At 36.1% G+C, this 144179-nt stretch overlaps 2 protein-coding genes, 1 long non-coding RNA gene and 2 other non-coding genes across 15 annotated transcripts in view; 1 reads left to right on the top strand and 4 right to left on the bottom strand.

The window, feature by feature from the left end:
• adipoqa (adiponectin, C1Q and collagen domain containing, a) overlaps window positions 1–34661 on the bottom strand; it is a 68398-nt gene extending 33737 nt beyond the window's left edge. Inside the window, exons 1-7 of one of the 8 annotated variants that reach the window (XM_073940477.1) lie at window positions 34618–34661; window positions 19620–19751; window positions 16796–16969; window positions 16618–16711; window positions 10773–10973; window positions 10581–10666; window positions 804–886 (exon numbers count right to left, since the gene is read on the bottom strand). Coding sequence is in view for 2 of the 8 variants with exons in the window: in XM_073940470.1 (XP_073796571.1) it covers window positions 809–886; window positions 10581–10620 (118 nt within the window). In the remaining 6 variants the exon portion in view is untranslated. Of the gene's footprint in view, window positions 1–611; window positions 682–803; window positions 887–10580; window positions 10667–10772; window positions 10974–16617; window positions 16712–16795; window positions 16970–19619; window positions 19752–28467; window positions 28558–34617 lie in introns of those variants that run through there. The other 7 variants (XM_073940478.1, XM_073940476.1, XM_073940470.1 and 4 more) reach the window with 7 other exon arrangements.
• LOC141380712 (uncharacterized) lies at window positions 1415–4741 on the top strand. 2 transcript variants are annotated; one of them, XR_012399427.1, is made up of 6 exons: window positions 1415–1599; window positions 1845–1988; window positions 2706–2822; window positions 2914–2955; window positions 3275–3405; window positions 3746–4741. It is a non-coding gene; the product is annotated as an uncharacterized lncRNA (long non-coding RNA). The 2 variants fall into 2 exon arrangements; XR_012399426.1 differs by having other exon boundaries at window positions 1497–1599; window positions 3275–3361.
• A 13207-nt stretch (window positions 34662–47868) lies between the features above and the next one.
• On the bottom strand, window positions 47869–110939 carry tmtopsb (teleost multiple tissue opsin b). Of its 3 annotated transcripts, none has more exons than XR_012399068.1 (5): window positions 110175–110939; window positions 101104–101432; window positions 66539–66731; window positions 65964–66197; window positions 47869–51998 (listed from the first exon to the last, which is right to left on the bottom strand). XR_012399068.1 is itself a non-coding variant. In NM_001312679.1 (4 exon segments), coding segments are annotated over 4 exon segments (1347 nt in total). In that variant the 5' UTR covers window positions 110692–110718; the 3' UTR covers window positions 50095–51731.
• dre-mir-728 (microRNA 728) lies at window positions 57174–57256 on the bottom strand. The gene is given in 1 exon segment (NR_030509.2): window positions 57174–57256. It is a non-coding gene; the product is annotated as a microRNA 728 (primary transcript).
• dre-mir-727 (microRNA 727) lies at window positions 62314–62404 on the bottom strand. Its single transcript, NR_030508.2, has one exon. It is a non-coding gene; the product is annotated as a microRNA 727 (primary transcript).
• Window positions 110940–144179: the final 33240 nt, after the last annotated feature.

Here is a 144179-nt window from a genome sequence, read left to right as displayed (position 1 = left end):
ACTGTTTTGGATTGCTTCTCAAAAGAGTGCCATAAGATGTTGTTGGGTCCTCACACTGTTCATGATACAGCCACCTTATGCGCCATATATACATTTGCATATCTTGTCATCCTAAAGTTGTGGCCAGTCCAGAGTATGTACAGTATATTCCAATTGCCAACATTTGAGGTAATATGAGAACAATGCCATTATAATCTTCAATGTTGTCTGCAACATCATCAGTTCACACAGAGACCAACTTTACGTTCTTCCTCCAAGCCACAAGCATCGAAATGTTGCATGAGTCTATCTCCCGCAACATTATTTATTAAATCTGAGGTTACAAACTAAATCCAAAGCCTATTGGAATTGCTACTTACTAGGTATGTAATGATTCACTGTGAGTCAGTTGCAAATCGATTCAAATATGTGACGATTCAAACCGGTTGAAATGTTGAATGAATCGCGGTACGTGTTTTGAACAGAGGGGTTGCTGTGTTTACAGGCACAATCATGCTTTTCCTGCACATTAGTGGCGAGCAAGAGGTGAGGCGGCAGAGTAAAAAGACAGCAATGAAGTGTGCCAGACAAACTGTGTGCAAATACTGCAAAAAGATGTTTACAATACATACACTAACTGTCACATCCCTGGTTTATTCCTGCTGCTCCATCAACCACTCTCTCTCACCATCACGTTCCCTCAGCACCAATCATCGCTCCCCATCTCTTGTCACCTCTCATCACACCCGAGCGCATTCACCTGAGTTCTGATTAGACACAGCTGCACCCATCATCAGGACTGGAACCAATGTTTGATGGCTCACCTTACCTTCTCCCTGACTCGGCTGCTTCCGTGGATGTTTCCCCTCTCCAACGAATGTTTCTCCTGTAGATGTTTCTCTCAAACCTGTGGATGAACAAAGATATCCTTAAGGAAAGTGACTTTACACTCTATGTTTGCCTAAAGCTCTTTGTTTACAACGTAAACAACAATCCATCTGCTCAACTGCAAAGACTATCACTTACCTGCTTCTCCTGTTTATTAATCTTTATTAAACTTGTGTGAATAAATTCATGAAAAGAGAACCTAACTTGTCCTCATTGTGTGACTGTGGTACTAACAGAAGACTAAATATGATGCACATAAACCGTCAGCACAGTGAAAAAATACTGTCACAGATGTCTTTACATGTCTTTAAAAAAACTATTAATAAGCCAAACCACATGGACTGAATGAGTTGCAGCGCCGCTTGCACCGACTAGTGCTACGGAGATTACACGGTGCATCAGTGTTTCATACACTGTTAGACATTTCTGTAAATTACACAGTTATTTACTGTATTTCACCCAGTGTAATACTGCAAATTCCTTTTACGGTAAATAACTGTATTTACCGTTGCATTATGGGAATTTAGTGTGACGTCGAACAACATATACAGCGATGTACTGTATTTGTAAAAATTCGTGTATTATACTGTATTTTCCACAACTGCTTCGACGCCACCTTGCGGCGATTCGACTACTCTGCACCACATTTTGCCTGAGGACCCTGGAGCAATTCTGGAGGACAATTTATTAGTGTGCCTGAAGAACATACTGGATTTAACAAACTTTACTCTGGTAAGCTGAGGCAGTGTTTCATTTTACAGAATGTTTTGTGGACGAGAATAGAACAAAGTAAAGTATAAAGTTGGCTATTATTATTTTCTCTGGCTTGGCGTTATTTCGCCCATTTGAGAAATATATCATCTATTAAGATGTTACCTTTATTTAATTTATTACATTAGCTCTACTATTACTTTAAATAAGACTGTTTATGACTATTAGCCATTGTTCTCGTCATATCTTTTTATTTATTTACATAGGAACCGGTGTTGCAGCGGGTTTTGGTTTAGGAGGGAACCAGAGGTATGCAGACAGTTTCGGAGGACACTTAGCACGAGACAACGGTCCGGCAGAGAGTGTTTCCCCCCAGAAGAATATGAATGAAAGACCAACAAATAATGCAGGTAAAAGCGCGTCTGTCTGTGCTGACAACACTCGACATTGATTTGAGCACCTCTATTAGCATTTGTTTGCTCGGCAACATTGGCTGAAGCGATCTTAAAATGGTAATGTTAACTGTTAGCTAAACTGAGCTAAGTTTATACTGAATTGGACTCAAACTCATTTTAACGTGCAACGTTTAACTTGTATTGATTTATACTATATATATTAGATGTTGTGAACTTATTTTCCTCTGGTTTAGAGTAACTTATAACGTTAGCTTGAGAAAATAACATCGCGACGTAACCTATAAGAACGTTAACGTAAATCTACAACGTTACAATATGCATAGAGGTAAAGTTGGTTTTATATTCGCACATTCGTTCATTTAGAAGACTCTATACTGTTTACCATGTTACTTTGAATATTCGATCAGAATTAGCATGCCAGTATGACTTGAAATCAACATTAACACTGTTTATTTGACCGTGAGCATGTTGTACTTTGATAGTCATTAGCTGCTAAAATGATTTCGCTATTTAGAGTTTGCAAATAATACTTTTATGAAATTAAATTATTAAGGGGGAAGTCTGAATCTGCTAATATAAAACCAATTTTACCTCTATGCATTATGCTAATAACCACCTTTTTGCTATTTATTGTTTGCTAATTATTTTTTTATCACAACTCTTGACATTTGGTTTAACATAATTGTTACCATTATATTTTTTTCTGTTTAGATATGGCACTGGCACAGCAGCAGTTTTTGTCTGAAGAAACAAACAGCATTTCTGAGGAACATCTTGATCAGCACAGCCTTATGCTTAAAAAATAAGCAAGACCAGTAAGCAACCAAGGTAAACTAATAAAAAAAAGTTGTGTGGAGGTTGTGGATTGTAGCATGGTATTCTTATCTGTATTTTTGGCTTTTTTATGGTCTCAATATAGAATACTGGGAGCCTGCCTGTGCAAACTGGACCTCATACAACAGTAAGTACTGTACATCTATTTGTTTCTCAATATATTAACGTTACTTTTAATACAAAATGTGTCACATGTTTAGTTGCTAGCTAAATAAAAAAATCGTTTTCCCTTTTTTATTAAACCATTTAGTAGGTTTTTTTTATCTTTGTTTATAATATTTTTGAGCAGATTGAGGTCTGTCATGGGTCAGACATTTCAAAATACAATAATTAGTATTGGGTTACATGCATTTGTCTATGTATTAAATGTCTTTTTCCCCATTTCATGTTGCCTAAATATTTTGTAATAAATAAAATAATACAATTTTTTGTATAAATAATTCCAGAGGATGAAACAAAATGCACAGCAACAACCAGAGTGAGCCAGAAGATAGCAGGAGAAGTAGTGAAGAGAATGACAACCATGAACAACAGTGAGTTATCCTTCTTTCACCAGCTAACTGAGAACTTGGATTAGGTGAGACACTCTCAATAGTTTTATCAGTATTCAGTCAGTTTTAGTTTATTAGGAATACATAAAACAAATAGTCTAATCTGTCCTGCAGTGAATCAACCCATCACAAATGCTACAATGTTTTTGTAAAACCTTGTTAGGGAAAAAAATAAACAGGACATTCTGGTTAGTTATCTTTTAAACATGGTAGTGAGCAGGTTATGAGCAGGAGCCAGTTGCTCAGTACCAGCTGAAAACTACTCCAACCTAGCTGCCATGCTTCAAAATAATTAACCAGTATATGATTTATTTTTTTTAAACAAGCTTCTTCTATGCTTATGTTAGTCTGTTTGTCCTTATCCAGAGTTCTTCATAATCCTGGACTGGGCCAAATCCTGACCAGATGCTGTGGTGGTCATGGAGGAGTGAATCCTAAAAGACACACGTGATCAATGAGTTTCCGCATTGATCCAATGGGCCAGCCTGACCACCCGCTGGTGAACTTTCAAGCCTCTGGTGCCTAGACTGCGGCCTTGCACAAGTTTGGCTAGAGGAGAACTGGTCGTGCCCAACTGAGCCTGGTATCTCTCAAGGGATTTTATTCTACACTTTCGTCAGTTGGTGAAGTTTGTTCCATGCCACTGTCGCCACTGGATCACTTGGCTACGATTGGTGGATCGGTGGATTTGCTCTTCAGTGTTTGGACTTTCAGCAGTGACATTTACTGCTTCAATTCTGAAAACTGGACTGAAGCAGCTTCAATTTACAAGAACTTCTATGTTAAGCTGCTTTGACATCATTGATCTACATTGTAAAAGTGCAATAGAAATAAAGATGAATTGCATTTGAACATGTGAATTCAGACCTTGTTGAGCATTTGACACCAGAACTAGTAATATTTTAAAGTTGGGTTGTTTCTGAGTCGGCTAATAGTTACAAATATTTTTTTTCCAACAATATGCAATTCAGAAGTTTAAATTTTTATTGTACATGTATGTTCTAGTGCTTTGTGTGATTTATTTATTTTTAATGTGTTGATTTTATTGCTTAATGTAATTTTCACACATTTTCCTTAAATGCTTTAAGCATTATTAATGTTTTAAAGAATGGAATATTTTGTAATTGTGTCTGGTTTAATGTCAGTAGTACTTAGTACAATTGGTTTTTTTTTTCTCAACAATATGCAGGTCAGACACTTAAATTAGTTTTGTACATGTATGTTAATGTGCTTTGTCATTTTCAATGTTTTTTTTTCTTAAAATAAAATATTTTGAATGATTGAAATGTAATGTTTTTACACATTTTTAAGCTTGTTTTAAGCATCTCCAATGTTTTAAATAAAGAGTGTTTATTTTGTTAATATTTTGTAATTGTGTCTTTTTTTAGGTCTATAGTATTAAAATAATATTAATAAAATTATATTATAAAATATTTAGGACAAAATCAAAAGGTTTACAGTAGCTAACTGTTAACTTAGGTTTTTACAGTAGTTAACCATTTTCAGACACTACGGTAACATGCTGTAAACGGATTTACAGTTGTATACTGTAAATCTAAAATACAGTAACTTACTGGCAACAGTGTTGCCAGTAAGTTACTGTAAAAACCCTTTGAAATGTCTAACAGTGTATAGTGTAATGATGTTTTTCAGACTGAAAGAGAAAGTTGTTCTGTTACAGAAGCAGGTATTAGATTATTTTTACCCTCTCTTTTTCAAAGTAGTATTTTAGTAATTTGCTTATTATTTGCTTTATTATATTTTAATTCTCTTATTAGGAGTATAACACTGATACTTCTTCTGAATAACTCTACAAGTAATATTAACTATTCGCCTTCATAATCCTGTTAAACTCCTGTCTTTATCCTACTATATAATTAGTAATTTCATAATCAGTTTTGTTATGCCAGTCTCCTGGATCAGAGGGCCTATTGACCACCTCTGTACACACTGGCTTTCCTCTCCATACTGGCCATCTGAGTCCCCAGTGAAAGAGTTTTTTTTTTTTTTTTTCAGCAAGGGACGTTGTAAATGTGCAAAGACGTATGCCAGGAAACATAGAAGTGCTAATATTTCTTTTTTAAATGTAAAATTACACCACAGTCACAGTTTTAGTTTGTTTATATTGAGTCTTGTTTAGCAATTTAGTTATGGCAGAAAATATATTATATTTTTGCAAAAATGTGCAGCATTAAAGAAAAAAAATGAAAGGGCTCTTCACCTCAAATTTGTTTCAAATTATTTTGTTAAACAATTGTGACTAAATCGCGAATCATGAGATTAGTATGGTGAATCGTATCAAATCATGAGTCAAGTGAATCGTTACATCCCTCCTACAAAACAAATAACTTTAAAAAAAAAGAAAATAAATAAAAAACAAGTGCCTTATATTACACGGCACACTTTTTAACACATTTTAAATAATTATCTTACCAGTGATGCATAGGGAAATTCCTTATTTTGCATTAACTTGGGTAACAAGGTCACAACAAGACAAGAATGAATGAACAATGAACACAAAAGCTATTCTTTAGTGCTGAATCTGGAGCACATCTTTTACTTTAATCACACATGTGAACCTGCAGCAGTTATGTGCACCCCTGCAGACATTTTTAAAAAAAAGCAATGCATCTTATAAGGAGGTTATTACACTTTGGTGTGAGTTAACATATTTTGGAGATGGTATCTAAGTATTTGTTAGACGGTGTGATGTGTTTTAACTTGACTACACTGTAAAAAATATCTGTAGATAAACAGTTTTCCATATTTTGTGATTCATGTTATTTCTTACCCCCATTTATTTATGTTTTTGAATTGCATTATGAGACTTTGATCTTTCTTCAAACACTTTTACCTTGAAAAGTTTGAAAAAGGGACATTTATTAACATTTTTAATAGTTTGGACTTCATTATATATTATGTCTTATACATTATATTATTTCATACTGAAATGTCATTAAAAGTTTCTTTGTTAAATAGGACAGTTTAAATTTCAACATCAAAAGTCAAAAGCGCAGAGATCAAAATCCCTTAAAGCAATTCACAACCATATAATAACACAGTGAATCACAAAATACGAAAACTCTTAATTAATACATATATTTTTACAGTGTATATAGTATTGCTAGTAAAAGAAAAGCAGGTTAACTACAAAGACAATTGAATGAAATCAAATAAGAGCTAAACAGAAAGCATATGTCATTATTAAAGATTGTTTTCATTGTTTGAAATTTAAATATTGGTTTTTGCTATCTAAAACATTTTTGGGCAATCTCAGGCAATCAAAATGTTCATTAAAGGGATCAAATTGTGCCAAGTCATAGAATTTAAAATACTGGGATTTGAGTATGATTTGTGATGATGTTGAATGTATGTGTGTTGTACTTTTTGCTTTTTATGTGATGTATTTGAAGCCAAAGACTAATTATCCAGAAGATAAATGGCTTTTCTTTCTGATGGACAAATTTGGAGATGCTGAAATGTCAGAAACTGTTCATTGATCATCCATTCCCCTTTGCTAGATTCAGTCTCAGCAGGCCACCAACACTCCACCAAGTGTTTATTAACTGGATGTCAATGCAGGCACTAGAATCCAGAAATAGCCCTCGTGACACGTTTGTACCTCTGAAAATCCTATTTCTCCCCTTTTCTCCTCTTACTCTGTTGTGCTAATTACTTAACGACTCTAATGAATTATCTTTCGACTTCTCGCAATCCCTCATGGTCCCCCCCCCTCCTTCCTCAACAGACCCCAGATGTTGGACCGCTGAGACGCAGCTGCTGGATTCTCTGCCTGAGAAAGTTTTTAATGATGAACCCAGAGGCGGATTCCCCAGATGATCCACTGCTCTTGTGTTCACAAACCGAAGGTCATTTAATAGAGAGATGGAGGAGAGACTGGGAGACACTACATACACAGTGTTTGGGTTGAATTATTTTGTAGTAATGAACTATTTTGTAGTAATTTTTTTTTACTGCAAAATAACTAGTTACTGTAATTAGATTTCTTTGTAATAGATTACTTGTACTTAGATTACTAAGTAAGAGATTGCTTAAAAATTTTAGGACATTTAATTACAGTCACTTATAAAGTACTTGCCTTAAATTAGGGGTGTCCAAGCTTGGACCTGGAGGGTCGGTGTCCTGGAGAGTTGATCTCCAACTTTCTTAAACACACCTACCAGGAAGTTTTTAGTTTATCTAAGTGCTTGATTAGCTGTTCACATGTGTTTGATTAGGATTAGAGCTAAACTCTCCTGGACACCGGCCCTCCAGGACCGAGTTTTGACACCCTGCCTTAAATACTGTACGTAAGATTGACATTCCAGTATCAATTGTAATGTACTGTATACTTTGCTAAATAACATTTTCAATCTAAAGAATTTATCAATTTATTCATTCATCAAGGCAATTGCATATGCTTGACTCCAATGCAAATTATTAAAAATTGAATTATATATGTCTATATGTTGAGACAGCCTGATCTCACGAGAAAACGTAAGTATTTTACGTTTTGCCAGTTTAGTGGCTAATTTGTACGAATTCGTACGAGTTCAGTCATACGAAATGGTACGATTTTGAAAAGGAGGCGTGGCACCTGACCCCACCTCTAACCCCAACTGTCATTGGTGGATAAGCAAATCGTACTAAATTGTACAAATTAGATCGTACGAATTCATACGAATTAGCCACTAAATGAAAAAGTTACGAATTGCCGTGAGATTGTGTTGGTTGAGATGTGTAGTATTTTGAATTTTTGTATTAAACAATCAAACTACCTAAGTAACTACGTTACTTTTTTAGACAAAGTAATCGGAAAAGTAATTTAAATGTTGTGAAGTAATTAGTTGTCACCTAATTACAAAAATTTTTTCAATTTTTATTGTTAACATGTTGAGATTTATGTGTATTTTTAGTATTGAGTCAAGTAGTCAAATGACTTATTGAGTAACTAAGTTAATTTCAGATGAAGTAATTAGAAAAGTAAGATAAGTACAATTTTAATGATGTAATTATTCAACGCAATCTCACATAACTTTTTGATTTAGTGACGCATGTCACAGTCACACTAGATTTTGTGCATGCAAAATTTTGTTGTATGGCACTTCGTAAAGGGGCAGGATTAAACAAGATGATTAGACATTAAAAAGGGGAGCGATTTGTCCATGTTTTAAATTTCTATATAGAGATGTTATGTTTTGATCTTCGATTGGTTTCATGCAATCAAGTTATGCGATTTCGCAGGTTAAAGTTCACCAAGCTTGAAGTTTCCAACGCAGTGAACTGTGAAAACTTGTCGCACAAGCTTGCGTTTCCGGTCTGACGCATTCGCGTGCGTATGAATAGAAGTCTATGTGGAGAAAAGTCCAGTGTGCCTGCAGCTTAATTCATAGGAGTTCGTATGATCTCATTCGTACAATTTAGCAAAATTTGCTCATCACCCAATTACGGTTGGGTTTAGGGGTGGCGCCTCCTTTTTAAAATTGTACATTTTCATACGACTGACCTTGAACGAATGTGTACGAATTAGCAACTAAACTGACAAAATGTAAAATAGATATCTTTCCTCGTGAGATCAGGCTCAATTATTTAATAATATTTAATTACTTTTTAAAGTAACTTACCCAACACTGTTCGTAAGTCTGGTTAAAGTTTCTACAATTATTATTGTTCATTTCCATTTTGTTGTTTGTCTTGCGAAGCCAGATTTCTTTCATTTTAAACTGAGTCTTATTCTAGACAAGAATCACCAACAAGTTAAGATTGTCTGAAAACATGCAGGTTATCAACCATTGCTCATTTTGTGTTTTTCTTAATTCAGATGCATAATAATATTGAAGAAACTACAATACAAAATTAGAACAGGATGGAAAAAGTTGAAATCAAATCCTCTTTTTTTTCTTACATTTAGATATTAATTAATCTAATTTCACGTTTTTTCTAATATTTATAACTTTAGATTTACTCATACATTACTTACTTCTAGGGCCATTTATATAGAAGTAAATATTAAGCCGCATCATGTTGGTGTTTCGTAACATCTCCTTTTTCATCATCATTCCCAACACTCAACCCTGAACCTGGAGGACCAGGACATACACACTTACACTACAAACAAGTTCGCTTACCCAATTCACCTATAGCGCATGTCTTTGGACTTGAAACTGTAGCACCCAGAGGAAACCCATGCGAACACGGTGAGAACATACAAACTCCACACAGAAATGCCAACTGAGCCAGCCGAGATTCGAACCAGCGACCTTTTTGCTGTGAGGCGACAGCGCTACCCTGTTAGACTGTTTATAATTTGATTAAGATTAAAATGTATTTATATTATTCATATTTACATTTGTATGGTGTATAATTTAATATTGTATATTGTATCTTTACTTTAATAAAAGTATTTATGTTTATAATTTAATTATTTATTCATTTATTATTTATTCATGTATGTGGTTTATTCATATTATTTATTCACTGAATTTAATTTAACATATTTTCCAAACAATCTTACTAGTTTTTATGCATGTGATGCACTTTATTATTGTGTGATTAAATTAAATAATAGTTTTTTGAAATTATATATTACATGATTATTTTAAAGAAATATTAAACCAATAAAAAAGTTGATTTAAATTATATTTTTACATGTACATTTTCAATCATTAAAATACCATATAAGATGAGGCGGTGGCACAGTAGGTAGTGCTGTTGTCTCACAGCAAGAAGGTCGCTGACTCGAGCCTTGGCTGGGTCAGTTGGCATTTCTGTGTGGAGTTTGCATGTTCTCCTCTCGTTCGCTTGGGTTTCCTCCGGGTGCTCCGGTTTCCCCCACAAGTCCAAAGACATGGTACAGGTGAATTGGGTAAGCTAAAATTTTCTGCAGTGTATTTGTATGAATGAGAGTGTATGGGTGTTTCCCAGTGATGTGTTGCACCTGGAAGGGCACCCGCTGCGTAAAACATGTGCTGGACAAATTAATAAGCAATTAAGCTGAAGAGAAAATGAATGAATAAGATGCCATAAATTATATATACCAAAGTTATTAAATAAAAAAAAAATACAATTCAATACATAAGTTTAATTCATGTTTTTAAAAAGTTACAATTTTACTGTCCTCATTTGTATTTTCACTTTTATTTTATGTGTGTGTAGAACTTCAACTAAATGATGAAATAAGCTATATAAAGAAAATTCTTACTTTCTTTAGGATCCTCTTGGTGGCCATCTTGAAAAAACATCCATACGTATCTTTTTTTCTATGCAAGCAGACAAGTACAGCTCCGTCTGTTTAAATGCAGAATGACAGAACATCAAAAAAAAAAATGCTTGTTTCTGTCACAAATTACAAATAAATCTAAATAAAAACTCGACAGCAAAGATTGCAACACACCTCACAGTTTGTCTCTTTTCCCCCTGCTTTATTGACTGTGCTGGATCAATTAACACAGAAACAGTATCAAGGGCTGTAAGGACTGATGGGTCAGCAGAAACTGTGCTGACTTAGGTATATGAAGTCCAGCCGGGTCAAATCAGGCTATGGGTTGTAGGTCTGGTCCCTGCTGAATGCACAGTCTGACTGGACTCATTATTACTGGAGGAAGGAAGCGGAGAAGCAGATCATTAGATTCTGGGATACGACCATTCCAACTGTATTAATGCCTCTGCACAGACGGATATTTGTTGTACACTCATAATGAGAAAAGATACACGCAGAAAGCAATTATTGGGATAGAACTGAAGGACAACACCGTTTCTTCTGGTGAAAGAAATTAACTTGGTTTGCAAAAGTCAGAGCTTTCAAAATAGATAGCACTGCAATTAACTTGGTTTGCAAAAGTCAGACCTTACAAAATAGATGTACAAATAACATCAGTTAAAAAGCAGATAATGTCTTAAAATTACCAGTACATTTTCTTTATATTTCAAATACACAAAACTAAATTTTCTTTTTTATAAAGTACTGTTAACAATTTAAACAGTCAGTTAAATCAATCAGTCAGTGAATCAACCATTCAACCAACCGACCAACCAAACCAACCAACCAACCAATCAATACCATCTATTAATCATGAAGACTCACCCACTTTGAATGTTATCACATGATTGAATGGGCATTATCAGTGGTTATCAGCTGATAGATATGGGCCAGTAGGGGCCTTCTGCACCAACTGGTAGGCTCAGATAGCTGTTATCGTCCATCCACATGGTTAATCAGCTATACTAATAAAGAAGACTCCAGATCCAGATCTGTTTTTACATTACTGTGATAGCTGGGTTTAGGGTTGGGGTAAGGGTAGACGTTAATAAAACACAATTAGTGGGAAATTTAATAAGTGATATAAATAATTCTCGTTAACTTTCAGCCAAAGCCATATAAGATCTATAGCTAATTATCCATGTAGATGGGTGATAACAGCTATCTGAGTCCACCAGTAGGCACAGAAGGCCCTTACAGGCCCATATCTATCAGCTAAAAACCTCTGATAACGCCCATTCAATAGAGATATAATTTTCAAATTGGCTGGAAAACTTCACTTTCAATGTCCATTTTTAATAGAAAATATGCTGGTGGCTTTTTTAACAGTGAGTGGTTAACTTGAGTTAATTTTTTGTCTTATTATCTAAGGCATGTGAATATAATTGTATATTTCAAAAAAACAAAATTCTAAATTATTGGAGCAATATCCTAGACCAAGCATAGTAATACCTCACAAGCAGGCCCGGATTGGCTAATCGAGAGGACCAGGAGAATTCCCGGTGGGCCGGTCTGTTTTTTGGCCGCGAGGGCCGGTGTCCCTAGCTCCAGAATCTGTTGCTCTCAGCAGTCACACTTTTTAAATTAATTATTATTTTTTTACTTGACCACAGTCTTCTTATTAATTATTTTACCGCAGCTCTGCTCTTTTTATATATTTTCTCGCAGCCTGGTTAATGATGATATAACTCAGACGAGCCATCTCTCGATGCACAGCTGTTGTGGTCCAGTGGTTAGCATGTTAGGTTACGACACTGCGGATCCGTGTTTGAACCACGTCTGAGTATTTATTTTATTTTTTTTCATTTTTATTGTTAAGACATAATACTGTAAGGGTTGTTAAACATTTGAAGTTCTAAAGCAGCTGTTTTCTCAAAAAAAGACGTGATAGTGTCATTAGAAATTGAATTGTAAATGTCCTTATTTTAATATATTGACAGTCGTGAACTGAGGTGGGCCGGTCTGAGGCTTGAAACTCCAGGGCTGAAAAGGAGTCCCACTCCGGCCCTGCTCACAAGCATCAAAAAATACAATTGTTCATCCAAATAATTGTGATTTACTCCGCCTCGGGCCATTCAAGTTGTGGGTGACTTTTTCATTCATTTATTTTCCTTCGACTTAGTCTCTGATATATCAGAGTTCGCCACAGCTGAATAAACAACTAACTATTCTGGCATATGTTTTATGCAGAGGATGCCCTTCCAGTAACAACCCAGCACTGAGAAACACCCATACACTCTCACAATTCACACACAAAGTCATACACTGGCAGCAACTCAATGCATTTAGGCATGTAGACATGGTCAAGACGATCTGTTGCAGTTCAAACTGAGCATCAGAATGGGGAATATAGGGAATAGATTCAAATGACTTTGAACGTGGCATGGTTGTTGGTGCCAAACAGGCTGGTCTGAGTATTTCACAAACTGCTGATTTACACAACCATCTTAAATGGTGCAAAAAAGAGAAAATATCCAGTGAGTGGCAGTTTTTTGGGCACAAATGTTTTGTTAATGCCAGAGGTCAGAGGAGAATGGCCAGACTGTCCAGCTGAAAGAAAGGCAACAGTAACTCAAATAACAACTTGTTACAATCAAGGTGCGCAGAAGAGCATCTTTGAATGCACAACATGTCAAACCTTGAAGCAGATGAGCTACAGCAGCAGAAGACCACACTGGGTGCCACGCCTGTCAGCTAAGAACAGGAAACTGAGGCTATAATTTGCACAGGCTCACCAAAACTGGACAATAGAAGATTGGAAAAACGTTGCCTGGTCTGATGAGTCTCGATTTCTGCTGTGACATTCAGGTGGTAGGGTCAGAATTTGGCATCAACAACATACTTAACTTCACTGTACTTAAATGGCCTCCACAGTCACCAGAGCGTAATCCAATAGAGCACATTTGGGATGTGGTGGAACAGGAGATTAGCATCATGGATGTGCATCCGACAAATCTGCAGCAACTGCATGATGCTATCATGTCAATATGGAGCAAAATCTCTGAGGAATTTTTTTCAGTACCTTGTTGAATCTATGGCACAAAGGATTAAGGCAGTTCTGAAGACAAAAGGTGGTCTAACCTGGTACTAGTAAGGTGTACCTACTGGTAAGTGTTTATGCTGATGATACATTGAGATCTCATGAAGCTAAATGATTGGTTCGTTCAAGTTATTTCCAACTTAAAACTTTACTTTAGTCTCATTAAAGACTTTAAGGTCACATAAAGGTGTATGCAGATGCGTGGCCTGGCATGCATAACACAGCTTTCTTAGTCATTTTCACAAATCCATGCCAGCAGGGATCATTTTGGCAACACTGTTGTCTGAATGTGAACCCTTTCAAAAAAGCAACTTGTCCATTTTAACCTGTCAAAAAGGGATGCTGTTCTGTTGTAGGACACCAGATGAGATTTAGCAGGACACATATATACATACATTAAACAGATACTTACATAAACACATATTTACTGAAAGTGACATAGAATGAATGTCTGGAGGCATTACTAAATATTAATAGTCAATTTAAACGGTCAATAAGCTTGATATTTGTGAACGGCCCTACTAACAACTAACATAGTTTACTAAACGCATAAAATGAATACACTGAAAATAACAGACTTGTAGATAGAAGACATTTACCTTCATTGTATTGGATGCAGAGGTAGCTGAACTTATTTTTGGCTGTTTACTTTTGCTCTGCTTGTTTCTTAAATGTTTAAAAAACAAACTCAAATTAAAGGTGCAGTATGTAAGTTTTTGACTCTTCTAAAAGCATAAAAATACCATAATATGTTTGCAGACATTTAAGAAAGTGAACAAGAACTAAGTGAAGTAAACAAAAACTATGTTAAGTCAGTTATTCTCCTTAAAAAACGACTTAGTTTTGGTCTTTAAAACCTGCCAACTGTGAGTTTAACCAGTTATATTTTAGCACTCTGGGTTACCTTGGTGGAAAACGTACCAAATGCATTGTATATAACTCAGAATAGTTCACTTCAACAAAATAGTAAAGTTTAGAATCTAATTAATACATATCAAACCTAAAAACATTATTTAAAGTACATGCTGAGTGACTGATATTTCTTGGTTTATACTTTATATCATACACCAGGGGCAATAAGGCGCGTTTTTACGTGTTGCTATTTTCAGACCAGCACAGCACTAATTTTCCTGTTTTCCACCGTGTTGTTTAAATAGCAAATTCATTTGCGCCACTTTGTGGACTCATGGGTGTTTCGGTCTAGATAAAAGGTGTGTTAAGATGCATTGTTGGCAAATGAGAGCAGGTCTAAAGCAGGTCTAAAGCAAGTCTAAAGTCCAGTGCAGAGCACATGTTGTGCACCTCCCTTACACATTGCTTAATACACACAGGAAGTACAACAACATGCAAATATCTTTACAAATAAAAAAAATAAAGGATTAAAATGTTTGTAAAATATTACTTTCTACATAAATATAAAATCCACTGCCTCCATGCCTTCTACATCTTGAGGGGCTTTTTCAGTTTATTCATGACAATTTGCTTTTGTATGATGTTATTATTTTTAGAAGTATTATTTATTATATGCATATTTATATTTATTTTATTAAAAACAAGCATAGATTTGCCCACCTGTCAGGTGAAAGTTAAAGTAAAGATCGTGGAGGCTCATTCTCGCGCTGCAGATGGTCTGTTTAACTGTTTTGTCGCTAGTGAAGCTTTCAGTTTTTCCACTTACAAAGTTCGCCATGTAAATAGCAAATGCGCCAAGGCGCGATGCAACTTACTCTTAAAGGGAATGGGAGATGAGATTCTGATTTGTTTATTCTCAAAACACACCCATAAGTCATTAAGAGAATAAGCACAACCCTGTTACACCATGGGCCAGGGCTCAAAGTGGATTTTCCAATTCTTAAAATAGCAAAAGTGGATTTTAAGTGCAATTTTTTAGCGATTTTTTAGTGCAACCTGCGTTTGCGTGGAGTCATCAGATAAGAGGCCAGGTGAAAAAGTGTTTTGATTTTGGACTGCAATAACTAGTTCAACCACCTGTACCTTTAAATAGGGCACACTGTTTATATCTTGAGGTACAAGACTCCCAAAATTGGAGGTCACCCTACTTTTAGTCATTTATGACACTCTAGTGCCTAATATTGCTATTCATATCATGGCATAGTATTGGCTTTGGCAAAGTTTTTCCTCCGAAATGTAAAATGTAGATCAACAATGTATATCATTACCGTTTCAATATACAAACTGTTGGGGTCGTCAATCTGGCAACCTGTGTTTGCATTGAGTCCTCAGAAGAGGGGCCAGGTGAAAAAGTGTTTCGATTTTGGACTGCAATACCTAGTTCAACCACTGGGTGTCAATCTTACATACTGTACCTTTAAATAAGGCACACTGTTTATATCTTAAGCTACAAGGCTCCCAAAGTTGGAGGTCACCTTACTTTTAGTCATTTATGACACTCTAGTATTGTTTTGCCAATTCATATCATGTCATCTAGTATTACCTTTCGCAAGTTTTCGATGTATATCATTACTGTTTCAATATCTACTGTATATGTGTAATTACTTAGTAGTATAAAGGGCTCTGTTAAAAATAAATGAAAACAAGAGTACATCAATCACTAAAGATAAGAATCTATTTTCAGTTTTGCATTAGTGTTGGTCTTCCAATCTGTTTGCTGTGGTAGCAGATAACTGTTTGACTCCATTTGCAAAATCTGAAGCCCATCTAATAGAACAATGTAATCTGTGAGTGCTGTTGTGTATTAAAGGACTGTTCAAACATACAGGAACATCTAAAAGTAGAACAAAATGGCATCTTTCAGCGATAAAAAAGGGTATTATTGTGTTAGTTTATATAGATGTTGGGCCTCACAACCTTCCAAACAACTTGCTCAAAGGTAACAGGAGGGTGATCAATATGTTTGTTTTTACCCTCCAGCGCTCAAAGGGGGTCGTCATATAAAATCATTTTATCGAACACACTCACCTTTACAGTGACTCTCAACATCTCCCCTCAAGCAACTGTCCTAACAAATCCTCTGAGAACAGGACCAGTGGCAACACTGCTTTCTATACACAGTCTAATAAACAAACAAGGACGAAAACTTAGTGTATATACAATTAGGTATATATTTATCAAAGCAGAATTATTAATTGTGTTCCACCGTGCTCCTTTGTTAGCAGTGCAAATAACAACTCAAGGAAAGATGGACATTGAGTTTAATAGGAAAACAGCAGTGCATCTCCAGTCCACAACAATCTCACATCAGCAGCACCGACACCTGCAGTTCACATCAGGCTACAGAAAAACATCAATGCGACGAGATACGTCACTCAATCTGGAAAAGGAAAGACACTTATAAAGATAAACCAGTTGTAGCAGGGTAAAATTATCAACAGCAAACTGTTTGCTGATCGGATGTCATACAGAAATATGATGTGTGTGTGTGTGTGTGTCTGTGTGTGTGTATATATACAGTTGAAGTCAGAATCATCAGCCCCCTTTGAATTTTTTAATTTTTTTTAAACATTTCCCAAATGATGTTTAACAGAGCAAGGACATTTTCACAGTATGTCTGATAATATTTTTTATTTTTGAAAAAGTCTTATTTGTTTTATTCTGGCAAAAAAAAAAAACAGTTTATAATGTTGATTTCTATTTTTAAAAAGCCATTCCTTGTGTATTAAAGTAAAATAAAATAAAAATTACATGAGAAAGACATGATGGCAGTTTTTGTGAATTAATCAGTTCTTTTTTTTTTGTTTTGATTGATAAAAAAATGAATTACTGGTGCAATTGCTCTGCTTGTTCGGTTAATTTAAAATGTTTTTATCAGGATTTCCAACTAAAAACAAAATTGTAGTCAGTGTGCTATTTTAGGTCTAAAAAAATATGCCCACTCCACTATTTATTTTCGAGACTACAATAAATGTCTTGTTTGGACTACAAACTTATTTTCTGAGATTTAATGATGTCCCTAAGGCCCAATCTCTTCCCCTTACCCTTACCCTCATTTTTTGCGTGCCCGTGAAGGGGTAGTGGTGTCCCAATTCTCTTTAGCTTGAAGACGTAGGGCTAAGGGCAAGGGGTATACACACTTTCAAACGAAGACTTTTCATGACAACATTTGAAACCAAGGGGTAAGAAAAATTTCCTAGAATACCCCAGCATCAGCTGCACCCGGAAGTAAGGAGATCCATAAATTAGTATTTTTTGTCATTATTATGAATTTTTACAACAAAAACACACGTTTTAATATATTCATAACCGCGTTTATGTTTTACCGTCATGCTTTTCAAAAAAAAAAAAAACGCTACAATAGAAACCATTAAATTTTGCAATCTACAATCCCTATTCATAACTCCTGTACAGCAGTCCCACAACATTCTGACACTCGATGACACTGGAATATCCTGTCAGAAAAGTCTAGTGGCTGGGAATGAGCTTTTTACAGTGTCTGCTATGATGTTAATGCTGTTTTTGTGTGTTTACATTGAAGAGTATGGCCACTGTGTTAAATGCACAGTATTACGATCTTATTGCCACATTAGATCATTATAATAACATAATATATGCCTTCAGTGTTTTCCTGAAGATAAATACCAACAAATAACACAACTTGAATAACTACAGCAGTCGCCATTGTCTGATCTCATATGAAGCAAGATATCGCGAGGACATATGATGAAGTGTGCAGGTAGTGTAGTGCTGTCCCAATTCTTAGGGGTAAATTTTGAAGCCCTTCCCTTTTCCTTTGGAAGGGGAAAGGGTACAAAAATAGAATTGGGATTGGGCCTAAGTGTCCCAGATTTTGCCCATGAAAATGGAAATGGTTAGGGGAGGTGAGGAGCAAAACAACAGTAACATTGCTGCTCTGAGATGTCTAGCCACATACACTCTTGACTAATATTCTAAGCTCAAATTGATTATATTGTGACATGTTTGCTCAATTCTCAGTGTGTAGGAACACATTTCATTGTTTAAACATCTTAATAATAATGATGTTGTTTGTTGATCTATGACTGCTGATAGCATTGTCGCCTCACAGCAAGAAGGTCGCTGGTTTGAGTCAGTTGGCATTTTTGTGGTGAGTTTGCATGTTCTCCCATGTTCGAATGGGTGTCCTCCAGGTTTAAATAGCAAATGCATTTGCGCTCAAATGTGCGCCCATAGGCTTTTTGGTCTAAAAAAGCATGAGTGTTTTGGTGTGTTGCTATTTTGAGAAACTGTAAATAGTCTGTTCTTTAGACCAGAACAAAGTCGATTCTTTTCCCGTCCTTAAATTAGCAAAAATGCGTTCTGACATGCCATGAAAGCGTTTGCGCCCTGCGTTTTGCGCTCTGCTCATGGACCATCAAAATAGAGCCCTAAGTGTTTCCCAATACTGGGTAGAACCTCTACTAAAGTGCATTAAAGTAAGTGGCTGTTTGACTTGGAGTAAAGAGCATTCTAAAAGGAAACATTCTAGTTTCCTTAACAGTGCTGTGAATAACACATATATTTAAGATTATGTGTAGAATGATTATCAATGTCATCCTTTCAACAGATCTTCATTTGTTTGTGATGGATGAATTCCTGATGCTGGTTTATAAGCCCTGTTATGATGGCCATACACTCTTAAACACAAAAACACATCCACCATTTAAGCCAATTTAGAAAATGGTTTTGTTTATTTGCTAAGGTGTTAAACTATTTGAATTCTAAAGGCCAATTTCTTAGGTTGGATCCTCAAAATGGAATTATGCAGGCTAAGCAATACAGGACTAAATGTTCTTAAAGCTTAAATCTGGTTCTTAAAGCCTGAAAAATTCCCCATAGTATCCTCAAATGTAGTCAGTGCATGGCCTAATGACTTTGAATTTACCTCTCAGTAAAGGCTGCACTTTATGGTAGAGCAAAAGAATATATATTTTTTGTTTTATGGGGAAGAGACTGAAAAAGAGAATAAGAGAACACTTTAAGGGAAAGAACTGTCAGCATATACTCACCTTTGGGTGGTCCGAACTTCTATGACCTTTTTCCTTTTTTTTTTTTTGTGAAACATGAAAGGTGATTTTGAAGACCACTATATGGCTCAAGGAACATTGGACCCCATTGACTTTCAGTGGATTGTTCTGCACCTATACAGGAAATAAGAGTTTATTTACAGTTAAACATTGTTATTTGGCAACTGACTCATAGTTGCTCCTTTAACTTGATTAAAATGTCAATGTAAAATGTCAAACAATGACTTTAGTTTCAGTTCTGTAATTTTAAATCATATGAACGTTCTGGAGAATTGACCTATTCTAAAGAAAGAGTTTGAAATTTTTCACTTTGGAAAAAGGTGATGAACTCACAAACTTTGAGAAATCAAAATTTCCACACCACAGGTTCAAAACATCAGGGATTAACCACCACAGCCTTAAAATTAGTGATCAACAAATAAAACGAAAGGTCAATTCTAAAACAACCAGTAATGACCTTAACTAACAAATATGCACCATGTTCCATCATAATCATTATCCTTAAGCTTTATTTTGATGAATAGTTGTGGGATTTTTTTTCTGATTATTTTCTCCATAAATGAATACTGAATAATAATGTTGAGGCGACGCAGTGGCGCAGTAGGTAGTGACTGAGGAGGGGGTCTTAAATATTTTTGATGCCACAGATCCTAAATATGATCATCCCGGTATGAAAGACCCCATACACACATTTAAAAGGCATCTATATAAATTACAGCACTAAAGGGCCAGTTTAAAGTGTGAAAAGTTATTTGGCTAGATCATGGTATTACTGAAAAAAATCAGTAATACAATTTTGCATTAATTTATTTCAATGTTTTGTTTTTGCTTGGGAAATGTATAAAAAAAAATATATATTTTACTGATTTTAAAATATTTCTTTAAAAGCTTTTATTTAAACCTTGTACCTTCTAGCACACCAATTTGGTAAAACACTACAATAGGATAAAATAAATGTTTAGTATACAGTGTGGGTACGCACACCATTCAGTGATGCAGAATAAACTTAGATTAAGTTTTATAATCATAATTATAACTTTATAATCACTTTTACAACATTATGACTAAGCAATACAAGTAAAGTTCAGTAAGCTATTAAATGTATTAGCAGTAAATCAGGAGAAGAAAATATAGTGATGTTAAACCCAGACTGAGACAAAACCCCCTTTTATATTCTGAGCACACTGGAGGATCATCCACTAATGATACGACTGCAGACTCTCCCTCACCTCTTTTCTAATCTGAAAAAGTGTGCTTCGCATTAGCTGGATAAGTGCAGATCTATCCTATAATTGAAAATATCGTACATGTTATCAAAAGTGTTTTACAAGTCAGCACTCTGCTAAGGTTTCCCATCAGCAAAGACATACAGTTGATGGCCTGTTATTAGTTTTATGTACAGTTAAAGGCAAAACTATTAGCCCTCTTCTGAAATATTGCTTTTTCCCTATTTATGATTATATTTTTATTCTAGAGAAAAAAATCATTTCTTTTAATTTAGCTAAAAAAATAAAACAAATGTCACAAAACAAACCACTGATGTCAAATGCCAATAAATGACCTAATTAACCTCACAAGTGAATGAAGTTAAGCTAATTAACCTAGTTAAGACTTTTTAATTGTACTTTAAGCTAAAAACAATTGTATTGCAAAAGTACTAGTATATATATTTCAAAATATTACAAAATATCATCATTGTAAAGTCTAAAGTGAATGAGTTGTTACATATATAATATGTATTAAAATGTGTTAAATAAAATTATTATTGTTGAGAAATAATTATAATTAACCAAACAATAGTATTTATTCCTCTGATAGCAAAGATCATCTTTCAACAGCCAATATTCTTCTTCAGTTTCACATGATTCTTCAGAAATATCCGTTATTTGATGAACTGAATGTTCAAGAGTAGCTGAGGATTTAGTTGAAGTCAGAATTATTAGCCATCCTGAATTGTTAGCCCGCATGCTTACCCCCCACCCCCCCACCAATTTCTGTTTAACGGAGAAAAGATTTTTTCAACACTTTTCGAAAAATAATACTTTTAATAACTCATTTGTAGTAACTGATTTACTTGCATACGTACATAAAACTTTAATTAAAATATGCACTGTTTTAAAAACATTTTAACTTAGAAAACAGCTGAAGTCAGAATCATCAGAGCAAGGAAATTTTTACAGTATGTCTGATAATATTTTTCTTCTGGAAAAAGTTTTTTTTTTTAACCATTTAAGGTCAATACTATTAGCCCCCTTCAAATATATTTATTTTTGATAGTCTACAGAACAAACCATCATTATAAAATAACTTGCCCAATCCCCATTCCTGCCTAGTTAACCTAGTTAAGCCTTTAACTGTCACTTTAAGCTGTATAGAAGTGTCTTGAAAAATATCTAGTAAAATATTATTTACTGTCATCATGGCAAAGAAAAAAGAATTCTATTATGATTAGAAATGTGTTGAAAAATGAAAAAATATCTCTGTTAAACAGAAATTGGAAAAAATAAAAATAAACAGGGGGGCTAATACTTCTGATTTCAACTATATATAAAATCACAGAGAGCTAGAACAAAAATTTAAATCCTAAGTTATTTTCAAAAAAAGTTCTGTGGACATGTGTATACATGTTATGATAGAAACATGTCCCCTGTCAATCAATTTGGTGGGTGGGGAAAACCGGACTGAGTCTTGGGTTTCTATCCGTTCTGTCCAAACAACTTACAAATGTTGTTTTTAATTATAGGTGCCTTTTAAGGGAGCTAATAATATTGATATTAACTGGGTTTAAATTTTTTTAAATTGCTTTCATTCTAGCCAAAACAAATAATACTTTATCCAGAAAAAAAAATATTATTGGAAATACTGTAAAAATTCCTTGCTCTGTTAAACATCATTTGGGAAAAAAAAATCTACATTTCAACAAAAATCATTCTGACTTCAACTGTATATTTCTGTATATTTTGGAGAAATACTTTTTATTATTGAGAGCATTGCTTTATTTCCTCTCCAGTTTCTTGCTAAAGCAGAACGCATGCCGATATACACACTGCAAGCACAGATCCATTACCCTAACAAATCGAACCCGTTTGACAGCCCGTAAGTCACACAGATTGAGTCTGTGTGTGAACGATAGAGGACCTTGAAGAGATTCTTCCCCCTGCTTTTCGGCATTCAGAAGTCTGTTTAATCTACTCCACCTTTAAGGACACAAAGTGAGCCAAAGAACTCTTCAAAAGCCACAGTGTTTCCATCGGGGTCCCTGAGGGCCAGACGGCCATTTGTAGTGTGAACGCGGAGCGTGAAGGGAGAAACGTGTGTGAATTAATGAGGGGCCGACAGCGAGATCCCGCATACTGAGAGCTCGTCTCTGAATCGGCCCTAGACAACAGCGTCCTTGAGAGGCGCTCAACAGTCAGCCTCCACCGTCGCCATCTCCTGCTCCTGTATGAATAAATCATAGCTTTTGGACTGGAGAATGCATTTATAGATTTTAAATGATCAGACTGTTGATGTGCACCTTCAGACTATTCCATTCATCAGACGGTGTCTCTCCCTCCTGTAATCGCGCACCGAAGCATCTCATGGTCAATTCTGGCCACGCTCGACTAAACAACTTTTATTTGCTGTATATATTTCAATTTCTGATTTGACTTGGTTGTTGATGTGAGATCATATGCAGTTTGATATCGCCAGTGTAATTTTGAGAGTAAATGTATTTTACCAGGTGAAGATTTTGTGATTCCGCACCACGGTAAATGAAAAACAAACACAATATTTTTAAAATGACTTTCATAAGGTTTCTTTTAGCAGCTGATGATTGATACAAACAGCAAATCAGAACTGCTGCTATTTAAAAGAGTAAATGTGTTTGACACAATAAACAAAAACATGTATCACAAGTTATGGACAACTGTTAATTATCAGTTTTAATGATCAGATTTTAGGTAAAAATTGCCATTAATTATAATTGGCTAATAGGGCTGCACGATATTTTAAAAATCTGGCATTGCAATATTTTGTTTTCTACGATACATATTGCAATATGATTACAATTTCACCAGATGGCATAAATAGCTCTATTTGGGGAAAGAACTTCTTACTGTAGATTAATTAGGGTGTTTTTGTATAGATGTGAATCATATAAATCAAATAAACAAATTGTGAGCAAGAATAATTACAATAGAGCAAAAGGTAAAAGTCAAATAAACAGCAAGAAGATCGCTGGTTCGAGCCTCGGCTGGGTCAGTTGGCGTTTCTGTGTGGAGTGTGCATGTTCCCCCTGCGTTTGTGTGGGTGCCCTGGTTTTCCTCACAATCCAAAGACATGCAGTACAGGTGAATTGGGTAAGCTAAATTGTACTTCAAGAGTTCACACTTAGCTGATGATTTACAAAGCTTGTTTGGCATGCTGTCCCGGGAGAGAGCCCCAAGCTCAAGGGCTCCTCGAGCCCGGGGCTTCCTCCCGTTGGCAGAGCAAGAAGGGAGCCCGAGCTCGGTGGATCTCAGAACTCCCCTGCTGCTGTAGCTAAGGGAACGTAAGGAATTAGACAAGCTTGATTGTTATGTATGTTGAATGTCTTTGGATGGTGGGTGGAAACCGGAGAACCCGGGGAAAACCCACGCGGACACGGGAAGGACATACAAACTCCCCACAGAAACACCCACCGGTCCTATGGAACTAGGACCGGCAGTATTCTTGCTGTGTGGTTCGCAGTGCTAACCACTGGACCGCTGTGCTGCCCAATCACAGGTAAAGGAGGAGAATAGGGGAGGAGGGGGGTTTCTTCCAAACGAAGATAAAGTGAACTGAAAACTGAGGCTATTTATGGTGCCTTAGGGCTCATATGATTGGAAGATTAGTGATTAGCAAATACAAGACTGGCCGTGATAAATCATAAGCACGTGATCCTCTCGAAATTAGTTTATGAATAAACTTCACATATTGTATAAATGAGTGTGTATGGATGTTTCTACTGGGTTGCAGCTAGCGTGTCTGCTGTGTAAAACAAATGCTGGATAAGTTGGTGGTTCATTCCCTGATGAATAATGGGACTCAGCTGAAGGAAAATGAATTTAAGAGCCGAAGTTGTTAAAATAATTTTCTGCAAATTGTCACCTCAAAACAGTTCAATCTGTGCTCAAAACTGAACTATGTTGTCAAATCGTGCCCCGAGTCAATCAAAATTAAAAACACTACTAAACAGTCACTAATTACTACGCCAGGGGTATGGAACAAAATCAATGCCTAAAGTCTTGAATTAAAAAGCTAGTTGAATATCACAAACTGAAAAAAATAATACACCGTATTAACAAGTTCTTGCATTTCAATGACTTGAATTCCAGGGTTTGTATTTTTAGGTCCTGAAATTTAACATATCGGTTTATTTAAGCTGTGAATATTTCAACAAAAAATATTTCAAACACGTTTTTATACTTAAAAATTCAATAATTCATATTCAATTTTCAGATTTCACTTACAAAATATTCAATACCCTTTAAAAATACGATGTATAATTTTCAAAAGGTCATTTTCAGTTCATTTTATTTCAGTTCAAATATTCGCTTCCATAAATTCAGTGGATCAAATTCGACTGATAAAATTCAACATTACATCCGGGAACTGCAGGAGAAGCAATAGATTGCAGAGTGAAGATCGCCAGCTGCTCTAGCTTTCACCAGCAGGTGGAGATGGAATAATGTAAGATTTTTAACCCAGTAAACAAGCGAGAAAAAGGCTAATAAAGGCACAAAAGTAGCATTCAATTTTAATATCAATGCCTTGGACATTATAAATAATAAAAAGTATGAGTAAAATGAGTAAATGAGGGTTTAGTCATCTATATTTGCCCTTATGTAACGGAAGCCAGCTGGTGATCGCGTAAAGCTCACCCCTAGGATCCAGGGACAGACGTTGTTCTGCAATCTTATCGGAGCTTGTCTCCCATGCTGGCTCGTTACCTGCTCGGACCGGTGCGGTTACTTGCACATAAACCGTCTTTTGATAAATATGATGTTACACATTGTCTATCTTTATTGACTCTTTCTTCCATAGACGCGAAGTATTATATTGACAGCTAAAGAATATAAACGTAAGAGAAACAGGAGAGGAAATATTATAATAATAATAATACAAAATAGATAAACACAGGGCTAAGAACAATTACGAACAAAGATTTTCAAAACCAGAGAGATTTTATGAGAATGTCACAAAACAGTTTACTTGGAAATGTTAAACAGAGAGTTCAGGTATGATTTAAGGTTGGTTATGGACGGGGCGTCTGATTTAAAATAATTTAACATGCAAATGCATTAAAGGAGCGTCTTCAGTTATTTACACAGAACCGTCTAATATGGCATAACTATAAGGAGTAATGTTTGCGCTGTTTAAACGCAGCTATGTCAGGATTGGGATAGGTTATACATTTTCATCATTTAAATTATTATTATGATTGTTAATTGTATGACATTTATTTGGGCTATTGCACTTAAATAAGTCATCTGTGATTCTAAATTAATATTTCTATTTATCCTTTTTATCACTCTGCCTGTCTTTCTCTTCTTTTTTCTAATTTTTGGGGTTCTGCCATGGTTAAACAGTTGCAAAATGTCTTAGTTTGTCCAGATTATTGTTTTATTGTTATGTAGCCTATAGGCGAGAAAAAGGTAATAACGCAAAGATGGCAATGTCGCAGCCAATGATAAGTAATAAAATGAGTCGACTGTGGTTTGATAATAGGCAGTTATAACTGACTTTAATTTGTTTTTATTAAATGAGAAAACCGTTCTTTATAATTTTTCAGCGACCGTTTGTATTTTATGATTAGCAAAGTTGATATTTTTTGCAGTTATTAGTTTAAACTTAATATAGTTGTCACTTCAGCTAGTTTCAAAAGATTAATGTTTATAATGAGTGGTTTGACATGCGTGGTTGAGTGGTTCCTGCAAAGCAGCTCAATTTAGAATACATGTCATAAAATTATAATAATAACAATAATTTAAATAATGAAATTATATAACCTATCCCAATCCTGACATAGCTGCGTTTAAATAATAACTGAAGACGCTCCTTTAATGCATTCGCATGTTAAATTATTTTAAATCAGACGCCCCGTCCATAACCAACCTTAAATCATACCTGAACTCTCTGTTTAACATTTCCAAGTAAACTTTGTGACATTCTCATAAAATCTCTCTGGTTTTGAAAATCTTTGTTCGTAATTGTTCTTAGCCCTGTGTTTATCTATTTTGTATTATTATTATTATAACATTTCCTCTCCTGTTTCTCTTACGTTTATATTCTTTAGCTGTCAATATAATACTTCGCGTCTATGGAAGAAAGAGTCAATAAAGATAGACAATGTGTAACATCATATTCATCAAAAGACGGTTTATGTGCAAGTAACCGCACCGGTCCGAGCAGGTAACGAGCCAGCATGGGAGACAAGCTCCGATAAGATTGCAGAACAACGTCTGTCCCTGGATCCGAGGGGTGAGCTTTACGCGATCACCAGCTGGCTTCCGTTACATAAGGGCAAATATAGATGACTAAACCCTCATTTACTCATTTTACTCATACTTTTTATTATTTATAATGTCCAAGGCATTGATATTAAAATTGAATGCTACTTTTGTGCCTTTATTAGCCTTTTTCTCGCTTGTTTACTGGGTTAAAAATCTTACATTATTCCATCTCCACCTGCTGGTGAAAGCTAGAGCAGCTGGCGATCTTCACTCTGCAATCTATTGCTTTTCCTGCAGTTCCCGGATGTAATGTTGAATTTTATCAGTCGAATTTGATCCACTGAATTTATGGAAGCGAATATTTGAACTGAAATAAAATGAACTGAAAATGACCTTTTGAAAATTATACATCGTATTTTTAAAGGGTATTGAATATTTTGTAAGTGAAATCTGAAAATTGAATATGAATTATTGAATTTTTAAGTATAAAAACGTGTTTGAAATATTTTTTGTTGAAATATTCACAGCTTAAATAAACCGATATGTTAAATTTCAGGACCTAAAAATACAAACCCTGGAATTCAAGTCATTGAAATGCAAGAACTTGTTAATACGGTGTATTATTTTTTTCAGTTTGTGATATTCAACTAGCTTTTTAATTCAAGACTTTAGGCATTGATTTTGTTCCATACAGGGGTGTCCAAACTCTGTCCTGGAGGGCTGGTGTCTTGCTGAGTTTAGCTCTAACTTGCTTCAACACACCTGCCAGGAAGTTTCTAGTATTTAGTAAGAGCTTGATTAGCTGGTTCAGGTGTGATTGATTAGTATTGGAGCTAAACTCTCCAGGACATCGGGCCTCCAGAACCGAGTTTGGACACCCCTGCACTACATAGAAAAATAGAAAACAAAATGCACAAGACATAAAGCTAGAGAAATAGAAGTTGACTGTTCACTATAGGCTAAATGCAAGTTGTAAAACAAAGAAAACCTGTGCATTTAGCGCTTGTACAAAAAGACAAAACAGAAATCTTGTGCATTTACATATAGCACTTGTAAAAACAAACAGAAATTTATGCGTTTGCCACTTATGTGTTGTTGCTTGTATTATACTTTTACAGCACTACACTGGTACAGGGATGTAGTAAAACATACTTACTTACAGTATACTGTGGCACATTATATAGAGCTGGTAAGTTTCACCCATCTGTAAAACCCCACTGGACCTCTAGATTGAAAAATCACTTGCATTGATGATTTTTCAATATAGAGGTCCAGTGGGGTTTTACGGATGTGCAGGACTTACCAGCTATGTCATACAGTAATTGCTGTCAACATTTACATACTGTACTATAAACGTCAAAGATTTTTACCTGTTCTCTTTTTTAAATCTAAGGATTAAGCTGCGGTCACACTGGGCTTTTCCTCCCATAGACCTCCATTCATACGCACATGAATGCGTCAGACCGGAAGCGCAGGGTGATGCGTTAAGTTTCGCAGGTTGCTGCGGTGCAAAGTTCAAGTTTGGTGAACTCTGACCTGCGAAATCACATCACTTGACTGCGTGAGACCAGTCAAGGATTAAAACACAACCTCTCTGGACAGAAATTTAAAACATGGACCAATCGCTCGCTTTTTTTAAAAGAGTGAATAAGCTTGTATAATAAGCTTGTTTAATCCCGCTCCTTTTCGCAGCACCGCAGGACAGAATTTCGCACACACAAACTCTAGTGTGACCGTAGCTTTATGGTGGACACAGTGAATCTACTGATGTATGGTTGTACCCTTTGTCCAGCCTCCCGCATGCTCATACCATGGACAAAAACATGGTCAATCACAGTAGCTCTAACTTGATCAGATATTACTGTTTTTTGTCTTCGCTGACCACCTTGACCTCCTGTCACACAAACTCTTCTTCTCAGATTTCTATCCATTGTAGGGCCTCACAAACCAGTGCTCTCTGAACTGGCTTTACTGTATATGTTCCCTCACAAGTGGGATCAGTTTTAAGCAGCGGTCACACTGGGCTTTTCCTTCCATGGACTCCCATTCAAATACGCACTCGAATGCAACAAACCGAAAACGCAGGGTCATGCGTCAAGTTTCGTAGGTTGTTGCAGTGCAAAGTTTAAGCTTGGTGAACTCTGACCTGCGAAATCGCATCACTAGACTGCGTGAGACCAAGCGAGGATCAAAACATGACCTCTCTGGACAGAAATTTAAAACGTGGGGCAATCGCTGACTTTTTTTAAAGGTCTAATAAGCTTGTTCAATCCCGACCCTTTTTCGCAGCGCCTACGACAGAATATCGCATGCTCAAACTCTAGTGTGACTGTAGCTTGAAGCTAATATGTTCAAGTGGTGACACCTGTACTTTGTGTTTGACTTTTGTCACCTGTGCTCACCATAAGAGTGATCGATTCAATCAGTGGGTTCAGGCAACTGAGCATTTGGTTCAGACAATAGTGTTTAAGCAATTGAAAAAAACTGTAAACAGACTTGTTGTTGAAATCAATGTTAAAGGTAAAGTACTAAAATTACAACAGCAAATGTCCTTCTTTACATTTAATTGCAGTCTTTGACCCCACAAGTCCATCTGTTTTCTATTTGCATTCTCCTTTGGTATTTTTATTTACAAGAACATGAATTCAGCAATGACATTTGGAATATTTATGATTATCGTCTGCTGAAAAAGACAGATAACTCTGTCGAAATGCATATTTTTTAAAAAGAAAGAAATCGGGAATGACTTTGTTCTTGTTTTGAAGACAGATGAAACATTGATCTTTAGTTCTGTATGATATAATAATTCACGCATCAGTGGGCCAAATGAGAACAGCATTGCCGTTCTGCTTTTTATTTAATATCTGTCCTCTGTAACTTGTGAGAACAGGAAATTTCACTCATCTATAATTCACCACATCTGAAAACCTCACTGAAGCACCTCTGAGAGCCAAATTAGGTTCCTGCATGTACAAAATCAGGATATAAATATTTAAAACACAATTATAGCTACGGTATGTAATTGCCTATATCATTATTCAAAATCCTAAAGTACATAGTTTTAAGATGGTTAAAATGACGCAACTTGAAGTATTTTCTTCTTGGTGAAAATACAAACAGTGCCCTCCAGTATATTGGAACTCTTACTAAATATGAGCACAGAAAGTTTTATTGTTTAAGGTTTTGATCTTTTGCATAAAATATGAATATATGAATATGAAAACCTTTCATCTTAACCTTAAATCATTTTTAATGGCGCAGGTAATGTTGAACTATTGGAGATTTTCATACTTCACACTATAAAAAAAAAAAAAAAACTCTAGCTGTGATTTTTGGAGATTTTTTGGTCACTTGAATTCTCTTACTAATACTGTGTTTGGACAAAATCAATACACATCCTGTTTCAGTCTTATTCATAACACCATCAGTTGAATGGAGTTTCATAATTATTGCCCTGATGGTGGGAATGGGCCTTTGAAAGATGGACAAGTCGTGCACAACACGACAACATTTCAAGAAGCAAGCATTAAAGCTCACCTGTTGTGGCATCTAGAGGTAATCACTGTTTGGCTGTAACTCTCCATTCAAGAAAAAAAAAAAGAATCATTGTTTCACTCTCATGGTTAGGGAAACTTCTTGTACGCACAGACATCTATTAGCCTATAAAAATAATTTTGTTTGTTAAGCGCAAAAATTTGTTTAAAAACTTTTTCTAAATTATTTCTAATTTGCAGCAATCGAATAAATGAACAATAATAACGACGTGTGGTCAAAAAACTGAGTTCTATCCAAATACACATGATATACCCCATATGGTCCAACACCTGACAGGTGAGCAAATCTAAGCTTGTTTTAATGAAACAAATATAAATATGCATATAATAAATAATATTGCTAATAACAACATTATACAAAAGCAAATTGTTATGAATAAACTGAAAAAGCCCCCCGAAAGGAAGGCATGAAAGTACAGTTTTTATATTTATGTAGGCAAGAAAATAATGTTTTGTAATATTTTAATCCTTTATATTTATATCCATATATATATATATATATATATATATATATATATATATATATATATATATATATATATATATATATATATATATATATATATATATATATATATATATATATATATCCATATCCATATATATATATATATATATATATATATATATATATATATATCCTTATTATATCCTATATGTATCCTTAATATTTTAATTCTTTTTCATATGTAAAGATATTTGCGTATTGCTGTACATCCAGTCTGTATTAAGCAATGTGTAAGCGAGGCGCATAACTAACGCACTCTGTGCTGGACTTTAGACCAGCCTTGCTCTGGTCTATCAAAAAATCTATTATAGTTTCACAAAATAGCAACGCACCAGCAATGCGCCTCAACATGGCTCCTTTTTTAGACCAGAATGCCTTTGGGTGCACGTATGAGCGCAAATGAATTTGCTATTTAAACAGCGCGGTGCAAAACATCAAAATAACTCTGCTAAAACTAGCAAACAACAATTGTGTCGCGCCTTGCGATGGGTTTATGTTAGGGCCCAATGTTTCCCTTTGCATGAACTTTGAACAAATTGCATTGAGAGATGTTGTTTATGTTTACACAGCTACATTACACATCAACTAAAGTTTAAAATATGATATCGTATGGACCACCCCTTTAATGTCATTATGTGGCAATCGTAATTTCATTGTGTTGGGATCTTAATGTCATTAGCAGTGTCTCATTTCAGAGGCTGCATTCTCCAAAGGATGCATTTGAAGTGTGCTGCGTCATCGTAGAGCGACGAAGGCTGTCTCATTTCAAAAAAATTTGAAGGTTCCTTCAAACGCAGCTTCAAAGTACATCCTTCGTTTCCCAGGTAATGTTTCCCAGGTGATCTTTTGTGGGCTCGAATGTTCCAAGATTCATTGCACGCTGATAACAGCAAGACATTTTTAAAAGAAAACTCCGGTTTAAATGTATGAATTTAGTTTATTTTACTTGATATCTAAAAACATATTCAAATAACAAAAAGAGTATGATATGTTTTACTAAAGTGTGATTTCATAGACAGTTTGGATCAAAGAAAATATATATTTCCAGCTTCTGTATACCTTGTTTTGCCTTCAGATCACTTAAAATAAGTTTTAAAATCACTTTGAAAAAAAAGTCATTACAAATTTTTATCGGTGCTTATTAACGACAGCTGTAATGGTTGCCTGGTGCCGAGAAGGCTGTTTGCCAGATGTTTACTTTCTTCCTTTACTGTACCTTTCTTCTCTTAAAGCCCACACTGTTGTTTAAGAGTGTCTACTGCAGCGCAAGGGTGTTGGAGTGTTCAAAGACATACAAGTATGCAACAGGTTCATTCTGAAAATGTAGTCCTATATACGTTTATGTAGAATTATGTAGCCAGTAGTATGTATGGCTGCATTTTGTCTTTAAAATGAACTGTACTGGGCGGTATGATGCCATTCCTTTTCGCGCTTACCAGTTTATCAGCTGACCGCTTACCTTCGTATGAACGGCTTTGCCCATGTTACCAGATTGTCCAGTTAGCTGGCCATGTACATCGGTAGACTTGAGATGCAGAGAGGAGTTGAACACGACAGTGGGGTTTGAGTCTGGTGAAGAACAGTTTTAGAAAGTGCTCCTGGTGAATTTACACGAGAACAGCAGGCATGAATGGCACTCGCTAGAAAAATTTGAGATCCCAAAAAGCGTACACAGCAGCCTCTGGTGGATTCATGAAAACAAAAACTGCAGAAAAACATAGCTCCTGGGACGTATTTGGCGCTCTACAGAAATGTATATAGAGATACTTTTTCAGAATGAGCCTGGGTTGTAACTAGTATACCATAAATGACGAAATAGTATACCATCACTCAGCCTTTTCACACTTCTTTTTGCTCTCAAATTAAGAACAAAAAGTAACTTTGTTTAAAATATATTGTGGCCTTTACACCCCTGTGAAGCAGGAGATCATGGTTGAAGTATTTCTTCATATGGTGTACTAAAAATTGTAAAATATCTATATATCTAGAAAATATTCTGCTCATTTGAAAACCAATTATTGTGGCAAACATACATTTGATAAGGTTTAGATGAAAAAAAAAATTCATATAGCAAAAATCAAAAGATTAAACAATAAAAACATTTTTACAGCCTTCTTGCCAATATTAGCAGAGGATACAAAACATAAAAATGAACACATTCTTAAATAAAAAATGTTAACATTCAAAATACCATATAAAACGGCAATGATTAAACTACCATGCTTTTCAATTTAGCTAATATTTCGCAAATAAGATTAAGCAGAAAAAAATCCCTCTGAAGAACAAATTAGCATCACAATGATCTTCTAATCATTTTTCTATTCCCCTCGGCTGAATGCGCACAGATGTATTTTAATCACCGTCTGTACGATTAATGTAATTGAACTTTTTCATGTCCCGCTCACATTCACACACACATGACATTTGCGCTCTATAAAAGAACAGCAGCTGAGCAGAAATGGTGTGCTGACCCAGTTTGACTCGATTCAATGATTCAACCTTTTCAACTGCGGAGCCTGAGGTCAGACATAATAGAGGCATTTAGGGGCCGTTTTGGCTGCTCATTGGGAAAATCTCTGAAGAGGCTGTGCTCTGATGCACAGGAAAGGCATTCGATGACAGAAATCTTTTAGGAAAGCACTGCGCTTTGGGAGACTGCTTTGCAAATGGCCTGAAAAAGGGCACCAAAGGGCATCGAAGACAAGCGTGAATGTTTGAATCCTAGCTAAAAGCTATTTTTTGGGCTTTAGGACTGTGTATAAATATTTAAACACACTGAAAGTCAGCATGTGTGCAACCATTTAACTACAACAGTTTTGAGCAAAGCATGATTTTCATTGAGCAATAATAAATGTTGGACTTGATTTGATACAAACTAAATTAAACAATTACTAAAAAACTTCATATCATAACATCATATAAAAAAGTTATTGTATTTATTCATTCATTTTCCTTATTAGTCCCTTATTCATCAGGGGTCGCACCAGGGAATGAGCCACCAGCTATTCCAGCATGTGGCCCTTCCAGCCGCAACCTAGTACTAGGAAACAAACACACTCATACACTATGGAGATAACTATAAGATGTTATAAAACAACAGTTTGTAATGTATGGCAGATATAGTGAAGGCAGATGGATTAAGCTTGCCGTTAGGATCATGGATCAGCCTGTGGCAGATAGAGGTGGACTCACACTTACACACAGGGACAAAGACCAAATGGGGAAACCAGGAACAATAGAAACTAGGAAGAGCATGGAGGATATTGGAATATACTGGAAGTAGGATTGAGGGTCTTGAAATGGGCCTGAAACTAGGAGTGGACTTGTCACATAAACACAGGGAAAATGATAAGGACTAGACTTGAAGCCAGGAGATAACAACACTAGGAGAAACACGGGAGACACATGAGGTAACAGAAATGGTGACTAACTTTTAAAAGTGAAGTAAATACACTGACCGTGTAGGGAGGCTCGATCTTTCTGCTTGGCAACAAGGCCTGACACAGAGTGAAGTGGGAGCGCACTATTTATAGGGCTGTGGTGATGAACAGTGATGCGGGGCAGGTGTGAAGCTGATCAGTGCACAGGTGACGGTGCTCAGGTTGATAGAGTGGAGGGGAAGCCTGTTCTGACTTTGACAATTATATTATAGTAGAAACCATTTTAAAATCAGAGTTTTAAGGTAATTTGACCATTAGATAAGGTAAACTGCAAATAATATCAAAGTCAGAAAATTATACTCATGATAAAAAAATATAGTCAAGATGATTTGCTGCAGGTTAAACTGAGCATCAGAATGGGGAAGAAAGGAGATTTAAGTGACTTTGAACGTGGCATGGTTGTTGGTGCCAGATGGGCCGGTCTGAGTATTTCAGAAACTGCTGATCAATTGGGATTTTCATGCACAACCATCTCTAGGGTTGAAAGAGAATGGTCTGAAAAAGAGAAAATATCGCAAATGCCTTGTTGATGCCAGAGGTCAGAGGAGAATGGCCAGACTGGTTCGAGCTAATATCACCTCCACAAAAAATGGCAATAAAGTGCAAATCATCTCAGACTGGTTTTCATGAACATGACAATGAATTCACCGTACTCAAAAGCCTTCGCAGTCATCTGACCTTAATCCAACAGAGCACCTTTGGGATCTGGTGGAATGGGAGATTCGCATTATGAATGTGCAGCCGACAAATCTGCAGTAACTGCGTGATGTTATTATGTTTGTCAAGAAGGATTAAGGCAGTTTTGAAAGTCAACCCGGTACTAGTATGTTGTACCTAATAAACTGGCTGGTGAGTGTACAGTATATGTATACACACACACACACACACACACACACACACACACACACACACACACACACACACACACACCTTTCTGTAAATAGAAGTGGTATATATTTCCAATATTACATTTATATAGTTTATTTAATATAAAAAATGTATATATTTATATACATGATTAAAAAAAATATATTGCCAAATTTTAGAAATATAAACAAATTTTAGCACTTTGTTTTGTGCTAATTTACATCATTATTATTGTAACAAGTACTGTATGTTATTTCAACTCACGTTTGGGTAAAATATTCCATAAAAACATACCGCTGGGTAACTTTTTTGCAATATAAAGTAATTTATAGCTCAAAATTATTGCATTTGCACGTATTTGACCAAATTTTTGGATAATTTTTTTTAGGTTAAGAATCATAATAACTTTATAACTTAAAGGAATTAATGAATTATTTAATTAAAATTATAATAAATTAATAAATATAAAATAATGATAAATTATTAACTTTTTTCTTAGAAGAAAATAAACATGTTTTGAAAAGTCAATTCAGACGTCATGTTGCCTTTCAGCCTAAAGAAGCTGATTTTTCAGTTTATGTATTAAAACTGTATTAAATAAACATCTTTCTTTTGGCTAAACTCTGCAGTGTGTACAATCCTCCATTGGTTTTGATTAGCGTGAATGCGGGAAGCAGGATGAAATGTCTCCCCATTGTAAATATTGCTTTCATGTGGCATTTGTACGTGTTTAGGCGTTGTGCTGTATGTGTGTGCGTGTTTGTATGCGGTGGCACGCTGGAGATAAGCACGGTCTCGAATGGCTTTACTGTAGGATGCCAGTGCGCCACAGCGGACGTCCCAGCATGCCAGCGCTGCTCCCTCCCGGACGCCCAACCGGAGCCAGTCACTGCGGGTCACTGGCGTCTAATCTGTTACTGAGGGCACAGAAGCACATCAGCAGATGGTTCTCTCCAGGAACTGGCATATTAAGAGAGAGGAGAAACGAAAACTGGGTGGCAGAGAGAGAGACAGACTGGGTGGGCGGTTGATTTTGTCACAGATGCAAATGAAGGAAAAATGACAAAATTACATTTAGTGATGATAGCTGTGTAAACTAGTGGAGATTAGATTAATAGTTAAGATGATTTATTTTTACTTTTTAATTCAATGTTTAAGTATTTTCTTTGTTTTTGTTGTTTTATAATTTATTTTTTTAAATAAAATATCTAAATTAAATGAAAATATTGTATACACTCAAAAAAAAAAAAAAAAAACTATTACTGCTGTTTAAAATGAGCTAAAACAACACAATTATTGTAATTTCATAGGCTAATTTATTTGTTTTATGTTCAGTTCACTTAAACTTGTAAACAATTAAGTTAACTGAAGCGTTTTGTGTTGGGAACACATGAAGCAATTGTGTTGCTACCTGGTTAGTGGATTTGTAGTTCCCAGCATGCTTTGTGTGAAATTTGAATGAAGACAGGGAAATGTTGACAATAAAAGTAATCTTAGATGTTTAAATTTAATAGAAAGACTCTTCATTTTAGTTTGAAGTTTAGAAGATTGTCATGTAATGCATTGAGTTTTAAGATAACCACCTTGCAGAAGCGCCCATGCTTTGGGTGTATGCAGTTTTATTAGTAAAAATGCAGTTTGTTGCTTTGCTCATTGAGCAATAACTGTCATAGAGTTAGTTCTGAGATCAGTCTTAATGTGTAACACATGAAATATGCCTAAAATGGCTCTTTTAGTTCATTTAGGACAATTTCAAATGAAACTAAAAGACTTTTAAATGTACAACACAGAATAGACATACATGATATTATCAGACCTTTGAGTTTAAGTTAAATAAAAATACAAATGTATTTAAACTTTTATTTGATAAAATGAAATAAACTCAATTGCATTTAACTATGTAAACTTTTTTTTTTTTCAGTTGGTGCTAAACAAATCGATTGGATGGAAACCTTGCCCTCAGTTCAAATGAGTTCATCCATTTTCTTTGAGTGTAGTATTAGCTAAACATATTAATTTACTTAATTTTTAGATTTACTTGTTTTAGTTTTTATGCCTTTAATAAACTTCAATAGCGCTGCTACAAATACACAAAAAAACCCAGAAAAAAACAAAAAATTAAATATTATTATAACAACATGTAATATTTATCTGCATGTTTTTATTCTTAATGCATTCCCATTATCCCATATTAAATATGTAATATAGAATTTAGATAAATAATAAAATATATTTGAAAAATATAAATGATTAAGAAAAATGTTAAAATGTCATTACATTTTGCAGGTTATCCTCATCAAATTCAACAATAAAATTTTAATGTTTTTGTCACGATCACCAGCGATCTAACATTTGCAGATCGCTGGAGAACTACAATTCTGCCTCTGAACTGAACTACAACTCCCAGAAGTCATATGGACACTTATGCACACACACAAAGCTGAAGTTTGTCACTGAATGATTACTATATATGCACTATATATACACTACAGTTTCACACACTTTTTGCTGAGTCTTGTTTCTGTTTAGAGCATCACATATGCGCTATCCTTGTCTTGCCTTCCTTTGTTTTTGACCTTTACTTTGTTTTACTGTTTACGTTGTTTTGCCGCCTGACCTGACCTGACTATTTGCCAATTGGCAACCAGCTATTGACATACATAGTAGGACCAATAATATTATGGAAATCGATTACAGCAACTTTCTAACATTCTTCAAAATAGCTTCTTTAGCTTTGAATAGTAGAAAAGAAACTTAAACAGGTTTGGAACAAGTGGAAGACGAGCTACTGTAAATTTTGGATGAACATGAACCATCCCTTCAACTCTAACTTTGCTAATCACAATTTAGAATTATAAAGCAGCATCTGCAGTGCAGGGGCCAATCAAATTTTAGAGGACACACCTCTGCATTACAGTAACTCTCAGTATAAAAAGGTTCCTCCATTTAAAACATGAGTAACTGACACCTTTCCCCATGATAAACAAGCAGATCCATCACAGAAGTCATGGTGACACTAATGCTCAGCCAAAATGACAGTGAAATGATTACGGTCAGGCCTGAGGGCTCTGGCAATGCTTCACAGTAAGTAAGTCTTTTACTGCGCAGAAGGATAAATGTGTATTGCTGAACATTCACCCTTGCTGTGGGAGATTGATTATGATGGTATACAAGGTAAGAAGATTTTTATTCCATTTATTTACATGTTGCTCTGTTTTATTCTGTGTTTCTCACCTGATTCTCTCTTTGGCTGTATGCACATAAACACAAACACAAGGGCAGTTCACAGGATATTTGACTGCATGTGTGCTGCACTAAATACAACATGCACTCACCCTCCTTTAAAGATCAATGTAATCTGATCTAACAGATGTCAGACTGGTTGGGATGAATCTTGGCCAAAAGTTTTGTGGAAATCTGAAAAAAAAAGTCATGGGGGTCAGTAAATTATGAGATTTTCTCATTGTTAGGTGAACAAAAATGTGTGTGCTTATATAAATACATAAATGCATTTACTGTACACTTATTAATTTATTAAATTATGACTAATATATATACATGAACTTCAGTCATACAGTGTGAAAATAGAAGACCAAATATATTTTACATTTGACACTCTACTTACATGGACCAGTCAACATCGTAAACCTTTCATGTATACACTATTATATTTATGAGTGCTGTATGTAAAACTATTAAGCTTGCTCTGTACGGCACCCTTGTCTGGAAATATTCACCTAGGCTCATAAAAAATACATCAATTTTGCCACATTATGACGAAAAAGTGTTAATATGAGCTTCTTGCATGTTTCTAGGCAATTTTAGATTGAAATGTCTAGTGTTAGGCCTACCTCAGAAACATGGTAAACCATTTTATTTTTGATCAGAAGATATAACAATTCAGTTTACTAGTTTGAAAGACAGCCTAATTCTTTAAGAATATCATTAATCAGGCCTATAGCCAGCCTGGTGGTTATTTTTTCTCAAAAGGTGGACCATTTTATAGTTATTTGCTTCATTTTCTATTGAAATTTATATAATAAATTCTTATTAATTTTTTTTCAGTTAAATACTGCATTTTAGTGACATTTAAGCATCATATTTGCTGGATTACCCTTACAGATGGTCATCATAATCACAGTTTTTGATGTAACAAAAACTAGGAGTCTGTTTACTTGCCGGTACAATAAATCTTCCACAGTCAGAATTTGGCCATTTAAATTAATGAATAATAATAATAATAATAATTATAATCAAATATTATTAAGTGAATAATTATAAATTAAAAAGGATAATTTGAAAAGCGATGTATGACAACAATAGTCTCATTACTATTAAAATTAAGAAACGTTAATATCGGCAGCTTCAGGAGCTTCCAATAAATTTTTACTGGTCTTAAAGCCTTATTCGATGGGTTATTATCATAAATTAATTATAGCATAGCAGTTACAATAGAACAAATGTGATCATGTTTGAGACAAATTCCAGACCTTTGTCAGTGGGGTGTGGGTTTTTTGAACCCCCCGAACCCCCCTTGGCTACAGGCCTGTTAATATGTTTAACAATGGCTAGAGTTAGTGAAGCAAATACATAGTTTGATTGCTGATATCACATTTTTAATGCATTAACCATGGATATTTTGTTGTATTTGTTGTAAAAACCATGGTTAATAAGGGTACATGTCAATATTCCAATTTCAAAAAACCCAATTTCACACATCAAAAAAGCAATTTGTAAATAAATAAATAAATTTACCAACAACAGATAAATAGAGATGTTAAAATGAGAGTTATATCAAACAAGTACGCTAGCAGCTTAAGCTAACCATGTTTGAAATATATAGCACACCTTAACCTAAACATAACTGATAGTGTTAAAAAAAGAAACACGTAACAAAAATACATTTACTGAAATAACACTACGTTTACCTGGTTTATACACAGACCTTAAGCCAAATCGTCTTTCACTGATCTCATGTCCATTGCATCAGGCTGTAGACATAAACAAATACGCTAGAAAAGCTGTTCATAAGACAGATGAACGTTACGTGTTAGTTTACAACTCATCCTCTATGGTAAATAATGTGCTTTACAGTAGTATCCTAATATTGTGACCCAGAGTCTTCACCAAAAAATAATCTGTGTGAAAAGGAATACAAATTGTGGACGTTTGCCTGAAATGAAAGTGCATGCAGCTAAAAAGGTTGGGAGTTTTACACATATTGACAAGCGGCATGTTTTACTATTGAGTGCGAGTTGAGAAACTGAATGCTGTTTTCTTACCCCGATAATGAATACTGCACTTTTCTTCTTTCTAATACACCTGCTGCATTTGATAGACCATCAACATCTACTTTCTTCCAAGGCACGCAAACTCTTTCTGTCTTTCAGCATTTCTCTTTCTCTCTCAGCGGCTCTCCGACTATTGATTCATCCGCTCAGAGAGGGATTTATCATACTATGGTGTGACTTTCCCATTTTCAAGTCTCAAATCAGATCCCAGTACATCACACTGTTATGACAGAACCTAAGAAAGGAGACATCTGTTACAAAGACAGATGACGCGGATGTTTTGCCCTTTGCATTTTGGTAAAGAAAAGGAAACATTACTCATTTCGCAGAAGAGATGTTTGAGAAGTTTTACAAATCAGATAGCATAAGATATCTTACACACAATATGCCAAGGTGAAGTTGAAAATAAAAGGGATAGTTCACCCAAAACTGTACAAATGTCCTCACAGTTTACTCAAAATCAATTGATTATAAGCAGTGTGTGCATTATACATTGGTGACCCTAAGGGGGGGTCGGGGGTTGGTAGTAATGTTAGTTTGTGTAATACATGCTTCAGTCATTTATGTATTTATTTTTAATTACATCCATTTTATTAATAAAATGTAATTAAGTTTTCAGTGTTTTGAAGGATATTTAGTGTATTCTAACCTACAGTATCCGTTACCTATTTTACTGTAGGTCGAACTATACAAATATATGCATCTAATTTGACTACTTGGAGTCCATATAAAGATACAAACACCTATTTTATGAGAAAACCCTGTGAACACCTACAATGTCTATCGGTACTACATCTGCCGGTGCAGACCCTGGAAGTAACTTTTTCTGACACCCTATACCAGTGGCGTTGCAAGGGGGCTTTGGGGGCTTAAGCCCCTGATGTATTGTCAAAAGCCCCTGATCCTTTGAAATATGCTGCACCTAAAAACAGGTTGTAAAACATTTATTTTGTGATGCAAGTACTTAAAATTACAACATAGGCTACATCACGCGCATTCCTTTTAATGCAGTGTGGGTAATATAAATAGTCAGCTATAAACCTTTATATAAATTTCTGTTGACCACAAAACAATATATTCTGAACAATGTTTGAAAAAAGTAGTCTTTATAGGATCCATAGTAGGAACATAAAAAATATTATGCAAGTATTTTTTTTTCAACATAGGCCTATATACAGTTAGAATTATTAGCTCCCCTTGTCACGGTTGCAGGAAGGATGAGGGAGCGAGGACTCAATTGCAACATAAGATGGTATTTATTAATAAAAATAAAACAAAAAAGACAACAAAAACCACCCCGAGGGGGAAAAACATAACTATAAAACAAACATTCAAACAAACTTGGATGGGCTGGCAGGACAAACAGGACTAGATAGCACACGACATGGAAATAACGACGACGAACTGGCCACTGACTGAAAACATGAGGGGGATTATAAAGCAAAAAGTAAATTGACACACAGGTGAACATGACAAACTAATAATAAGTAAACAAGGAGGGTGGGACTAGACAATAGACGGGAGAGCGCATGACACAGAGAGACAATACAAGCCATGCGCTCACATAACACAACACTGAAGCACACAACAAAAGCACGTGACCACAATGTAAACACCGAGCCATGTGCTTTGACAAAAGACGCAAGACACGAGCACACGATGAATGAAAACACTCACCGTGCGCTCACACACGCAGCGTGCATGCTTCATCCCAGCGCCGACCAAAACCGAAACCAACAAGACTGAGACGCTGGGAATGAAACACCACGCTGCTGACAGACGAAAACACAAACACGAGTACAAGAGCGCACGCGTCTGAGGGACACAGAGCGCGCGCGCGACTGCGTCAAGCAGGAGCGCGCACACTCTGCGTACACCCACGACGGCGCACACAGAGACAGAAACAGGACCAGACATGAGTAGTGTCAGAGCTCTGCCTCCAAAACAAGAATTTACAAGACCAAAGTGGCAGAACCCTGACACCCCTGTTGAATTTTTCCCTAATTTCTGTTTAACGGAGAGAAGATTTTTTCAACACATTTCTAAACATAATAGTTTTAACAACTCATTTCTAATAACTGATTTGTTTTATTTTTGCCATGATGACAGTAAATAATATTTACCTGATATTTTTCAAGACACTTTTACACAATTTCCTTGCTCTGTTAAATTTAAGAAATATTTAAAAAAGAAAAAAATTCAAATGGGGGCTATTAATTCTGACTTCAACTGTACATATTTTTCTAAAAACATCCAGAATAAACAGAAAAAAGAAACTTAAAGTTTTAAATAAGTGGAAAATGAGAACATTATTTAATTATTAACTTTTCATTAACAGAAACTCCTAAATGTTTCTTGTGTTGTTGTACATATTGTATAAAAGCTAAAATATTAAATTCTATAAATGCCACACACATTTTCCATCAATGTTTATTAAAAGCATTGACATTTGTAAGATTTGGAGGAAAAAAAATGCTTTGGTAATATATATGGATGCTCAAGAGCGCACACACACTTGTAAAGAATGCACAAACAAATAGTGACCGATTATAAAAAAAAAAGCGTGCAAACAACTCAAAACAACTCCATTTTGGAGATCACAATGATCAACTTCATTTGGGATTAGACAAAGATAAAAACAGTTTGAGAAAATCAGAAGTTTTATTCTTTTTCCAAGCGATAAAAATACCCATGAATGTACTAAAAATACCCATAACAAAAAAAAGTTCATGTTAGTATTACCGAACTCAAACGCAGTTTCCATTGCATTCACTGTGCTGTTAATTTGCATTTTAATATGCATTTCAGTGTGCTGCTATCTTGCATTTCCATATGTACTCTGACACAATATTTACAGCATTCTCATTTAATATCCCAAATTAAGCTCAAATAGCCTGGTCCTCATAAAAATACTCACCAATGATTATTTTACATAAAAAAGCCTTAAACAGCCTCCCAAAAAGGTTGTAATTCTTATTTCAGGTAGCTGTTGTAAAAATAGGTCAACATCTGTGGCACCAGACTGATCTCTCAAGGAAACATGATGGCTAATTTGTCTGAATTCATGAGTTTAGTCCTACGAAAATGTCTGATTTTTAAAACCAAGCATGGCACCAAATCCTACCCCTAAACCCAACCATCATTGGGGGATACGCAAATCATACAAAAATGTACAAATGAGATCATACGAATTCATAGGAGTTAGCCACTAGATTTAAAAATTATGAATTGGTGTGAAATAGCTTTGGTGACTCTGATTTGAATTTTAAGTGACGTTCGCAGTAATACATAATATAAGGGTCATAACCACTATAAATACATCCCACATCCAATTGGCTCTATGCACAGCTTAATCTTTTTTTTGTTTTGTTTTTGTGGCCTTTTTGCCTTTATTAGATAAGACAGTATTTAGACAGGAAGCGAAGATGGAGAGAGAGAGAGGGGGTAGGATAGGGAAATGGCCTCGATTCCAACTTGAGATACCCTGACGTGCTATTGGACCAAATGTCGGCGCGCTAACCATAGGCTATTGCGCTGACACAGCTAGAGTTTTAAAGCCGACGTTAAAACTTCCGGTGAAAGCCTAATGTGACTATTTTCAATTTCACAAGGTTGTTTTTACAGCATTGATGTTATAATTTAATTACTTTACATTCATTAAATAGGCTTAAACATTCTTTTAGTTGTTCATGTGTAAAACAAGATGAAAGACCGTTGTAACCACTAGCGCCATCAGTAGCAACAGGCAAGCACAGAAATTCAATTGAAAACACTGGGGTAAAATAAACTGTCATATTTTAAAGATATGGCGGGGGAATTGGAATTCAATGCAGTGCTTCTTGTCTGATCTGAGACCCACTTCATATTGTATGTCTAACAGGCAGCGAAGATCACTGATTTTTAAAGCAATCTTAAACGTGACAATTTTGTAAAGGAAAGACAGTTCGCCGGAATTCCTCGGGCTGCCTTGCTGAAAATGAAAAGTTTGTGTGCGTATAGCCCATTAGAAATCATTAGAATTTAGTTTAATATGTGAATTTATAACACTGCTATGATGTTTTCAATTATGTGCTGTTAGGAAGACAATAAATAAATAATAATAATAAAGTATTTTTTTGCTGCTGGTGTCAAAAGACCATTCAAATCATTGTAGGCCGGGTTTCACTGATTAATTGAAAAAAAAAATCTTACATTGAAACTTCTGTCGAGAGAGAGTAAGGTAAGTTTAAAGCAGTAATATTCAATATGTCAACTACTTAACTTTCCCCACAAATTTAACTTTTTTTTAATCTAAAATGTTTTAGAAATATTGCTATTGGAAATTTTGTGTTTTCAACATAAATAATACTGTTTTTTTTTTTTTTTATCTGCAAACATTTGGCTTCCCAATTTAAATAAATTGAAATTTCCTTCACTTTTCGAAAAATCCTTCATGAAACAAGCCCCCACACACCCACCCCCCCCAAAAAATCTAAACATGGTTACAGACTTGGATTAGATATGCTATCAATCATAATTTTCTGTGTAATCTTCCACATTTGCAGCTCTATCGCACGAGGAAACAAAACTCTTTTATGTATTGTCAGACAAGTGGCTAATATTTTACAATTTTTTTATGATTTCATTCATATGAAAACATACCATTTTAAAAGGAGGCATGTTCCTAAACCTAACCCTATTTCTCTATGCCTCATAAGGGGATAAACGATTTGCACCAATGAGATTGTACAAATTAATATGACTTATCCACTAAAACAAAAAGTTACAAATTGCCATGAAATTGCGTTGACACATGAAACAAGGTGGAAACTGGAATAGTGATCGGTTTATGAAAAATAAAACATTTAATAAACCTAGCTCCAAAAATATGTATAGTTCCATTCATTAAGTTTGGGGTCGATACCATTTTCTTTAAACTTCATCTTTTATGCTCACCAAGGCTACATTTACTGTACTTGCTTAAAAAACACTGTAAAAACAGCAACAATGTGTAATCAAATACTATTTAAAATAGCTACTTGTATTTTAAAACATACTCACACAAAGCGCGGTTCTTGAACCATGCCCAGGCGTGATCGCATTTTTGCCTCCCGAGCCTGGGCACACTAATGCGTCTGTTCAGTTTAACAGAAGAGAAGCGTTCTCGCTCAGCACAATAGAGATTGTTTAGTAATAGTTTTTTGTATTATTTAAAGTCGTTTGATATGCAGTGACGCACAGTAAAACCTTCTGCTAAACAGGTCCATCACGCTTGATGCTCATAAATCTTAATGAAAGTCATTTTGCTGCACGTATAAGAGGCTGCTAAGGGGTTTGAATCTTTGATAAACTATGACAATTTCTGTTCATTAAAAAGTAAGTATGGTTAATAAATTCATATAAAACAGTCTCTTAAAAATGACGTCAGGTCTTCAGTTTCACGCAGCCTGATCTCAAGAACAAAGGTAACTAGTTTACGTTTTGTCAGTTTTGTAGCTATTTGTACGAGTTCAGTTGTACGAAAATGTCAGAATTGAAAAAGGAGGTCTAGCAACCAACCGTCACTGGGGTATGAGCAAATCGTACTAAATTGTACGAATGAGATCTTACGAATTTACAAACTAGCCAAAAAAAAGCAAAAAAGTTACGAATTGCTGAGATTGTGCTGCGATGCGATTTACACTCACACTACAAGCCCTTTCAACCATGCTTGGGCCCGATTCAGAGCATTCACACTTATCAAACGCAGCGGGAAATAGGAGTCAAACGTTCCTAGGCACGGTTCGGATAGCCTAGTGTGAGAACACCCTTTGTCTTCTCATAGAAGGCTGTATTTTTATCATCTAATTTTAGTCATCGCATGGTCACACGGTCATTCAGAAATATTTTAATATGCAAATTAGATGCTCAAGAAACATATGTTCATCCTACCTTTCAATGAATCGTTCTGTAAATATATTAAAATAGTCAAAACAAATAAAACCACAGGCACCAAACTTCTGAATGGCAGCCATCATGAAAAAAAAACTATAGTAATTTAAAGTAAATAATATAGTGTTTTTAATCATACTGTAGTACAATGGTCTCAAACTCAATTCCCAGAGGGCCACAGCTTTGCAGTTAAGCTCCAACCAGCTCCAACTCACACCTGTTTAATAGTCTCTATAGTCTTGGACACCTTAAATAGTTGGATCAGCTGTGTTTGATTAGGGTTGGAGCAAAACAGTGCAGAGCTGCGGCCCTCCAGGAATCCAGTTTGAGACCTATGCTGAAGTACAATGTATTATACTGTATATAGACCATTTTGTGTAAACAATAATGGTTCCAACGTATTTCATGTTTCACATTTTAAATTTCCTTACCTTCTGAGAATCCAAGATGTTCCACATATTGATAAATAACATTACGCTAGTTGTTATATCATCAATTTATGATGGAATCACCTCTTGTTACAGTTGTGCAATAGTTTTACAACAAGCAGGAAATGTTCATAGGCCAATGACATCACCACATTGAATTGGTCTGTCTATATATAGCATATAGTATTTTCAACAATTAATATATGCTATATATATATATATATACATTTGTAGGAGCCATACATTGTATTTTGGCTATTGGCCACAAGGTGTCAGTAGGAGACTATATAACTGTGGCTTCACTGCATGGCGTAAGACAGTGTTGGTAGGAAGCACAGTTTTTGACTTTTATGTGGCTTTCCAATGCCGCTATTGTTGGCAGAGTGAGCAAGTTTTTAACGCGTAAAAGTCAGAGTCCGTAGGCAAATAGATGCAAATAAAAACGTCTCGTATCGTCTTGAACGTATCGTCTTGACTCGTAACTGAACGTCTCGTCTCAACTCAACTCAAGGTAACAGAGAAGTGTGCTTATAGATAAAAGAAAGTGAGTAATTCTGTTGATTGGAAAATAAAGACGTTTTTATTTGCATCTATTTGCCTACGGACTCTGACTTTTACGCATTAAAAACTTGCTCACTCTACCAACAATAGCAGCATTGGAAAGCCACTACAATATTAATATATGTTAATATATGCATTTTTTATTTCTTTAGTTGGTGTGTTAAAAGAGATTAATTTAAATTCTTTAGTATGGTACAAAAACTGACTACAAATTACTATAGTATTTTTTATTACTATATATTTTTACATAACAAATCAGCAAATCAACAGCAGTGTACTGACCATACTGTACAAAACATGGGAAATGAAATCATCACAAATATGATTTGCAGTAAGAAAATGGTTTCAATAAGTCATAAAAATATCTACTTCTTTCAAATCTCAGCTAGATGTGATTCATTAGAGCATTAACAGAATTCAATTGCCCGTTTCCTATAGTTTGATTGTGAATGTTGCTTCATTAGGAAACACAGATTAACTGAACAGTCAGAAAACCTCTTGGGATGCTTCATCTCACATTATTCAAGTCTTGAGGAGTCAACAGTCTGCTCAACGCCGAGAAGCCTGTCCCTTTGATGCCAAACACATTTAAATATTGATTACAAATCCTACCAGAATCAAAATAAAATCAAAAAGCACAAACATACGAACACCATGAATGATTCAAAACTATAAACAAGTTGAACTGAATCCCATTATCAACACTTTCTGATGCAGGTTTTGGCTTCAAGGCATCATTGCTTTATGATACGTTCTGGTGTATGAAAGCTTTTTGGCATATAATTATTCTGTGTATTGGTAAACAGTACGATGAAGAGATTTCACGGCATGGATACCTGCAGCCAATTTCACATAACATGCCAAGGAAATTGCGTATTTGAAATGAATGATTTGCTCATTTAAACCTGGAAATATTCTGCGATGGCTGTGGAGAGTCGTTCTCCAACTGTTTTCAATCGCAGAGCAGCTTTGCATGTTACACAACATCTGCCAAAATAGACAGAGAGCTAAAAAAGATAACTTCAGTGTTTACAAATAAATTTATGGATAATTTATGGAGACTATTGCATTTGAACTGTTCGCTTTAAACTGTTTTAAAGGAGTCCTATCATACACTTTTGACACTTTTTCCTGAGGTTCATTATGTTGATCAGGATTTCTAACACCTCAAAAAGAACATTTCAATGAAGTGTAAATGTGGACATCAATGTTATAAATGTATTTCCGTTTTTAATATCAGAATGATTCAACAAAAGTTTTTTAAAGGAACATGCCACTTTTTAAAAATTTTTTTTTAAAAATAGGCTCATTTTATACAACCCAGGCTCATTCTAAAAACAGCTATACATTTCTGGAGAGTGCAAAATACGTTTTTTGCTGTTTTTGTTTTCACAAATCCACCAGTGGCCGATGTGTTCACTTTTCAGATCTTAAATTTCTCTCGCGAGTGTCATTTGTGCCTGCTGTTTTTGCGTAAATCCACCTGAGGCCGCTGTCAACTGAGTTACTGAGTGAACGGTTGACGGACTCAACTTCCTCCTTCCCTAAACCCAACCAATAGTGTTTTCAAAAGCACCGATTGACTCGTCCAACCATTTCCGTAAACATAACCGACAGTTTTCAAAAGCAATCCAAAAAAATTAAAGCCTTCGTCTGATTTTTAACACGTTTTCAGATTTTATCACATTCTCACCCTGTTATTTACTTGTTTATTTTATTTTTTGGCTTCTGTTTTTGCCTTACCCGCTTTCAGGGCCATTCTTCGCCAGACTCGAACCCCATCATTGTGGTCAACTCCTCTCTGCAACTCAAGTCCACCAATGAACATGGTGAGCTAACTGGACAAACAGCGGGAAAGTCGTCCATAGGTAAGCGGTCAGCTGGGAAGTAGGAAAAGGAACGACATCGTACCATCCCGTAGCATTTGTTTTAAAGACAAAATGCAGCCATACGTACCTCTGGCTATTAAGGATCTCTGGAAATTTATATAGTGCTACATTTTCAGAATGAGCCTATGTTGTTTTTATAACTCCACTAGTGTTAAACAGTTCCGTTTTATCATTTTCGAATCCCTTCAGTTAATCTCTGTTTCTGGTGGGAGCACATTTGGCTTAGCTTAGCATAGATTATTGAATCGGATTAGACCATTAGCATCACAGTCAAAAATAGCCTGGTAAAATTTTGATGAAGTGTTAATGTGGACATTAATGTTATAAATGTATTTAAGTTTTTAATATCAGAATGATTCAACAAAGGATTTTTTGAAAGTAGACATTTTATACAACCCAGACTCATTCTGAAAATGTATCGCTATGTATATTTCTGGAGAGCACCAAATACGTCCCAGGAGAAGTTTTTTTGCTGTTCTTGTTTTCACAAATCCACCAGAGGCCGATGTGTATGCTTTTTTAGATCTTAAATTTCTCTCGCAAGTGCCATTCGTGTCTGCCGTTTGTACGTAAATCCACTAGAGGCTGCTGTCACCTGACTGACTGACTGACTGAGTGACCGATCGACTGACCCACTTTCCTCCTCCTCTAAACCCAACCAATAGAGTTTTCAAAAGAACCAATTGCATATGGAGGTAATCGGTCAGCTAGTAAGAAAAAGAACAGCGTCATACCGCCCCGTAGACTTCTTTTAAAGACAAAATGCAGCCATACCTACTTTTGGCAACATAATTAGCGATCTTCAGAAATGTATATAGGGCTACGTTTTCAGAATGAGCCTGTTTATTTTATAACTCCACTAGAGTAAAACAGTTCAGTTTTATCAAGTTCGAATCCCTTCATTTAATCTTTGTTTATGGTGGGAGCACATTTAGCTTAGCTTAGCATATATCATTGAATTGAATAAGACCATTAGCATCACAGTCAAAAATAACCTGGCATATCAAAAATAATCACTGGTTGGTTATATTGAGAGATGTTAGATGATTTTTAGGTGTATTATCATTGCTCATGCTGTAGTCATGGTACGGCAGCAAAGTTCCTTGACTTTTATGCCGGAATGAGCATAAAATTCCTAGCTATATGTCTTTTGTTGGTCTTAAAATACAATGTAACTACTAAAGAGTCTATCATTAAATAGGAAAATTATTGAAACTCTTTCATTTTTGAGGGAGATGCTAATGGTCTAATGTGATTCAATGATTTATGCTAATCTATGCTAAGCTAAAAGTGTTCCCGCCTGAATCGGAGATCAGCTGAGTGGATTCAAAAATGATACTCAACTCTTTTAACTCAAGGAAGAATGAGAGCTTATTTCCAAAAATGTTAGGTGTCCTTTTAACAAAACTTGTTTCAGCCCACAACAAATCACATTTTCAAACTTATACCTCACAATTCAGACTTTTTAATCGCCAAATTATGAGCGTATGAATTCAAAATTGCGAAAAATTTTGCAATTGTGAGAAACAGCTAAAATAAAGTCAGTATATTTAAAAGAATAAGTCACAATTGTGTAATAGAAGCTATGCATTAGCACTATTTTCTTGCAATTGAGGAAGACAAAAAACTTTGTGAACCTCAAAAAAATAGTGATACTTCTGAACTGAAATTGTTAAACCACTATTACCATATTTCAAAAGGTTGAATAAAACAATATTTTAAACTTTAAAAGACTACTTTAAACTTCAGCAATGGAGCAAAATTTCAGTAAGAAAAGTATTAATGTAAGTAATCTCTTTTACAGAGGCTGTCAAACACCAGTAAGATGTTGTGCTTGATGAAAAAAAATACAAAACAGGCTCATGCTCAGTTTCCAAGAGAGAGTCAACACGCCACAATCTGAGAGCACATTTACAATCTGGACTCATAAGAAACATCAGCAAACAATTAGATCCATGTACTAAAGTAGTGCCATCCCTTTCTCCAGTAGTTCAGTGTCCATTCTTTTCATAAGCTGTGCATGCAACATGGCATGACTGCCAGCGATGGGTGTGGCCAGAGGGGGCATGGCAATAATCCATACTGCTCTGCAAGACACGCCCACTTTCCATTTATATTACCTTTTAACACGATCCATGATTTCGGTCAACTCTAATACCCCCGTAGGTTTGCCTGACTGTACAACCTCAGCCATTGTAATAGGCCACAAGAGAGACAACAGGTTTGCTGGTGCCCTGACCCGTAGCTGGAGGGAGTTTCTCACCCTCCGAGGAACTTTTCTGTCTGTCGCTGTACGGAGTTCGATGGACGGCCGATGCCACAGCGAAGGTCACATTCTGGCCGTTGGCACGTCGCACTGTCCTGAGAGTTTTGGTGACTTTGGAAGAGTTTTTAAAGCTGGAGCCTCTCTCTGGGGTGGTGCACATGATGAGCGCATGGAAACATCTGCAAAACTGAGACACAAAGACAGATTGAGAGAGCTGAGATTATGCTTCTAATCCAATGCTAAAAATGGACATTGTCATCATTTATTGGCCCTTATATCATTCTACTTCCTTTTTACACCAATAAACTTTTAATTTTAAGATATGTCTAATGGATGTCTCAGTAAAAATCAAATATGTCTAACAACGGTCTAAAACTAGGCTAATCATCAATTAGGTAGACTTTTATTTTTAGATTTTCACCTTTAACCAATATGCCTGTTTAGACTTCTATTAGACTTCTTTTAAACACTAAAATGCTTAATGGGATATAATAATGCAGAGTATGTACTAGAAAACAACCAATTCATTAACATGCATGCTAGTGAGCAGATAGTTAAATGTGAGAATTATTCACAGTGAGTTCACTACTCAAATGGCCTCCACATTCACCAGATCTCAATCCAATAGAGCATATATATAGACAGACAGACAGACAGACAGACAGACAGACAGACAGACAGACAGACAGACAGACAGACAGACAGACAGACAGACAGATAGATAGATAGATAGATAGATAGATAGATAGATAGATAGATAGATAGATAGATAGATAGATAGATAGATAGATAGATGATAAATTTTGTGATGATAAATATTTTGGATTTAGATGAAACTTTAAAACGAAAGCTAAATTTTACTTGACAAACTAAACATTTAGCTGTAACAAATGATACCGATTTAAAAAAAAATGGTTCACAGTATAATTTTTTTGTGTAGGCTATCATTAAAAACATTGTTTATTAAAAAGCTTGTCACATTAACTTAGACACTGGCTTGTAAAAGCGAATAGCCAGAAAACCTGTAAACTTAAAACAGTACAGGCAGATGGTTGCTAATGTGTTCTAGGTTGGTTGCTAACATTTAACATTCTAGCATAATGCTAACACAATTAGCATGTCAATAACTTAATTTTCACATCACATTACTAAACATTAAGGTAGCCTGTTTATGACAAGATGTTTCTGGCTGTACCGCTAACAATGTTTATGCAAGAATACTGTATGTATGGTTTAAACAGAAAAGAGATGCACATTATCAAAGCATTTACACAACACAGTGGGTAGCACTATCACCCCAAAGCAAGAAGGTCGCCGGTTTGAGTCTTGGCTGGGTCAGTTGGCATTTCTGTGTGGAGTTTGCATGTTCTTTCTGTGTTCTCTTTATGTGTGTTATGCCCTGGTCCTTCAGGTTGGGAGTTGAGTGTTGGGCTAACAACCCACCAAACAACAAAGTTTGATGTGACGAAACAACAATATGTTGTGGCTAAATATCAACTTCGATATAAATGGTTAGTAAGTAAGAGTAAGTTTATGCGTTTGGTGATTCATTTACAGGATTATGCTGCTTTAGTTGTGAGAAAATACTAAATAAAAACAAGTTTCAAAGTGCAAGGTTTCAACTTTTGTACAGTATTCATCGCCAGGAGTGTTGCGAGACTCCATTTACTGGGGCACTTGTCACAGTAAAATCTGCAGTGCTCCAGTAAAAGCTTTGAGTAACTTTTTACTTTACATGCCAGTAATTAAGAGTGGTCTTTTCAGAACATTATTTTTAATGCAACAACCGAATCAACGCTTATGAAAGCACCGTACAGTAGTTCAACAGAAAACGAACTGATGAAACCATGACTGCATCCAAATTCACATACTATCCATCCTAAATAGTATTTAAAATAGAATTAGTATGTCCCAAACCATAGTATGTCGAAAAGAGTATGCCAAAGGTTCATGGATGTTTACAATTTCCGGGAAAAATTCGAAGTTTAGAAGCAGCCATACTCTAACGTGGTTGAAATGTGGGTGAAAAGTGTAAACAAACTACATGACGGACCCTCCAGACCAACTGTCAAGTAGAGAGGCTTCGGTAAAGTTGTTTGATGACTGTTAATCAATATATAGCCACCTGGAACTTATTTAAACTGCGTTTTCCATGTTATATTTCATCTGCAACAACAATGTGAACTTATATCAAGATATGTTTGGACATTAGCTTCTGAATGCAAAATTATGAAAAGATTTTGTCTGCATAAAAGACATCTGCATGCGTATGACAGATTATTCTGCTGCTGCTTCTCCAATAAGGTAAGTAATTAAATATGAAAGAAATGTGGATGATGTATCAAAATGATTGACAGGGGACATAACCAAGCAACATAGACATCTGTTAACAAGGAAGTAGTATGTACCAAAGCTTGTAAACTCTTCTGTTACACACTCGAAAGTATATACTTTTCCTTTACAAAAAAAGTGCATACTTTTAGGGCTTACTATGAGTATGTGAATTGGGATGCAGCACATGTCTATGCAAGAGTTTTACTGGCAATTAGACACTGATTTGATGTACAAAAGGTTCAGGTCCGGCGCGTCCACAGAGGCAACCTAGGTGGCCGCCTAGGGTGGCAGTATAAAGAGGGCGGCGTCCGCAACACCCCCCTTACCACCCATGTCAACGACATGGGTGTTATGTCAACGACACCTCCCTCACCACCCGCGTCCTCAGATATATTCGCGCATAGGCGACAGAATAGAGAGGGCAGCATCAGCGACACCTCCATCAGCACCCACGTGTCCTCAGTTAAATCAGTGCGTAGGGCGGCAGATTAGAGGTCCGCGACACCCGCGCGTCCTCAGTTATTTCGCGCATAGGGTGGCAGAATAGAGAGGGCAGCGTCGGCGACACCTCCCTCCCTCAGCAATATTCGCGCATAGGGCGGCAGAAAAGAGGTCCGCGACACTTCACTTCATTTTCATAACCGGTCACTTTCGTTTTCACATTGGGGTTGAGGGTGGCGTGATCGTCCTTTGCCTAGAGTGGCAGTTCAGCTTGCTCCGCTCCTGTAAAGGTTCACTCAAAACAAAGGGAAAGAAAGGTGGTAAGAGTAAGGTCCTGTGCCTGTACTCTGTGACATTATGTGTTTAATTTTTAGATATTTAAGTACAAAGGTCAGGCCCGTGCAGAGACCGTTCAAAGGGCATGTGCAGGATAAATTTTTTGAAGAGGGGGGTGGGGGTGGGCTGTCGCGCGCGTACTCAAGATCAGTGTTGTCGTGTGCCTACTGAAGGGCGGGACGGAGGGTGTGTCGCGTCGCGGGGGCACTTTTGATCATTTTGGAAGGGCACTTTCTATCCAAGACTAAAAAGGGCATGTGCACTGCACAGGTTGAGCCCTATGTGTGCACGTGCCTGACAAAGGTGGATTAGATGACAGAACTATATGTGCACACTATGGTTTAGCATGCTTAAAACAGTGTTTTAAGGGGCTTGTATTGACAGCATTTGTAGTCTGTGCACAAACTTTTTAAAAAGGACAAGAAAAAGTTTCCATTTTTAGCAACTCTTTGTCATGAATATGTTCCCGATTGAACACTCGCAACCAAACTCAGTTGATTTCTCAATTTCTCTGCTTGATTTGCAACTGTACAGTGAGACGGAATAATAAAATATCAGCCAAACTGTGTAAATCATCATCTCAGGAAGAACAACAGCTGATGCCCTGTCTCCTCTAATGTGGACAGGCTTGTTTGCAAATTGAAATCTCTCCGTGTGCAAAATTCATTAACTGAGGCAGGACCTCTCAGCGGGAGCGTAGGCAGTGATTATGTGAGGGTGATGGAGACGCCTATTTGAAGGTGCCAAACTCTTGCTGCGAGTCTGTGTATATACCTCCACGTTCCCACACATGCGGACCACACGCTCACAAAAAACAGCTTGCAGGCTTTGACCATCAGGTCGCCACAGATGGAAGTAAAACGGGCTGATTTAAGCTAAGAGAAAACAAACTCAACATGCAGCAGATCCTCAGAAAAGGAGCGCATTGTGGACTAAAGCGAGGGCCCAGTTCTTACGCTGCACTTTTCATTATAGATAAAAGTTCATTGTAATTAATCACAACAGTCTGTGAAGGTCTCTGAGGAATAAACCACATTTTCCAAAGAAAATGTGTTTTGTCGATATGTATGAAGATTTACTACATTCTCACAAAACCACCTTGACCAATAATTCAGGCAAAACTTTGAAGAGTTTTATGAATACTGAATGCAGAGGTAGAAGTATTAATCACAAAAAGGGTTCCATTTCTGTAAACACGTATTTTACCCTGAAACAATGACAAAGTAATACAGTGTCTTTTGCACCAAGCAAACACATTCTCAAAAGAATAAAGTGAGAAAAAGTTTGTGTGGCCTTGGCTCTATTCCACCCTCAGATTGCAAAAAGATTTCATGCAAGCGTTGAGTAGATGAATGTCTAGTGATGAATTGCTCCCTCAGAGAGAGAGTGTAACTAATCTGACCTTCAAAATGCTTACAGTTCGAGGGATTTGTAAATCAAATGTAAACCTGGAAATAAATAAAAAGGTTTCCGACAACCAGATAAACACTGGTATCATGTGATTGTAAAATACTTCAAGAAAACTACACAGTAAATCTATTTTATATGCACATAGACAATTAGATAGACAGATGATAGATAGATAGATAGATAGATAGATAGATAGATAGATAGATAGATAGATAGATAGATAGATAGATAGATAGATAGATGACAGACAGACAGATACTGTAAATAGACAAACAAAAACTGACAGACAGACTCAAACAGAAATAGACATAGACAAACACAGATAGACGAATAGATATATAGACAGATAGATAGATAGACAAACAGACAGACACATGTAGGGAGACAGACAGACAGACAGACAGACAGACAGACAGATGCGTTCAGACCCATCTCCCGCCACCCTCCCATTTTGGTATTTTCCCCATAACTCCCGTAATTTCACCCGATCTTCCCCTCGCCCACGGTCCTCAGCATTTTAGTATAGTCTGACACCCCTGGGTCACCAACTTTGGTATAGTATCCAAACACCGCAGCCACTCAAAATCTTGGTTTATAGCTCAGTTACTAAAACTACAATCAACGCACCTCACCCCGGGTTATCAACTGTGTTACTCAGACAAATTCCCCCTCCATCCCCCCTCAGTCTCCAGGAATTTTAGAGACAAATATTAGGCAGGCATAACATACAATACAGGGTATAGACAGACAGACAGATAATGTACATACAGTATACATCACGTGTAGAGAGATCTGCAAAGAGTTCAGAGTAATGAAATCCCCAAAACACGCGGTGAGATTCCACCTCTTGAGAAAACGTAGTGTACTTAGTATACGTTCATGTTTACTGTATACTTATAGTCTACTACATTTCCTCAGAAGATGCCAAACACTCCAAACCACTCGCAATCTGTCAAATCCGTCTATTTGTATATTACACACCCCTGAAAACACAGAACGAAGACACGTTTGTGATACTGGAAACAGAGAGGGTGATGAGGACAGAGCACTGCAGGGGTTTAGACGGGGGTCACAGGGTCACGGTTAATGGCCGACTGCAGATACAAGATCTCCCAAGACAATCAGCTTCAGTCAGCCTGCTAATGGCCATTCAGTGTTCTGCTGGCGCTGATGGAACGCAATCACGCATGACCACGGCACTCACCGATAGTACTCCCAAAAAGCTCTCCATGCCTCCCCTTTGAATCCGCAGCTAGTCCAGACATACATCATCTTAATGTTTCTTCTGACAGTGATGACCTGTAATGTAATGAACCTGGAGTTTGGTCATGTTGCTGTCAGTCGTCGCAGGTGTACCGCTCTGTAAGGTTTTTTTTTTTCAAGCAGGTGAGGAATGTGATGCGTCTGAGGTGGGAGGAATGAGTCTATAAATGGATTCAGATCCACACACTCATTACAAAGGCTGGCAGGAGGTCTGGTGAAGCCCGCCGGGATGACGGAGGTAGCGCAGAAGGTGGCTTTGCATCTGGACATGTCGTAAGATAGTTAGCAACTGACTGCCACTGAAAATGTTTCAGACTAATCCCACAGGAAAATTAAGACATCTACAGTTGAGCCAGATGAAAATATGTGCCTGTGGTGAAATTTGTTGCTAAAATTAGATATTGCTACTTGTGAGTGTATATATATTTATAAAGTGCATCTGGAAAGTGTTCATAGTGCTTCACTTTTCCCACATTTTTTTAAACGTTATAGCCATGTTTCAAAATGGATTAAATTAATTTATTTCCTCAAAATTCTAGACACAATAAGCCATAATGACAATGTGATTTAATTGCTGCAAATTTATTAAAATAAACCCTGAAAATTACATATACATAAATATTTAAAGCCTTTGCCGTAAAGCTCTTAATTGAGCTCGGGTACATTCTGTTTCCACTGATCATTCTTGAGATATTTCAGCAGCTTAATTGGAGTTCACCTGTGGTAAATTCAGTTGATTGGACATGATTTGAAAGGCATCCACCTGTCTATATAAGGGCCCAGGGTTGAGAGTGCATGTCAAAGCACAAACCAAGCATGAAGACAAAGGAATTGTCTGTAGATCTCAGAGACAGGACTATCTCGAGGCACAAAGCTGGGGAAGGTTACAGAAAAATTTCTGCTGATCTGAAAGTTCCAATGAGCACAGTTGCCTCTATCATCCGTAAGTGGAAGATGATTGGAACCACCAGGACTCTTACTAGAGCTGGCCAGCCATCTAAGCTGAGTGATCGAGGGAGAAGGGCCCAAAAATACAAGCTTCAAATTTTGATATTTTAAAGCCTCCGGGGAATGGCATTTACTTTAATTGTACTCTGCATTATTGAGCTATTTCTTTCACGTACGAGTGGGCACATTACATTGATTTTCAGCCATAGGAAGCTGCTTGTTATGCTGCTTGATGATGCAAACGGGTTTTATTTTTATGTATCCTCCATTAACACACTTGTTTGTAGCCAGTAGTTTGACCGTGTATTATTGTTTTGTAATTCCTAGTCATTTCTCCCATAGGCAAACAAATCAAATAGCAGAAAAGAGCTTACTTGCGCTCTTGCAGAATAAGGTCAGTATTAGGTAAAAGTATTTTGAGTTGACATAACATAAAAACACACACACACACATCTATAAAAGTCCTGAAAGTTGCTAAGACTATTATTTTAGTAGGTTGATATATTTCCAACTGCAACAGAATATTGAGTAGGGGCAGGGCTTTATTTTTGCATGTCATTCGCTATAACAAACTAACAGTAAAAAGGGCGTGGCTAAGAATATTGTGTTGGAAACCGTCCAACTGACATCAACCGAGAAGGACCACCTTCTAAGGTCTGTTTTCTTTAAAAATATGCGATCTCCACTGGCTGAGTGATCTCCGATATAAAGTGGGTCTCAGATTGTACAAGAAGCACTGCATTAAATTACATTTTCTGCTACCACGTCTTTATAATATAAGCATTTATTTTAGCCCAGAATATTCAATACAGCTTCTGCGCTAGCCTGCCGATTCTGACGAGCATGTGCAAGTTAACGGCTTTTTGTCTCGTTTTACGCTTGAGCAACTAAATGAATGCCAAAGTCTGTTTAACTGATTGAATTTTAATTACATTACAACATCAATGCTGTAAAAGGAACCGTATAAAATGAAAAAAAAAAAAAAAAAACCTCACAATAACAGGTCACCGGAAGTTTATCAGTATGGGAACAACACTAGCTCGGCATATCAACAATGAAAAAGCTTTTTTCTGAACCGAAAACATTCATCAAATGTGCAGAAAAAGTTTATAAACATGCAAACGATGCAGGACATGTAGAACTCTGTGAATGAACAACCTTCTAATTTGATGTAAATCAGTGGAGTATTATTCCAGCGTGGGCTTGCAGTAACTCATCCAGGTATAATTTACAGGTTCCTCTTGATGAGAACGTCTGAACAATTCAAGCGTGAAATATTCTCCCAGAAGGAGGAGTTGAGCAGTCAGGTTTAAGGGCCTTTTTACTTATGGTGGAAAGTAAGGGATAATTTGAGTGCATCCTCATGCTGAATAAGGGACTGTTCTGTTGGCCGGGGTGGTGTGGAGCGCAGAGGAATGCTGGGTTTCAGACTTTTGAGCAGATGATGGTCTGGAACGGAGATGATTAGCTCTCTGTGGGACGCGGAGAACTTCCTCGCCAATTATACTACACCTGTTCACAGGTGGTCCGGAATAACTGATCCCACTGCCTGTCTCTATGGAAAGCTCTTACTTCCGAACTGGGCAGTTTTGTTTGTTTTAATACCTCTTTCATACTGTGCAAAAATGACCTTTTTTGGCTATGATTTTCTACTTGAATTTATACAGAGAAACATGTAACAAAGAATGAAAAAACTATTTTATAAAGGCAACAATGGAAAGAATAAATAATTATTTTTTATATGAAGTATATAAAAGTAATACTGTAGCTACGCAACGGTTATTGAACAGTGTGAAAACTAAAAAGATCAAAAAAATAAACAAACCAAATGTTTCACGCAAACACAACATAATCAAAACGACATCAAAATAAATAAAATAGTATATGAACAATGTTTCCTTTACCATGTTGGCCTGATAACAAGCAGTAGAATAATGAAGAGCATTTAACATGTGTCTGTGTTGGGATCACACCATGTTGTCGATCCCAACTCTCGCAGGCTAAGTCAATCATGGAGGATCACATGACCTCCGACTCAATCCAACCGGAAACAAGAAAATGTTTAAAACAAACATAAAGCAATAAACATTCAAATAATGAAATATGAAAAATAATAAACTAAAACAAAATACAAGCTGACTGATTAGGGTCAGCTACAAATACTTTTGCCTGTGAATAAAAATGTTGGGAAATAATCAAATTATTTTCATAGAATCTCTGGAATACATTTTTAGCAGTTGGGTTTTGTGTTGAATAAAACTCACTAAACTGTTATAATAATAATAATAATAATAATAATAATAATAATAATAATACTCACTAAATTGTAATAATAATAATAATAATAATAATAACAATAATAGGACCAAAGTTGTATAACGCACAATTTGCCTCAGGAAAACATATACTGTTTTAATTAAAGGGATAGTCCAACCAAAAATGACAATTCAGTCATTATTTACTCACCATTTACTTGTTCCAAACCTGTTTTAGTTTCTTTCATCTGTTAAACACTAAAGAATATATTGAAAAGAGAGCTGAAAACCTGCAACCATTGACTTCCATAGTATTCGTTTTTACTACTATGTGCTCTGTTTTAACGGTATAGGCACAAAGTCTGAAACGTGAACATTTTAATCCTTAAATTTTTTTTCATTTGCAAAGAAAATTGCATGTTGCTCTACATCCTGTGTTTTTTAAGCAATCTTTAAGTGAGGGGCACAACTAACGTGCTCTGCGCTGGACTTTAGACCTCCCCTCAGCTGGTCTATTGAACAGTCTATTTTAGTTCCTCAAAATAGCAACGCGACAACAATGCGCCTTAAAACACCTTTTTTCCCAGACCAGAACACCCATGAGTCAACAAAGTGGTGCAAATGGGGTTGTAGATTTGCTATTTAAACAACGTGGAGGAAAAATGGAAAATTAGGGTTGTGTTGAGTTGAAACGTCATGGAAACACTCATTGCGCTGGGTGTATAATAGGGCCTATGCATTTCAGTGGTTACAAGTTTTCAACTTTCTTCAAAAAATCTTCCTTTGAGTTCAAAGAAGAATAAAGGTTTATGGCCACTTGAGGGTGAGCACATATTGACTAAGTTTCCCTTTTTGAGTGAACAACCCCTTTAATTTAGTGACTATTATTACTGAAAACCAGATATTTATTACATTTATTAATATAACAATAAATGTAATAAGTAACTCAGGATGAAAATTAGAATATTTTACAGTTGCATTCAATATGGTGTTTTATTTAAGCTTCTACTGGAAACCAAAACAAGTGTATTATTAAAATGAAAATAAAAAACCCAAAATGCAAAAGTGGTAAGAGAAAATGAATTAAATTACACATATTTGTTTAGAAAAACATGATTTAGGATGCATTTTCACTGCAAATTAAGTCTAAAAATAAATATTGAGATGCTTGTGTGCTTGCGACTGTTTTAGAAAATTAATGAACAGGGGAGGTTTTTAGCACACTGATGCTTTCCCTAAGCTCACATTGTGTGCTCTTAATAAGAGGTAAAATGTGAAATGTGCCAGAAAATTCTGTGCGTCTCATGAAAGAGAAAGAAGAAGCAGTAAAAGTAATTACGGCACAGCATGACAGCTCCTGAACTTGTCCTGTATAACAGTACAGTTATTTACTCACCACTTCAGGGGCTTTGCCACTGCAAAACTGACTGTATATATACAGTATATATTTTTCCATTTTCGCTGTCTTTCAATTTCCGTTGGTCATATCGACACATGCCGAGCAGATACTTGAATCTGTACAGCACTTTAAGTCTTCAACTCGCCTCAACTCACAGTTTCGATGGGTACGGGCTGGGAGGAATTGAAGACTGAAAATGACATACAGGTGACTGGAAAAACCCGTTTCGCCAAGTCTTCATCTTCACTCTTATCTCAAGCAACTGTTTGGAGCAGAAGCTCAAATCCATACAGAAGGAAAGCACAAAGAAATTACAAACACAATGGCATGTGTACAAGTTCAGGAATGATAATAAAATGTGCAACTTGTATCAGCTTGAACCTATAAGAAGTGCTTCTTCCAAGAAAAAAGTTTATTTAATGCATTTGTTGAACACACTGTGATGGAATCTTTGAGAAAGCACAAAAACTACAAGAATATTTTTGTTCATACAGTTTGACTATTCTTCCAAATGGTTGAATATGCTTGCATAGCTATTTGATTTTTTATTATTTTGTCCAGTCATAAAGTAGGAAAAAGCTGGATTATAAAGCAGGCATTAGGATTTATGCACCCTGGGTATTTCCAGTATGAAATTTTTACTATATTTATTAGGTATAAGTTTGAGTAAAATATTAATATATTTTTTGTAAAGATCTGATAACATGCCTTTCAAATCAAAAATACAAATATTGTCATTTAGAGCAATTCCATGAAATGAAAATCAGTCTAAATAAAGTTTTCAAAATGGTTATTCCACCAAACACTGGTATTTTCATAACATTGGTATTGTTTTGTCTAAAAATGAAAATAAAGATGTCTGCCATTTTTATAGGTACACAAGGCATATAGGTACACAATCATAGAACTTTCATTTTTGGGTCATAAACTGCATTTTTATTTTATAATGTTTTCTGAGGCCCACTTGTGATCTTAGCAAGACTCTAAATTATGCAATACTTTGTTTTCTAGAGATAATAGGCAGTGCTCTAACAAAAACAATATGTGATATACACTCAATGCGAGAATATTTTTCTCCCTTTGCTCATTATAAAATGTGTTGTCCAATCAGATCTGAGCTTTAGATCACATGCCCATATCACATGCTGTTGCTTTATAGAAATTATAGAGAACATGGAAAATGATGGTAAGTTTGCATTATTAAAATTGTATGATGGTTAGTTTGTGTTTCTGGTAATAAACAAAGACAGGTGCTTAATGAAAGTGCTTTTAATAGGCATTAATTTGTTGAAAGCAATTAAAGCACCACTGAATGGCAATTGGCTTTGCTTTATCGTGTCACACCGGGTGTGAAAAGGCCTTAATGTGAAACATTTTAATTCTGAACTTTCCAAAGACTAAAAGATCAAGGAAAATTAGATTTTTCAATTCATGACCCCTTAACAAATGTCAGACACATATTAAATATATTTATATATTTATATATATATATATATATATACCATATATATATATATATCCACTGTAAATATTTCTGTCTATTTTCCGGTAAAGCTATACAATACTTTTAATGTTTATACAGATAGATAAATGGTGATGTAAATAAATACAGAATTTTTACTGTAAATAATCTTTATCTATCTATTATTTAAATTAATAATATTTAAGATTCCCCAGTGCTGGTTTGTGGCTGAAAGGGCATCCGCTGAATAAAACTTATGCTGGAATAGTTGGTGGTTCATTCCGCTGTGGCGACCCCTGATGAATAAAGGGACTAAGCTAAAACATATTAATGAATATTATTTAAGATACAGATCAGAGCAAAGTATTACTTAACTATTAAAGGGCAGAATCCACCATACATCTTGTTTTTTATGTCCTTCAAGAAGGATCAAGCTTTAATTAGGAGGGTCTGACCTCCCCAAGCCCCCCTGTAATTTGCACCCTGCTTTAAAAGTGCACTGTAAGTGTAATAGCAGTAAACTTTTCAGTTGATGTTTTCGTTTGTAAGTGAGTACACTATTAGTTTACTTAATAATAAACTTGCAATACATAATAAGTAATAATAAGTAATACAAATAGTATGTGAAGGAAGGAGGGAAAACCATAAATGTGGACAAGTATGGGGCCCAATACTAAGAATTTGGGCTCTGCATTTAATATCCAAGCACACATCCATGCACAGACACCATTAGGCCATTGTTCTTAGTTTAATCTTTCTAGTGTTATCCTGTGTACAGTAAGTGTACTTAACAAATTTGTCTTCACTAGGGATAGTTTGGTATTGAAGACATTACTGTGCATATTTTACTCAGATATACTATATTTATGGTATATTGTGGTATATATACACATGCTTTATGTGTTATGTTAACTTAATCAAATTGTGTTGGGAGAACATGAATTAATTATGTGAAACCCTGCATTTTTTACAGTGTAGGTCTAAATATACTAAACTAATTATTACTAGAAAATTTGGCACAAGAGTACACCGAACTCAGAAAAAGTTATGAATTACTATAATCAAATTATCATTAAAATACCTATTACAAAATTAGTGAGAGGGGTCTGGATGCAATCTGAGCTGCATCCAATGCATTTCTATAGACACACCGAACCCCACTCCTAACTCTAAGGGTGCTTTCCCACTAGCACTTTTGGTCCGCACCCGGGTTCGTTTGACGTCATAGTACGGTATGTTTAGCTAGTGTGAACGTGTCTTCTGAACTCGGGTGCACACCTGTGAACCCTACCCGAGTCCGCCTGAAAAAGGTGGCACGGCCAGGCCAGAGCCAGGGCAAACACAGTGATACACAGTGATGTCTGCTTGTCTCCTCCAAAAACAGCTTCTGCAGTTACTGTGTTCTGAATGTTTATAAATTTTTTGCTGCAGATGGACGTGAGTCGCTTTCTGTATGTCCAAAACCAAAAGCTTCAGTTAAACCAGAATGACCGCGATGTGCTGTTGTCTTTCCATTTCGGCGCTTGCTTTCGTGACCATGACCTAGCAACAGCAGTAAACAAAACAGCAGCTCGATGACGCAAGCATACCGGGGTTCAGAAGAAAAAAGACAGTGTAATCCCAATACAACCAAGGAGGTGGCAAGGGGAGACAATCGAACTTGGGTATGGTCCAGGCAATTGAACCAAGTGTTAAAGCACCCCAACACTCACAGTGACGTCACTAGCTCCATTGAGTGCACTGTGTCTGACATTGCATCAGTGAGAGATGCAGTCTCAGCTTGCATCATAAAGGCTGCATCCAGATACTATTAAAATTAGTTGTTACATAATAGCACACTTCAAGTTAACTAACATTTAATAGCAAGTAGGCAGTTAAATTAAGGTATTTAGCTTTTATAAAAAAAATTGAGGAACACATTACTGGTGAGACAAAACAATGTCATTAATTTTTATTTAAGCTGCAAGTTATTTTCAGCTAAAACATTTAATTTAGTCTAGAACTAGCCTTAAACCTTTTCTCTGAAAGCAGGTGGGTATGTAATAATATGTAGAAAACAAAAGGCCATTAATCTAAAGAGTAAAAACTATTAGCCAAGCATATTTAAAATAGATGATTATACTGTTAAATAAATGTCAATGAACAAATAAAGGCCAAACATACTTAGACATTATGTGAGTATAAGGCAAGTATACTCAATTATACAAAATCTTTTCTGAGAAGCACCAAAGTGTATTTTAAAGTAGAACATAAAAAATAGGTTGAAATTTCAAATGAATCATATTTCTGTTTGTAACTCCCTACCTGTTTGTTCATGAAGATGTAGATGATTGGGTTTATGACGGTGCTGCTCTTGGCTAACAGAGAAGGAACTATGCTGGCTGCTGGTGTCACCAGTCCGGGATGTCCAAACGTAGCCAGCAGTGCCATTATCCCATATGGCAACCAGCAAAGCAGGTAACAGACCACCATGGTGACCACCATGAAGAGCACACGCTGCTCCCGTTTACGACTCACCACCGTATTGATCCTGCTCACCTTTGTGTGATGAGGAAAAAAAAGAAAAGACAAAGAAAAACATAACATTACACTGGAAAACATATAGTTTCTGAAACTGATAACAAGGTTTATACAGGTTTCACCAAGTCAAGTAAAGACATTTATTGTCACTAATATTTAAAGACCTGGAATACTCTAAGATTAACACCTTGAAATTAAACTAAGGGTACCAATTTGAGAACACACACCAACGCGCAAAAAAGTCAGACGTAATAATGTAAAGTCACACTTTATTTTGATGGTACGTTTGTTGAACTTAACTAATTCTCATTAGATCATAAGTAGACTGTTAGGTTGGGGTTAGTGTTAGTGACATGTACCTGCAAAGTTTCTTATAGTCAGTTAAATGTCTGTATCAACAGATATTATGCAGACCAGGGCCGTGCACAGGGGGGTGGCCCTCTGCCCTCCTTTCAGCAGGCGCTTGCTCGATCGCCCTCCCCCCTGCTCTTTATTTTGCGATTGAGCTCCTGCGTCCTGTAAGGGTCCGTGCATGGGCCTGAAACAGAAATTCTACTAATACTCAAATGAACTATCAAAATAGAGGTGAAGACAAATTTCCAATAACGAAGATGCAAGATACAACGTGGAGCTGCTTGTTTTATTGGTGTCTAAACACAAAGAGTTGTATAATAAACACGACAGAGACTACAAAAATGCAGACGAGAATGAGTTGTTATGAACAGAAATTCTAGAACAAACCGGATTCGAAGGCAAATTCATTTTTTCTGTATTTCATTAGGCTACATTTAACATCAGAGTGACTTCGCCCATTTACTCTGGTTAAAAAAATCAATGGGGTCTGAAAATTTTATGAGCAAAAATCATTCCAGTGTGCACAAGTCTATTATGTCATCTGAAAAAACATTAAATAAACAGAGAAAATAAATCAAATTGCTTGAAAATGATGTAATTTATGTTAAATGAACAGTACCAAAGAGTGTTATACTCTTTCAGAAAAAAAGGTACACAGTGGTACAAATAATGTTCCTTGAGGAACAGTTTCGGTGTTCGGTGACTAAAATGTTATTTTAATAAATACATCTAATTAATAAATCTGTTTTGTTCAAATGCACCATATTCATATTCACTTAGAAATGGATACAAGTATTAATTTTCAAGATGGGGTGTTGAGCACCGAATACAGTATATACCTTTTATATCCATTTTTTTTTTCCAAGCAAAGAGTTTGATTTCGAAATGTGATACTTTTGTAGACATTTATGAGCCTGCTGAAACCCTGGATAAAAATCGCACATGCGGAAATAAAGAGATTAGTTGTCTCAATGAATGTTCAGCATATTACTTAAGACCAGCTTTGCAGAAATGTATACCGGCATGAATTGATCACTCCAGTCTGTAATAGCCCCTTAACACAACAATGGCCGAACAGAGGGCCTATTACACATTGTAGAATTGCCCGATGCACCACTTTCTCAGTGTTGTAGCACTTTGTCTGACAGCTGCTAAGTGCTCTTTTGGTGAAGAAGCCCAAGAGCTGAGAGCTGCTACTTTGGTTGAACTTTAATCTCTGAAGTTTTTTGGTGCAGTGACGCTCTGCAGTGTCATTCGATTTCAGACCGCAATGTGGATGCGCAAGTCATTATCTTCATCAGAGGTTTTGTCCTGTCTTGTCCTTTTAGTAAAACATTTACTTGAAATGTATATGGAATAACAAATAGAGGGTAGTGTTCAAAAGTTTGGGGTTATTTTATTATGCAAGGGATGTGTAAAAAAGTGACCGTGCAGATAATTATAAATTTTGAATAAATGTTCTTCTAAACTCTCTATTCATCAAATAATGCTGAAAAGAGATTTGCAGCTTTATTAAAAAGTAATAAAAAGTTACAGAAATTACAGTTGCAACTTTAGTTTTACTTGGACTTTAAGTGCATCGACACTCAGGTCTGAAGTGTCTATGATTTTCTCAGATTCCCTAGTTCCTTTGCTGATCCTTCCCCAAACTCTTTGCTCCTAATGATTTCCTGTCCATAATCTCAATTGGCCTATCCTAATAAAGGTGAAAAAACAGTGTTTGTTTGTTGATTTTATTTACTGTATTATAGTCAATCACCAGGATTATAACATCTCTCTGGAATACTTGATCTTGATTAGTCTATGCATTAATACATACATTTTATCCTATAAAATACTGCTTAGGTCTTTAAAATATCAAATGAGAATGCAACATGCTGTATATGTGTGTGTGTGTGTGTGTGTGAGTGTTTTCATTTGTCATTTGAGTTATTCTATCAAATACTGATTGATTGTAACTCGATAACACTTTACAATAAGGTTGTATTACTATGAACAAATAATGAGCAATACATTTATTACAGTATTTGTCCATGTTAGCTAATGTTAGTCAATGAAAATAGACTGGTTCGATGTTAGTTCATGTTAACTCATGCTGCATTACCTAATGTTAAGTATGAAATGCATGCTAATGCATTATTAAATAATTAATAAATGCTGTATAAGTTCATAATTAGTTCATGTTAGTAAATACATTAACTGATGAAACTTTATTTTAAAGTGTGATTTTAACTTAAAGTAAAAAAAAAATAATATAAACAAAATTTTTTGGTTATGCAAAAAGCTCTAAATGATATCAGTATTTACAGAATACACCTAGCTAAAAGTGACTAAACAAATGAAACACAAAAAAATTAAAAAAGAGAAACCAAACCCTATTAAAATTGAAATAATTCACTTCTACCTCGAGCCACAATAATAATCAGAATCATACGCTACTTTTAATAACCTTCTCTTCTTGAAATTACAGCGTGAACACATGTCTCCCTGATGGGCTTGCACTTCAGGCCTGTAACGGCTGGATCTCTGCACCCACAGTAACATAATTGTGCTTTGACTACGAGCTAATTAAGAGCAATGGAGTGGAACTGCGCGGCCCTTTCCTCACAGGCGGTCCTCGCTCGACACCCTCAAATCCACCGTCCAACCCTGAGCAGAAGCCGCAACTTGACAAATTATTACTTAGCAGAATGTCAGATCAATGTCAGGTTGCTAATAGGCTCCCCATTGACTTAGGCCACAGTTTTTTCGGGGGCTTTTTTTTTCTTAGTGGTCACATTAAAATGCGTCCTATATGCACAGAAGGGCATCGCGCAAGGGGTGCAGACTGTGAATAACGCGGTTTGAAGGCCTGCGGGGGTGTAAAGTCACCACCAGAGGCCACAGCCAGCGGCGCATTTGCGGATGAACTACCAATTAAGAATGAGAGAATACGTGATGGCTGTTTGAGATGCAGCGTTGATGGGTGGACAAAAAAAAAAAAAAAAAACGGCCCCAACTTCAACTCAACTGAAGTTTGATTGACAGCCAGATATTTTACGGTCACATTAAACACTGAAGATGGACAACCTCAGATGTGAATCACAAAAAGAAGATGGTGGTTCTGTGTAGGTGTGTGTCCGCTTTACGTGATTCCTCAAATGAATTTGGATAATTGCAGAACAACGGGTGATGAAACATGTTTGCTGGGGAATAGCAATTATAAGCTGTTATTTCAGATGCTAAATGGATTAAACAAATGAATTGTGAAAAGGGGAAATTGGTGTAAGTAGGACGGGAAATAAATGATCACGCTGTCTGGGAAAGCAAAGCAAGTAAATTGAAGCTGAAAATCATATTAGAAGAAGTAAATCATTTCTTTAAGACAAGACTGAATAGATTTAAAAGTCAAAAATATTTGTAGGGGTGCACCTGGAGCTTTGCCAAATAACGATAACTCACAAATTTGGAAGTTGATAACTGATGGGTTGATAAACGCAAATCTTGATATGAATAGAAATACAGCGAACATGATTTTATTTTAAATTTTAACTGCATAAAGCAAGAAAACTACAAGGAAACATCATTAACTCAAAGTCATTTACAAATTATAATTCTTAAAGGGACAGTTCCCCAAAAAATATCGTCTCAGCATTTGCTTACACCCAAGTGGCTCTAAATTTGAATGAATGTCTTTCTTCTGTTGAACACCAAATAAAATAAAAAAAATCCTGGAAAAACTAACATTGACATCCATTATAGTAGGAACAAAAAATACTATGTAACTCACTGGCTTTTTAATCAATCATTTCTATTCAACGATAAAAAACTTAAAAAATTGGAAAGTGGATGACGGTGGAGTAAATTATGACAGATGTTTCATTTTTGCATCATATTAAGTTCTTTCTTTTTCATGGTGAAAATGCAAATTTATTCATTATTCAGAATAGAAATGTGCATTATCCAGAATGATAAAATATTTAAAAGATTGAAATTTGTAAAATTCACCTCAGCTGTAAAAGAGTTTCCAAAAAGTGAAATTTATGTCATCATTTACTCACCCTAAATCCAAAACTTTGGTTAATCTTCAAAACCCAACAAAGACTATTTTTATCCCCACAAAAATTTGAGCAATAATATTAAACAATAACTCTTTATATTTGCAGGCCAATAATACATATGTTGGCCAATAAATGTAAATCTTGATTTACATGCTAATATGGCCACCATAATGCACATCAGTAGATTTATTTTCTTTTGTCAAAGAACCAATGACCATATAAACAATATAGCTATTACATAAGACTGTAAATGTCAAAAAACTAATAAAAATAATTACTAATAAAAACAAATAAATAAATAAATGAGTAAATAAATAAATAAATAATACAAAAGGCTTCATTTTTTCTGCTTCAAGATCAATGGTATCAATACAGTAACTCAAAAAAGTTTTCCATGTTTTGCAAAAATACTTTAAGGGCACTTTTAGATATTTTAATGAAAACTAAATGATCTTGCCTCTCTATTGAAACTCTCGTTAAGCCCAATTTTCAAAATCTTCCAAAACAACAGCAACAACAACAACAACAACAACAACAACAACAACAACAACAACAACAACAACATAAACCTAATCCTTGGCAGGTTTCTTTTCTTTTTAATCCCCATGATTCCACTGGTCTATTTACAGTATATAATATTTTTATCCTGGGGTCTTCTTTGTTTTATTTCGGCTAGAAAAAAATCTGTTTTATTATTTAAAAAAAAAAAAGATCAAATAAATAAGTTATTAAAGATGAGTTATTAAAAATATTCTGTTTAGAAATGTGTTGAAAAAACTCCTTGTAAAACAGAAATTGGGAAAAATATATGGGGGTGGGGGGGGGGCTAATAATTCTGACTTCAACTGTACATATATGGATTTATATGCAGAAAATTATTTTATGTAAATGATGACAGAACTCAAATTCGGGGTGAACAAGCCTCAATTTCTCCTGCATATCATAATGATCTGTCTTTTTGTACTAATGATCACTACTTTGAATTATATACTATATTTCCAATTATGGTGTGAACTGTAGTTATTCCAAGTCCTTCCACCCGCCTCTTAAATAGGCTTGGACAGATTAAAAACTCACAGAAACCCACCAAAATCTGATGACATCCAGAGATGTCAAACTTCTAAAATGTGCCTGGAGAGTCACAAACTGCAACCGTCCACAAAGTTGCATCATTAGAGCGGCAAGTGCATGTAAATGCAGGCGTGCATTTCACACCTAACCTCAGTGTTGTGGTGGTGTTGTGGTAATGAGGCTCTCCCCTCGGGGTGTGTGTGAGCCCTGCAGTCAGAAGGTGAAAAACCCTGCAATGAAGGAGATGCTAATGCGTGTGGAAGTTCCAGTGGCTGTCAGGAAGTGTTTGGTCAGGGAGCATCTCTGGGGTTTATGGGTAGGTGGACCAGAAACATTGTGGCTATCGATGCTTTTTTGTTAATTTGTTAATACTAAATACAAGAAAAATACAAAAAAGAACGCGAGTTGCTTGTTTAAACTACTTATTTAAAATGAGTTAACAACACACAACTGAAGGTTTTTTACTATCAGCTGTCCATATTAACAACTTAATTGTTTTGGACTCTATTTTAATGATCTAAACTTAAAGTCTAAAGCATTAAGAGCGTGTCCGAATCCACTTTTGCTATTTTAAGGATGGAAAAACGCTGTTTGCACCCTGACGCATGTTCTTACAGCATTGTGGTTATTCTCTTAATTAGTTATGGGTGCGTTTGAGCATAACATGCATTAAACCAATCAGAGTATTATCTTCCATTCCGGATTTTGGTGCATGTGCTATTTACAAAGAAAACTGAACGCTTCACTATAGAGAAAACAGTTAAACAGACCATTTGCAGCGTGAGGATAAAGAATTAGCCTCTTCCATTCGGCCTCTTTACTTTCTCTTTACTTTTAATCTTTACATTCGTGGAGTAAGGAAATGGTGAAAACTCACTCCACTGAAGACGTCCATTAGCCTTCATATTTAGTTTCCTTTGTTATGCAAAAATATTTTTCTAAACAATTTTTAAATTCAGTTTTAATTTCCAGCATGCAAATAAAGAAACAACAATAATAATAATATAATAATATAAAACAATAATAAAAAAATAATAAAATATTGATAATAATACTTCTAATAACATTAAACAAATGCAAATTGTCATGAAGAAACTGAAAAAAAGACCAGGGGTGCGTTTCCATATCAACGACGTAACTCACGGCTGAACTATCATGGTACGATGCATCGTTTGGGAAAAGAATGACGTAGTGTTGAGTGTTTCCCAAAACGCATAGTTTCTCTGTCGCAGATCCATCGCTTGAACCAGGTTAGTTATGATGTAAAACGCCCATAATGACGTTCTAAATGGGGCGGAGGAACTACTTCTTTACAGAAGAACCCCATCATTTTTATTTGCAAATTATATTGCTTAACAAAAACACGCATTTAAAAAAAAAATCCAATATTAGTTTTGGTTAAAACATGCACTAATTTTCTATATCAACAGAAATGTATGTAAATGCCGCATATATGTTTCCTTTACAAATATTATTGAGACTGACATATCCTATTCTAAAACAAATCACTTACAAAAGCTAACACCTATTCTAATATCATATATAAATCATATGACTAAATAAATACTGAGGCTATTTATTATAAAATAAAATTTTATATTTATTATATGTTAGAAAATGAAAAAAATCCCAATTTAATAATAATATTAATAAATCTAATGATGATCATGAGGATGATAATGATAATTAATATTATTTTTATTATTATGTATTAGAATTGAAAAAAATATAAATTTAATAATAATATTGATGATGATGATTCTTCTTCTTCTTCTTCTTCTTATTATTATTATCATCAAGTAGGGTATTGTTTATTTTTTTTTTTTTTTTAGAAAAGTCTATTTTTACAATTTGACACTTGTAAACCACAGCAGAAAATTCTAACCAGCAGGCCCATGTCATATACAGTACAGAGATTTAAAGAATAACCCACTATAAATTAAAAGAACTAACATATGTGTTTTGTTTTCACAAGCTTTGAAGACGTAACATAAATTCTGCCTTTACATAATAGGTTAGCTTTTGCTTAAGACTGTTCAAAATTACATCAATGCTTTCAAAGTGCACTGCGAAGGGAGCACAATTGTAAACATAAAGATTGCTAAAAACTGAACTGTAAAAATAGGTTGAAAGCAAATTACACCTAGGAGAGATGACCTTAATGCTTTTTTATTTTGAATCATTCCAAGTTTTAATGTTAGAAGTTTCTAAATGAATAGGGCATAAGGGGGATAAGTGGGAATGGAACACAGCCATGAACTACGTTTCAAACTTGAGCGAGTGCTCAAGTTTGTGACCCAGTTTGCGAATGTTCGATGGAGCGGTGGATTTGGGAAACGGCAAATTAATGAACTATGTTTGTAACGATGGAACTTGCGACCTTAGTTGGCAAACAATATTTTTGGGAAATGCACCCCTGATCTGAAGAAGGCATGGAGGTAGTGGTAATTATATTTATGTAGAAAATAATATTTATTTTTTAAATTTAATCCTTTTATTTTTTTAAATATGTAAATATGTTTGTGTATTTCTGTAAATACTGTGAGTATTAAGCGTTTGGACCCGCATACTGTAGGTGCATAACTAACGCATTTCTGCACTGGACTTTAGAGCAGCTTTCAGTTGGTCAATGGCGCGGTTTATTTGAGTTCCTCAAAATAGTAACGTGCCAACAATCCTGGTTTCCTGTCAGGAAGAAATGAATAGCTACTTAAGTTTTAAATAAATGATAGCATCACAGATTGGTTTGGCAAAAGTTCATTACATCTTAATATTGGAAAAACAAAAGAGCTATGTCTGGGGAGTCAAACAAGAGTAGCAGATAATAAGTTTTATAAACCTGTCATCATAAATGGAAAAATAGCAGAGCAGGTCTCAAACTTTGAGTACCTAGCCTCAATTATTGACAATAAACTGCATTTTAATAGTAAAGTAGAGGCTGTTTATAAGAAGGCAAGTCATCGCCTCAGTCTCCTCCGCAAGTTGAGAAGTTTTAAGGTTAGTACACAAATTTTAAACATGGCATATACGTATAAGTCATTAATAGAGAGCGTTCTCACATATAATATTGTTTCATGGTTTGGTAACATAACACTGAAACAGAAGACGAAATTATCGTAAATTATCAATCAGGCAAATAAGATAACTTGTCACAAACAACATTCACTGCAGAATCTATTTGACTCCTTTATGGAAAAAACAGCTGTTTTAAAAGATGATACACATTCCCTTAACTCAGCTTTTGAAATGTTACCGTCAGGATGTACAGTAGGTTTAGAATTGCTAAAGCCCAAAGAAATGCTTTTAAAATGTCATTATCCTAATTGCAGTTGTTGTCTTGAATCGGATCACTGTTTGAAGTGAATGGGGTGGTTGTCAAGAATGATGTGCAGTAATATGTATGGGGCTAATTTGGTTTTAAAATTTTTACCTTACAGTATGTTGTAGTCCTGATGAGTGTGTTATTGTTGGATTGTTGTATGTATGCAATTGTTGTCTTAAATCCAGGGTTAAAGACAAATTTCCTTTCTGTGCCAAGCAGAACACTCATGAGTCCACAAAGTGGCACAAATGGATATGCCATTTATTCAAGGAGATATAAAAAGATTTAGATTATACAGATTGTTGTCTTGTTTAAAAATAATTCATGAGATATCATGTTCTTGTATATGGCAGGAAAGTGTTGTACGTTAATATGCACCGATATGTAATTCATTTTTGACTGATAACTCTTGAATGCAGATAGCCGATGTATTTTCAGATGAATATAATTATTCATGTTTCACATTTTTCTGTATGATTACAAAAACAAAAGGCAAAGACACTGAACATCTGCAAGCAAACAACTGACTTTATTTTAACCTTTACTTTAGAAAAGCTTGAAATGATCTCTGTTCTTTATTTATCACTTATTATTTTCCATGGCTAGCTTTGTTTTATATAAATGCAATCTATTGCCAGATAAAAAACAATCAAGCAACCAAGTCACTGAACATTAACCAAAATAACTACCAGGAAAATAATAAAAAGTGTTGAGCAAGCAGGAGCAAGCATGAGAAGCGATTCAAATATATCAGCTTAAAAATACAGGTCAAATTTGTTATTGGAGCAACAACTTAAAAAATACCATTTATTAGCTAATTTTAATATGATTATCACAATAAAATCACAGTTCATGAATAATTAACAATGAACAACTATTTTCTTTGACATTAACGAAGATGAACAAACACTTTACTTAATTTTTTTGCCTTATTTATTTTAGTAAGTAAAACAACTAGTCATTTTGTAAAGTCTTACCCAAAATTAAACAGGATAAAATAAAAAAAAATTATCTGAAAACGTGGTCTTAAATCCTTAAAATGTACAGATATAACCTCAGAATATAATGTAGTTTTACCAAAATGTGTGTGAATGCAAAAATATGACTCAAATACACGACTGACAATTGCTTTCTGCTGCTGTTTGAACATAGAAGATTCTACTAGCTAAGATCTAAAAAATAAAGTTCCCAGTGTGTTTTTTTCTGATCCTGGTCTCCCTTAAAAACCTCCCAGAATGTTTGTCAGCAGTCTGGGGAATGTGGGTAAATCTTTCAGTTCTCCAGTGAACCTGATATTCTGCTGATCTGGTGGAGGGTTAAATTCTAAAGACTTAAGCAAGATGGTGGCAGACCTTAAAAGTTTTTTTTTTCTGTTCTGCTGAGACTTTAGAGTAACGTAAAGGAGTTTTTGGTCTGTATTGAACGGAATGAAATAAAAAGACCATAAAAACAGACAAAAATATACAGTATAATTCACAAACAAATTTATATGTTCTTTTTAGTGAATACAAATGTAAATGATTGTAAAAGAGTCAGTTCTTAAATAGATTTAAAAATTAAAAATATTTCAAAATGTCCTAAATCTAAGCATTACCAACCAGTGCTGGATAAAAAAGTCATATTATAACAATAATAATAATAAAAAAATATATATATATAATACATACATTACCTGACAAATTTCTTGTCACCTATCCAAGTTTTACGAACAACACGTAACTTGACTTCGAGTTGATCATTTGGTATTAGAAGTGGATTATATGAAAGGCAAAGGCCTCTAGATTACGCTTATTTTACCAAAATAAAATATGATCATGCCTTGATTTTTAATTATTTAATTAGGACAGTAAGGTCTGGTTTTGCTTAGACAAAAGTCTTATCACTTAACAGAACTACAGTCATGGTGCAATGGAAAAATAATTAATATTGTGCATGACTCCCATGAGCTTGGAGGACTGCATCCATACATCTCTGCAATGACGCATATTATTAATAAGGTCATCTGGAATGGCAAAAAAAAAAAAAAGTTTTCTTGCAGGACTCCTAGAATTCATTAAGATTCTTTGGATTCATCTTCAATACCTCCTCCTTCTCAATAATGTTGATGTCTGTTGACTGGGCTGGCAAATCCAGGTGGATCTTGACCTTCTTTGCTTTCAGAAACTTTAGTGTGGAGGCTGAAGTTTGAGAAGGAGCGATATCCTGCTGAAGAATTTGTTCTGAAAAGCTCCTCTTATGTGTCTTTGTGCATTGTTCCATGCATGAACTCAAATAAAATGAAACATATGTTTATTTTACATTCCTTTTTAATTTAAATTTAAAATGGAAGCAAGTGAAACAAATAACAGATCAGAGGGAAGAAATGGTGAAAATATAGGCAACCTTTTGTTTACCTGCAAGCTTTTGCAGGTGGGAGCAGGAACTTGAAAATTGCTTTTGAGAGGTAGAAAATATACTATATTTGGTAACACATTATTTTGATGGTCCATCTGAGTATTAGTATTTAGTTAAGCTACAGAAATAGAAACATAGAACATAAAAGTAGAAAATATGTGCAAATTAATTCAAATTACTAAATGCAAGTCTCTAATTCCAGGCTTTACTGATTTGATCTTTACATGGGAAGAGCCTTTTCTAATACACAAAACTGATATTACAACCAAAATATTAAATAAATTAGAATCAAATCTCAGTCAAAAGAAGGGCTTGAGAATCAAAATCCTGTTAGAACATCTTTATATGTAAAAGCTGTCCAATTATAGCAACAATTATTATAGCGCACCATAACAATTACAATATTACACAATAATTACAATTATATAAAATCATAGATCCCTTTCACAAACACAAAATGTTCATTTTGCTTGCTGCCAGTTGAACAGATCAGATAAATAAGACTAAATGCTTAGATGAATTTCATGAATATGTACAGCAGATGGTTTATAAAATAATTTTTTTCAGAATGCTATTGTTGGGAAATGATAGCACTGCCTCCGCACAACAATTACCAAAACAGACACATCTGTTTTATAATCAAATGTATGTAATGGTTTAATAAAATAAACGATAAATTGGCAACTGAAAAGGCCCACACACATTTCTCACCCACAGAAGATTTCCACAAAACTAGAACTCCCTTCATTCATAAGGTTTTGCACATCCAGCATTCTGTTCATGCTTGGTTATTAAATATTTGGGCTAATTTGATTATGTTTTCGGTTTCCAATAATAGTGCAGCACTCTCAGCTCTGATTAACATGTTTTACCATACTTTAATCCATTTTGCAGATTTACCCACAAATCAACACGAGAAATAATCCCCTGATTCGCTCTGGGCCTGTTAATCAGTAATGCCTGTAATGGGAAATTTTATTTGCAAATAAAACACTGACATTTATGACATCCCATTACGCCATTACAAATATTTCTCTTCGCATCTCCAGAGGAGGCCCATTAAGAAGCCTTTTTAAGAAATGCTCTCCACTTTAAACAAACAAACAAACAAGCAAACAAGCAAACAAACAAACAAACAAACAAACAAACAAACCTGCAATCAAGTTGTATTTCAAAAATGAAAAAGTGAATAAATTAAATGGATAAAAGTAAACATTTATCAATAATAAATAAATAAAATGCTTGGATGCATATATAAAGGGAAAAAATGTAAATTAACAAATGAATAAATTAAAAAAGCAAATATTAATTAAGTTATAGAAATACAAAAAATAGAATAGAAAAGTAGAAAATATGTGCAAATTAATACAAGAGAAAAATGGATGAATTAATGAATGAATAAAAAGCAAAGAAAAGGAAAAAAAATGATTGGAATGCTCAAAGCCAACCATAAAGAAATAAATAGGACATAAATAACTATAAGAAATATAGAAATCAATAGATACATTCTATAAATACATCAAGAAGAGGAAATACAAAGAAACAGTCACAATTTACAGAAGTATAAACCAAATGTTTAGGAATTTTCCAGCATTTGTTATGTGGTTTCAATATAAGACTATATAAGCAGTAATTCTAATTCAAACAGAAATATTAGTAGGAAAGTTGATTCCTCCAAACAACAAAGGACTGGTTTACTCAAGGAAAATTTTTATAATTAATTGCCCTCATGGTGTACCAATCCCATAATCTCTGTTCATAAAACAAAACTCTGACCCTGGTTGTGAGTTGTTCAAAGTCAAGAACAAAATGTCAAAACATTCCATGTAGCTTCAGTGGTTCAACTGTAACCATACGAAGCTCAGAAGGCTCAGAACACTTTTGTACATCAAAAAAAACTTTGTTTTCCCTTTATCTTAATAAATGATTATATTATATGATATTAATGATTATATATATATATATATATATATAAAACTATATCTTAATAAAACAATTAAGTTGTCACAAAAAAAACCCTTATGAATTGTGATGTTTCGGCTCATTTCAAATAAGTTCTTTGAACAAGCAGCAAAAATCTTTTTTGACCGTTTACTTTCATGTAAGATCAAGATGTGCATTTACAGGCAGTACAGTGTATTTACTTTAGAGACCTAATGCAGAAGACATTGATGAACAAAGTTGCTGCTTTTACATTTTCTTATTTCTCATATGATTACAGTTGAAACACTAAAATCTCAGTTTAAAATGTTTTGGTAGCTTTTCTGAACTTTTTCTGGAGCTCTTGGAATCCATGTCAAATATTTTAGTTTGTGTTCAGAAGATGAAGGAATGTCCCAGGTGGTTGGAACAACATGAGAGTCAGTAACAAATAACATAATTTTTAGTTTTGGGTGAACTAACCCTTAAGGGTTGCAGTATATGAAATCAAAACAGGAACTGAAATGACTTCATTTTAACAAAATTTGGGCAAAACAAAGTTCTTTTCGAGTTTTTTTTAGCAGTTTGAAACAGGTCACCAAAGAAAACCACCTTTAAGCTGCCATTGGTCTTTGTGGTTTAAAAAATAGGAAATGTAGATATGTCCGCACATGTATGATCACTCGCATACAGATTTTAATGACTTAAAGGGGGTCACAACAGCCAGATCTCATGAGGAAAGTAACTATTTGATATTTTGTCAATTCGTACGAATTTGAACAAGTTCTGACATACGAAAATGTACGTATGTCTAAAGTTTTTTAAAAGGAGGCATGGCACTAAACCCCAACCCTAAACCCAACCAACACTGGGTGATGGGCAAATCATACTTAATTGTACGAAGAAGATCATGTGAATTCATACGAATTAGCCACTAAATCAAAAAGTTATGAATTGCCGTGAAAAAGCATTGACTGAAATGCTAACATTTAAAAATGTTTTGTTTTCTTTTCTGGACTTTAACCATCTCAGGACATATGGAGGATGAGAGAACTCTTAGATTCCATTTCAAATATTTTAATTTGTCCCAGGGGATTGGAACATAATGAGAGTGAGTAATTAATAACAGAATAAATTTTTAGGTGACCTAACCCTTTAGAGTCCCTGTATAGGTGAAACGAAATCAAAACATGAACTTAAATTACGCCATTTTTAACAAAACCTTGGCCTTTTTTGAGTTCACCAAAATGAACTTTTGGACGAGTTTGTTTTGGCTCCTAAACACCTTTGAGCTGCCTTTGGTCCACAACATCCAAGACAACAACACTAGCCAAAAGAATACACTGGAGAGATTAGTAGCAGAGCTGGTGCAGATATATCCGCACCCATCCGATCACTTAAATAGAGATTTTAATGACTCAAAGCGGTCATGATTTTTGTGGAGAAGGATGTTTGTCAGATGTTCAGGAAACTGTCCTCTCTCAGCTGCCATTGTTGTATGGGGTACATGCGAGCACCGTGACACATTTACAACCCCACCTACTGCAGCATGGTGGAGTTGAAGTGTTTGAAAACAGCCCACAGTCACTCTTTTCAAACTTCTTTTTGCCCTTAAGCCAAGAACGAAGAAGACTGTTTGTTTGAAGTATACCGGGACCTTAAATGTCATAAAAAGGAAGAATTTAAACTAGCCACCAGTCAAAAACAAACATATAAATCATCCTTCTCTCGCACAAGCACGCACAGAATAAGCAAGTAAAAAATATAAGTGAGTGCAGAAAAGCCAGTTGACAACTGGAAGATGGATGGTTGGTTTGACAGATGGAACTGTGAGTGAGAAGCACAGAGCAAAGGTAAAACCAGACTTGAAGAGACTGGCAGGCAGAGAGAGAAGAAAGCGGACGGTATATAGTATATAGCTGGAGTACAGTGACAGAAAAGAAGAAAAAAAAAACTTCTATAACTTCTAGACAAACCCATTTCAGTAAAATAGGCCCTGGCGATCCCTTCTTGATTGATTTAGGGCATAACCTGATCCGTCGTCGCTCGAGCTCAACAAATACAGTGGACTCGATCATTAAATCTTCAGTCTGACAGGTGGGCAGAACAGTAGTGAGTACAGCTGCTTTAAAAAGCTCCCAGGAGAGAGAATGTAGGTCTCTTTTCTCCGTTCGCTCTCTTTTTCTTATTCTTTAAACAGCCACAGTCGTTCGCCCAGCATACATAAAAATCAATGCCTTCAAGTAAACAGTCGAGCAAAATGAGTTCATCACATTCTTGTCTGCACTCTATTCTCTGTCCCTGTATAAACCTGCAGACCAGTTCAGTAATGCAAACACTTCTGGCACCGCTAAACTCATTTCCTCTGTGTAATTGTCTCTCTCTGTTTATCATAACATTTTAATGAAATTCACTGTCCATTAATTATGGGCTGCAATAAGGGCCAGTCTACTAACTAGGCACATTTTGGTCTTTTAATTTAAACTGTACAAACCATTTCAATGAGCAAAGGCTTGAGTGCGATCAGTCCTGAGGAATTAAATTAGCAGGTCGGTGGATATAAATCAGCAGCAAAATATGAAAATGTTTTTGTCTGGCTAGAAATATCAGCACATATCTACTTTTATATGTAGTTGTCTGGGTTGTAGTGAATCGTTTTGTTCAGATGATTCATGCACTGTAAATAATCTATTCAAATTGAATTTGATTCATTGTGTTTGAATCTGTTTGTAGTGAAATATTTACATAAAACCCTGAATTCTGTCATTTATAAGTGAGTTGGTTCCTAGCAGGGAACAGATGTCAACATGACGTCAGATTGACGTCGTACCACAATGTTGTAAAGACGTCAGAGCCCAATATCAGGCTGATGTCAGAGACCAATGACCAACCTATAATCAACCAAATATCAACATCTAATGATGTTATATCTTGACGTTGTGTGGACATTACCACTATGCTGTCTATCAGATGTTGGATTTTGGTTGTCTTACCTAACGAATAAATGTCAGTATTTGATGTCAAGTTGATGTTGGTTTAAGATGTTGGCTCGACGTTGGATTTTGGTCACCGAATATCAAATATCAATGTCATTTAATTACTGGGCGTCAAAATACATTGTCCTTAGACGTTGAATTTTGGTCATCTGATGTCATGACCTAAATCTAACCTAATATAAGTGTGATGTTGTGTCCTTGCTGGGTTTGTTCAGACGAGTCACATGACTGAGTCTGTAGAAAATGAATCAGATTTTTATACAGTAATCAATTTCATGAGTCAATTTTAAATGAATTCTCCAATGCTGTTTTGACATTTGAGTAAATCGCTTTGTTCAAATGATTCACAAATTAATCAGTTCAAAATGAATCTGATTCATGTAACTAGTTTCATTTGTGCTGACTTTTGTACTGAAATTTTGTGCTTAAAATACAGTGTGTCTATTTGTAGAGAAAAAAAAATCTGTTGACACATTTTCCTGATAAGTCAGATAAATTAATCAGTTTTAAAATTAATCTGATTCAAGTAATTAATTTAATTAGATTTTTTTCAAATTAAACATTTAACCAAAAATCTACAAAATTTTTTTTAAATCTATTTGTTATATGCTGTTTTCATTAGTTATTAGTTCTCTAATATTATAATTTTATATATTATGTTTTAAAGTCCAGTTTTAAAAATTAATTTACCACTTAAAATAATAGTTGAGGAAATGACAGGTTTAAAACATTACGTTTTTATTCTGGTCCTCATAAGCAATCTCTAAAAACTTTTTCCTCATTTGGAAGGGCATAGAAGCACTATTAAGTAAGTTTTGCTTTTGCTATTAATAAAAAAATATTAATAAATTACAGTGCTCAGCCCTCACAAATGAGTCCTTTAAACTAATATTTTTATTAGGAAGCTATACAATAATACATTTGTGCATATACATTAGATTAATCAGTACTGAAGCCAAATCTGGAGCTTATCTAACAAAATAACTTACGATAACAGTCCAAATACTAGTACACCTAAATGTATATGTTATAGAAAAATATTAAATACAAATTTTTAAAAAAGAGGAAAAATCAAGAGAAGCAAAAAAATTTTAAATTGAAAAGTTGAAATTTTGTAGGTTGTACATTTTTTTGCAATATTTTGCTTGAATTTAATTGTATTCTTTCAATTTCTAGATATGTTTGGTGACTAAAATATTATTTTAATAAATATATTTGTTTAATAAATTTGTTTTGTTTAAATATGCCAAAATACATTGCCAATATTCTCTGAGAAATTGATAAAAATATTTATTTTCAAAATGGGGTGTACTCGATTATGATGAGCACTGTATATTCAAATATATATTTAGAATCATATTATATTAATTTAAATATATTTGTTTATTTATATTAACAACTGCCAGAATATTCATTCTGCTGTGGAAAGTGAGTGAGTGAGAGATATTTACATGTATGATGACTTCTGCTTCTGAAAACAACAGAAATGTGACAAAAGAACAATGAGATTCTAATGTTACTCTTGTATTCTAGATCTAAGTTTCTAGGACAAATTGACCCACTTCATTACATCCTATTTAAACCATCAAGACCCATTCGTTTTAGCTTTACAAAAGGCTTGCTTTCCAGAAAGACTTGTTCCAGCTGTCCACCTTAAGAACTGCTGCAACACTCATCCAACCACAACAAAAACTGCTCTAAACAGCACACAACAGAATATGACAACGCAGCATCATTTTCAGAGCAGCCTCGGAACTTTCTCTTTCAGGAGTGCAGAGCAGCATTTCAGCACCGACTATAATAAGGACGTGCGAAAACAGAGATTTCTTGAATTTTATGACATCTTGTCTGTTCTGTCTGAAATAAGACAGGAGATGATGAGCTGGGAGAAAGATTTTATGGTAGGAGCTAGTGACTAGTGGTTTCTTTATTAAGCTGTTATTGATGCTTTAAGTCTGTTTCTTCATATTTGTCATATTTTCAGCAATCCCTATAGCCCACAAACCAAGAATACCAATAACAATATGCCCCCAAAAATATGACACAGCTGATTATGAACAACTGAAAAGTCTAACATAGGCTGACAATACGTGCAAAAACATACTTGGTCAAGTTAATACTACGGAGCAGTATGAATCCAACAACTTCTGCTTCTTTTCAGACAAGGATATTTATGGGCACATATTATTGACAAATAAAGGGTAATTGTTTTACAGATGTATGTACAACAGCAAATAAATACTACAAAACAATGCACATTAATTGTAACTGAATACATTTGATATTTTATTACCATGTTTTTGAACATGGTCAGTATACTCTGTAGCTGACTTTGTATGGTGTTAAAGTTGTGATGGAGAGCATTTGGGTTTGAATCAAGAGAAGCAAAGTTCCACATCAAAGATAAAAGCGATGTAAAAAAACGATGTAAAAAAAAAATGGTAATAATTTCCGTTTCCCTTACATTTTACCAAGCAGCAACATCCCGCTCTCCCTTGTGAAGCCAATATGGAAGTAACTGAAACTGCAATTCATCAACTTGCCTTTTGGGGGCTGGCTCCAGGAACTCCAGATGTTCACTGACTGCAATGGTAAATTGGCCAATTTTACAGCTGATAAAAACATGTTTACAGCCTGGTACAAAAGATGGTTTTGATGTATATATCTAATATGACCCTTTATGACAACTGTGAGGGAGGTGAATTGTTTTATAACTCAGCTGATTCATTTTTATTAAGTTATATTAAGTCTGCATAATTAAGGGCTTAGCCACTTGAGTGACAGCTAGTCACCATCTTGTCACCTCAGCTGATTCCAGCTGATTAGCCGCTAAACTCGGCACATACATCATGTTTTTGTTTTGTTTTATGTGGCTTTACTCAGTCAATTGCCTTTTGGAATTATTTCCTACAATTATCAGATAATATGGCATGCTGTGTGCACTTAATTGCTAGGCAGTCATAAACAATGAAAAAAACATTGCTGTCACTCTGATACAAGTTTTATTTATAGAGAAATATTCCAAAGCACTGCAGTGTTTGGGTTTTCTGCATTTGTCTGAGATGTACTGTATTTATTCCAAAATATATACCGAAATGTATATATTCCATACAAGCTGATCAATTCGGTCAATTCTTGTCACGTGCACTTACGGGATTCATTCAACTGTGTGAGTCTGATCTGGAAGGCCGCACACCTCCATTGCAAATAACAAACGCGATATGGGAAGACGTGGTATGCGAACAGCCCCTAAAAGGCCGATTATTATTCTTTTGCGTGCATCCAGGAGTTTCTATATGTATGCGGGAGACTCCCGGAACTTCTAGGAGACTTGGGATGTCTGCACCTGAGATTTGTTGACAATTGATCTATTCTTTGGCAGTTCGCGGGTTTTTCACTGGGCCTTTTTCCCTTAGCAAAGAAACTTTCAAAATATGTCTGTTTACTTATTTTGCTGCTTGTGAGTTAAATTCGGGCGCTCAAGTGACCAAGATGTACACAATAGAATATGGTCATTTTTCAAAATAAAAGACTTTTCAAAATAAAAGATTGTTCAGACTCAGATAATAAATAAAACTGGCCTGGTGGTTGAGGATCACTGGGCTATAGAACAGTCATCGGAAACGTTGTCATACAGTGTTATGACTATTTCATAAATAGTCTTGCATCTACCAACACAGACTATATTTGAAGTATTTGAAAGTAATCTGCGTTTTTATCCTGTAGAAAAACATCATACCACTGATTAGTGTCTCAATGTATTACAACAGTGTTTTTAAAAGACTAAACACTCTATTGATGTAGTAAACAACCAAGCACATGCGGTCAGAACATAAACGAGTTGCAGGTAATGAAGTTTCAAGCATTTCTTCCAAAGAAAATCCTGTCTAAGCAACATGCTAGCAGTCATCTGTCCCTTCACTGACACTCCGCCTCTTTGCCCTTTTTTGGTAACCCTTAACCCGGTGCAATGATGCACAAACAAAATGACTATGGTTGGCAACTGCTACTTGTACTTCATTTGCATTTTTCAGAAGCCTATGGGTGACGTCAAGAATACTATATTTATATCTTTTACAGTCTATGCATTTTACTTTAGACAGCGCTCTAGTGCATTTGTCAACTGAAACATGCAACACAATGTACATAGAATAAATATTTTACGATTTGCCAAAATAGAAAGACTCAGCACGTAATTATAATCAGACGTAATTATAATGAGACATAAATATAAAAATGTTGCCAACAAGTAGTTGCAACAATAAATCAATACATACCATTTTCCAACATTCTTCAAAATATCTTCTATTGTGTTCAAGAACAGAAAGAAACTCAAATAAGTTTGAAATGATGACATTTTGAGTGAACTAGAACAAAGAGTTCTAATACAAAAAGGTACTAATTAGGAAGTATTGCATTGTTAATCATAGACTAATCATTCTCAACTTCAAAAGAATAAAAAAAAAAACAGAGTTAGAAGTTAAAGAAAAAAAGAGTTCACCCAAAAATGAACTATCCCATTAAAGACAAGCACTAAGAGAAAGCAGTAAATCTGATGAATCCAACTAATCTGAGTTTCCCAAACCCCAGTCTTCAGTCCAAACCCATTGAATTAACTCAAAATGATTCATCTGCTAAATTTCTTCTTTAAAACTGTACTTGAAGTCAACACGTTTAGCTTTTTTTAGAAAGTGATGTGCTGCAGATGTGAACTTTATCCCTCTCTCGTTCTGTGTGAACGGACAGCTCTGTTTTGAAGGATGGCCAAAAACGAGCGTGGCAAATCCGCTAGGATTTTTATCCTTACGATTCCCCCAGCATGCTCCGTTCCACCCGCGGTGTGAGTTTACAGAAAGAGACAGGCCGTGTCCGAGCAAATGAGGCTGTACTTTGGGAATGTGCTCGACCCCCTACCAGGTGACATTTTGGACGGCCTAGTCGACGGCTGAGTGGAGCGACAGGAGCTGCGAGGGCAACCGTATGCGCTCTATGCACTGCGAATGTGCAGCTGTCACATCTTCATTCAAACTTATATAACACTGTGACACTTTCTGGGGGACGGAGGGACAAAGCCTGTAGGTCTGCTTACTGTAGGTGACATTCATGCTGTCACAGTAAGGTAAGTCTACTGAGGCCACACTACACTCTTAAAGTCACCATGAAATCCAAACGAACAGGGCTTATTTATTCATGGACTATTAGAGAATTCATTTGAAATCCCTGAATTGTACACAAAATCTACATAATATTTAATCAAGTAACTTTCAAAAGGGGCAGCACGGTGGTTCAGTAGTTAGCTTTTTCACTTCAAACAGCACGAATGTTGCTGGTTTGAGTCCCGGCTGAGCCAGTTGGCATTTCTGTGTGGAGTTTGCAAGTTCTTACCATGTTCAGGTGGGTTTCCCCCAGGTGCTCTGTTTTCCCCCACAGTTCAAAGACATGCAGTACAAGTGAACTGAATAAGCTAAATTGGCCATAGTGTATGAGTGCATGTGTGAATGTGAGTGAATGGGTGTTTCACAGTACTGGGTTGCAGCTGGAAGGGCATCCACTACGTAAAACATATGCCAGAATATTTGGTGGTTCATTCTGCTGTGGCGACCCACGATGAATATGGGACTAAGCTGAAGAAAAATGAATGAATGAACTTTCAAAAGCATCAGTTGCCTGTAATGTAAAGTCTACAGATTTGATGGAGGAAAGGCCTATCAATCACATGGTATCCATCAATAGCAAACCTCAACAATCCAATCAATTACTCTTGGATCAAATCAAGACTTGCTCAACATTTTACATAAGAAATTATAAAGTTTTGGTTTTGCCATATAAGTATATATATATATATATATATATATATATATATATATATATATATATATATATATATATATATATATATATATATATATATATATATATAAATAATTTTTATTTATTTATTTTTTTTAACTGACTCTTTCAAAAGGGTGAGACTAATCATACACTGTATGATTTTCGCATAACATTAAGCCAGTTTCTGATTTTTAAAACTTTTCAACTTCAATCAGGCTGATTTTTAACTGTTATGCATTGTTTGCTATACTGTATAGTATATAGGGGTGACAAAAGGCAATAGTCTTTCTCAACCAGCAACCGAATGGTATCTAGCAATTTTGAACATGACTTGTGGGGGCGTTGCATAATTGAAGCAGAGCTCCAAACCAATTGCCATTTTTCTTCACTGCACCAGCACACAAATCAAAAACTGATCTTTCATCAATATTGCAGCAGCAAACAAAAAAAGAAGAAAAAAAAGAAAATTAAATGAAATGGAAAAAAGGGAAAAAGGTCTCTACTTATTAAACTAACCTAACTGTTGCTTACAACAAATTTGCATTGCATAACCTTATTACCCACATCTGCCACAAAGCGAAAGCTTTGCTAACTCTCAATCAAACCTCATAACTCCACCTGAATCATTTATAACTGCTGGGTAAATAAAGAATGGATACAGGATTTACTTTTCTCAGCAGGAAAGGGTAATGTTTTATGTTTTAGGAGCTGAAAAGTGTCTTTGCCATCTAGTGATTCATTGTCTTAATCAGCTTTTGCACTTTATCCTTTACCAAAAATGTTGGCCAAATGACACATCATATAACAATATAACCTGAAAGAAGATGCAAATCTAACCCAATGACCTTATAATGACTGTTCAGTTATGAAACACATATCCAACTTTCTCTGACTAAAAAGCCAACTGTTTAAAAAAAGCTATTGTAAAGGTAACTACTGTTTTTACAGAATAATTTTTTCATTGAATGATTTACAGATACTGTCTTTAAATTTTGCTGGTATTTTACATTACATAAGGCTTTTTACAATAAAATATAGAAGAATTAAACCTGTAATTAACAGGCTATGTTCTTTATTTATGGCATTTAGAAAAACTGTACTTTAAAAGTAAATTACTGTAAAATAATGATAGATTAAATAAACGATTAAATAAATAAAATAAACAACCATTAAACCTGTAAATAGTAAATATACAAACCTTTCTAAACATGCTTACTGCCTTGTTTACATTATTTGTCCCTTAAGCAAATTACTGTAAATAGAAATATATATTTGTAAATAACTATTTTAATAATACATTTCTATGAATTAACCTGAAGGTTGGTTGTTTTTAATTATAATTTGACATATTTGATCAGTTATTCCAGAGTGTAAAACAATTAATATAAAACTATATAAAATTTTGACTGTACCCTAGGTATTTTTATTATAGTTTTTGCTTGTAATTTTGAGAAATGGTTAATTTTGTAATTTAAAAGAAAATCTCTGGATACCTTGCTGTCAGTCTTTTTAAAGATTTTTAAGTTTTTATTACAGTGCTCAAACTTAAATTTTTTTTTGTTTGTTTTTTTACTTTTGTAAAATGAAAATTACATGGAAGAATCTGACTGTAAATCTGCACTAACTACTTTGGCAATGTGTTTATTAATTTATATACCAGCCTAAACCATTGAAAAAAGTCAGGATAGAGCCATGCTTTCATGTTGTTGAAGCCAAATTCTGACCATCCGAATATCTCAGCAGAAATCGAGACTCATCAGACCAGGCAACATTTTTTCAACCTTCTATTGTCTAATTTTGGTGAGGCTGTGCAAATTTAACCTCAGTTTCCTGTTCTTAGTTGACAGGAGTGGCACCCAGTGTGGTCTTCTGCTGCTGTAGCCCATCCGCCTCAAGGTTGGACGTGTTCTGCGTTCAGAGATGCTCTTCTGCATACCTCAGTTGTAACGAGTGGTTATTTGAGTTCCTGTTGTCTTTCTATCTGCTCCAACCAGTCTGGCCATTCTCCTCTGACCTCTGGCATCAACAAGGCATTTGCGATTACAGAACTGCAACTCGCTGGATATTTTCTCTTTTCTCAGACCATTCTCTGTAAACCCTAGAGATGGTTGTGCGTGAGAATCCCAGTAGATCAGCAGTAGATCGTGAGAATCCCAGTAGATCAGCCCGCCTGGCACCAACAACCATGCCACATTTAAAGTCACTTAAATCACCTTTCTACCCCATTCTGATGCTCAGTTTGAACTGCAGCAGATCGTCTAGACCATGTCTTCATGCCTAAATGCATTGAATTGCTGCCATGTGATTAGAAATTTGTGTCAACAAGCAGTTGGACAGGTGTACCTAATAAAGTGGCCGGTGAGTGTATTTTACAGTGTATCTTGATGACAAACTTATCACTATCAGCTATTCCAATTAGCAATTATAGTCTTTGAATAACAAAAAATATTAAACTGCTATAAAATACCAGCTGTCACTTTATTTGGCATCCAATATGGTTACTTAAAGTCACCACAATGTCTATAAGCATAATCAAAATAACGTTACTCTAAAAACACTCTTAAACTTCATTCATTCATTTTCTTTTCGGCTTAGTCCCTTTATTAATCTGGTTGCCACAGCAGAATGAACCGCCAACTTAGCCAGCACATGTTTTACGCAGCGGATGCCCTTCCAGCTGAAACATCCACACACACACTCATTCACGCTCTTACACTATATGGGCAATTTAGCCTACCCAATTCACCTATACCACATGTCTTTGGACTTTGGGGAAAACTGGAGCACCCAGAGAAAACCCACACAAACACAGGGGGAACATGCAAACTCCATACAGAAACTCCAACTGACACAGCCGAAGCTCGAACCAGCGACCTTCTTGCTGGGAGGTGACAGCACTATCACTATCACCACTGCGTCACCAAATTCTTAAATTTGACTTTTAAAAAAAGTTTTTCTTATTTTTAAGAATCTACAAAAATGAAACACCCTTTTCTGGAATTAAAAGGTTCCATGGATTAAGGAATTATCAATAAGGAACTATTCTTTAAAAGTACAGAATCTAGCATTGAGAGCCTGCGAGGTAGTTTGTGGTCTTATTGATCCAAAACGTGCTATAAATCCTTATCCAATTGATCGCTTGTGATGCATGCACTTAAAAAAAGCCTTAAGCTTAATCGAAGAGATGCTTACCATGTAATATAACATCATGTGGCATTTTTATCAGCCCCTTTGAGATTAATCATTGCGGAGGGTGAATATTTCTGTCACCTGTCCCCTCAGGACTCCTCTGCATCCAACATCTCGAGTAAACACACAGGGTGCTAATTGTTTAAAAGATTCACAGCTTATCAGCATTCCTTCTCAGCGCCCGTGGTTCAATACCAGAGGAGAGGAGCTACAATCACTCTTATACAGTGGAGACCAGGCTCTTGTTATCTGATCTCACGCTACGATTGGCCTATAATTGCTTTGCATTAAGTGACATCCAAATAAATTGAAGGCAGCGGATTAGGAAAAAAACGCCTTTGATCAGATTCTATGATTTTATCAAATTCAGGACACAGTTATGCAAATTATTGTCATAATGGACATTCTATGAATCATATGAATCGTTAGGTAGGAAATTAAGTTTGCAATGATCCAGATGTAATTCTGAATAAGAATGCCTGAATTTCATTGAAAAAAGTTTTTCCAATTGAGAGTTGACTCCGAAACTGCAAAGCCTGAGAAATTGAGCACTAAAGCATTTTACTCGGATTTGCTGTAAAGGGACTAATGGTAGAATAGAATCCATGGAAAGTAAGAAATTGCTGCAAAATATCATATATATCTACATCTCCATTTCACAAAAAGAGTAAAGCCAAAGTAAAAGTAATATCTGTATATGCAATGGTAAAATTAGAGTGTCTATTTACCTTATAGCAGAGGCTATTTGCTTCGTTTTTACTCACCGGTGCCTAGTTTGAACAGGCACTGGTCAATAAAGTACATTTACTGTGACTTTTAGTCAATTTAAATATACGATTGCTTTTTCAAAAAGTAACAAATAACTTTTTTATTTTAAACCAGGGACTTATAAACTGGGGTCTGGGGATGCCTCCAGGGAAATAGAGAAAAAGCATACCAAATAAAAAAAATTAATTAAAAATTATTAAGAAAGAATTGGAATAATTAAAGGAAACAATTTGTTTTATTTTGGTATTTTTTTTCAGTAGGTACTGCTGTTGCCTCAAAGCAAGAAGGTCGCTGGTTCGAGCCTCGGCTGGGTCAGTTGGCATTTATGTGTGGAGTTTGCATGTTCTCCCTGTGGGTTTCCTCCGGGTGCTCCGGTTTCCCCCACAGTCCAAAACATGCGGTATATGTGAATTGGGTAAGCTAAATTGTCCATAGTGTATGAGTGTATGTAGATGTTTCCCGGTGATGGGTTGGAAGGGCATCCGCTGTGTAAACTTGCTGGATAAGTTGGCAGTTCATTCCGCTGTGGCGACCCCAGAATAATAAAGCAACCAAGCCGAAAAGAAAATGAATAAATGAATCTGAAAAAAAAATTGTAAAATACATGAATGAACAATTATTTTAATATAAAAGTAACAAAGTAACTTAACAGAAACTAAAACAGAGTAAATAGGCAGTAGGCATGGGTCGGTATAAGATTCTAATGGTATGATAAGCTTGGATAAAAATATTACGGTATGGTGGTATTGTGAATACTGCTCTTAAATATATTCTTTCTATATGTCTAGTAAATGCAAAAAACATATTTCCCCTTTCAACACTATTTTATTTTGAGAATCTTCTCAAATATTTTGGAGCAGTAAACATGTCAGGCTAAATAATTCAAATAAACCATTTACTTCTGATGTCTTCTTTGTTTTAAAAACACAGATTTCCATACAATTTAAAATGGCATCTTTGGATATCTTTTCTGCTGGAGATACTGTTGTCATAAAAAATAAACAAACAATTAAATAAACAAACAAAAAACACAAAAAACTTACATATATCATAGAAAAGGTATAACAAAATTTCAGCGAATTTAAAACCTTGTCTTTTCTAAATTGTGGTATAAGGTTAATGTCGATTCCACTGTGGCGACCCCGGATAAATCAGAGACTAAGCTATAGGAAAGTGAGTCAGTGTTTTACATTATAAATAATGTGAAATAAATAAATAAATATATATATATATAAATATATATATATATATATATATATATATATATATATATATATATATATATATATATATATATATATATTAAATAATAAATAAAACTAACTTAAAATTACAAAAAGTATCAGAAACTAACTTTAAAAATATATATTAAATTAAACAGTTATGAATTATTAGGTATTGGTTCATATTAAAAATAAATTCTAAAATGGTAGAATACTGCAAAAACATAAAAACAATTTCGATTGAACAAAACAAAATTGGATAATATATACATTTTAAAATAAATTAGATTTTAAAAGTCTGAAAGTCTTTTAGGATATAAAATTAACTAACCTAATAACTAACCAAAAAATAAAACCAAATTAATAATGTAATTTAACTGAAACCAATTTTTTTCAAATAACAATTTAACCCTTTAATAATATACTTCTTTTTTTCACAATAAAAACTCGGTAAATACATAAATAAATAGACCTATAATGTAAAAATGTAGCTTAACAAAAAAAAAAAACATTTAATAATAATAATTCAAACACTATTTTAAATACTTTTATAATACACACTTTTATATATACAATTTTCATTTTAATATGGGGGTCTCTCACATGCCAATAATTATGCGTGAGTCAGAGCAGTCTGAAAGACTGAAACCCCCATCACAAACATATTGTGCTTAAGTGATTTCTAAAACCTTTAATGAAAGAAAAAAGTAGAGTGCAAGGTCATAATCCCCGTGAGGTGTCCATTCAAACGGTTCCCTTTCCTTTCTATGCCCTTGTGCGATAGAAACTCATTAATTGGAAATGATTTCCGCTTGGGCTTAAGGAGACCTCCCTTTGTTGCTGCTTCTATCAACATGCCCAGGCTCAAAGTTATCTGCTCACACAAGCATGTGTCTGTCAGAGAAGCAGAGCACCGCTGAGGTTAGATCACACCAATGATGTGTAGCGTAAAAGCCTGACCTATATAAAGCCCTGTGATGCAACACATAAAGCACAGCCACAGCCATATTTACCATAACCTATAGTGGTACAGTATAAAGTAACAAGTTACAAATGCTTAAATTACTGTAATTGAACACGTATTTAAGTACAATTCCTGAGAAAAACTATTGTAAATAATCAAGAGTGTTTCTACAGGTAAACCGCCAACCAAACCGGAGCACCCGAAGGAAACCCACGCGAACGCAGGGAGAACATGCAAACTCCACACATAAAAACCAGCTGAGCCGAAGCTCGAACCAGCGACCTTCTTGCTGTGAGGTGACAGCCCTACCTACTGCGCCACTGCTTTGCCCCATTTACTTCATTAAAGGCACATCATTTAACTTACCCCTAAAAACCCCTTAAAAGAAAATGACACTGATGTAAGATGCATGTTTAATTTGCAAGTGGAGATGTTTCCACACCATAATACTGATCATTCAAGAGTAATTTTAGAATTTACTTAATAAATTATAATATTTTAGGAATTATAAAATACTTTATAAAATATAAATTAAAAAATATTTATTTATCAGTGAGTTATTTTTTCAGTGAAAACGTGTGTCTGTGATGATGTGAGTTGATTAGTTGGTGTAACTGTTGAATTCAAATGGAAAAAAAAATAAATAAATAAATAAAATCTACCTACAGGTACTAATAAAGTCAATTGAACTGAAATAAACTGAAGGGCTACTAGGTTTCCTTTGAGGTGGTTTTTAAAATACATTTACTTTTGTTCTTCTTGGACTAAATTTTTTGGCAACTAATGGTACTTTTGCTCGAGTATGGTTTTTCTGTAGTCTTTACACCACTGAAGACCTTCAAACCACCACATTTCACACAGCAATGAAGAAAGTTCTTGTATTAATGCAATGACTTTGAGTTGCAGCTGAATGAAGTGAGACGAAAAAAGGTGAAGCTTCCCGTACTGAAAGCATCAATAGCCCATTTTAGACGGGGCTAATTTACATAAACATGAACGTTCACATTTCTGAACATCACAGCGCATTAAAAGTGCTGAAACATCTATTCCATACATTGTAGTCGATTAAGAGGCAGAGAAGATGGAGCATGCGAGGAGGGTTTTTTTTTCCATTCATTGTTGCTTTAGAAAGTAATTCAGTTGCAAATCTAAGTGCTTTGTAGTGGTAGTGCATTTGCTGTGAGCAGTTGGTGGCCTCTGTTGGTTCATCCATTTGGTGAGATGCGGGAAGGAATTGTGGGAGTTTTGAGAGCGTTCGTGTTTTGTTTACTCCAGAAAATTGGGCCACTCTGGAGACATCAAATAAAAAACAACAACTTTCTTTCCATCTCCATGCAAATTCTGAGATGATTTGCACTCTTGACTAGTGTACTACGGTGCTTAATTTGCATGCGCGATGTTTATGTGCTAAACATTGAGAATTATTTTCAATTGTTGCAGACTGTTGATTATCAGACAACATGGGACATTTCATGGTGAGTAGACATAAAAAGAACTAATCTTGCTTCCTTTGGAAAACATAGAGAAACACAGTTGCCCGCGAGCTGAAATATTCTAAGTGTTTTTTAATATGAGACGACTACTGAGTGCTTTTGTCAATTAATGGTGCAAAAAGGTCATTGGGAAAACTCATAATAATTTGTGAATATTACTCTAATTAACGCTGAAGTTAGTCTAGGTAATTGTCTCTCCAATGCAGGGATGCATTAATAATTTGCTGCGTTTTCTGTTATAATAGTGAGGTGCAATGTGATGTGAATGAGTCAAGGGACATATTTTCCACACAAAAGCATTGAGAACACTTTTCTTGACTTAATGTTGACACATGAAGGCAGACAGCTTGATCTACAGTGAACTTTTGTAGATTTATCATGAATAAACTGCACCCATGTATACAATTTTACTTGCAAATACTTCAAAAATAGTCTGTCATATTTTACTCTAAATCTTTAATCAAACAATTGTGATCTAGATTTCTTTTGCGATGCAGAAATACCTCACTGCGCATGGATAGAAAAGTGCAAATCTTGATATGATATTTGATCAGACTTTATTTTAATGCATAATTCTTGCTAGAGCTGCAAAATATTTAGTTTTAGCATCGATATCAATGTGCGCATCTGCAATAGAGAGATCGCAAGATATGCAATGTTGAGTCTGGATTATAGTAAACAAAAAGCTACAGAATACATGCAACTTTTAGAGTCACTGCTAAGTTTAACCATATTAGAGTAAAAGTTTATCATTTATTTATATATACAGTAACACATATAACACATTTTATGTGTTTTTAAGGTCTTTGAGCATTTCTAGAAAGTTACTGTAATGTGAATTTGGGAAGCTAACAAAGGAAGTGCGGATATAAATGCAGGTTTAATAGGAATGGTATGTATACGGGCATTTCAAAGGTGTGGTTTATAAACAGGCAGATGGTCAGTACAGGCAGGTGGCAGGCAATATAAACAAACAAACAAGGCGAGTCAACCAAGCGAGAGTCAAAAATATGGCAAAGACAAGGCAAGAAAACCACGTTGTAATGTTCACAAACAGTATAACAAGACTCTGCAAAGTCTGTGTGTTTATGTGCTGTACAAATAGTCCAACTAATCAGTCTTTGAGCAGCTTCAGCTGTGTGAGTGTAAACAAACGGGATCAAGAACTGGTGTCTGTGTGGTGCATGACTGGACTTGTAGTTCTTGAAATAGTGGATTTGTTGTTCGTTAGCGATCTGTGTGTATACCAGCAATCTGCACAGGCTGAATTGTTGGTGACTGACAGGTACAAAACATCATGACATTTGGAGTTTCAAAGATTTATTGTATTCGATAATTTATATGAAATTTTATGATTTATGCAGCCAAATTAATAAGAATTCTTGCCTAGTTTATAGTCCAAATATCTAAATTTCAAATAAAAAAAGATTCATTTGGCAGATAATTTAGTTTGTTTTAAAGAGAAGCTCTTAATTTTTACTATTTGTTCTGACGATGTAAACTAAAGAATATTTTTATGTGCCATGATGCATAAATTTAAGATAATTTGACTAGAAATGAGATGAAGCAAAGTAAGAAAAGCATTTTTGACATTGTGATTATTTAATTTCAGTACTTGAATACGTTTAAACTCTTTAGAGTTTTTAGATCTATTCAAACCATCATTGTGAAACTCTATACATATCGCAATATTTATCGCCGAAATATACATTTATTTATATTTTTTTAATTACATATTTTATATTATTTCATTTTTTTTTCTAATATTGTGCAGCACTCATTCTTGTTATTAATGAACCAACAATGACTATAGAAACTATTAAGCAACTCCTAACTATGACTTTTGCCTCAAACTGCTTATTCGCTTCTTATTAGTTGATAAGGAAGTTGTTAGGTTTAGATATTAGGTAAGATTAGGAATGTAGAATGAAACCAGGCAGAATATGTACTTTATAAGTACTAATAAACAGTCAATATCTTAATAATATGAAGGTAATAAGAAGGGCCTAAAATAATCTGTGGACATGTTTTTGTGATTTCTGTGGAAAATCTTGGGAATATCATAACATAAAAAAAAATAATATATGAAAGATAATAGCTTTTTAACTTGTATTTAATGTTTACCATGCAAATCCAATTAGATCCACTTATTTGGTAAACAAAGCAAGTCTCTCCTATAATATATATCTACTGTACAAAAAGACAGGAAATATTACTTTACAATCTGTATTGTAAATAAACCATATGGAGATTTTCATATTAGTCAATAATATTACAGAAATTAATTTAAAAACTGAATAAATAAAAATTTAAACACATTTACACAATTAAATAAATAAATTCAATCTTTTTTATCTAATAAAAATCTGTAAAAAGAGGATTTCTGCATGCACAGATTCTGTGTGGGCCTAGTTATTAGTAAAAACGGTTTCTTTTTGAAACAGTGTACTTTTTCTGAGCCTGATCACAAAGACAAACAAGGCAAACACATTTTATTTAAAATTTTTAACTGCAATAAACAAACTTACAGCAATTATCTAGGTATTTTCCCCCAAATTCACCTCAACATTCTGATCCTTTATTCCTTTGGCAAAAAATAATACACGTCAGTTTTAATATTAAGTTGAAGTCAGAATTTTTAGCCCTCTTGAATTGTTAACCAATTGCATTATTAGATCTGAATTATTAATTATTATATATTTTTAAACACATTTTCTGAACAAAATAGTTTGAATAACTAATTTCTAATAACTGATTTCTTTCATCCTGATTTTCATCACATGTCAGTACATAATATTTAATAGTTATTTTTCAAGATACTAGTATCCTCCAATTTAAAGGCTTAATTAGGTTAATTACGCAATTTAGGGTAATTAAGCAAGTCATTGTTTAACGATGGTTTGTTCTGTAGACAATTGAAAAGAATTATTGCTTAAGGGGGCTAATAATATTGAGCTTAAAGTGTTTTTTAAAATGTAAAACTGCTTTTATGTTAGCCAAAATAAAGCAAATAGAAAATACTGTAAAAACTGCTTGCTCTGCTAAACATCATTTGAAAAAATATTTTAATAAAGAATTCACAGGAGGGCTAATTATTCTGACTTCAACTGTATAAAGACTAATATATAGGTATTATCAATACTGGCAACATAAATAAGCATTTATCAGACTATATTGATGTGGCAGATGATATATTGTTTATCCCTAATAACTGTGATTTATGTATATACTGAGCTGCTGAGTCCTATTCGTTGGAAATGTCAGTGGATATCATTTGTTGCTGCACATCAGGGCTGAGGATGATTTTCTGCCTTTTCTGACAGTTGATTACAGTTGACAGTTGATTAGAATTTAAACATGTCGTCTAGATGGCCGCTTTAAATAGAAAAAGCTGTAAACGGCAATCATCATGACATCTAGACAATCACCTGTTGTCAAAACCACAGCAGTCAAAAAAAGGGAAAGTGACAGAGTCTGCGGTGAAACAAGAATAAATATAGGCATGACTTTTCAGATGTGATAAGTCAGAGCTGAAGTGGATGTTTCTATTTAGTTGGCAGGGCTTAGGATTTTTATGTAAAATATGTTACATTTTGGCACAGTTTTTAGAGCAAACAATCACTCTTTCTTTCCTCGTTTGAGCAGTGAGCACTGAAGGCCAAATGAATTATAATTATGTAATATCAATTATGTGGGTGTGTTGGCATGTATTTCAGAGTTTGCATGTATATACTGAGAAATGTATATGTAGTGGAAGCTTTTTTTTATGTGACTAAACAAAAAATAATAATGAATCAAAATGAATGTTGTTTCTGATTATCCAAGACTGTAAACAGGCATAAAAACTTGAAATTAATATTTTCAACTATAGTTAATTTTTTGTTTAGTAAAAGTCAATCATGGCAATATGTATAAACAAATTGTATTTGAAAAAAATCCTAGCAGACACTGTTAAAACAATAATACCTTTATAGGAAAAATGATACTTTGATGGTGTTTTTGACGTCGACTTTTTTGTCCTACATTTACTTACTGTATGTGTATTTTCTTTTAAATGATGCAAAAGTGTTCATATTTTTGTGGATGATGTTTTATTCATTTATTTTCTTGTCGGCTTAGTCTCTTTATTAATCCGGGGTCACCACAGCGGAATGAACTGCCAACTTATCCAGCAGGTTTTTATGCAGCGGATGCCCTTCCAGCCACAACCCAACTCTGGGAAATAAACTGTTTTACTTTTTTTTTTAATTATCTAATGAATTCAAAGACCAAAAGAACAGCATTCATGATCCTAGGCCACAAAACCTTATATAATCACATGGGTATAGTTTTGGCAATAGTCAAGAACACATTGTATGGCTCAAAATTATAGACAATTTTAATATTATCAAAATAACAATATTTTATATAACAAATGGTATATTTTTTAAAATTGAATTATTTAAAAATATATATTTTAATTTTCTTTTCGGCTAGAATGAAAGCAGTTTTAAATTTTTTTAAAAACATTTTAAGGTCAAAATTACAAGCCCCTTTGTTATATTTTTTCGATAGTCTACAGAACAAACCATTGTTATACAGTAACTTGCCTAATTACCAGTTAACCTAATTAACCTAGTTAAGCCTTTAAATATCACTTTAAGCTGTATAGAAGTGTCTTGAAAAATATCTAGTCAAATATTATTTACTGTCATCAAGGCAAAGATAAAATAAATCAGTTATTAGAACTAGTTATTAAAACTATTATGTTATGAAATGCTGCACACTGGTGGAAAGACCCCTTTTATGATTGTGAAGTGCTTTGGGTGTATGGCCATACACAATAAATAAAATGTATATAAATACACATTATATATATATATATATATATATATATATATATATATATATATATATATATATATATATATATATATATATATATATATATATACATATATATTATAAATATATATTATAAATATATATATAATTTAAATTACACAAACTGTTTAACTGTGACACAAACTACTAACTGTGCATGGATTTTTTAAAAATAAATTTTGTTTTAATGAAGTTCCTTGCTCATTTAGCATTTCTGAAACCCTAAAGTAAACGTAGTACCATTAAAATCATTTTAAGATTAATATTTAGTGCTTTCTATTTACCCATACGATCACTTTGGAGAAAGGCAGAGTTTATTCAATTAACCAGTTAACTCCAGGGAGCCAGGCCAAATCTAATGTGAAACCCATAACTCAAAAAAAACAAGCCAAGCTTCAATAAATCAGACATAACAGTCTGTAATATCAAACATAAATCTTCTCCAGAATCAATAACTCATCAGCTGTAGTAGACAGCAAAGGTTTTGACACCTACCTGTGTGATAGCCTGAAGGAGTCTGCCGTAGCTGTAGACGATCACGATAAAAGGGAGAATAAGGCAGAAGACAAACAGACAGACAATGTAAGACACGTTGTTGGGCGTCCGCGCAGCCCAGTTGACGCTGCAGGTGGTGCCGGGACCCTCCGGACCGTAGCAGCTCCATCCGAACAGTGGTGGAAGAGTCCAAACCATGGAATAAATCCAGGAGAAAGCAATGCCTATGACCACTTTTCGGTAGTTGGTGGAGTCGGCCTGTGTGGAGCCCATCATGGTGCAGTAACGCTCGTATGAGAGAACCGCCAGAGAGATTAGAGACACAACGCCTGTACCAACACAAGAGAGATACACAGACAACATATTGCTCTGTTATGAATAATGGTTGCAATCCTGGAAGGCTTACAGATTCTTATTGGCTTTGAGAGAGCTTGTTTACATTGTGTAAAAGGCATTTTATTGCATGCATTGCAAATATATGACAAACTCAATGCTGCGGGTTTACTTTGCTTAATGGATTGCTACATTTTTGGGGGAAATTGGCCAATTTTACAATAGTATCTGGTCTGGATGCAGCCTTTATGATGCAAGCTGAGATTGCATCACTCAGTTATGCAATGTCAGACACAATGTACTCAATGGAGTGAGTGACGTCACTATGACGGGTCGGGTTAGTGAGCACATTAAAAAGCATTGGATGCAGCACAGATTCCACTGCACCGAGTCTGCAGCCAGACCCCTTTCCAATTTTACTCCTCTCCCTGGAGTAAAACAGTTGAGTTTTACCATTTTTTAATCTAATCTGGCTGGAGCACTTCTTGCTTAGCTTAGCAATAGCATCCATGATTAAATTCAATCAGACCATTAGCTTCCCACTCAAAAACGCCAGAAGTTTCAATAATCTTCCTATTTACAGTTTGCCTCTTTTATAGTTACATTGTGTAAGACCTACAAACAAGGACATTTCCTGCGGTACCATGGCTGCAGCAAGCACAATGATATTAACATAGTAACATCATTGTGCCTGCTGCAGCCATGCTACCGCAGCAAAGTTCCTTGTTTATTATTCTTAAATAAGAGTATAGCTTCTGGCCACACCAGCCTAGAACATAGGAACATTTAAATGATCTGTCAGTCTTAGTAAATGTACCTACAAAAGAGTACAGCTTTAAACAGAAAAATTATCAAAGCAGAAAATAATCAAAGTGATTTTTGAGTGAGATGCTAGTGGTCTAATCCGATTTAATGATTTATGCTAAGCTAAAAGGAGTTGTAAAATGTGCATATTTTCAAGAAATAGTGTTCCTTTAACTGGAAAATTAATGAGAAATTGCACAGTTTTATTGGTTTATGTCTAGATGCATTTTGATCAATCACAAACAGACAAGGAAAGTGCATTTTTGGATTAAACCTGGTGTTAATCTATCTGTTTTGTTCACTTTTAACCACTTTCCTGACCCTTTTGAAGGGAAAGTCTATGGGTGGGTGTATGTACAGGAATTTAAATTGTTCTAATTTTAGGAATTATAAGTTCACACCATTTATATATAAGATGAGAGAAGCAATGTTAGTTTTTGATTTAAAAATAAAGAGAAAAACCTGCATCATTTTCAGTGTATAATTTTTGCTCTGATATATATAGATATATATATATATATATATATAGATATATATATATATATATATATAGATATATATATAGATATATATATATATATATATATAGATATATATATAGATATATATATAGATATATATATATATATATATATATATATATATATATATATATATATATATATATATAGATATATATATATATATATATAGATATATATATATATATATATATAGATATATATATATATATATATATAGATATATATATATATATATAGATATATATATATATATATAGATAGATATATATATATAGATATATATATATATATATATAGATATATATATATAGATATATATATATATATAGATATATATATATAGATATATATATAGATATATATATATAGATATATATATATATAGATATATATATATAGATATATATATATAGATATAGATATATATATATATATATATATATATATAGATAGATATATATAGATAGATATATATAGATAGATATATATAGATAGATATATATAGATATATATATATATATATATATATATATATATATATATATATATATATATATATATATATATATATAGATATATATATATATATATATATATAGATATATATATATATATATAGATATATATATATATATATAGATATATATATATATATAGATATATATATATATAGATATATATATATATAGATATATATATATATATATATATATAGATATATATATATATATATATATATAGATATATATATATATATATATAGATATATATATATATATATATAGATATATATATATATATATATAGATATATATATATATATATAGATATATATATATATATATATATATATATATATATATATTTTTTTTTTAGAATTTTCAATTTATTTTAACTTTAAAGACCGTATACAGTTTTATTAAAAAAAATAAAATAAAATTGGCCACCCCTGATTATTTTCATAATTGCAAGCCAAAGTCTACTGACCTTTCAAATAAGCAATTTTTATTTGGATATATTTTATACCCTAGGGAATGTAACGCCTGGGTTCACTCAGAGAAGGCACAGGATTATCAAAGCACATATTTATTTATAAGACTTACAAAGATGAACAGAGGGCGAACAGGAAGTGAAGGCAGACACCAATGTAGTGAGAATACCAAACAATGAAAGAACTGAATACAAGGACTTAAATACACAGGGTGATAATGACAATCATTGGACACAAGGGTGAGACACAGGTGATAGTGATGGACATAATGAAGGCGGGAACTAGAACAAAGGAGCACATGGTGAAGGTCACATGAGGAAAACAAACACACGAGGAAGACAGCTAGTGACAGGGAAAAAGCAACATTTCAGTTCTGACATGACATTTATTTAAGCAACAAATGCAATGCATTTTAAGCCTTAACAAAAATGTGCAAAACTTTGAGCACCCCAACAGATAAATGACAATCTATTGTACAGCCACCTTTTGCTAAAATAACAGCCTGTAGACACTTCATATAGTCAAGGATAACTCCCTTAAGTCTTACTGAAGGCATTTTGGACGATTCTTCCTTGCACAATTTCTCCAGTTCAGTCAGGTTTGATGGGTGCCCAGCATGAATGGCCCTTTTCAAATCAATTCACAGACATTCGATGATGTTCAAGTCTGGAGACTGGGATGACCATTCTAGAACATTGTATCATGCTTATTTTTCAGTTTCAATTTAATTTCACACATCACAATACTGCTACACTACATATTTCTGTCTGAAAAACATGACATTATCTAGCTTTCTCTAGCAACCGAATGGCATTTCACTGCGATCTTCTCTAATAAAGAAAGAGCACGTTATTATGCAGCCACAGAGGGGTGCCCAATATTTTGCATAAGACTGTATATGTATTGTGTGTGTGTGTGTGTGTGTGTGTTTTATTCTTTTTTTGTAAGTTTTAAATTAAACAAAGATTGCAAGAAAATACAATTTCAGTCTCTCTACTTTAAAATTGAAAACAATTTCGACACCATTTTGTATTGTTCTTTGAAAAACAGTAGGTCAAATGACACATTTAATGTAAAATTGTGATCATACAAACATCAAACGTAAATCAGTAGACATACAGCTGATCTTTGAGGCTGTTCGAATGGATTTGTTCGCATAAACGTTTACATTATGAACGCAATCTGATCAAATGCATTTTTCAACAACCACTAGAAGAGGCTGAAAATGGACAAGACTTTGTTCACTAAAAAAGTGCACCCTAATAATGTGTAAACAAACCCAAAATGTTTTTGTTGTTTTATTATGATCTGCACAGGAGTGATTTATTGGTTTTACTCTGCCATCCTCCCCTGCCATTGTGCTGTGTACTGTCACTTGTGCTGGCAAAAAAAAAAAAAACTCAAGGGGATCCTAAAATATCTCACCTGAAACTGAAGGCAGCTCTCATGCCAGAGTCATTTTAACTGTGAAGAGCAGGTGTTCACACTTATTTGAGATGTGACTGACTGGAAGGTCTCTTGGTAAGGCACATGAGAAGGTTTTTTTTCTACAATCAAGGCAAACAAGATCTAAAATAGTGATGGGTAAAAGTGACAAATGTGTCGATACTAAGAAACCAAGCTTATTGCAAAAAAGACTAATGTGCGGCTCTTATGTTCCTCCATTTCAGATGTCATTGTATATGAACCTGGAGCACAAAACCACCAAATTACATGAGTATATTTGTAGGAAAAGCAAGTCAAAATTATCAATTTTTCTTTTATGCCAAAACTTTAGAATATTAAGTATTGATTCCATGAAGACATTTTGTAAATATCCTACCATTAATATATCAAAACTTAATTTAATTTATGATTTGTAACAAGTATGGGGCAACACGGTGGCTCAGTGGTTAGCACTGTCGCCTCATAGCAAGAAGGTCACTGATTCAAGTCCCGGCTGAGTCAGTTAGCATTTCTGTGTAGAATTTGCATGTTCTCCTCGTATTTGCGTGGGCTTCCTTTGGGTTCTTTATGCCACAGTCCAAACAAATGTGCTATAGTTAAATTGAATAAGCTATTTTGGCTGTATATAGTGTATGTGTGTAAATGAGTGTGTAAGGATGTTTCCCAGCACTTGATTGCAGCTGGAAGGGTATCTGCTGTGAAAAATATGATGGATAAGTTGGCGGTTCATTCATCATGTGGTGTCCCCTGATGAATATAAAGAAACTAAGCCTAAGGAAAATTAATAATTAAATGAATGATTGGTACTAAGTATAACTTAATTCAGACAACTTTAAAATACAATTTTCTTAATACTTCGATTTCTTTGAAGCCTCAGATTCCAGATGATCAACTAGTTGTATCTCTGCTAAACACTGTCCTATATCCAAACAAATTAATAGACAGCTTATTTATTCCGCGTTCAGATGATGTATAAATCTCTTTTTCATCAAATTAGTCCTTATATTGGTGGTCCTGGGTCACAAACAGTAAGTGAATTTCAATATTTCTTTGCTGCTGTATGTACTACTTTTTGCAATAACCAAAGAATGAACCTGCCTTTCAGGTCTCTTTCATTTAGTTTTCATTAAAATACTCTTGCAAATTCCTTCTACCTTAGTCATACAAAAAGCTGCTTAGAAAGGCCTTTACTCAAAAATGAATATGCTGAAAGAGACTATAAGACAGGGCTGACTGATACAACAAAAAAACTAATATCACAACATACTGTAGTACCTTTTCTGTAAGTTCAGTCAATCAATAGTTTCTAAATACTGAACAGATGGAAAATAGTGGACCATTTATTTTTAAAAATTTAAAAGATATACTCAAAATTGCACTCATTCTTGATAATTTTTTTCTCACTTCATTTAGAACTTCAAGGCACATGTTTGATTAATATAAAATAATATAAATACGAATGAAATATAAAATATTTCTCAAATATTAAAGATTGCAGACCCAACATAATATTGCCAAATAAAAAGCAAAACGTAAACTTGTGTGCTTTCAAGCTTGTGCGTATGATTGCGCTCATCCAAACGATGAAAAGGTATTATTGTAAACAATATATTTTGTGACTCCAGAAATTAAATGATAGAGCAAACCAATATGAAATGAGAGAGTTTGTATTTTATCCATACGATATACAGTTGAATCCACAATTATTAGTCCTCTTGTGAATTTTCTTGCTTATTAAAATATTTCCCTAACAATGATTAACAGAGCAAGGAATTTTTCACACTATTTCCTATAATATATATTTTTTTGGAAAAAGTTTTTTTTTTCTTTTCAGCAAGAATAAAAGCAGTTTTTAATGAAGAAAAAACACTTTAAGATCAAAATTTTCACCCCTTTTAAGAAAAGGATTTAAACTGCATTTTAAGCCTTGATACTACTATCTTGAAAAATATCTAGTAAAATATTATGTACTGTCTTCATGACAAACTTACTAGAAATCAGTTATTAGAAATGAGTTAATAAAACCATTATGTTTAAAAACATGTTGAAAAAATTGTTGTTCCCTTAAACAGAAATTGGAAAAAATATTCAGGGGGACTAATAATTTTGACCAACTATATAGGACAGTGCTACTACAAGCATGACTATTTATATTATAAGCTTGAAGGACGTTTTTAATATTTAACCACTTGATCTGCATATGCAACACCAGCATTGACATTGCATATCATGTCTGGATGAAGCAATGTCTTGAGCGTGGCAATGTATGTGCTGCAGGGTACTGATACTTCAAAGAAACATGAAACCAAATGTATCTTTGTCTATTAAGTATAATAGCATTGCTAGCACATTATCAGTGTTTTTTCAAGACAGATCAGTGAAACAAGTAGCTATACAGTCCACTCACTGCTTACAATTAACATCATTAGACGTTCTGAAGCAACTTATGGCGGTTCCTGATGACGGCTAATCAGGAAAGCGAGTAATGAGCCTTTTCATAGCAACGAGAGGCCATTTTCATTAGGCTTTCAAAAAGCGCAACCGCTTAAAAAGGCTTTCTCTATAAAAGCACACTTAGTTCTCCCGTAAGCATAGTTTTACTGAACAAAGTGTTGTTCGTTTAGCTTTGTTTAGCAGACCAGCTTTGACCAGTCATAACACATCAACAACATTCGTTAATGACTGACTAGATTTCTCTTATATACTTCTTGTGCATTGATTTTACATTATATAACGCAGGCCTAGTCGATCTAAAGGATTTCCACCATCTGAAAATTGACACCTGTTAATTATCAACAAAATCAGCTATTTTGCTCACTGGAAACACTATACCCGCCTCCGTCCCATTACAGAGCCTGTGTTATGGGTCAACTACAGGACAGCATTTATCCCATTTGGCTGAACACAGCTCTCCTCACTTTCAGGTCGAGTGTTAAACCTTAATCAGGGGAGGAATACACCTCTGCCTCACATCTGTCTTTTCAATTATGAAGACTTATGAGTCTTTTCAATAGTGCGCCGTGGAAATAATGTTTTCATCAGCTTTGTTTCCAAATCTTTGTCATTTCGACTTATTTAATGAGTTTTCAACACATTAAATCATTCCAACTTCATTTTCTTCATCGGTAAACAAATTCAATGTGTTTGAAAAAGCACAATGAACTTATTAAGGTGGGTTGTAACCTTGGAAAGCATTCAATTTCAGTAGTGGATTGGATTTTTTTTTCTTTTGTATTGCGCTTTTAAGCCTTTCTCTGGTGTAATGTTCGAAATCATGCTTACATACCGACAGAAATGCTATGTACATTGATAATATCAGATAGTACTTTGTTTTTTTCATGTACTGTGGTATTTACATGTCACTCAGATGTACATTATAGCAAACTATGTCACAGTTCTACTGTGGTACATTTTCAGTAAAAGGCTTTACTTGGGTACACTTTTAGTTACTGCAATATAGATGTAGCTCCGTAATCTAAAACTCATAACCATAACTAAGACAAGTTTAACTGATTGCCATCTATAAGTAGGGGGAGTAACATCCTGCTTTTCTATTATGTGTAAACAGATATGATGGATAAGTTACTAGGTTTATAGTGCACTACATCCCTTTTTGTATTGCATATAAATAGGGAACAATTTACAGTATGAAATTTTATAGTGGAATTTGCTGTGTTATTTTTATGGATGTTTTACCACACTTTTACAGCTACCAGAAATGTTAGTAATATTGATGTCCTAGTAAAACACTACAAGCATATAATTGACTTATTTTAACACAAACACAAACCAAACTGCAAAGATAATCACACACAGACACATTTCTTAATTTATATCCCAACAATTAAAGATCATATTTGAAATTTTGCTTTGGGAGTTTGTATTTAAGTATTTTAAAACATTATAATGATACTACAATTACACTGCTGAAAAAAATCTATTTTGTTTATATTGGTGGCAATAACAAATTACTAAATCCTATTTAGATATTTCCCAAAACACACGAAAACAATAAAATGTACATATTTTAATGGTTAATAGTTGATGGTTTGTAATGTTTAAATGAAATTTGTCTGATGTTTCTTATGTATCTTTTAAGTAGGGAACTATTCCAACAATCTAATATTCGCCAACAATAGGCAATTTACCACAAATGACAACGACTCACTTAAGTAAATTGCAATTAGGCTATTCATTTTAGCCTACTGCAACTTTTGGAAGGGATGAGACTTGCTGAACAGGAGTATCAGCATCTCTCCCTGGCGAAGAGAACATTAAACTGACAAGAAAAGCGCGCGCACGAGCCTGACAGGAGCTTCTGAAGCGAAACGCATTTACCTCACGAGAAATCTTAATAATAACTTGGATAAAACTTCGGCAATGATAAATGATAACTGTTTTGAAAACACTTAAAGAGCAGTTTACACACAGCTAATGATGTATAAAAAATATGCTACAGCAATAATATAGCTACGACATAAGCGTGAAATCAGGGTAAGTTTATGAAGGTGTGATGTATAGCCTATACAGGTAGCCTAGTAGTCAACATATGAAGTGGACAAAACCTTTCGTCAAATTTGTCCTAACATTATAGAACAAGACCCATTCTTGTCCTGGGACAATTTTGAAAAACATTTTTGATGCACTTCTAATGTTGACTACTATTCTCACACTTTAATCACTGGTAATAGGCTACACTATTTTACTTGTACAGTAACATTTTGAGGACGTCGAACGTAAGACATGAGAGATTCCTAAAACGTCCTAGATGAGAATGCCAAGTACATTCCGCCACGTTGTGAAAATGCGCATTCAAAACAAAAGTAGCCTTTCCAATAGGCAAGACAAACAGGGCATTGTCACGATTTAAAAATAAAAAACATTGTAGCGATTGAAGCATCTAATCAGACATGTGCATTCAAACCCTATTTTAATTGTTTTAATGACATCGCTGTAACATACAGCAGACTCACCCAGGAATGAATTGATGAAACCGTACCACACGCATCCCGCGCGCCCGATGAGCCAGCGACCCTGCGTGCTGGCGGCGAAGCTGAACGGAGTGCCGAGTACGCAGACCAGCAGATCGCTCACTGAGATGCTGATCAGGAGACAGTTCATAGGCGAGCGCAGCACTTTGTAGCGACAGAACAGGACGAGCACGAGCGTGTTGTTGAGAAAGCCGAAAGTTCCGATGAATCCAAGGCACACCGCGACTACCAAGTGTCCTGTCGGGCTCAGACTGTGGTCTGAGTGATTTTCATCCAAGTGCGCTCCGGTCCCTTCACCTCCTCCAGCGCACCACTCGCAACTCCGACTCACGTTAGACTCAATCATTGCACCATTAATTATGGCTTGTGTAAAGGATTTAATGAGTTTGGTTTTGAAACGAGAGTGCTTTGTAATCCATTTACGTTTTGGAGAGTTTTCTAACCCATCATTTCTGTGGTTCTGGAGTTCACCAAATGCACAAGAGCATTGTTGCCACATATACTCTAGATAGAGGTTTCTAGATGTGGTCAAGCCAATTATGCCCCTCCTCGGGATGAATGGGAGTTTTTATTACCCCGCGCCAAGCTGACGTCTACGTCTCAAGCCACCGATCTTCATATGCCAATAGCACTCGTTTTTCTTTTACTCTTAATAATCATGCCATGATGTTGATTGGCCCAAATGCAGTTAAGCTAATTGAAGCTTTCAGAGTTGAAACTAGGCTGTTGGTCCAGGCATACATGAATCCGCGCAAAAAAAAAAAAAAAAAGTAAACGTGAAAAGAGGTTTAAACTTGATTTACCTTTGAAATACGGAATGATGTCCGTTTATGCTTTTAAAAAGCAGCCACGTTAAACATATTTATCTACCTGTACACTACCTTCACATTCCTACATATTTAAAATTAAATAAATGAAAGCAATTGGGTGACCCAATAAACATTTTTAAAGCTCACACACATTTTGAGCACAATACACTACACTGGATTGTTACAGTTTTATGATTTTTTTTCAAGTGAAAAATATACTTGGAAACAATATGAATTCGCAATAAATAGCATCTTTAAGGGTCTGATGACGAGTTAGAAAATAGGTAATTAAAGAAAAACTTTCTGATGTAATAAACTCTCATTGTATAGAAATCCTTCTACTCAATTTAGGCTTTCGTTCTAATAAGCTGAACTAATCCTGTTGGACTTTTTTCCACATATTTATTATAAATGTAGACAGAACATAACTTGCAGTAAGTTTAAAGCTAAAATTAATTTGCTTAATTTATTTGTAATATCTTCAGTAGGCTAAAGCTATATGAAACAAAAATGGTGGCAGTAAAACATATTCTAAAAATGATAGTCAAGAAATTAGTTATTCATTATCATAAATAATTTATTCCAGCTTTAGCAGAATCACCACTAAACGTTTACTCATTTGTGATTCCTTTTCAGGATCATTTTCATTATTAAAGCCCATTAATTATAATTAAAGCAGTTAAGAGAGAGTTTATGTCAAAACTCTCAAAGCACTCCAAGGAAACCCCAAGTAAATTAGATTCATTAATAACGATGCTTTAATGTCATAAATGTTTTACTTGTTTGCAAAATTATAACATCTTCATAATATTTAGAAAATAGTAGCTATCACTAACTTATTGACCTTATTCTTCAATGCGGAAGTGTGCACATTTCCGCTATTGTTTTAGAACTTCCGATGGGAGAAATGACTAGGAATAATAAATGACTGAAAACGGTCAAATTACTTGCTCTACAAACAAGTGGGTCCATGACTATACAGACAAAGTAGTATAATATAATAAGAAAAAGTCAGTTTGCAACATCAAGCAGCATAAAAAGCTGTTTTAAGGTCTAAATATGAATAGAAGTGAATGAGACTGAAAGTCTCGAGCCGAAAATATTCAAATGGCTGCATCCGCTCACATGTGAAAAATAAGGTGAATAAAACATGATTTAGTAAAAAGAGTGACATCATGTGCATCTTATTATTTCTTCAGTCTATAGATATGAGTGAGTACTGAACAACCAAAACAACATTGGTGAACTACAGGACTATATGCGCATGTGCAGATGTGTATAAATTCAATATTGCCATTTATTGGCCTGGCATGACTAAATGCATTTTCAATCATTTTCCAATATCCATGTGAAAGGGGGGAATTTTAATAGCTTTGCATGTATTCAAAACTTCACAAAATACAAAAAGAAAAACCTTTCCATTTTTATTGACACCATTTTTGTGAAAATATACGCTAAGGGAGTGCTCACACTATGTACAGTTGCCTTGAACCGGGCCAAAGCACGCTTGTCCCCCCTCCTGTCTCCCCCGACGGCCCGCACTCACATTACATTCGGGCTTAGGCACGTTTTGCATTCACACACAAGCGTACCGCCCCAAAGCCCAAGTGAACTGCGCTCAGGCACACCTCTTCCAACCGGGCCAGGGCCGGCCAAGTAAACCGTGCCTAAGCTCGATTCAGAGCACTCACACTTCTCAAACGATCTGGGAAACGGGCCTGGGCACGGTTCGGATAGCATAGTGTGAGTAGGCCCTAAGACTAGTAGTACTAGTAGTAGGCAAGTAGTAATAGGCATTTATCACACTTTAAAATGTAGCTGAGTTTACATAAGAAATTCGTGGCATCTGATTGTCCTACATTTAGCAAGAAAGCTGTGGTCACACTGGACTTTTCTCCCCATAGACTTCTATTCATATGCACACGAATGCGTCAGACCGGAAACACAAGCTTGTGCGACAAGTTTTCCCAGTTCGCTGTGTTGGAAAGTTCAAGCTTGGTGAACTCTGACCTGCGAAATCCAACACACATGATTGCGTGAGACCAATCAAAGATAAAAACATGACCTCTCTGGACAGAAATTTAAAATATAGGAACCAATCGCTCACTTTTTTAAATGTCTAATCATCACCATACGACAGACTTTCGCAAGCTCAAACTCTAGTGTGACCACAGCTTAAGGGCCATGACACTTTCGGTTCAAGTCTACCTCAGAATTAAAAAAAAAAAATGCATCATAATGGGCGTGGAGCTTCGCAATCAGAGGCAGGAGTGGACATGGCCAGCAGAGCAGGGGAAACTGTTGTCAGTTAGCTCACAAAATGAGACGCAAACCGTGAGGAGATGCATGATTTTATAGTTTACAAAGTTAAAATGCAAAGAAATAAACAGTAATTTAGTGCCCTGCTACATTTGTCATTTGTAATTTCATATACAGATAACCACAATTTATATCATTATAAAGATAATCGTGTTCATATAAACACTATAAATGAGGACTTCTCTCTCAATCCCTCAATCAATTTTTTAATAAACACATATTCCAATTTTGGTTCTTGCAACACATTTAAAAAAGTTAGAACAGTAAAGCATTTACCACTTTGTAATGTTGCCATTCCTTTTTGCAACACTTAAAAGAAGTTTAGTGACTGAAGACTCAGCAGCAAGTCTCATCAAGTGAAAAGTGTTTCAGGGGTAAGTTTTGAAGTGTGCAACAGTACAGGATCTTCATTGTCACATTTTGTAATATTTTCAAAATGCACCACAGAATCTTTATTGGTGACAGGTCGGGACTGCAGGCAGACCAGTTAAGTAGCTGTATCCACTTCCTCTGCAGCCAGGATTTTGTAATGTGTGCAGAAAGTGGTTTGCAGTGTCTTGTTGCATGGGTGTTCCTGGAAAAGAAAGCAGCATTTTGTACTCCAAAATCTCTATGTAATTTTCAGCATTAATGGTGCTATCACAGAAGTGCAAGCTACCTTTGCCAGGCACACTGATACAACCCTATACCATGACAGACCCTAGCTTCAGGACCTGTGGCTGGTAACAGTCTGTATGATAATTTTCTTCTTTGGTCTAAAGCACACGGCGTTCATTTTTCTGAAAAAAAAATACCTGAAATACTGATTTCTCCGACCACAGTACACGTTTCCACTGTGTGATGGTTTATCCCAGATGCCTCTGAGCCCAGAGAAGTTGACAGTGCTTCTGGACACTGTTAACATAGGGCTTTCTCTTGGCACAGTACATTTTTAACTGGCATTTGTGGATGTAACGAAGTATTGCTGTAGGTTTGCCAAGGAAGTCCTGAGGCCTTGTGGTGATATTGATTATAGATGAATGATGATTGTTGATGCAGTGCCACCTGAGACATCGGAGCACCAACTGAGGGATCGGAGATCACGGTTGTTCAGCTTAGGCTTGCACCCTTGTCCTTTACGCACTGAAATTCCTCCAGATGCCTTGAATCTTTTAATTTTGCTATGCACCGTTAAAGGCGAAATATCCAAATGTCTTCCTAGCTTTCTTTTACGAACATTGTTTTTAAATATTTCAATCATTTTCTCACGTATTTGTTGGCAATCTGGTGATCCTCTGCCCATCTTTGCTCTTAAAGGACTAGACCATTCTTGGATGCTGCTTTTGAAGCGAATCATAATTACAATCACCTGTTGACATCACCTGTTTCAAATCACATAATTATTTAACAAATTTAATGTAATGTAAAATAAAGTTTACCAGACAAAACATTCAATATTTTGTGTTTATATTGTCTGCAATGAAACACAAGTCAAAGTAAATTCTGAAATCATTACTTTTCTTTTTTATTAGCATTTTCAATACTGTTTTTTTCTGATTTGGTATTGTAAATAATCTTTTATGGTTACATGATCCATCTATTTCATTGTAGGCATATTTGCTTCTTCACAAGGTTCTTTTAGATGGGTGAGAGGTCAGAAAAAAAGCAATTTTCTCTCCTGTTTTGTCCATCTTTTTTCACAAGGGGTGTCGAAGAATTGCTCTGCAATCAGTTCTATTGATGTGGGATTTCACTGTGTCTTGTACCACTTATGAGGTCTAAATTCATCAGGGATGTTTCCAAGAAAAGTGGAAGAACATCTAGATGGACTGAGCTACACATAAAAAGGTACATTCTCTGTATCCTCCTTTAATTAATGACATCAGATAGCCCCTGAACCCCATTGAAGCTCTAAATTGAATCCTAAAAAGGATTTGAGCAAAGTCAGGTTTCTTGCCATCATAAAAATCCAGATCTCTAGCTCCTCTGGTGGAAGATAAAAGAATGAATGATTAGGAAAGAAGAGCTTAAAATGCCCCATGAGCTTCTCCGTTTTTTCTCACTTTTACTTTAGCAGTTTCCTGTATAGAATAACCTGTGGTTCGCACCACTTTATATTGCTGATCAGCAAAAGTATGATTTTCATTAAGTCAGTAACCCCTATGGAAGGTCCATTAATTTATGCCCTATGATTTACAGTACTGTGAGAAATGTGGATGGAAACTTTAAAAATTTAATTTTCTCTATAACATGGAAATAAACAAAATATTGTTTTAATAATTCCAAGGAGATGTGTACTTTAATGTGCAATATGAATAATTATTATAGCATGTTATTATTATATAAATAACAACAACAACAATAAAAGAGATTGTAAGGAATAATTATAATGTTTCATGTTTTAACAAACCAAAAGTTTAATTGTTCCAGACTGTAAAAATGTCACTGTAAAATGTTAAAGTATAAGATTCATGATTCTAATTCATTAAACAAACTTGTTGATTCTAAAAAAAAGAAGTAATTCTTAAAATAAAGAGAAGGAAAAATGATCAGAAAAATTGCAGAGAAAAAACACTTATTTCATAGGGCTGTGCATAATATTGTTTTTTCCAAGTAAAATAAATTAAGCTACTATATCATCCTTGTTTTTTTATTTTATTTTGCAGTTTGGCTGTGAAATATGGGGTCATGTAGTTGTGAACATACAGTTGAAATCAGAATTACTATCCCCCCTGTTTATTTTACACACACACTGTGCCTTTAATGCTAGTACCCACATGTCTGTCAGAGTGGGCCTCAATCTCCGCCTTGGATGCTTCAGATAAACAGCACAGTGACAGACATGAAGGAAGAAGATCTCATGTAACATTTGTGAGAAATAATAAGAACTTTCCCAAATATCATTTGATGTATTTGTCGTGGAGTTAATTCAAGCCTTCCTGCAACACACACACACACACACACACACACACACACACACACACACACACACACACACACACACACACACACACACACAAACAGAGTGCATTTTTTCATGGCAAATGTGACAGGACACTGCTGTATTAATATCTGTCATGTTAATGTACAAAACAAACCTGATTTACATCCACAAACCGGGATTGAAACATCTTCTTTTATAATTGTACTGACATGGAGCTGTGGTGATAATAAAGACGGTAAAATCGATGTAATTCATTACTAACATGCACTGTTTTAAAACTTTTTAAACTTGTAAAACTCATTCTTGATCACCTTCACCAAGAGTTAAACAGATCTTTTAATCACAGCTGCTATGTGTATGTCCTGTCTTGTTGATATGATTATATATGTTATTACTAGGACATGTTACAGTTTTTCTTGTTTGCTTTGACCTGGTTAATGAAACTAGGTTCCACTTCATTTCCATTATCACTATCCCAGCAGAGCAGAGTAATAGTTATTCCTTACTATTAGAAACTACCAAGATCAGTATGAATTCACTAAAGCACCGGTTTGACACTCCTTCACACAAATATTCAATTAGCAATTAGTCTGCAAACAGCATGGACGAAGGAGGTTATATAGTGGCTATGTCCTATACTCCCAATACATTTGACTGTATATTGGTTTACATGTGTTTTCTCTAACATTTAAAGTATTTTATTACTTTTGTCAGTTCTTTTTACAGCATTTCAGTTTTCAGCCACAGTTTGAAAAGTGTCATGAATTCAATATAAATTTAATCAAAGCATTTCTTATTCTGAATCCAACAAATGGCATTGGCAATCGGCTACAATGGCAAGCAATGTTGCATTGATTCACACCGAGTTCTTGTATTTTTTATTTTGTTGTCCATTGTCTAACGATTGATTGAAGGAGCTCATATACTTGTTTGCAAGTTGTGTTGTTTGAAGGAAAAACTAGCTTTTGTTGCATATTTTAAAGGGCACATAGGTTACCCGTTTTTCATATTTAATAAAAGACTTTTGTGTCCCCAGAATGTGTCTGTAAAGTTTCAGCTCAAAACACCCATCAGAGTATTTATTATAGCTGTTTGAAGTGTCTGTTTTATAGCTGGGAAAAGGTTGTTGCTGTTTTTTTTTTTGCACTGGGCCTTTAAGGCTAGTCATCCCCGCCCACCGTTCCCACATGGCTGTCAGCAACATGCCTCAATCGCCGCCCTTGGCTGCCTCAGGAAGCAGATTTCATGTAACATTTGTGAGAAATACTACAGTAAGAACCAATCAGTATTTGATGCATTGTTTTGTGGAGTTGCAATGAGTTCACACACACACACACACACACACACACACACACACACACACACACACACACACACACACACACACACACACACACACACACACAAAGAGAGACATTGAGAGAAACACACGGCTGTGCTGATGAAGTGAATCTGAAGTGAATGGCTGTACTTCATTACACACGTACACTGTTTTAAAACATGTTAACCTTGTAAAACTCACTCTTAATCACATTTGATGATGATTGATGATCCTAGCAAAATGAACAGACCTTTTATTTCTGGTTGCTTTGCGCTCATCCTGTCTTGTTGATATGATTATATGCATTACTATGAAGACATGCGCGCAGCTGTCAATCAATGTTGGTGGGCGGGGGGAAAGCACTCCTATGTCAAGTTGCGGTCGATCTGAAAACCGCTCCAATTGGTCCACCATTTTTATGTTGTTAAATTTGGGGGGGAAAAAAGGACTGGGTGTGTTTATATCACCCCAATATGACAGTATATACACAATACTTACACACATGTATGTCCAAACAGCTTTAAAAGTAGATTTTTCACCATAGGTGCCCTTTAAATGTTTTGACGGTATGTGCTTTTTGCAAGCAAAATGTGTAATTTTGACCTTGAGTACCGCTGTTTAGGCCTGTGTGTTAACTGTTTTGAAAATGTGGAGTTTTAGTTGACGGCTACATCAAAGCAATCAAGAAAAACTGTAATATGTGACTGTCAATCAATTCAGTGGGCAGGAAAACCTACAAAGAGACTTATTGTGTTTATATCACTCCAATATGACTGCGGACACACTATATCTACACAAAGTTCTGTCCAAACAGCTTACCAAAGATTATTTTCATCATAGGCACTCTTTAAACTGTATTTTTGATCAAAAGAAGCCTTTGTAAGCATTAAACACTTCTTTCTAAACGTTCCTGAAAATGTAGTCAACAAACTGTATTTATATATCATTTTTAATAACTCTTAAAACATTTTAGAACGAATACATGATAAAGCCTCGACATGCCAGTGTTCAACAGCCTCCTCAGTTGTGTGAAGTGAGTTTTAATGAGCCAATATTCATGGTAGGGTTGAAAAGCAGTTGAAGTACTTATTGATCATAAGGATATGTTTTCATCTTTTGTCTGCACCTGTCATCTCTCTCTCTCTCTCTGAAAAAAAAAAAACTAATCTCCTAGCCAAAACATTTTTCTCATAATGTTAGGGCGGAAACACCATTACAAAGAATGCATCTCTCCAGTGTGTTATCAGCTGGAAGGCTGAAGTTTATTGAATTCACTCTGTGCAGTGCGTCGCTCAAGGTCGTAATTATGAAAGCTGATTAGTTCATACGGGTGGACATGAGTGAGGTGAAGAGGCCTCAGGATAGAGCGGGATTTGTTTTACATACTCCTGATTGGCTTCATCTCTCACACACAAATCCCAAGCATGAACATACATTCATTCAAACACAGTGACAACCACACAAGATTTAATCTGATTGCATTCACCATCACATCTTTAGAATCCTAGATTTTCTGGAAACTGGAACGTGATAATGAAAGTGATGAATTCGCCATTAATTGAAGCACACAGGGATTGATTAAGGCTGAACTTTGGCTGATCTTGAGGTTGAATGTTTACATTCCAAGGCATAACCGATTGAATGGTCATCAGGTTAGTCAGGTAGACCTAATTACCAGTCATAACTGAGTCTTAAGTCGTGGTCACACTGCACTTTCCCTCCCAACGACTTCCATTCATACCCATGTGAATGCGACAATCTGTAAGTTTGTGTGACAAGTTTTGCATGTTGCTGCTTTGCAAAGTTCAAGCTTGGTAAACTCTGACCCGCTAAATCGTATCACATGACTGCCTTAGACCAATAGAAAATCAAAACATAAACATAAATCAATTACAGAAATGTAAAATATGGAGCAATCGTTCTCTCTTTTAAATGGCTAATCATTGTGTTTAATGATTTTAGACACAACCCAGTATTGGGAAACACCCATAAACACTCAATCACACATCCACTCACACAATACGGACAATTTAGCTTAGCCAATTCACCAATAGCGCATGTCTAAGGACTTGTGGGGGAAACTCACTTTTACTTTAGACTCAGACTTGTTAAATATGGGTATTCATTATATTATGGGTAACATTATGTTATGCATTCGACTTGTATGTATACAAATGAACAAAGTGAAACCATGATGGGACAGACTGTGGTGGGTTGCAATCATAGTAACACACAAACAAGGTGATTCAAGAGGCTTAAATGTGCCTATGCTCAGTATGAGTCGCAGAACTCAACAAAAATTAAGCGAGAGCAGAGAGATTGGCCATGTGCAAGAGAGACCAAGTGAGATCTGGAGAAAGAGAGAGAAGGAGAGCCTGAAGCAAGTATCCATACTGTAGGATCACATAATCCATTCAAATACCAGATCATTCCATACACTTGCTTCCCTGTCACATGATTGGAAAAAAAACAAACAAACAAAAACCCTGCATGAACTGTTCGGTACACTAGCAATCTGAATCGTGACAAGAGAAGTGAGTGGTTAGTTTTTTTTCCATAACCGTCTCATCCCTAATCCGCTTGTTAAGTGTGATGTCACGCACAGCGGCTTCCGGGTTCAAGAGCTCTATCAAACTGTATGGGAAGACTCAACAAATGGTAATAAAAATGTTTACAAACTGATGTAATACTTTAGAAAATCACGATTGCAATATATATCCATGCATTTGATGGCCAAAAAGTGATTTATGTCTTTATAAATTGCAAATAATTATATAAAATATAATATATTGGTGTCTGTGAAGTCCAGAGACTATTGTGTACACAATGTAAACTACACTGCTTGATGATATTCTCATATTAAATTCAGGCAAACTTTAGCATACAACTATATACTGTATAATCAAAAATGATGCAAAGTTCAATACCTTATAAATAGTTTTTAAGTCTTTTTAAGAACCTTTTTAAGAAATTTTTATAAACTGATTTATCAACTTTTAATACTTTTAAAGACCCCACGGAAACCCTGATAAAGTGGTCATAAACAAGTATTTTCTCAATGCAAATGAGTAGCAGCTTGGAAAAAGTATTCCATACTGTATGTCACGACTTAACGCGCAGATAATCACAATATCAGCAATTCTGCAATTTATTAAAGTATCACAAAAACATTCACAATATGTTATGATATTTGTAAATGAAGGGAAAAATTTATCAAAGATGTGTGTCATTTATTTTATGGAACTGCAACAATGTACAACAAATGCATGGCAGTCAGACAAGCTTGAAAAGGCTGAAGTGCAGAGAGCAGTTTGTGAAGTTTATTTATAAACTAATTTCGAGAGGATCATGAGAATGCTTATGATTGATCATGGCTGGTCCTGCATTAGCTATCATATGATTTACCAACCAGACGAATCCAAACACACATAAATAACCAGTTTCCTTACCTTCATCTTCGCCTTGATGAATCCCTCATCCACCCCTACTCCTATTGCTAGTTTAATTCAGGACAGGGTGGCACGGTGGCTCAGTGGTTAGCACTGTCACCTTACAGCAATAAGGTCACTGGTTCGAGTCCTGGCTGGGCCAGTTGGCCTTTTCGTTTGGAGATTTACATGTTCTCCCCTTGTCCGCATAGGTTTCCCTGGGTACTCCGGTTTCCTCCCACAGTCCAAAGAAATGCAGTATAAGTGAATTGAATAAACCAAATTAGCATAGCATATGAGTGTTGTAGTACTGGGCATTTGGCGCATAGGCATGTGCTGGTGTGGTTGGTGGTTCATTATGCTGTGACAAAACCTGATAATCAAAGAACAGGCGAATTCGGGGGAGCTCTCAAGACCTTCCTGAGCTCTGACTCCCCTCTCTCTGGATGAAATGGGAGGGAGCAATGGGCTCAGGGATCTTCTGAGCTTAGTGCTCTCTCCAGGGGCAGCATGCCAAACATGCTTTATTATCAATCATCCGCTAAGTGTGAACTCTTGAAAAAGAAGCAGCATCTCAATTTTGTGCAAAATACATTTAACATAAAAAGTCAAAATATTACGGCTTTCTAGTTTTCTGTAAACTTAAGACACTTATTACAACTTGGTTAATGTTTTTTTTTATGTAAACATTTAGCCATGAACCTTTTATTTAAAAAAAAAACCCCACCAGATTCCACAAAACTATAAGCAATACAATCGTTTTCAACATTTATAAGTGTTTCATAAGCAGCTAATCATTTTCAGATGACAGTATTTGTGAATGACTAACATTATCATTACTGACCTAAATTGTAATTTGAGTTAGGCTTAGGGTTAGTTTTAATTCAATCATTTAAAGAAGTGATTGATCAAATTAATCGAAGAAGTCACTGGCATTTACAGCTTCTCCACAACCTTGAGAAGACTAACTACCAAAGGTCAATGATACAGCCTGAACACCATCTTTCTAAACTATGTTTCAGTATGCCAATCATCCCACGGGCCTTTGCAACAAACCAACAAGCCACGTCTCCCTTTTTTTAAGTGCATCGTATGTGTGAATGGTGACTGTCGCAACAAATTTCCATCAACGCTGCCTTATGTCTCAAGATGGTCTCCTCCAATAGTCCCACAGTGAATCGTGACAGGGTTACAAAGTACACTAAAACGTCCCTTTGCATGCACAGGCTCAGAATAACCAGGGGGGAAAAAAGAAACTGCATTGTTCAGGAAAGCAAGCCACCATCTACAGCACAGCCATGATAATGGAGAGAAAGGGACTACGGAAATCAGTCGAAGAGATTACCCTGCAGAAATCTAACAGAAGAAGATGGGATTTGGTTATGTTTCAACTAGGTATCAAGGAAAAATAATAATTCAACAAAACCATAGGCGTTGGTGATAACACCAGAGGCTTTTCCGTGATTGCACAACAGCCCAAAGCAATAAAGTTCAGTGAATTCATAGAATCTCAGTAAACAAACACATGAACAAGGCTTTGATACAGTCAATACTCTATCTGAAGCTCTGGGGCAGCCATGTACATTGAAGATATACTCTGTTTTACTACAGGAAAACAACACAAACAATTCCTTGTAATGCAATGTTTTTTTTTTTTTTTTTTTTTTTTGATTAGGAAGGTTTTAAAAAAGATTTTCAATATGAAATTAAAGTGGACAATGAGGCATCTTTGGTCTTCCAGGTGTGTTGCCAATAAATTGCCAATGCATAGACTCTACCAAATCCCTAAGGTGTACAGCAGACCCTTTAGATCTTGAAGGATGTAAGGTAGAATGGGATTAAAATGTGGGGAATTTGTTGGCCAAGGAAACTCCTGTACTTTTCAGAACTATTCCTGAACAATGTGTTCCGCGTGTATCCCATTAAAGAGGTCACTGTCATGACACAATGTAGCTGGTCTGATGCAAAGTTCGGTAGGTAGCACATCAAAATTTACATCCATAATAATAGCTGGCCCTAGCGATTCCCAGCAGCATATCCGAGAGCATTAAAGTTCTTCCACCAGCTTGAAATCATCCTGTGGTACAGAGGTTCTCCAGCCCAAATGTCCTACAGAGTTCAGCTTCAGTCCAATCAGATACACTTTAACTAGCTACTGATGCATTTCTGAACTACTTAATAATAACAGGCAGATGTGTTGAGGACAGGTTGGAAATTAAAATCTGCATGACAGTAGCTCAACACCAGGTGCAGGGTTGGTGATCAATGCCCTACAATACTTATTTTCCACCAATGCAGTTCCAGTGCTGATTCAGAGCCAGGCCCTGCATCCTAACTGGTTCTGACTGTCTGGTTTGACATAGAAAACAAGGAATGTAGTAGCATCACAAAATTGCCGGGCTAAAAAGGACCATCTGTGGGATGAGGGCAGGGTTACTATAACAAGGTTTAACTTCATTCAAACACCACAAAAAAGACTGGTGGCAGCTCCCCATGAACAACTACCACAAAAAAAAAAAGGAAAACTAAACAAAGTGTCCAGGCCTAGTCCTTTCTCAACTTCAGCTGTTATCTCTTCTATTTTTATGTTCCTGGAGCTCCTCCGTAAGACTTCAGACCAGAGTGGTTCAAAGTGACACTAGTTAACAATCGAACAACCGGTCTCGTTCCTCCACACTCGCTACAGTTAAAATGATCAATGAGATAAACAAGAACCATTTTGAGTGCCATATTTGAAATAGCAGTAGAACATACTTTAATGCTCATTATAATATAACTCATTATCATTTTAACTTCTGTCTATTCAAATTAAGCCCTTCTATTTTTTCTCTATACAAATGAAGCGTGATGTGTAAACATGTTATTCTCCCTTTTATTCTCAGCCTATTCAAATTAAAACACACTGTATAAACATGTTATTATCCCATGTAAGTCTATGGAAATTACAGCATGCTGCACAAACACGTTGGAATTGATTTGTTTAGATGGTGATGTCTAGTAGGTTCACATTATTACTATTAGTTATTACCATAAGTAGCAACAAATTGTTGATGCCAGTTGTGTATTTAGCAGTTATGCAATGATGTCAAACCTGGCACTATGGTGGCTCTCCAGTCTATCAAGTTTTAGAAAGCTCATAAGATGAACAACGAATCGGCAATAGCACTGACTCCAAACTATCATCTGGTTTGTGCTGGTTGAAGAGGGGTAGGAGATGCATGGGGACCCACTTTCACTCCAAAATCCTCATCCAACACTTGTGTATTCATTGATGCTATTGGTTTCAGGGTCACTATAGGCACTCTGATTGGACTGTGGCTACTCAGCCCCCAACAGAGCAGCTGCAATGCAATGCACTTTGTGTTGTGATACAGTCAAGCCCCAAATTATTCAAACCCCTTGGAGTCCCAAATTGTGGTGTATTCCTTAATTCACCATCATTAAAATTTTGTGTGATAGCTTTTGCGCCCTCATAGGTTGGTAACCCAGGAGCAACCCACAAGCCTTGCTGTTTTAGCGATACCCTGGACCCATTACCTTGCCTTAATAATTTGCCTTGTCATTAGCCCATTTCACACAATCATACCGGTAAATATCCGGAAAATTTCTGGAACGACTTTACCAGTACATTTAAAAAAGTGCTGTTCACACAGGCAAGGTCGTTCCGGAATTTTTCCAGAAAAGACCATTCACATACATTCCATAATACCGATAAAGTCTGACATCATTAACCAGAAATGAGCTCATAATGGCTATGCTTGTATTTGTAATCTTAAAGGTAGTCATGCAATTTCACTTTTATTTAAAACTTTAGCATTCGTGTAGCTGATTTTGTCCATGAAGAGACGGACCAAAAATCGCAACCATCCGAAGGCAGAAGCACTGACCAAACTTAAAAACAGCTTTGTTTACACATTTGACTACATTACCAATGCTGAATGATTTAAAGGACCGATTTCGCATGCCGAGATGTACATTTGAGTTTGTGCCGCAGCTTTCTTGTTTTTAAAACAAAAGTCTACCGATATTGTAGGCTATTTAAATCTGACTTACAAGAGTGCTCTTTCACGTGGACATCTGTTTTAGAGTGGTTTATCATAAGCATTTTATCGATCATTTTTTCCACAGTTGACAGTTCACAGTTATCTGACTATCAGGCAGCAGCTAAATGTGTCTGGAGGAGGATTCACAGGTGTTTATTTTCATAAACATCGTGGATGTGAATTCATGTGAATGTTGTTATTGGCTTGAGTAGACGTCTCACGTCAGCGAGTTCTAAACGTAAACGCACTTAGTTTTCCTTTTGCCTTCACACACTGCAGCATTCTGGAAAATACCGGTAATATTACAACTTTTCTTTCTGGAAAATTGTTGGAACGAATTTACAGGTATTTTTAAAAAGAGTCTGTTCAGACATGATCCCTTTCAGGAAAATTGGAGGTAATTTTCTAAAAAAAGTTTGTATGTGTGAAAGGGGCTATTTTCACTAAGAATTTTATTTTGGTCCCTTTCTCCTTTGTCCAGCATGCTGGTTACGAGATCCTAGTATTATTTTCTGACCCCTCCTGTCTGACCACATGTCATATGAAGACCACTACTCAAAATGCGTACCCATTCACCAAAGAATCTTTTAAAAAAATAATCAGCACAACATTTATAATGAGCAGCAAGAAATTCTTGTGCAGTAAATCAGCATATTATTTCTAAAGGATCACGTGACACTGAGGCCTAGAGGAGACGTGAATATTTGAAAATGAACAGCAAAGGAAGCACTTGAAGAAGTTGAATTGCTGGAGGTAAGCAAATGCTGCTGTGTTGTTGTGTCATATTGCTTGTCATGGTTTTGCAGTGAGATTTTTGTTCTCAGTCCTGAGATTTTCTACGGACCTCTTGGCTATTTGAGACTCAAAGTTTGGGAAATGCTGAATAAGAGAAGCGAAACTAACCATTTATATCAAATAAGAACAGAGGGACATATTCCCCCACTCACGTCGTCTGATTTTAACCAAAAACCGCTCACTTTCTTATCACGCCAGGACTGTTCCGTCTAACGTGATATGAAATCCATCCCTCCACTGTGCTATCAGCTGGCAGCCTGCAGTATATTGAGTTTCCCCAGCATGGAGTGTGTCGACCAAGGTCATAATAATGATGTCTGATTAGATCATACGGGGTGAACATGAGTGAGGTGAAGAGGCCTCAAGATCAGAGAGGGATTTGTTTTATAGTCCTGATTAGCTTCCTTCCTCTCTCATCACACTCAAACGCATGCACAGACAACACTAGAACATCATGCCAGAGTCACAGGTTGCTATGTTTTGCATTCACAGAACACATAATTGACAAAGAATGGGAAGGTCAAGAGGTAGATCTAATCAGAAGCTGTGCGGATAAAGAAGCATCCAGCTGCGCATTACATATACATCAAAACACGTGAGAGGGTACATAAAGTGGCATGCTTATTCAGTGCTGTAAAGAAGCAAATAAGCTTCATACATGACAAATAGAAGGCCAAGAACAGACATTTAGGATTGTAGACACGTACAAACTGAAGCTAAATGTGGCTGTCACTGCTTTACAATAGAATTCACTCCTGAAAAATGTAGGTATAAATTGTGCATAAACTAGGATGGAAACACATTTACAGAAGAAAAACAATCTGGATGTGCGGAAGAAAGAAATACTGCAATAAGTCACATCACAGAAAACAATAGAAAATAAAACCAGGCCAAAAAGGAAACAACCAAACAAACCAAAACAACCAATATGTTTTAAGGTTTTAAAACTGCCAACATTTTCTGCTATATCGTTCCTATGGTATATGTATATATATATATATATATATATATTTTTTTTTTTTTTAGTACAACAGTATTTCCAGAAGAAAAGATAAAAAATTCTGTTTTAAATTAATGAAGACAGCAGAAGTCAATTATTTATTTAAATTATTTAGCCTGACATGTTTACTCTTCCAAAATATTGTAAATGTTTCTCAAAATCAAATATATTGTGTTCAAAGAGTAAAAAAAAGCTTTTTTACCGTATATTTACAGTTCCCCTTTGGTTGGGGAACTTCAGTGCCATAGAGTGGATGAAATCCACGAATGGGAGATTCGGATCAGAAGCCGCTTGTCTGGAGAGTTATTGAACGGGCCAATGAATGAAATTAATTGGCAGCGTAAGCTTTCGCAGGTGTGCTGCATCGGCAATTATCCCAGCATATAAGCACACCTGAAGCCAGCAGACGCTATCCTTTTCGCTTCAGATCCTTTCTGAGTGAGTCGCTGAGGGTTCCTCTTGCTGTTCGGCACTTCAGAGCGAACGAGTGTGTCTCCCGGTCCAGAGTGGGTCTTCGCGGTGGCAGACGGTCGAGCTGGGTTTCTCCCTTGCCTGCGGTTCTTTGGGTCCGGTCCTCCAGAGCGGTGCGTATTGTTGCAAACTTCCTAAAAGAGCAACACAGTCGTGCAGCACGTCCTTTTCAGGATGGCGCTCGGACTGTGCGTTTCTGGATGCGGGGGTTTCCTGGCTCCGGATGATGGACACGATCCCTGCATTGCATGTTTGGGGGTCCAGCATGTTAATGCGGTGCTCGCGGGCGGTTCATGTCGTCATTGCGATGCCATGACCGTTGCACAGCTAAGATCGCGGCTAACTTTCGCAAGAGAGCGAGCCACCCCAGTTGCCTCCTGTTCTAAAAAAGCAGCAGGCGCTCGGGCAGATCTGAGGGTTCCAGCGGGAGATAATCCGCCGCCCACGGGCTTGCGGACTTCTCGCTCCTCACGGCGCTCCATCCAAGCTTCGGGTAGTGGGAGTGATCCGTCTAACCAGATGGTAGCTCCCACACTCGCTGACACCGGAGATCAGATGTCCTCCGCGGCATCGGAGGGTGGGCTTTCACTGTCCGACGAAGATCCGGACCCGCTCGCCCCCTCCGGGCAGGTGAGCGCTGTCAAATCGGATCCTGAAGCGGACATGTTAGCCGTGCTTTCCCGGGCTGCTTCGGCCGTGGGGTTGGAGATGGTTCATCCCCCAGCTCAGCGGCCGGACCGACTAGATGGGTGCTACGTAGAGGAAGCTTCCCGGAAGTGCACAGTAGGCTCACGCAGTCTTGGAGGGCACGTTTCTCTAACCGTGCTGCGTGTACCTCCGCCCTCACCGCCCTTGACGGCGGAGCTGCCAGGCGGTATGAGGCGATCCCGTCAGTGGAGCGCGCTATCGCGGTCAATCTTTGTCCGCGCGGCGCCTCTACATGGCGGGGTTTGCCCCGCCTCCCGTCCAAAGCCTGTAGGTTGTCTGCCTCCCTTGGAGCCAGAGCTTATAAGGCTGCGGGCCAGGCTGCTTCTGCTTTGCACGCGATGGCCACCTACCAGCGCTACCAAGCGCAGGCGCTGGCCGAGCTGCACGAGGGCGGGTCCAACCCAAGCTTATTACATGAGCTGCGCACCGCGACCGACTATGCTCTTCGGACTACTAAGTCCGCCGCGTGTGCGCTGGGGAGGACGATGTACACACTTGTGGTTCAGGAACGCCACCTCTGGCTAAACCTGGCCGATATGCGCGATGTTGACAAAGTTCGCTTTCTTGACTCGCCCATATTCCAGGCTGGCCTGTTCGGCGACACCGTCGGTGAATTCACCCAGGAATTCAAGGCGGTGAAAGAGCAGTCGGATGTGATGGGCAATGTCATCTATCGGCGTGGCTGTAAGCCCGCTCCGCCCGCCGAGCCATCCACCTCCGCTGCTCCTCGCCGAGGGCGCCTGCCAACGAGTGCTGCCCCGCCCCTGCCTGCGCCTCCGGCCAAGCGGGCGCGGCGTATACCTCGAAAGCAGGCAGCCCCCCCTGCCCAGGGCGCCGTTAAGTCTGGTAAACGGACCGCAAAGCGTCCCTGAGACAGGCCATCCGGAGAAGAGGAAACTTGCTCTTTCCCCGCTGGAGGGCGGGGCCCCGATAACAGCGGTACTTTTCAGTGCCACCAAAACATCAATAAAAGAGCACTTTTCCCCTTCCCCGGATGTGACTGCACGAGTTCTGCCAGTCCGGGACGCGCTGCCTTCCGGCTCGCAGATTCTACGTGCTTCGCCAGTGGCTCACGAGCGCTGGGGGGACGGTCTCCCTTCCCTCAGCCCTCCAGCCCCCTCTCCGGAGTCCGGGTGCGGAGCCAGAGCGAATCGCTCTCCTCCAGCTCTTCCGCGGGACCCTCGTGCTTCCCGGATCAGCACACCCACTCCGCGCTGCCCCACCGCTGGTACGTCAGCGATTGTAGCGATGACTCCATTAGCGAGGGCTCTGCCTGCCTGGTTAGCGCGGGCCAGCCCCTCGTGGTGGCTCATACGCACAATCAGACTCGGTTACGCGATTCAGTTCGCGAAATGGCCCCCCAAGTTCACGGGCGTGTATTTCTCCAGGGTCAACCCCCTGTCCGCCCCTGTCTTGCGAGAGGAGATTGCTGCCCTCCTGGCGAAGGGTGCAATCGAGCCGGTTCCTCCAGCCGAGATGGAGAGTGGGTTTTACAGCCCATACTTTATCGTACCCAAAAAGAGCGGTGGGTCACGGCCAATCCTAGATCTGCGCGTTTTGAACCGCTGTCTGCACAGGCTGCCGTTCAGAATGCTCATGCAGAGGCGCATTCTCCAATGCGTTCGTCCTCGGGATTGGTTTGCAGCCATAGACCTGAAGGACGCGTATTTCCATGTCTCCATTTTTCCACTCCACCGCCGATTTCTGCGGTTTGCGTTCGAGGGTCGAGCGTGGCAGTACAAGCTCCTCCCCTTCGGGCTCTCTCTGTCTCCGCGGGTCTTCACCAAACTCGCGGAGGGTGCCCTAGCGCCCCTTCGGCTTGCGGGCATCGGCATACTCAATTATCTCGACGACTGGCTGATTTTAGCCCACTCGCGGGAGCAATTGATTGTGCACAGGGACAAGGTGCTGCGGCATCTCCGCCTACTGGGGCTTCAGGTCAACCGAGAAAAGAGCAAACTCGCCCCCGTGCAGAGGATCTCTTTTCTCGGGATGGAGCTGGACTCGGTCACCATGGTAGCGCACCTCTCCGAGGAACGCGCTCGTCTGTTGCTGAACTGTCTGAGGGAGCTCGACAGCAAACTAGTGGTCCCACTGAAGTTCTTTCAGAGGCTCCTGGGGCATATGGCATCCGCAGCTGCCGTCACGCCGCTCGGATTGCTCCATATGAGACCACTTCAGCACTGGCTTCACGATCGGGTCCCAAGACGCGCATGGCACGCGGGCACACACCGGGTCTCTGTTACTGCGCTGTGTCGCCGCGCCCTCAGCCCTTGGAACGACCCCTCGTTCCTACAGGCCGGTGTGCCTCTAGGACAGGCGTCCAGCCATGTTGTTGTTTCAACAGATGCTTCCAACACGGGTTGGGGGGCCGTGTGTCGCGGGCATGCGGCTGCGGGCCTATGGAAGGGTGCCCAGTTGCATTGGCATATCAATCGCCTAGAGCTGTTGGCAGTGTTCCTTGCTCTCCACCACTTTTTACCGGTGCTGGAGCGGCAACACGTACTGGTCAGGACGGACAGTATGGCGGCGGCGGCGTATGTCAACCACATGGGGGGTATGCGCTCTCGCCGCATGTCTCAGCTCGCCCGCCGTCTGCTCCTCTGGAGTTACCCGCGGCTGAAATCGCTGCGCGCCATTCACGTTCCAGGCACGCTCAATCGTGCAGCTGATGCACTCTCACGACAGCTGTTACGCTCTGGAGAATGGAGACTCCACCCCGAGTCTGTTCAGCTGATATGGGCGTGATTCGGGGAGGCCCAGATCGATCTGTTTGCTTCCCCCGAGAACGCTCATTGGCAGTTGTTTTTTTCCCTGACTGAAGGCTCTCTCGGCACGGATGCACTGGCCCACAGCTGGCCTCGGGGCATGCGCTAGTATGCGTTTCCCCCAGTGAGCCTGCTCGCGCAGCTACTGTGCAAGGTCAGGGAGGACGAGGAACAGGTTCTGCTAGTTGCGCCCCCTTGGCCCAACCGGACCTGGATATCAGAGCTCTCACTCCTCGCGACGGCCCTCCCCTGGCGGATCCCTTTGAGAGAGGACCTACTCTCTCAGGGACAGGGCACCATCTGGCACCCTCGCCCCGATCTTTGGAACCTCCACGTGTGGTCCTTAGACGCGAGAGAAAGACTTAGGTAACCTACCGACTGCGGTGGTTAATACCATCACTCAGGCTAGAGCCCCCTCCACGAGGCGCGCCTACGCCCTGAAGTGGAGTCTATTCACTGAATGGTGCGTCTCTCGCAGAGAAGACCCCCGAAACTGCCAGATTAGTGTTGTGCTCTCTTTCCTTCAAGAGAAGTTGGACAGCAGGCTGTCGCCCTCCACTCTCAAGGTTTACGTGGCCGCCATCTCCGCTTATCATAGCGCGGTAGCTGGCGGCACCGTGGGAAAGCATAACCTCATCATCCGGTTCCTTAGGGGTGCTAGGCGAATTAATCCATATCGCCCGCCTCTCATGCCCTCTTGGGATCTCGCCCTCGTTCTCACGAGTTTGCGATCCGATCCCTTTGAGCCACTCGAATCAGTATCTCTAAGATTTCTGTCCCTGAAGACAGCTCTGCTGGTTGCGTTGGCCTCCATCAAGAGGGTCGGGGACCTGGAGGCATTTTCGGTCAGTGACTCGTGCCTGGAATTCGGGCCGGATTACTCTCACGTCATCCTGAGACCCCGCCCGGGTTATGTGCCCAAGGTTCCTACCACCCCCTTTAGAGATCAGGTAGTGAACCTGCAAGCGCTGCCCCCGGAGGAGGCAGACCCAGCCCTTTCTTTACTTTGTCCAGTTCGCGCTCTGCGCATTTATGTGGACCGTACTCAGAATTTTAGATCATCTGAGCAGCTCTTTGTCTGTTATGGCGGTCGGCAGCAGGGAAGTGCCGTATCGAAACAAAGATTATCCCACTGGATTGTGGATGCCATTTCACTCGCTATTCGAGTCGAGGTCAGCTGTGTCCCCCGGGAGTGCGTGCACACTCCACTCGGAGCGTTGCATCCTCTTGGGGCGTGCACGCGGCGCCTCTCTAACAGACATCTGTAGAGCTGCGGGCTGGGTGACACCCAAAACATTTGCAAGGTTTTACAATCTGCGAGTGGAGCCGGTTTCCTCAAGGGTATTAGGTAACCCTTGGTGATTGAGGAAACAACTCAGTAGGGTGTTGAAACACGCTTGCTGCGCCATTCTCCCTAACACGGAGGTACGTGCGCCTTTTTATCTGTCAGTAAAGTTCCCCGTCAGGTGAGCCCTGCAGATTCCTCCGTGGCCCCCAGCACTGACTCAGTGGAGGAGTCACTTGCTGGCCCACTACGTTGTAGGTCTGCCCGCTGGTCAGCCCACGTTTTGGGTATAGGTGCCTGCTATGCGTGATCCCCACTAGGCGATCCCATATGCTTATTCCGCCACGGTTAAGTCCCCCCCCTGGGCGGACCCTTGTCTTCCCTCTCCGCTAACCACTCTTTGCTATGCATACTCCCCCTTTTTAGGGCTAGTCCATATGTAAATTCTGCCATCTATCCCCCCTTGGGTAACGGATGGCTTCCGCAGCGTCCTCCCTATCGGGATTGCACGCTTCCCAACGTACTGTTGTATTTCCTAGAATTATCTAGATGCTCACGACTTCCCAAAAAATATATCTAAATCCGTAAAACTTCTGTTGAAGTAGGATAACTTAGGGCCAGGGACACGTTGGAGGACCACGCCTCCCATGATGTGGGTGCGTCACGCTTGCTTGACTATCCCCTCATCGGGGGCGTTGGTAAGGTGCAGTCATTATGGCGCTTTCCATACTTCTCCCATTCGTGGATTTTATCCTCTCTATGGCACTGAAGTTCCCCAACCGAAGGGGAACGTTCGAGGTTACGGAACGGAAGTGCCATACTCCGTCGCCATAATGACTGTCCCTTAGCTGTTTGAAAGTCTCTTCAGCTTAAAAGGATAGCGTCTGCTGGCTTACGCTGCCAATTAATTTCATTCATTGGCCCGTTCAATAACTCTCCAGACAAGCAGCTTCTGATCCGAATCTCCCATTTGTGGATTTCATCCACTCTATGGCACTTCCGTTCCCCTCCTCGGGGAACGAAGAGTTACTTCTGTAACCTCGAACGTTTTTCTTGGTTGTTTACACACAATTACTTGTACTACAGACACAATTTCTACAACATGTAACTGATGCACCAACCCCCTAAACCAATTCTGCTAAACTACAAGCACAATTCCTGCTTTACACTTAAATTGCAGGTTTACAACACACTTTTTTCAAAACACTACACACAATTCTCTGCATTTTACACAATTTTCATGCAGAATTTTTTTTGTTTTCACAAGGAACACACTGTCATTCACAATTGTAAAGTCAGTTGCCCTCCTTTGCATACTAACTCATCACATGAGTAAACACTTGTCTCACTGAATTTCAATTTAGAAATCAGGGCTCATCTGGATCATAACTGGTTCACTGCCCACCCACAATTTTTAGTGGTTTATCTCCCTCCATATTCTCCATTCCTCAAACCTATTGAGGAATTGTTTTTCTGCGTGGAGATGGAAAGTGTATGACCGAAATCCACACACACATATACCCTTCTCCAAGCTATAGCAGTTGATGCTTTTCATGGCTGGATTCGCCATGCAAGGTGACATTTCCCCCGCTGCTTGGCCAGACCAAAACAGAAAAGAGGATGCATTATAGCTGGTTTTTTTTTTAAATTTTTTTTACTGTAACTGTATTCAGTAAATACTTCTGTTGATGGTACATGTAGACCACGTTATCTGCAACTTTGTGTTGGTTGGGACGAACACTGTGTACACAGTTTTTGTGGAGAAAATACGGTAAAATGTATTTGGTATTTGTGTGTTTTTGTATAAAACAATATTTTGAAATATTTTACAGTGCACTTCTGTAGGCCTATGTACTGTCTGTCTGTAGTAAGTGTAACACTGAACAAAAAAGGCTGACAGTAAGTCATCATGATGAATGGTCATAGTGTTTTACATTAAGCACATCAGTGTTCAACTGTTCTCATAATTGTCTATTGATGTGATGGCTTGTGTGTGTCATTTGAAAACAAAAGACCATTTTGAGAAGAAATCACATTGTTTTGAACGTAGAGTTTCATTTTGCAGAAGAATTGAAGAGTTTTGCCCAATGTGTGTGTGTTTTGTGATTTGTGTGAAGAGTTCTAATAATATGAGACTTGCTTACAGGAAATGTGTGTAAACAAAAACTGTTAAAATAATCTATTTTAGAGCAGTAATCACAAAATCGTAAAACCGTGATATTTTTATCCAAGGTTATCATACCGTCAGAATCAAATACCGGCCCATGCCTCGAGGCTAATTCATATTACAGTTTTTTCCAATTGTTTACACACATTTTCTGAAAACATGTCTTATATTGTCGGAACTCATAATAGAAGAAATCACATTGTTTTGAACGCAGAGTTTCATTTTGCAGAAGAATTGAAGAGTTTTGCCCAATGTGTGTGTGTTTTGTGTGTTAAGTTTTGACAATATGAGACCTACTTACAGAAAATGTGTGTAAACAATTGGAAAAAACTGTATAAGATCAGTTGAACATTGATGTGTGTAATGTAAAACATATGTATGATTAATGTTAAATATATTTGCTATTTGTTTGTTTAGTATAAAAACAATACTCTGAAATATCTTACAGTGCACTTCTGTAGGGCTACTGTCTGTAGTAAAGTGTAACACTGAACAAAAAAAAGACTTACAGAAAGTCATAATGAAGAATGGAGAAGAAGTGGTCATAGTGTTTTACATTAAGCACATCCGTGCTCAACTGTTCTTATAATAGTCTATTGATGTAATGGCTTGTGTGGCAAGTGTGTGCCATTTGAAAACAAAAGACCATTTTGAGAAGAAATCACATTGTTTTGAACGTAGTTTTTTATTTTGCAGAATAATTGAAGAGTTTTGCCCAATGTGTGTGTGTTTTGTGATTTGAGTGTAGAGTTTTGACAATATGAGACATGCTTTCAGAAAATGTGTGCAAGCAATCAGAAAAAACTGTAAACAACTAAAAAACATGGATGGTCAGTAAACTAGTTGTGAACCAGATGAGCTCTGATTTCTAAATTGCTATTCGGTGTGACAGGTGTTTACTCATGTGATGAGTTAGTATGCAAAGTAGGACAACTGACTTTACAATTGTGAATGACAGTGTGTTCCTTGTGAAAAAAAAGATTTTCTGCATGAATTGTGTGTAGTGTTTTGAAATAAGTGTTTTAAACCTGCAATTTGAGTGTAAAGCAGGAATTGTGGAATTGGAGGAATTGTAGTTTACACTGCAAAAAATGCTTTTCTTGCTTAGATTTTTTGTCTTGTTTCTAGTCCAAATATCTAAAAGTTCTTAAATCAAGAAGCATTTTCTAGACAAGCAAAACATATTTCTTGTTTTAAGAATTAATGTGCCAAAATGAAGTGAGTTTTTACTTAAATCAAGCAAAATAATCTGCCAATGGAGTAAGCAAAATAGTCTTATTACAAATCGAAAAACAATTATTTGCTTACCCCATTGGCAGATTATTTTGCTTTATTTGAGGAAAAACTTTACAAGAATTACTCGTGCATATTGCTAGTAAAAAGCAAACACTCTACATTCTTCATTTCTGATCAACAATAATAATCCCAACTCCACATTACAGATATGACTATTGTGAATGCACACATTGCAATATTGATTCTGAACCCATATATTTTGCAGCCCTTTACCCACTAGCATCCCTTAACGCTGTAAACCAGGTCCAGGATTGGCTGGAGCACTTTAAGCTTAGCTTAACATAAATCATTGATTCGGATTAGACCATTAACATCACACACAAAAAAAAGACTGAAGTTTCGACAATTTTTCTATTTAAATCTTAACTTAGCGGAAAATGAAATGTTCCTTTATTTTTACACCAAAATGAGAGTACAGTTCCTAACCATATCAGCCTAGAAAAGAGCAACTTTTCTGTCAGTCTTAGTACACAATGTAACTACAGAAGAATATGTAATCAATGCATTACTCTCGGGCACTATTTTATGCAAGTGGTGAATCTCCTTATCCTTTGTGTTTGTGATTTGACACTTTTCTGTAGTGACAGTGGATTTTGTTCGAGGACAAACTTCACTTTCCCTAAGCCAAACATCTAATGCCACGGTGTAGATAAAACACACTTATCACTTCCATCCAGACACAGGAAATCACTTTCAGACCCAAACCTACAGCGTGGCAACAGGGAGTTGTCAGCTCCCACTTTCCCTGGTTCCCCTGGGATATGAGCCCAGACAAGAGGAGATTTGATTGGGGGAATAATGGTAAAGAGGTGCTCGAGAGGTCAAGAGGATGCCATTTCCACTATTAATCATATTCTTTTGAGCCATGTCAACTAATGCCACTTTAAAGCCACAGGGGACCAATTGTGGCAGCTGATATCTTCACTTCAGCCACTGTTTTACATCTTGTCTCTCTTCATAAAGTGTTAGTCTCAATGTGTCATTTGCTAAGAAATGTACATGTATGTATGCATGAAGAAAAAAGGGTGCTGGGTTAACACATCTTCAGGGTGAGGAAGTTTACTTTAGTCTGTAAACACAAATATGGGATGACAAGTGGCAAGTTGACACTTCATGACTTTTCTCAAAATGGAGGTTGAAGCTCATGTCTGCATTTAACACGGCCAGTGTTAAAAACACTGTATAAAGTTCAAATTTTTTAGATATTGTGTCAGCTGGAGTGTGTCGTACTCATGTGAATATTGTGGGAGATGACTGAACAATTATTCTTTGTCATTGAAGGAAAGGTTCACTCAAAAATGAAAATTATCCTGAATTTCACCAAAAACTTAAGCATAATTTGCTGTAGGGCTGTGCAATATATCATTTCAGCATTGTGGTCGCAATGTGGACATTCGCAATAGTCACATACTCACATTGCAAAGATATGCAATGTCCAGCCTCAATTATAGCTGAACAGGAGCTACATAATTGTATTTAATTACTTTATTTACATGAAATTTATATTATGTATGCAAAAAAAATTGTTTTCTTACTTAGAATTTTTGCCTTGTTTCTGGTCCAAATATCCAAAAACAACATTATTTCCTTACAACAAGTACTGATTTTCGAATTCTATGAATTCGGACATACTACACGGCTCGCATACTGATTTTAGCGTACTGTATAGTATGGAAGTATGCGGTTTCGGAAGCAGCCATGCAGTATAGGTAATGTAATGTAATGTGTATTTATATAGCACATTTATCATGTATGGCCATACACCCCTACTTCCAAATTTAAAAGAGTATCCCAACAATGACTGAAGCAGCAATGACACACTTTTAGATTCCCATTGTTGCACATTTCTGCTATGGAATAATTGAGTAAAAAAGTCCAGAGCTTATCATTGTTATTGATATATATTTTATTGCGATTCAATATACATTAATTTCGTTTACCTACCCAGCCTGAACTGGGTTGCAGCTAAAAGTGTATACACTGTGTAAAACATATGTTGGATAATTTGGTGGTTCATTCCACTGTGGTGACCCCTGATGAATAAAAGGACTAAGCCAAAGGAAAATGAATGAATGAATGTTTAACAGTGGAAACATTTTTTTTAAATTACAATTTAATGTTTTTTTAAAAAATCTACTCAAATTACACACATTTCAAAAAATGATTTTATACAATGATAAACTTCACATGACCAGCACGGTGGTTAACACTGTCGCCTCACAGCAAGAAAGTCAGATGGGTTTCCTCTGGGTGCTCCGGCTTCCACCACAGTCCAAAAGACATTCGCTATAGGTGAATTGAATCAACTAAACTAGCCATAGTGTATGAGTGTGAGTGTGAATGTGTGTGTGCATAGATGCTTTCTTAGTACTGGGTTGTGGCTGGAAGGGCATCCGCTGCATAAACATATAAGGGACCAAGTCGAAAGAGAATGAAGGAATGAATAAACTTTACTTTTAAATACACCAAAAAAAATCTTCACTCTTTTTAAATAATATCTTTATTATTATTATTATTATTATTATTATTATTATTATTATTTATTTTATTTTATTTTATTATTATTTTTACATGTTTTTAATGTTGGTATCATCATACATTTTCTGCTTTAGTTTAGGTACATTCAGGCATTTGTGAATAGACTTTGGATGGTCTATTGTGACGGTATGATAATAACCTTGAATAAAAATTTCACGGTTGCAAGGTATTATGATTACTGCTTTAAAATACATTCTTTTTATATGTCTGGATAAAAAGAAAACCCTTTTCCTCCAACTGAACACTATTTTACTTTAAGAAACATTTAAATTAATTCGGAACAGTAGCTTTGGATGTGGGGGGTCCTTTCTGCTGGAGATACTGTTATCTGACTAGATAAAATAGTCGCAAAGAACACTTAAAAAACTACATATACTGTATGAACGGTATAGCAGAAAAATCTGGCGGTTTTAAAACCTTGATTTTTCCAAACCACGATAAACCTTGAAACTGATTATCGTCCCATGCCTATTTGTGAACACAGCAATCATAATCCAATTCACACCAAAATAATAAAAAAATCAACACTGTAATAATTATCTAACCCAAAGATTTAGTTCTAAAAGCTCTTTTTAAAACAATTTTACATAATATGATCAATTAATTCAATATTTTTGCAAACAACAATATGCCACAGAATGCTGTTTACGGAGCTGTACTGAACAATATTCATTATTTTAACTAATTTAATACGTGGTTAAACTAGATGGACGGTGTTTATTAATACTGCATTCAAGTAACCCTGCTATTGATTTAATCTCAAACAAAATGTTTTATCATGCTAGTCACCTCAATAAAACCAATTTGCTGCCATTCTGAAAGCAATTTAGATTTCTACATGAATCAGCCTCATTTTTCAAACCCTCCCTGTCATTCTGGGCCATGAACGAGACATGACACTGATATGACACCGAATATGTTATGTCTAATGGAACTGCTACGTATCTGGAGACAGATAGAGTTTGCGTGAACATATGCGTGAGAGAAATGTGCCCTGAGAATCTCTCAGATGCATCAGACATGGACTCTTTACTCACTTGCATATAATTGTCATTTTTATCCAAACTGACTGCTACATTTTTGTTTCAGTCTCTCCGGACGAAATTACCCAATGTACTGGAAAGATTTTTCAATAATGTGACAGCTCCAGCCTTGAAGAAAATTCAATAATGATCAAAAGTGATAGTACTGAGTTATCTTTCACACAAGAGCTACAGAGATGCGACATTCAAAGGTTTGGGTTAGGTTATATACTATACAGCATTGTGAATTTTCATAGTGCTCGGAAAAGGCTAATCAAGATTAACTGCATCCAAAATAAAAGCTTGTTTTAACATAATGTACATGTGTATAATGTATAGAGACAATTATTAGCCCCCCTGTTTTTGTTTACCCAAGTTCTTTAATGAAGAAAAGATTTTAAACACATTTTAAACATAAGAGTTTTAACAACCAATTTCTCCTGTCTTTGTAATAGTGACAGTATAATAGTTTACTAGTTATTTTGCAAGATACTAGAATACTTAAATTTAGGCAACATCTTTTATTGAATAATGTACTGAAGCAACTCTGATAAATATTATTACCTATAATGATAACCTATGGATAAAAGGTCAACCTGCTGGTTAAAATGCCTGTTAAAGCGCAATTAAAATGCTTAGCTAGGTAATTTTAGATAAATTAGCAAATTAGGTTAATTAGGATAGTCACTGGACAACAGTGGTTTGTTCTGTAGAAAATTTAAAATAAAATCTTAAGGGGGCTAATAATATTGTCTTAAAATGTATTTTTGACAATTTTTTTTATTTAAACCTAAAGAAAAAAATATTTCATATAAAATATATTAATGAAAAAGTATATACAGTTTGATTTTTTTATTACTTTTTAAAATATTTCCCAAATGATGTTTAACGCACATTCTTATATTGCAGAGTTCTAGTGTTCCAGGGTCAACAAGGGTGGAGCTTATGATACAATGTTTCAACCAATCAGATGTGTGTGCGTGCAGTAGCTGGTCACGTGATCCGACAGCACAAATTTAGGCGCCGGTTTTTGAATCCCATCCTAGCGGCATCATTGTGATCTGTGAAGGTAAGTTAATTTCCTCAATATTTTGCATGTAAGACTATTCATTACTCAACATAGGATATTGGTTGTAATCAGTACAGCAGCTCTCTTTACGCAAAGTACGCAGGCTGCGTAGGGCAACAACTCCAGAGGAGGGCACCATTTTTTTTTTTTTTTAAATCATTAATAATTATTTAGTAATTTTAACATAAACTGAGTGTAAAAACTATATATTATTAAAATGTTGTTCAGTATATTTAAAAAATCATTTCATGACGAACGCAAAAAAAAAAAATTATGCCAGTTGCAGCTCTATGCTCAGGAAAAGACAACAGCAGTCTAGAAAAGAAAAAAAAGTATACGATGAATAGCGTGCATCTCTTTAAGGTAAATTATGTCCATGAATCTGGAAAACATCATATTTTTGGTTGTTCGAGTAAATTAGTAAGGCTAATGTTTAACTTCGCCACATCAGCACAAAATCTGCCTTATTTGTTGTTGTTTACGTTCAGTTTCTGGCTTTGCTGCTGTGCATTGTGCTTTGAACTATACCAGGACATGCTTTATGACTTTTGCCTCACGTTTGCCTCTATTCCCCATGTTGATGATAACTACACAAACTCAGTTATTTTATTAACTTGTGCAATGCTTTACATTTCTGTTTGCACACCAGCTACTGTACTTGCAAATGCAATACACAATTATTTCACTGTGTGTTTTAATAATTATTATGTAGTTATTATATAAATATATGATTCTCTGCAGTTATTTTTGTTTATTGTTTTGTTTGTTTTCATGCATTTTTTATTACTACTGTTCTTTCTGAGAGCTGCCAAGGTAACTGAATTTTGTTGTTTCGCTGCAATGACAATAAAGTCTTTTTGGTCTTTACAGCGCTGGATTTGTGTGCTTTATTTAATTAATTTTTGTACATTACAATATGAAATAACGTTGGCGCCAGTAGCCTAGGGGTACTGCGCGCTGACAAATAGCACCAATGTGCCCATGGCGACCCGAGTTCAATTCCTGGCTCAATGCTTTCCTGTCTGAATTCTCTACTGACCTGTCATAATAAAGGTGAAAAACCCCTAAAAAACAAAACAAACAAACAAAAAAAACAATTTGAAATAACAGAACTGACCCTTTCTGTGATTTCTGAAAGATCAAAAACGTTAGCCCTAACAAACCATTGTTATTGCATGAATTCATTAATGGTTGTTTTTTTCTAAATGTTAACAAAGTTTTTGTTTAAAAATACCCTCATAAATTCTTAAAGACTGCAAATGTCTTTGATTTATACTGAAAGCAAGGGGTCAGTTTTTGTCACCATAGATTGCAGTGCAGGTTAAATCCACATGTTCGTTGTAGTTTAGACACATTATGAAGAGAGCTTGACTTTCATATTGTCTTAAAAGTATGCTATTATGAGTTTTTCTTTGCACAGGTAGACACAGGATGCAGCACTGAGGACTGTCCATCTCTACAGGTACAGAGAGGGTTTTATTCTTTACCTTAAATGTTTGAATGTAGGTATGCTTCTGCAGAAGACATGTCAGTTTATTTTAATGTAAACTATTATTCACTCATTCATTTCCTTTTCGGCTTAGTCCCTTTATTAATATGGGGTCGCCAAAGCAGAATGAACCACCAACTTATCCAGCATATGTTTTACACAACAGATGCCCTTCAAGCTGCAACCCATCACTGGGGAACACCCATACACTCTCATTCACACACATACACTATGGACAGTTTTAGCTTTTTTTCAGGTGGCCCAATTCACCTGTACTGCATGTCTTTGAACTTGTGGGGGAAGCCAGAGCAACCGGAGGAAACCCACCCATGCGAACACAGGAAGAATATGCACACTCCGCACAGAAATGCCAACTTCTTGGCGGTGAGGCGACAGCACTACCTACTGCACCACCGCATCACCCCATGCACACTATCATTTTGTTCTGTAAATGTTTGAATGTTGAAGTATAATTTTAAGTGTTTATATGCATATTTATGCATGCATAATAAATACATGTTTAAATGCACATGTTTGTGTGTTTTTGTTCCTCTGTGAGAGCACCAAAGTAAAATCTCGCATTGGGCACCCTTTTGACCAGCAGTGGCCTTGGTTGTAATTTCGTAGTGCTATATCAGTTTCATCTCAGTGAATGCATGCGATGGTGAACTCGGCATCATTTGCACGACTGACAGCATTGTGATGATTAAATGAAGAATTAAATAACGTAAGAACATCTTGTGCTTAAAATGTGTAGATGAGACAAACACTGTTCCCTGAAAACTCCGTCCCACCGGCTTTACGGTGAATGCTTTAGTCATAGCGGACTTTAAACGCTGGAAGTCTTTTATCCACTCTTCGAAAAGTGTAAATGCTGGATTGACATTCAGCACGATCACTAATCAGATGTGTCATTAGTTGAAACTCCAGCTGGTTTCTAAAACTAAATCTGCCAGTGTTGTTTTCATTCACTCGTACGCAGACCTTTACATTTTAGCGGCTGTAGCTCCCTGTCATCGGAACTGAGTCATTGACAGCTGATATGAACCAATGGATTCCAATGTTCTTGCGCAGTGGGCCAATAAGAAGAGCTTGAAGGCAGGGCAAGCATTGCGGGCTCTTTTGTACTTCTTCTCTTTTATTTTTTTAGATATTAGTCTGAATCGTTCCGTTTGAAATGCGTACTGAACCCAAAGTCTCGTACCGAACGGTTCAATACGACTAGCGTATCATTTATGCATTTGTCTAGAGTATATCATGTGTGCATGTGTATAGAGTGTATCATGTTTGCATATGTATAAAATGTATCATGTGTGCATATGTAAAGAGTGTATAATGTTTATATATGTATAGAATGAATCATGTGTATATATGTACAGAATGTATCATGTATTCATTTGTCTAGAGAATATCATGTGTGCATATGTATAGACTGTATCATGTGTGTATATGTATAGTTTGTACATGTATAGCATGTATCGTGTGCATATGTATAGAGTGCATCATGAGTGCATATGTATAGAATGTATCATGTGTGCATATGTATAGAGTATCATGTGTGCATATGTATAGAGTGTATGATGTTTGTACGTGTATAGAATGAATCATGTGTGTATATGTACAGAATGTATCATATGTGCATTTGTCTAGAGTATATCATGTGTGCATATGTATGGAGTGCATCGTTCGTCTAAGAGCATCATCACTTCTCAGTAGCTGAGTGGTTAAGTAACTTGCCTTTCAAGCCAGAAACCCAGGTTCTAACACAGACTTTGATGTCAGTATATCATGTGTGTTTTGTGTATCATGTTTCTATATGTATATTATAAGTATAGAAAGTATCTTGTGTGCATATGTATAACGCTTGTATATGTATAGACTGTATCATGTGTGTATATGTATAGTTTGTACATGTATAGCATGTATCGTGTGCATATGTATAGAGTGCATCATGAGTGCATATGTATAGAATGTATCATGTGTGCATATGTATAGAGTATCATGTGTGCATATGTATAGAGTGTATGATGTTTGTACGTGTATAGAATGAATCATGTGTGTATATGTACAGAATGTATCATATGTGCATTTGTCTAGAGTATATCATGTGTGCATATGTATGGAGTGCATCGTTCGTCTAAGAGCATCATCACTTCTCAGTAGCTGAGTGGTTAAGTAACTTGCCTTTCAAGCCAGAAACCCAGGTTCTAACACAGACTTTGATGTCAGTATATCATGTGTGTTTTGTGTATCATGTTTCTATATGTATATTATAAGTATAGAAAGTATCTTGTGTGCATATGTATAACGCTTGTATATGTATAGAGTGTATCATGTTTGTATATGTATAGAATGTGTCATGTGTGCATATGTATAGTGTATGTTTGTATATGTATAGTGTGCATATGTGTCATGTTTGTATATGTAATGAATGAGAATTGTGTGCATTTGTTTAGCATGAATCATGTTTGTATATGTATAGAATGTATCATGTGTGCATATGTATAGAGTGTATCATGTGTGCATATGTATAGTT

This window comes from Danio rerio, chromosome 24 (assembly GCF_049306965.1).
Source record: "Danio rerio strain Tuebingen ecotype United States chromosome 24, GRCz12tu, whole genome shotgun sequence".
Lineage (NCBI taxonomy): Eukaryota > Metazoa > Chordata > Actinopteri > Cypriniformes > Danionidae > Danio > Danio rerio.
This window is presented reverse-complemented; position numbering and strand designations above follow the sequence as displayed.